The 141,135-nt window shown below is 34.7% G+C and overlaps 11 protein-coding genes, 2 non-coding genes and 3 pseudogenes across 21 annotated transcripts; 12 read left to right on the top strand and 4 right to left on the bottom strand.

The window, feature by feature from the left end:
- The first annotated feature begins 28,464 nt into the window (after positions 1 to 28,464).
- Positions 28,465 to 31,984, top strand: LOC113761314 (probable protein phosphatase 2C 34). Of its 3 annotated transcripts, none has more exons than XM_027304252.1 (6): positions 28,465 to 28,705; positions 29,541 to 29,814; positions 29,997 to 30,305; positions 30,908 to 31,025; positions 31,114 to 31,337; positions 31,618 to 31,984. In XM_027304252.1, the coding sequence occupies exons 2-6, from the start codon at positions 29,569 to 29,571 to the stop codon at positions 31,828 to 31,830; spliced, it is 1,110 nt and encodes a 369-aa protein (XP_027160053.1). In that variant the 5' UTR covers positions 28,465 to 28,705; positions 29,541 to 29,568; the 3' UTR covers positions 31,831 to 31,984. The 3 variants fall into 3 exon arrangements, with proteins under 3 accessions (XP_027160053.1, XP_027160052.1, XP_027160054.1); XM_027304251.1 differs by having other exon boundaries at positions 28,465 to 28,799; XM_027304253.1 differs by lacking the exon at positions 28,465 to 28,705 and adding an exon at positions 29,079 to 29,102.
- A 2,596-nt stretch (positions 31,985 to 34,580) lies between these two features.
- LOC113760495 lies at positions 34,581 to 48,464 on the bottom strand (annotated as a pseudogene).
- Positions 48,465 to 51,541: 3,077 nt separating this feature from the next.
- On the bottom strand, positions 51,542 to 54,965 carry LOC113760428. Its single transcript, XM_027302998.1, is given in 8 exon segments — positions 51,542 to 52,102; positions 52,206 to 52,267; positions 52,923 to 53,003; positions 53,276 to 53,347; positions 53,744 to 53,876; positions 53,964 to 54,003; positions 54,400 to 54,466; positions 54,569 to 54,965. Coding segments are annotated over 8 exon segments (804 nt in total). The 5' UTR covers positions 54,851 to 54,965; the 3' UTR covers positions 51,542 to 52,035.
- Positions 54,966 to 55,930: 965 nt separating this feature from the next.
- On the bottom strand, positions 55,931 to 58,829 carry LOC113762041 (60S ribosomal protein L19-1). The gene is made up of 5 exons (XM_027305285.1): positions 58,635 to 58,829; positions 57,154 to 57,276; positions 56,650 to 56,963; positions 56,291 to 56,337; positions 55,931 to 56,205 (listed from the first exon to the last, which is right to left on the bottom strand). The coding sequence occupies exons 1-5, from the start codon at positions 58,744 to 58,746 to the stop codon at positions 56,181 to 56,183; spliced, it is 621 nt and encodes a 206-aa protein (XP_027161086.1). The 5' UTR covers positions 58,747 to 58,829; the 3' UTR covers positions 55,931 to 56,180.
- Positions 58,830 to 60,262: 1,433 nt separating this feature from the next.
- On the top strand, positions 60,263 to 63,761 carry LOC113760498 (protein PALE CRESS, chloroplastic). Of its 2 annotated transcripts, XM_027303099.1 has the most exons (8): positions 60,263 to 60,480; positions 60,645 to 60,800; positions 60,908 to 60,975; positions 61,220 to 61,414; positions 61,649 to 61,735; positions 62,136 to 62,186; positions 62,765 to 62,944; positions 63,367 to 63,761. In XM_027303099.1, exons 2-8 carry the CDS (start codon positions 60,656 to 60,658, stop codon positions 63,604 to 63,606), a joined length of 966 nt encoding a protein of 321 aa, XP_027158900.1. In that variant the 5' UTR covers positions 60,263 to 60,480; positions 60,645 to 60,655; the 3' UTR covers positions 63,607 to 63,761. The 2 variants fall into 2 exon arrangements, with proteins under 2 accessions (XP_027158900.1, XP_027158901.1); XM_027303100.1 differs by lacking the exon at positions 61,649 to 61,735.
- Positions 63,762 to 69,375: 5,614 nt separating this feature from the next.
- LOC113763873 (F-box protein VBF-like) lies at positions 69,376 to 71,754 on the top strand. Of its 4 annotated transcripts, XM_027307855.1 has the most exons (5): positions 69,376 to 69,474; positions 69,815 to 70,002; positions 70,106 to 70,371; positions 70,819 to 70,937; positions 71,083 to 71,754. In XM_027307855.1, exons 3-5 carry the CDS (start codon positions 70,108 to 70,110, stop codon positions 71,540 to 71,542), a joined length of 843 nt encoding a protein of 280 aa, XP_027163656.1. In that variant the 5' UTR covers positions 69,376 to 69,474; positions 69,815 to 70,002; positions 70,106 to 70,107; the 3' UTR covers positions 71,543 to 71,754. The 4 variants fall into 4 exon arrangements, with proteins under 4 accessions (XP_027163656.1, XP_027163658.1, XP_027163655.1 ...); XM_027307857.1 differs by having other exon boundaries at positions 69,376 to 70,002; positions 70,191 to 70,371; XM_027307854.1 differs by having other exon boundaries at positions 69,376 to 70,002.
- Positions 71,755 to 75,842: 4,088 nt separating this feature from the next.
- On the top strand, positions 75,843 to 77,721 carry LOC113761209 (F-box protein PP2-B15-like). Its single transcript, XM_027304078.1, has 3 exons — positions 75,843 to 76,169; positions 76,902 to 77,020; positions 77,135 to 77,721. The coding sequence occupies exons 1-3, from the start codon at positions 75,906 to 75,908 to the stop codon at positions 77,577 to 77,579; spliced, it is 828 nt and encodes a 275-aa protein (XP_027159879.1). The 5' UTR covers positions 75,843 to 75,905; the 3' UTR covers positions 77,580 to 77,721.
- Positions 77,722 to 77,813: 92 nt separating this feature from the next.
- LOC113760253 lies at positions 77,814 to 87,578 on the top strand. The gene is made up of 6 exons (XM_027302810.1): positions 77,814 to 81,110; positions 81,243 to 81,340; positions 82,109 to 82,609; positions 83,024 to 83,688; positions 84,491 to 84,597; positions 85,725 to 87,578. Exons 1-6 carry the CDS (start codon positions 78,825 to 78,827, stop codon positions 87,576 to 87,578), a joined length of 5,511 nt encoding a protein of 1,836 aa, XP_027158611.1. The 5' UTR covers positions 77,814 to 78,824.
- Positions 81,116 to 84,473, top strand: LOC113761208 (annotated as a pseudogene).
- Positions 87,579 to 92,968: 5,390 nt separating the features above from the next.
- On the top strand, positions 92,969 to 97,270 carry LOC113761210 (pentatricopeptide repeat-containing protein At1g63330-like). Its single transcript, XM_027304079.1, has 3 exons — positions 92,969 to 95,263; positions 96,406 to 96,491; positions 96,999 to 97,270. Exon 1 carries the CDS (start codon positions 92,971 to 92,973, stop codon positions 94,780 to 94,782), a length of 1,812 nt encoding a protein of 603 aa, XP_027159880.1. The 5' UTR covers positions 92,969 to 92,970; the 3' UTR covers positions 94,783 to 95,263; positions 96,406 to 96,491; positions 96,999 to 97,270.
- On the bottom strand, positions 97,051 to 99,873 carry LOC113760251 (annotated as a pseudogene).
- A 1,473-nt stretch (positions 99,874 to 101,346) lies between these two features.
- LOC113764280 lies at positions 101,347 to 101,456 on the top strand. Its single transcript, XR_003467559.1, has one exon. It is a non-coding gene; the product is annotated as a small nucleolar RNA snoR69Y (small nucleolar RNA).
- Positions 101,457 to 101,556: 100 nt separating this feature from the next.
- On the top strand, positions 101,557 to 101,643 carry LOC113764288. The gene has a single exon (XR_003467566.1). It is a non-coding gene; the product is annotated as a small nucleolar RNA snoR53Y (small nucleolar RNA).
- A 4,849-nt stretch (positions 101,644 to 106,492) lies between these two features.
- Positions 106,493 to 112,370, top strand: LOC113760527 (glycine-rich domain-containing protein 2). 2 transcript variants are annotated; one of them, XM_027303146.1, is made up of 8 exons: positions 106,493 to 106,725; positions 106,838 to 106,952; positions 107,234 to 107,614; positions 108,535 to 108,804; positions 110,630 to 111,150; positions 111,233 to 111,357; positions 111,473 to 111,633; positions 111,734 to 112,370. In XM_027303146.1, the coding sequence occupies exons 1-8, from the start codon at positions 106,547 to 106,549 to the stop codon at positions 112,301 to 112,303; spliced, it is 2,322 nt and encodes a 773-aa protein (XP_027158947.1). In that variant the 5' UTR covers positions 106,493 to 106,546; the 3' UTR covers positions 112,304 to 112,370. The 2 variants fall into 2 exon arrangements, with proteins under 2 accessions (XP_027158947.1, XP_027158948.1); XM_027303147.1 differs by lacking the exon at positions 111,734 to 112,370 and having other exon boundaries at positions 111,468 to 111,563.
- Positions 112,371 to 128,215: 15,845 nt separating this feature from the next.
- On the top strand, positions 128,216 to 135,124 carry LOC113760583 (F-box/LRR-repeat protein 3). 2 transcript variants are annotated; one of them, XM_027303223.1, is made up of 7 exons: positions 128,216 to 129,329; positions 129,516 to 129,641; positions 131,668 to 131,772; positions 131,864 to 132,263; positions 132,390 to 132,519; positions 132,598 to 132,892; positions 134,535 to 135,124. In XM_027303223.1, the coding sequence occupies exons 1-7, from the start codon at positions 128,685 to 128,687 to the stop codon at positions 134,778 to 134,780; spliced, it is 1,947 nt and encodes a 648-aa protein (XP_027159024.1). In that variant the 5' UTR covers positions 128,216 to 128,684; the 3' UTR covers positions 134,781 to 135,124. The 2 variants fall into 2 exon arrangements, with proteins under 2 accessions (XP_027159024.1, XP_027159023.1); XM_027303222.1 differs by having other exon boundaries at positions 134,532 to 135,124.
- A 2,877-nt stretch (positions 135,125 to 138,001) lies between these two features.
- On the top strand, positions 138,002 to 140,272 carry LOC113761311 (putative pectinesterase/pectinesterase inhibitor 22). Its single transcript, XM_027304247.1, has 2 exons — positions 138,002 to 138,988; positions 139,426 to 140,272. The coding sequence occupies exons 1-2, from the start codon at positions 138,010 to 138,012 to the stop codon at positions 140,094 to 140,096; spliced, it is 1,650 nt and encodes a 549-aa protein (XP_027160048.1). The 5' UTR covers positions 138,002 to 138,009; the 3' UTR covers positions 140,097 to 140,272.
- Positions 140,273 to 141,135: the final 863 nt, after the last annotated feature.

The raw sequence follows: 141,135 nt of genomic DNA, 5'->3' as shown, positions 1-141,135 counted from the left end.
ATTCTCAACCTAGACGTGTTTTTAAGGTTAATTCATACAGTATTTGAAAAAACTTGCCTTATATTTATGTGGATGATAAAGGCCACTTTTTAGGTAAGAACTGTGAATAAAAGGTAGAATTCTCCATTTGCGTCGTATATGATATATATATATATATATGTATGTATATGTTGCCTTTTTTTTTTTTTGGGATTGAATTAATATCCTTTCACTTCAAATTCACACCGTCATTCACCAAATCAATATATCTTTTTTGGCAATTATGTCCCGCCACATGACTTAATTAATGCTCCATAATAATTTGAAAATGTTTCTTCGACAAGAAAAAATTAAATGAATGTGTTACCAAAAAGGACTATTTTATTGATTTTCATTTTGGGAAAATCCCAACTCTCACTTTGATTTAGATAAAACAAAGACAAATAAAAAAAAGAGAGGAATTTAAAATTGACCGTTATTCTTTGATGTGTTGTGTCCATGTATAGTTTAGTTGAAGGACGTTATTTGTCTAATTAGAGAATGGAAATCATGAATTTAGAACAGATCTATGTAAATTTAGATCACTTCTAGTTGTTTAACAGTAATGTATATCTTTTTTTTTTATATTTATACCATAGAAAGTAGATCAAACATAGTCAAGTTAATTTCTCTTAAATAATGCACGAGGCATATATAGGATCAAGTTAATTACACTTCTTTAGAAAACTAAGAGCCTATTTGGATTGTCATTTTCTGAAAATTTTGTAGAAAAATGAATTATAATGATTTGATATATGTGAGACGAAAAGATGATTGGAATATATATGTTTACGAAAAATAATAATTTTTTTTAGAAAAAAATGACATCAATTGTCTTTTAATAAGTGTCTATTGGATACTTGGACACATTATATAGAACTTATAAATAATGTAAGTAATGAAACAATGTGGACAGCATTTTCAACTTCATAAATCACCTATACACATGATTTAAAGTTTTGACGATCCCTTGCAATTTCATTCAGGATTCATTCAAAATTTTGTTTTTATATTTTTTAGACAAAGTTTTTGAATTTGTAGTTGCCAAAACAAAATATATCAATCTAAGCTGAGTTGATTAATAGATTTGGCAATTGGAGATATTCACAAAATTATTGAGGCTATTGTGTTCTATTTGATGTTTGAATGTGTTTGGACCTTTATAGTAGATTTTTTTTTTCAAATTTTCAAATCTATAATATCTGTTATTCTTTAGATCTATTTTATTTTTATATGTATAATATAATTTCTATCATTCCTGTAAATTTCATTGTTTAACGAAATCATGACTTTTTTTGTCAAATATAATTCTCAGGACATGATTTAGAAGAAGGAAAATATAAGTCAATTTGCAACTCATTAAAATTCTCGAGAAAATTTCCTGATGAAATTAAAGATAAAAATCAATTGCAAAGCTTTTTAGGATACTTAAATTATATTTCCAATTTTGTTCAAAATTTTAGACAGATTTATGAGCCATCCCTCATGATTTTACGAATGGAGGAGAAAATTGGAACTACAATTGAAATTCTATCTCCACTATTTCATCAAGTTTTCCATTTAAAAAAAATTTAAATGTCATGGGTTCTAATCTCCTCTCCCTCTCCCATACTAAATATACATATAAATACATACACACAAATATATATAGATTGTATCCCATTGTCTACATATTTATTACTCTATAGTCTATAGAGTAGCCCAACCTTCTAATATCCATGATTCTCGGCAATCGCCATTAAGAGGTCATCCAATTAATTAGTGGTCCTAAAAATAAGCATTCATAGCAATCAATTAAAATGTGTGAAGTCGCTGCGCTTCTGTAAATTTTTCCTACGTTCTCTAACTATCACTGCAATCTTATTCTTCCTGCCGATTCATCTGTTAGAGCTAATATGTACTTTAGATGTTAGATATTTAAAAAAGTAAGATTAATTAGGAAAAGTGTATAAATACAATGGTGGATAATAATTATTAATGTGTATGCATACATGATAGGTTAATGAAATTTAGATATAATAAGGAGTGTTCATTGGACACCCATCAAAATTTTTTTTTATATAATTATCAACCGGTGAGGTCTTAATTTATGTGTAATAGCAACTAAAGCTTCCAATTACTGGACATTTCGATCCAAAGATTTTTCTATTAACCTTTTTGGCCTTTTGTCAGAATTGAAAGCGACATCATCTTTGGGATAAAGGCGGTAGTATTTTATGCTTTTTTCCCAAAAATATTAGTCTTAAGAATGTAACATTTTTTTGTTAAAGAGATACTTCAAAACTTATAAGAAAAGAAAAAAAAAAGAGCTTGAATATCAAATAGGATCTCACAGTCACTTGACTAAGCCCATTTGGGATTGCAGTGTTTTTGGTAAAAAAGTACTTTTAAGTGCTAAAAATACTTTTTTTTAAGTGTTTCGTAACTATCATTCCATAAAATTAGGAGTAGAGTTTTTGATGTTAAAAGCACTTCTAGCAAAAGTTTAAATTTGATAGTTTTAGAGTAACTTTTGTAATTTAAAAAATAAAATATCAAGTTTAATCATCTTATCCTATATTATGAACTAAATAAAGAGATAAACACTTTTAGAAATTTTCAAATTACACATTATCTAATACAATGAGTACTTATTGAATTATGTCTCCAAACAATATATGTGGCATGTATTTAAATCATGTAATATAAATTAAAATTAAAATTTCAAATCATGTATATGCGGTATGCATCCATAGCTATTAATGTAAAAAATTCACTACACTGTCAGTGCATAAAAAGTTAATTATTAATTTATTACCCTTTAATTAAATAGCCTAACGTTTCTTGTGCATAACTTCTCTGTAGTTATCTATCAACAACCATTTAATAATATGTGGTCCTCAAAACAAAACCTGATTTGACATCAGTCTAATGCATTATGCAGTAACGGCTAATCCTTTCCATAATTTCCAAATATCATTTTCACTCTTATTGTTGTCATTAAGTTTGTTGGCATTGAAAGAAAATAAAATGAGAAAAAGGCCAAACAAAAAAGTTTTTATTAAAAAAAAAGAGGTTGTTAAGAAGTCTTGCCTAATGCACCCATAAAGAGAATTATTCAGACGTACCTTTCTTGAAAATATGGAGAGCTATAAAAGAAATTGAATTCAAACTCTGACGTTTGCTCCAACATGTTTATTTTTCTCGCTCTCATGTTCCAGACATTCATTGAACAATTAGTCAATTGCATCTAACTAAGTCGTAACTTTTGTCCATAATCCACATAGTTAATGTATATAATAATCCTCTAATTGTTTTTTTTTCCAATGAAGCCAATTTGCAAACTTGACTTTGAAGTTTGAAAGAGAAGAATCGATCACGTCCTTGGATCCTTTTCTATAATGGCTTGCATGTGACAAACAAACCCTCCCACTAAAACCAGTGCTCCCAAAACCCTAGCATTTAATGTGGAAGTAGTAGTGATCACCTACGTCGCAAGCCCAAATAACACTCCTAGGTCAATGACGTGGCTCGCCATCTGAGTCCTTTTTTTCCTTTTTCTTTTTCTTTTACTACTAGACTTGCCATCATGCACTATTCTTTACAAATAATTAAGCGTCTTTGTTCCAATTAGACGTGAATACTAGGCAAAATTAGATTCATATAGCAGTAATTTAAACAAAAAAAATGTGAACATCTGCCGTTCAAAATTTGGGCAGACAAGGAGGCTAGTATGCCATTCAAAAAATTTGATCTAGAAAAACTGTCAATAGTTTGTCCTCGTCAAAGGGTAGACTCCATTTAGGTCGATTAAGTATCAAAAATCACTTGTAAATTATGTGGTATATTTAATGGGTATTTCTTTTTTTTTTTCTCGTTATCATATATGATTTAATTTTATGGACAGTTGTCGATTATCAGCTGACAACCTGCATCCATAAGTTAATGATCAAAATTTAGGGTGCATTTGATAAAATTAAAGTTTGAAAACTAAAATCTGAAATTTAAATCTATTGAGTTAGTGAATTGTTAAGCACTAACTTTGATACGTTTGAGTATATATTACATTAAAATATAAGTGAATAGTTTATCGCTTATTTTTTGGAGCAAATTTTATTTAGAAAATTCAGTGTCGCTTAATGAATTCAAATGTTTTAATTTTAGTTATCAAACGCATCTGAACCCGTTAAGTGTTGAATTGGATTTTTTTTCTTTTTTTGTGTCGTTATCCTATATGATTTAATTTTATGGACAGTTGTCGATTATCAACTGACAACTATCCATAAGTTAATGATCAAAATTTAGGGTGCATTCGGTAAACTGAAGTTTGAAAACTAATTTTTGGAGTTTGAAATCTCAAATTTGAATCCATTAAATTAGTAAATTGTTAAGTATTAATTTCAATACATTTGAGTGTATATCACATTAAGATAAATGACGCAGCAAATTTTATTTAAAAAATTCAGTGTCACTTAATGAATTCAAATATTCTAGTTTTGATTATCAAACGCGTCTGAATATATTAAGATCTGAACCTATTAAATTTAGGTATTTAATTGAATTATCAAATAAGGCCTCAGTAGTCACGGGCACAAATGTTTTAAATTCACAGCTCTTGTAACACTACACAATATTGACATGTATTAGATCCAATGAACAATATTGGCATTTACAATTCCCAAATCCTTCTTGCAGAGTTCAAATATACAGTGGGTTTGTTTGGATAGTGTATTATTTGAAATATTATTTAGAATAATTATTGTAGCACTTTTTGTGATATGATGTATGTCAGATAAAAAGGTGATTAGGAATCTAAAAAGGTAGGTTGAGAAATGTGTTTGTGATGCAAGCGAAATATTATTTGGAATAATTTTGGTATCCAAACACTCTCACTATTGTTATGATTCTGCAGCTTTTGACTTTTGAAAATATCTCACAGCAATTAATAAGTGACCATATGAACCGAGTTTATCTAAATAAATAATAATTTCAAGCTTCAAACGAATGTGTGGTGGAAAGAATACTAAACAAAGAGGTGGCAGCCGTAGAATATAGCAACTCCCAAATAGCACCGGTCAATGCTCCGAACCGCTACGTCTCTCACCTCATTTCCTCCCATCTCACGAAATTTCAAGAACTTTTCGGGAGAAATTCAACAAAGCACGAGAAAAAGAAGTTTGGAAAATTCTCCGTGTTTTTTTGGGAGGTTGTGGAGAAGTGTTGGTGTCAGGGGTGGGTCCCAGAAAAGAGGTCATTTCAATTTACAGAGCCACCTGTCTGATCGATGTCTTTTGGTGGGGAGGGAGTTAGTTTTATTTAATCCACGCGCCAAGGGTAACGCGTGGGGTAAAAACTCTCGTCCTTTTTTACGGAAAGGTGAAGTAACGTATGGGGCGCACGTTGTTGTTTGGCGGATAAAAACGGGAGATTGATGGCGATGGGTCTCTCTCACAACGTACAAGCGCGTTGCGTATGTTGCGACGCGGGATGCTTAGATGCAGCCAAGTACAATTAATACAACCAATAAAAACAAGTTTTTTCCTTAATAAATCGAAAAGACAACATATTAAAAGAGGTCTCCAATTCCTCTTGCTAATTTCGATGTTTATTCTAACATAGGGGCACGTTTGTTTTTCTTCAACCCCTTCCAAAAGAAAATTCTATAAAGTGGAAATCAAAAATTTGATGGAAAAAAAAGGATAATATTAAAATATTTATTTTAATTTTTTTTTTCGTTGATCTATAGCATGTATATATTTTAGTGTAAACGAACTTATGTAGAGGATGATTTTGCCTAGATTTGTAAGGAGGACTAGTGTAGTACTTATTCTCACTTTCTAGAGTCTCGAAGATTGAGCCGGTTTGGATTGCTATTTTTAGTAAATTTTATAAAAAAAATTACTATATCGATTTAATATATGTAAGGTAAAAAATGATTAAAAAAGTGTTCACAAAAAACATAAATCTTTTTGATAGAAAACAGCAATCCAAACAATTTTTGAAGGAAAAGGAAGAATTCTTCGATAGAGAAATTTTTGGATTAAAGTTTTCCACATAAAATTTTTACGTTTTCTATGACTACATCTCTCAAATATTTTTTTTTATTTCACATACATTAAATCACTATAGTATAATTTTTACTAAAAAATATCAATCCAAATGAGACCTGAGACAATAAATAATTTTATTTTAATCTTTGCATTGATCTATTATAATTTAGCGAGAATGATCTTGTTTACTGGATGACTTTGCCTTGGATTTGTATAAATAAATCATTATGGTACTTACTTAGAAGATGATTTATCCTAACTCAGTTTAATGCTCCAATACGCATTGGACACAATGGAATACGTGGTTTATCCTAACTCAGTTTAATGCTCCGATACGACACAATGGAATACGTGGTTTAACAAACGAGGAAAACCTTCTACCATAATATAAAGTTGGTTAAGCATGAGTCATACAGATGTATAGATGCTTACAAGTGTTGGTTCAGTCGGATGTCACTTTATCAAAAAAGATCGTGTGTTTGAATTTTACCGCCAATATAAGAGCTGTGTTGTTAGATGATCTATAAGAATCTTTGTAAGCAATTTATGGATCCGAAAGCATGCCAAATTCGTAGTAGTCAATTTTTTTGTGATCAATATATATATTTATATATAGATTAACATCCTCACTATTTATATACCTTTACATTGGCCATATTGCCACAACAATAATTTTATTCTCAAAGCAATTTGGATTATCATACTAATATGTGAGAATCTGTTGGGAACTTTTTATATGGATAATGTAATCTTTTAAAGCAAAATTATGCTAATATTAAAATCTCAGCTGTGACACTACCGTTTTCGAAAGGCAAAGCATATCACAAAACTTGGCCAAAACAATACTATGCACTAATGCCCAATGGATTAGGATTTGGTCTAATGGTTGAGTTTAAAACTCAAGAATTTAGGGACCTTGGATTTTAATTCCTCTTGCTCCTTCCCCGCTGCTTAAATCCCATCCCTCCGTTGCTAAGAAATTTTTTTGCAAAAATGGCTTAGGACTGAAGTCTGTAACAAGTTGATTTCACAATTGATGCAACATTACATGCACTTCTAGTTTACTTGCACGCAAAGTTGGTTTGTGCCCCATGTCACTAGGGATTAAAATAGAACCCCACCAAAAAAAAAAAAAAAAAAAACTAAAGAGCATATATATATATACTTCCTCCGTCCCACTTTGATAGTCCTGTTTCTTTTTTCACACAGTTTAAGAAAAAGTAGTTAACTTTATTGGAAAAGTAAATTTAGATTGCTATTTTCCTAAAATACCCTCACATTAAATATGATACAATTTTATGGGAACTTTAATTGATGGTAAAAAAAGAATCAACTCTCATTAAATGGGGTAGATTTATAGTAACAACTACTTACATTGAATAAGGGTATTTTAGAAAAATTAAAATACAACTACATTCTTCAATTGGAGAGTGGACTATAATTTGGAACAGATGAAAAATGAATACAGGACTATCAAAGTGGGACGGAGGCAGTATATATATATATATATATATTAGAGGGAAAAATTGGGGGAAAGAAAAAAAGAAAGAAGCTGAAACGATAATGATTACATAGGCTTGTACTATTTTGATTTTGTATACACAAAAGAAAGCGAAAGCCCCCCTCTGCTTCACTCAAATGACTCGTGAACCCAATTGTCTCCATTCTCCATAAGATTAAAAGAAGGGACAAGAACTTATTAGCTGGTATCAATTGAATGGTATGGAAGAAAATATCAATTTCAACCTAACCATTTGGCTTGTTAAATATGTGTCTAAATGGATATCATGTATGGTATGTGTACCTAATTAAATGTGATTTAAAGCAAAGATAAACCACTCAAAATGAATTTTTGGAGCAAATATTTTATACCATCACATCAATATTTTTATTGGTTGTGATATTTACTTCTTCATTGTTAGAAGAGTAATCAATTTTTTGTCTTGTTTGAACGTTTGCCATCTTGCTTCCTTTTGGACCTCAAGTGAAATAGCTAAGCTGAATACATGGTCCATGCGCTTTAGGGGACATGACATGGACTCTCTGATTAATTTGTTTTTATCTACACCCCATGTATGCTTTCCATTCTCTCATTCGTTGAACCTAGCAGTTTGGGGAAAAGTAAAAGAAGAAAAAAAAAATCATTCTTTTCCGTTGTTCATTTTTTTTTATCCTATTTTTATTTTTTATTTTTGTCAAGGAAGCTGTTTCCAAGATGTGATTGTATAATTTTTGTGAGTTAACCCCGTCTGAATTGCTATTTTCTGAAACTTTTGTAAAAGAAATGTAAAAAAAAAGAAGAAGATTGAAACGTGTGTTCATAAAAAACGTAAAATTTTTTTGATAAAACATTGCAATCCAAGCACCAGATTTTCATCAAGACCCGCACCTTGACAAAAATTTTCGTGTGAAATTTGTCATACAAGTGGCACACGTTCTATAGTTATAAGCGATTGATGACTTGAAGGTGACTTGGATTTTTATACCCCATAAAATGGTGAGTGGTGACGCAAAAGTTTTGTTTATTATTTATGACTATGACTTTAGGATAATGTTTTGCAGGAAGGATATGCCAAAAAAAAAAAAATTAATATGAACCTTTTGCAAGCTCTGAAAAATCTGTCCATATGTGTGGGAAATTCATATATGGCAAGTAACGTGATTCCAATTAAATGCACATCACTTAAATTTGCCAGTTGAAGTCATTTTCGGGAAATCAATTTGAATGGGGTAACTTTATACTCTTTTCCCATATCGAGCAACTATAAAAGAGCAGACCAAGCAAAGTTACTGAACAATTAAAATGCATGTCAAGCAAAGTTGCAAATGACTTTAGTCAGTGTGCAAATTTTACCCTTTTTGGTAGCCGAAATGAACAGATCAATCAGCGCAAGTCTATACAAAAAGAAGAAAGGTTAATTGAATCCAGGTCACCACCATAGCTTGAACTTTCAAGTCTCAAAACTCAAAAGTGAAACTAAGATTATTAAGTTCACGGACAAATGATTTTTCTAATGGATGCTCTATGGATACTCGTTAATACATCTAATATTCACCTAACTCCTATCATCTATATATACGTACTAACAATTATTATTATCCCTTGAATTTATATGTTTTTCCTATTTAATTTTACCTATTCTTCCTGAAATTTATTTACTTTTTCTAATTAATTTGATATTATTAAAAATATGACATATGAAATATATTTTAACGTTAGATAGACCCATAATCAAACGGTAAAAGATATTATTGAAGCATTAATATTCATGCATGTAAAGGTCATAAGTTTTTTCATCTTTGGCCAAGTCGGCCATTCCACACATATTTCTGAGTTTCGCAAACTCAAGTACTTCGATAAGGGAAGAGATGAGTTGAATGGCATAAGGAAAGAGAGTCTAAGCGAGAGGTTCGAATTCGAGACCTACAACATGCACTATATATATATATATAGAAGCACTTAGATGAGAGCTGGCGGCTGGTGCCCTTTATTTGAATTGGTTCTAGTAATTCGGAGCTTGAATCGGAGCAATGCTGTGAAAGCAAGAAAACTCAAAAAAGTTTGGAGTGACTTTTTGGTTGAAGTTAGTTGATTTTGTGTTGTCATACAATTGCCGTCCCCAGCTTTGTTCAAAAGTCACCATTTTTTGATAATGATACCACGTCAATGGAGAACCTATCATGGCACAAGTAGAATGAATTAAAGCATACCATTTGCCAAGCGGAAATGGGGTAGGGACAGTCATCAGTATGACCGTTTCTGAGCAGTTAATGGCCATGATTTGGCCAAAAAATTTTGTCGGTCCAGATAATAAGTTGTGCATCGATTTTCACACCGTGTGTGGGGCCCACAAAATTTTGTACTAAAGCTACACGTTGTGCAAACAAAGTTACGCCGTGTGTAACTAAAGTTACGCGCTGTTGAAAATGGCCAAAACTGTTAGGGACGGTTGCACCTGCAACCGTCCGTGCCCCTTGTCCCAACGAAGTTGTTGTGGCCGAATTGATAAGGACTTGATCTTTGTGTTGGGATTATTTGAATCTAAAGACTTGTCGCCAGACTTGAACTTCACCGTTGTTAATAAAAACAATTCTTAGTATTTGTTTGATAACTCAATTCAATACTTAAATTTAATAGATTTTAGATTTTAACATGTTCAGATGCGTTTGATAACTATAAATTGAACATTTGAACTAATCAAGTGATACTGAATTTTTTAGATAAAAATTGTTCCTAATAATAAGTGATATACTATTCACTCATTATTTAATGTGATATACACTCAAATGTATCAGATTTAGTACTTAACAATTTAATAATTTAATAAATTCAAATTTCACATTTCATACTTCAATTTTATCAAACTCACCCTAAGTCATGATAGTCATCTAGTGCGTTGATAGTATTATATCTGGACCTTATAATGAAGTTAGTCATCCCCTTTTTAACATTTTCTTATGAAAATATATAGTACTATGTATATGTAGTATTCTATATGTGACTCTATTTGAATAGCCGGTGCATGACAAATCAAGCATGCACCCCAACTTTGACTATTTGCATTTACCAAAAAGTAATTGCATTTTAATAAAAGTTTCCAATATCTTGTCACCATTTGTGGAAATTCATTCACTGAAGTCGGTTTTCGGTACCTTCACATAAATGGGACGGAATAGAAAATGCCAAAAGCTTGTTTTGGTCATATTGAGGTATTAAACGTGTCAAGTGGGCACAACTACATAACTCTATATGAATATGAATAAGGATAATAACTGGAGTATCCTTGGTATGACGTACCAAATGAAACGTTCTAATTAGAAATATAGAATATTTACACACTAAAACGGATAAAGACCACATACATACATATACATATACATATATATATATATCTCTTTTAAAAATCAAATAAACTAATAGAATTGCTTTGACATGTTTTTTAACATTTTCTTTAATTTGTTTTACTTTTTCTTGATACCCTCTTGAACGTCAACCTCTCACTACGAGACAGAAAAAAGTGATTAGCAATAGACTTTGCACTCCAGTATAAAATATTGCATCAAGCTTGACAAAGATACTTTGGAAAACAAAGGTCCAAAATATTGCATCAAGCTTGACAAAGATACTTTGGAAAACAAAGGTCCAATTGGCAAATGAATTTTTTGGATATTTATCTAAAACTTTATCATAACATACTGTAAAATTTGTATAAAATTTTTTTGAGATAGTTAAAAACTTTTTTTTTCCCTTTCTTTTTCTTTCTTTTTTCTCCTACTCTTCTTCTCCCTCCCTATCCACTGCCAATCATCGTCACTGGCACCTTTTTTCTCTCTCTCCCTCTCTCTCCTCTCCTTCCTTTCTCTTTCTTCCTCCCCCCTTCTCATCCCTTCTCTCTTCTCCCTCTGTCCCCACTCTCTCCCACCACTTTCTCCCTCTCCCTAATGCACGACTTGGTTTTTTGCCCGACCAAATCACGCCTGTGGGAAGGGGAGGATGGCAGGGAAGAGTGGGGGGAAGGTGAGAGGAAAGGGAAGGAGGAAGGAGAAGAGGAAGAGTGAGGAGAGAAAGAAAAGAAAAGAAAAAAAAAAGGTGACTGACGGTTGGCACCAATAGAGTTGCCGGACATTGGCTGGTGGTAAAGACTGTTGTGGGTTATGGTGGGGGAGGAAGAAAAAAAATAGAAACAATGGATTTTTTGTGTCTTTTTGGCTATTGTAAAGTATGTATTTTAAAAATTTTGGAGAGTTTTTTAAGAGTATCGTAATTGAAGTTGTTAAAAAAACTTGTAAGAGAAAAATTTAGTAATAAATTCATTTGCCAAACAGCGCCTTTACAATATGATGAACAGCTCCTGAAAGTTTCAAATTTAGGCCTTGTTCAACAGATACGGGCCTTTTGGTCACTTTGTTTTTTTTTTTTTTTTTGGTGATTTTGTTTCAATAGTAATTTTTAGGATTGTTGTTCCAACTATTCATCAAGTTTTAATGAAGTCTAGGTGTTTCCTCAAAGTAAGTTAATTGTCGAATGCATATAAATTTATCCAATTTGCAACTTGTTATTGCTTTTCAGGTAATTTCCAATTCCAGCTTTGCTTTTATGGTGTCCTGGATACATTAGAGATGATTTTGTAAATTTTGCCAAACACTTAGATTTCCTGAAATATGCTTTTATGATAAGATTGCAATCTTCAGCACTATATATGAAGTTTCAATTATCTCATCGAGACCTTACAACTTGACAATCTGGATTACACAATTCAGGTCAATTTCAATGCCAAATTTCATATATTTCTTTTAAGAATGGGTTAAATCTGCATCCCTATGGTCTAAATTCACACATAGTACAGCTTCTAATACTAATAGTATAAGTTATCAATTAATGCATTAGGGTGTATAACTTTCAATACTAATGGTACAAATTATCAATGTTTGTAGTACAAGTTATTAATGCGTTAGAAGTGTGGATTTAGTATCACCATTTTTTTAAATCAATTTGTAGACATTTCCCAATATTTTAAAACTTAATGCATTAGGGGTGTGAACTTAGTATCACCCTTTTTTTAATCACTTTGTAGACATTTCCCAATATTTCAAAACTTTTTTTTATCGAGTCCGTTTGATAAAATTAAACTTTAAAATATGAAAACTGAAGTCAAATCCATTAAGTTGTTGAATTGTTAAGTATTAAATCTCTACATATCACATTCAGTGATATGTGAATAGTTTATCACTTAATTTTGGGAGCGAGTTTTGTCTAGGAAATTCAGTGTTACTTAATTAATTCAGATGTTCAATTTTTGGTTATCAAACGATCTGAATATGTTGAAATTTGAATCCATTAAGTTTAAGTACTGAATTAGATTATCAAATAGGGTCTTAGTGACTTTTTTTTTTTTGAAAGCCGCACGACTTAACAACCAGTTTTATTCGAATTCCAGATTATTTTGGCTGTCGAAAGGGCTCTCACCCTTTGATTGTGATGCTGCATCTATAGTTGTCTAATCCCTGAAATTGCATGTCTGATGGACCCATTTTTAAAGCTTACCAGAGCAATTTTGAATTCCAGCTATGCTCACCAAACACTTGAGAATTCTTAGTGATTTATGTCCAACTGATTTAGTTCACCAGATTGCAGAAGTGGTACGGAAAGGATCAAAGGAATTAAGTTAATGTATGATAATTCAATTCAACATTTAAATTTAATGAGTTCAAATATTAATATATTCAGGCGTGTTTGATAAGCATGAATAGAACATCTGAATTAATTACGTAGTACTCAATTTTTTAGACAAAACTTAGCTCCTAAAAATAAGTAATAAGTTACTCACTTATCACTGATTTATCATTTAATATGGTATACACTGAAATTTATCAGATTTAGTACGTAACAGTTGAATAATTTAATAAATTCAGATTTCAAATTTCAGTTTTATCAAATGCATCCTAAATCATTAGATTGTTGCTATATATTGGAATAGAAGAGGGGGCTACATTCCATCTGCCTCAATTATAGAAACAAACAATGACAGGCTGCCAAACCTTTCTATCTTATCATACTGAGCGCTTAATGGTATAATTTTTTTTAAGAATTACTTCAAACTTTACAAAAGGGAAGACAAAATGGAAGGACTTGAGAGAACACATAATTCTTTTTTGACCCCCAAAAATTGTTCTAGAAACATCAGGCTAAAGATAATGGTTAATTCCAGCTTCTAAGTCTTTATAGATTACTACACACAATTTGATGATTATAAGTTCTTATTTGTCAACACATATTTTATATGTCTTTTTCATGGGCCTTGTCAAAGCTTGTTTTCTACAAAATGTACAATTTGTTGCACCATTAATAGATGTGCACCTTTGACTATGTGCCTTGAAGGGCAAGGAATTCTATTTGTTTGCTTCAAAGGATAAATGAAGGAAGTGAGAAATTTTTCATTTGGATCGTGTTTTTTTTTTTTTTTTCCTGGAAGAGAATTCGAAAAAAAATAACTTTAGCATTTTTTTGAAAAGAGTATATCTATGATTAAAAGGTCAAAGAGAAATGTTTGAAAAGAATCAAACCAGAAAAAATGTAAATCAAGAAGAGAAGTCACGAAAATGCACGTTTTCGTTGTCGTTTGCAAGATAAAAGATTATTTACATCAAAAGCTTCCACAATTTTGTACTACTATTTTTCAACAATGGGTCGTCTGACAGTTTCTTCCTCAATAATCAGTTGGGCCTCTCATGATTTGATTTTAAGTTGGGCCTATGCTCTTATGATTTTATATAACTAATTGTTAATATGAGTTAGGCTCCAGCGTTACTAGTAACGATTCATTTCTCGGTTAAATGTTTTGAGTTTTTTAATTCGGTTGGATTGGATTGGGTTAGCCCCCAAAAGATTTGAGGGCTTCCAAAAATTGACGGGCAAGTCCACCAAAGTAGGGCGGACTCACTCGCCTCCAGGTAAGATTGTGTTCATTACTGGGTTGTCGGCACGACCCGCCGTCACTAAACGATCATTGACGAGTCGATCCTCAACCCCGACAGGACGGATTAACGTGGTTTTTTGGCCCAACTTATCTATAAATAGAAGAACCGAGTGGCCAAGGTCTGGAGAAGTTTCCGATGTGGGATATCAGCATTTGAAAACAAATACTCAAACCTGCAACTTGTCTGGCAGTCTGCTAGTCAAGTCACTTCCAGGTTGTAAAGATATCCTACAGATTACCTGTATGAACTACAGACATCTTCTCACTTGACCAAAATAAAATTAATGTTAAAAATCGTTTTATATATTCAAGTTTAGATCTTAATTCTTTTTCAAAAAAAAAAAAAAGTTTAGATCTTAATTCTGAGTAAATCAATAATAGAAATAATCACACAGTGCGCATATACTATTAAGTACTCAAGCTAGAGCCGTTTCGAACTGTTCCTACAACTTTTCATTTAGGAGTGTAAATGATGCTAATCAAATCAAATACTTCAGTGTTCAAAATTTATTTGATTATTTTAATGAACTTGAAATTTTATTCAAATTTGGATTGTTTATTTGCCGAATTATGTTTGAATGAACCTTTAATCAAGTTTCAATGTTATTGAATATAAAACGTTATTGAAGTTTGACTTAACTAATCAGCGAATTAAGTTTGAACGAACTCTTACCAACTTGAATCCGATTCAAGTATCGAATAGTTTGATTCATCTCTCAATCATATTCTCATTTGTAGGTCGTCATTCGTGGCAACAATGAACTGAGTAAATGATAGGGTAGTGATCCAAAAATTGGCCCTTCATTCTCTGTCTCATTCCTTGTAAATTAGAACCTGCTGGTAACCATTTTGTCATCCGGTGCTCAATTGAAATTAAAAGGGATTGATTATATTTAGATGTCCCAAGAGAGCCAAGGACCAGGAGCCAGCATGCCAGGTGCAGAAGCAAAGGTCCTACAAACTTGGCAATTCGCATAAACAAAAAATGAACTCCTTGGAATTTTTTTTTTTTAAATATCCAGATTAATACTTTAGACCAACAACTAATCACTCAACAGTCTGGTCTTTGCACGTGTCGAAACTTGATTTTATCCTAATCCAGAAACAGATTAAATTTATTCCTACTGATTTGATTGTCTCTGTTTATATCTCCAATACATATTAAGATAATCAATTATGCTCCTCTTCTATCATCTAATCTCCCATCTGGAAGAACTCCATCAACAATGAATCAAATAATTGAGTACTGGTATATTTACAAGTTTAATGCTGTGATATAGTTGTCTATATTTAGCCAATAAAGGCTGGCTTGACCTGGAAAACATCTTGGCCCGTGCAATCGTAGAAATTTCTATCATCAAAGCATGAGGCACCATAAGATATTCGGTTGTTGCATTCATTTTTTTTTCTTCCAAAGGGTTGTTGCTTTTATAGATCTAGTGCATTTTTTTGCACATAATGTTAGAAACTTAGAACATCAAAGTTTAATAAAGAAAATCAAGTCAACTCTTCCAAGTATCTTGTAATTTCTCACATATCTACTCTTTTTTTTTTTTTTTTAATTTTGGTTCTCTAAACTAGACTCTTTTTGCGAAGATGCATGCACATTTCCATTATAATGCTTGCAGATCAACAAACGCATCGATCTATAGCTTTGGATGCAATGCAATATTTGAATGCATGCTATGCTTTCTTGAGCTTAATTTTACTTCTCTCTGCCATGTTCATCAACCAAAGAGGTTAGCGTTATCTTATCACCTCTTCTTTCTTATTCTATAGAGTACAAAATTTCCCCGAAACTATAGAGATTAATTTCTCCTCCTCATCTTGACTACATGATTTAGACATGTTATATATCATTCTCTTCTTGGTTGTCATTCAGGAAAACTATCAAGAATATAAAGCATATATCACTGCGCTATAAGGCAACTTCAGAAGCCAATCAACCAAAGAAGAAGAACAATTGCAGAACCCTTCATTTTTTGGTTGTGAGAATAGAGAGCTGATCAGCAGAACCTGAAATGATAACGAGGTTAGTAGTCCTCAACAATCAAATTACCAATTGTTTAGGAACAGATTTCATTCATTGCAATTGTGATAATGCTAACAATGATAAGGATGGATAAGAATCTGGTGTTCTGGCAACATCTGTTCAATGCCTACTAAGTACCATTCCGTTTATACCTTTGTGCTTCGATCTTTGTTCATCTCCTTAGTATTATGCCGTCTCCATAAATGGGTTTTTGTGCTTTTACGATTCTATGTTTTGTTTTTGAACACTTGGCATTAAATCTTTGATCACCATTGTCGCTGTCTCTGACTTATTGTGTTTTACTGTTTGTTTCGTGTCATTGCTGCCATTGTCTTCTTTCTTGAATTTAAGTCTTTCATGTCTGTTAGGATTTCTTTGTCTCGATAATTAACTTTTTGACTAATTATATATATATATATATAAATATATTAGTACAGCAAGCAAATTTACCCTATTTTGGATTCTGGAGACTGAAAAGTGGCCAAACAAGCGATGAATACTCCTTAAAGGGGAAAAAAAAAGTCTCTAATTAATATGTTTATTAAGCCAATTTAATGCAGATGTTTAACTGTATAGAATCAACTCATGTGAGGGAAAAATTGATGTGATGTAAAGGCATTAGATGAGGTGTTTTGGCATTTTCTTGTAGAGTAATTTCCAATTTGGGTACTTTAACAAGTACTAGACATGAACAAAAAAAATTATAATAAAATCATTTAAATCAGATAGAAAAAAAATGCACAATAAATTACTATAAAATACAGGCTTCCACCAGGGAAAGCTGACGTGCCTAGAAAATCTCTTGAACTTTCTTTCCAAATCTTTCGTTTTCTTCCACTTTCCCTCCATTTTAGATACAGCTGGAATTCTTGAACAAAGAGCCCTTCGAGTCGGTTAATGATTGGTTGAAGATGAAAGTTTTGACTCTTAAAGTTCACTTTATGCACGAGCAATGAAAATGATTCTAGCTTCCATTTCCCGTTAAGAAATCTTTTGGTCTTGCATTGGTTGATAAATGTGGGGAACATTTGATGTCCCATCGAAATGATTTTCTTTTATCACAGCCAAGAATTTAATCAAAAGGTAAACAACTCCAATATACTTAAAAAAGAAGATGCAGATTCCGTCAAGCATTCTTTTCATCAAGTTAATTTGATCAAATGGACTGCCATGTAATTTTCACTTAGGTTCCGTTTGATAAAACTGAATTTGAATTCTGAAGTCTGAATTCTGAAATCTGAATATTGAAATAATTAATTTGCTGAATTTTAAATACTGAAAAAAATATATGAATGTCTGAATTTTAATACTAAACTTATTTATACTGTTTGATAAATATTTATAGCTGAATGCTTAATAAATTTAATTTGATAATTTTGCCCTTATATCATTTCATTCAAAAAAGAAATAGAATCTATGATTTAATTAGTTTAAAATAGTTAGGTATGAAAATGACAATATTTATTTTTAAATCAAATTAATATAAAATATGAAATATTTTATATGAGAAGTATGGAGAGGATGTGAAAGTCATTAAAAAGGGAGAAAAGAGAAACAAAAAATCGTTAGATAGAGAATATTATGTTGTTTAATTATATAAGAATTTTAAATATAATTAACAAACAAGGGTATATTTGGTAGATAAGATAAGGTAGGTGAAATAATTCTATTGATTCTTATTAGAATTAAGCATTCAGTTAGGATTCTTGTACTGACAAAAATACACACAGGTTCAGCACTGCTTAACAAGTTCAGCAAATAGATTTTCATTTATCAAACACTCAAAACATCTGAATGTCTGAAAAAATTCAGATTCAACACTTTTTTATGTTATCAAACAGACCCTTAGTCTTTTCCCCAGCTTCACCATTACCTGGTGGAAACAATTTGAGGTGGACTGATACGGTCTTTGATGATCAAATGAGACATAGTACAATGATCAATTGGGACGGGAGTAATTCTACTTTGCCAAAACCTATTTTTTGCTTTACACTTAAAATTTTAGGGATAATTTAAGAAACCTCCCTCGAGGTTTTTGACAATTTCATCTAATACCCTTAAGGTTTTTAATATTATACCTAGAGCTGTTAAACAAACCAAGCTGTTCGGTAGCTCGGTTCGTTTCGCCTCGTTCGTGTTCGTGAAAAGCTCGTTCGAAATTTTAAACGAACCGAGTTCGAACGAATTTTTTTGTTCGATTAATAATCGAGCGAACACGAGCATGTTCGCGAGTTTTAACGAACATTCGCGAACATGCTAAACGAACGTTCGCCAACACGAACATGTTCGCGAGTTTTAACGAGCGTTCGCGAACATAGACATAATTATCGTTTAACAAATTTTAGGGTTAATTTTATGGCTGGACTTTTATATTTGGAGGGCAAATTTCTTTGTTTTATTTGTTGTTTTTATGTTAATGTTAGTTATATAGTTAATGAATAATAGAATTTAGTCATTTAGTGCTTTAATTATTTTTTAGAATGATTAATAATTTGCATGGCATATTTAAGGCATAAAATAATTTGGATTCGAGCATTTCGAACATGTTCGCGAACGGCTCGTTTATGTTAAACGAGCTGAACTCGAACTCGAATTCGAACACGAATTTTACTTAACGAACCGAACACGAACACAGGTTTGGAGTTCGAAAATTAACGAACGAACACGAACGTTGTTCGAACTGCTTAACGAACAGAACTCAAACATGAGATACTCGGTTCGATTCGGTTCGTTTACAGCTCTAATTATACCTACTTCCCTTGGCCCTAAAAATGATCATAGTAGTCTTAACATATTAATATTTTTCATCCAATTAAATAATCTACTCCTAATCTTGTTCATATGAATGCATCACACAATTAGATATTTATTTAAAACAAAAATAAAATTCACTCGTTGAATAATCGATTATGCTCTAAACACAATTATAACATATTACAAATTAATTTTAGTTTTGCTTGGAGCATCTGGAGATGAATAGAAGAAGATATAAGTTGGGTTTAAAAAGGGTAGAATTGATATTGGTACTTCAATTTTTTAGGAATACGATGGTGTATTAATGCAGAATAGAGGATCATGCAGTAAATTGACGTACACAAATCTAAAGCACTTTTTTTTTTTTTATCAATAATTGGAGGTTCCTAGTGGGTAAGACTTTGCAAGCCGACTTCCTGCTCCTGCCGGGTCCAATCCACTTATATATAGTGCTGCTTTTCAGTATTTCTGAAAGTCAATTGAGCAAATGAGTGCCATGTTTCAGTACAGTAGTCTATTCCTAGCCCCATCTTCATCATCACTGGCCGACTAATTTGAGTTGGATAATGAATGCTACCATGCCAACAATAAAAAACATAACAGGAATCCATTTAGGTATGGTCTTTGATCGGATGAAGACCAAGTATTTTGTGAGTCATATGTTAGTTATTGCATGTCGGAGACTTGGAGGTATACTTCTCCAAATCTAGCTTAAGAGCATTTTGCATCAACAATTTTGGAGCATCCTGATGGCTTTTTCTAATTTGGCCGACTGATTTAACTAATTCTACTACATGTTTCGTTGAACCCACTTTTGGAATTACTCCAGAAAAAATTTATTTAACAATAATGTTTCCAAGATATTGATAGTTTTTTTTTTTTTTTTTTTTAAAAAAATTGATCCTGTTTGATAACCCAATTTAGCACTTAAACTTAAAAAATTCAGATCTTAATATCTTCAGACACGTTTGATAACAAAAAATTAAACATTTGAATTAATTAAGTGACACTAAATTTCTTAAGTAAAACTTGCTCTCAAACATAAGTGATAAGCTATTCACTTATCACTGAATGTGATATATACTCAAATATATTTGATTTAATATTTAGCAATTCAATAATTTAATGGTTTTAGACTTCAGATTTCAGATTTCAATTTTATCAAACGCATGCTTAGATTTAAGTCTGGCTATTACTCGACATCTATCGCTAGATTAATTTTGCATGAACAGGATGGTCTGGTAATTAAAATCGCGATATAAAATCAATTTTTTACTATTCATTTATCGTATACATTTGCACCCTTCATAAAACCTCGTACTAGGTGAATCGGAAAATATTTGTCCATTTTCAAGCTAAAAAAATGAATGAAGGCATTCAGAAAAATATTAGATGATTGTCCACTTTTAGGATAAACTAGTCAATAAACACATACAAAGGAAAAAAAAAAAGAAAAAAAGAGAAAAAGGTTTGTCTGCTATTAATTCCTTTTGGGATAAAAGTAATTGATTTGAAATTAGATTGATTGCATCCACATGTAAGATCACTTCTACCATTGTTACAAGAAACAAGTCTAGACCTAATTTTAGACCAGACACCTCCATCCTTTGACGTACCTAATTTACAAGTGTTAATTAAGAAGATTTCATCGGCAAGATGAAGGATAAAAATTGACAGGTTATTCCACTTTTGTTGCTCACCTGTATTCCCAGGAATGGCCTGGAATAAGAATTTTAGGTCAACCCACCTTATTTTAGTGTATATGCACAGAACAGTGCTATACTGTACACAAATTCATACACGTTTTGCCCTAGTTCACACATCCCTAAATTTCACAACAACATGAATAGAGAATATCAAAAGTATGGGAAGATGGTAGTCATTTCTATCAGAGGGGAAATGTTTTTGGCTCAAGTAACTCCCACATCACATATGCATCTCTAAAGTTGATTATTGACTCAAAACTCTCAAGTGTTAATGCCACTTCAAAGGAGAGAAATCCCACATGCTCAATGGAAATGTGAGCATGATTACTTTCAATTTCCACTTTCTTTGAACAGAATAATAGTCGTAGAAGTCACTCTTTACCTAACCCGGCACGATTAAGCACCAACATTGACTAATGATCGGAGAGCCCAAAAAATCTATCACTAATAGTAAATCATGGAATTAATTCACGTCCTGAATTGAGAGAACGAGGCTAGGGGTGTAATCGAATCGAATCGAGTCGAGTTCGAGTAATGTACTACTTGAGTCTTGAGCTCGACTTACGTTAAAAAACCTGAACTCGAATTCAAACTCGTCGAATTTTTGAAAGTCAATCTCGAATTCGAGTTTGATTTTATTTTGCATTACTCGATCTCATGCTCATCAAGATCAATCGATCTTATTTCGAGTTCAATCAGGCCCAATGAAACTTAAAAAAATATATAAATATATATAATTTGGTACGTTCATTTCAAAATTTTAAAATCGTAACTAGAAACATCCCAAATCGAGTCATCTTCATTTAGCTCTGTGCTTGTCCCTGCAACCCTAGTTCAAGCCCCATATTTATATATTGTTGGCAGAGGCCCCAAATTTATAGTAGTATTACTGTCTGTTAGTAGAAGTTATTTCCGGAGAGTCTCGATAGAGGGCAGCGGTGCAATGCATCAAAATTCACGATTCAAACCCTACCAAATTGGAAATGAGAAAAGAAACTCCTCTCGTGGAAAAGTGCTCGCCGGAGAATGGAGAAACTCCCAAGAAGTGATGTCGTTTTCCAATTTCTCAGTACTGCAGCTGCAGCCGCCCCACATGCGATTGTTTGGTGATGCGTGTCACGTATTAGAGAAATGTGAATTGTGGACCAGAGGATCCCCAGGCAAAATGGGACCGCACCGTTTTTATTGATTCTTCTCCCGACCGACGTCTTTAGAATTAGGAGCTCATTATGGGTCGGATCTATGTTTTTCACGAGTATATCTTATCCTTCCTGCATAGGGTCCTACCTCCCCATTTCATTCGAGTCAAATGATTTGACCCTTATTTGTTGGACCCTTTTGACCCAATTTTCTAAGTGTCTTACCCTTAATTTAGGTAAGGGTACATTCCTTTCGTTGCACCATTTTTTTTTTTTTGGGCAAAAAACCTCGGCGGCCATTAAACTATTGTCGAGATCATGTTTTGGCCATCAAACTATTTTTTGTTAATAATTGACCACTAAACAATTTAATCAGTAGACTTGTGGCCATTTCGTCGGTAATGGCTCTTAATTTCTGAAATTAACATGACACGTGGCAAAACACAGGGCAAATTTGTCCAACAAATTCAGTAGTATTTCCAGCTTCTTTGCACATTTGCTTGGATGACGATTTCTTTTCACGCTTGGATAATGGAATTAAGAAATCTAGCAGATCTCAAGACTCTCAACGAACAATATTCGAAGTTCCATTTTTTAGAGATCGTGCCAGGCAAAACGCCTGTGCTTAATGCAAATACATAGCCAGTATCAGTTGAAATTTACTGGAGCTATTAGTAGGTGTGTGTGTTCTTCACACTAGTCGGGGAGGAGAAAGGAGAAGGGGAAAAGGTAGACAGCCTTGGACTACTTGGTGATGGGTCCGGCATCCCCTTCCCCGGCTTCTCTGTCAAATCTTCCCAAGCCGTACGTATCTTCGACACCACTTGTAACTCTCTTTCTGCGCTCTGCAATCATTTCCAGATATGCCTGCAAAGAAAATTGTAAGATTTTTTAAGTCTTTGCTGTATATCAACTTCTTCATTGCTGAAAGGGCAAAACTAGATCAATGTCAGGCTCGGGCTTGGGCTCTTGGATGGTTAATTTGCCAGTGTTGTTGTGCTTATGATGCTGCCGCGTCCCGCACCAAACTGTGTCCAGTATAATGCGGCGGAATGAGGCTGACCAAATCTTAAACTGAACGCCCTCCGCCAGGAGTCGAGCGGTCCAGCACCATGGATCCGCGGTTGTTCCCGTGCACCTTCCCCATTAATTACTAGCAGTATCCGCTATCTTTACTTGAGAATTGAAATTAATTTGATTTTCACCAGAGATGGATGTTGGAATTAGAAATTTGACAGAGTGTTTTTGGTCAAGATCCATATTAAGATCCAAAATTATGACAGTAAATTGTTGGACAAATTTGCCCTGTGCTTTGCCACGTGTCATGCTAATTTCAGAAATTAAGAGCTATTACCGACGAAATGGCCACAGGTTTACTGATTAAGTTGTTTAGTGGTCAATTATTGACAAAAAATAGTTCAATGGCCAAAACATGATCTTGACAATAGTTTAATGGCCGCTAAGGTTTTTTGCCCTTTTTTTTTTTGCCTTTTCTTTTACGATGATGATAGAGGGTATGGTCATAAATTAGTTGGCAGCCTTTTCTTTTTAGGTAAGGGATTTGATTGAGCTAAATTTCGAATGTTGAAAATTATGCTGCTGAAACAATTATTTGAAATAGTTATTTAGAATATTGATAACATATTTTGTAATGTTATATATATAAGATAAAAGGGTGATTGAAAAAGAAAGCAAAATGATATTTATAAGCAATGACTATTGAAGTGCGTCAATATTATTACTATAAAGTTCACAAATTTTATGTATTTTCTCTTTTTTTTGATGGGGCAAAATAGTTGAGTGTTCTAGGATAAAAAGATTCTAAACTTTGATCCTAGGATAGATTATTGATGTCTTTTTTCGAATTGATGTTGAGGTTGGAAGAGAGTTCGAATACTGTTACGGTAACCTTCACACTGTTAACGTAGAAAAGATATCGAAGAAATGTATTTATAAACAACTAATAATACTCGTTAACATAAAAAGCAAATCTTTACCGGATTGTTTGTTTGTATGGTCTGTATTAGAATAGAATTTGTTTTTTTTTTTCAAAATTTACAAACACAAATGAACGTGATTTAGTACAGAATCATTCGTCAGACCACTTCCAAGTTCCCGTAACTCGATCTACTAATTGCAATACTAGAATAGAAAGCATAGGAATAAGGCAACCACAACAAACATCCATATGCCAAAGACAAATTCATGTTTGTCCTCATTGGAAACATCGAAAGAGTTGTGTTATATGGCAATCATCATTTTCCTTCTGCGCATTGCCATAATAGTTAAAACACATGTCTATTAGGAAATCTCCATGGAAAATATGAGTATGTATTACTATCAGAAGGGCTTTTATAGTACATAGTTTTGGAAAGCACTATATGGTAAACCTTTTACTTTCATTATTAATTACTTATTGCAGTAGATGATATTTTAGGGAGATGTTATCTTTTTTCCTCTATGCTTTTAAAGGAAGAATTTTAGAGACATTTTAAGACGTGCCAATATTATTTTTCTTATTTTAAACACTAAAAATCACAAAAACCCTGAAGTCGGTTAAATGAATTTGAGATGAAATCATACAATATATATGCCAACTTGTCCTTAAGTTTTCCCACAGTATTAAACCATATAATGATTAAACTAATCTCTGTCACCTAATTTTTGTTGGAATGACTTTACCATATATAAGTATTCACTAATCATCACAGTTTCTAAGAGCAAATTTGTTGTGCTGAGCTGTGATCATGGAAAAAACTACAATGGTCACTGTTATCATCACCGACCATATAAATGTAGGACCAATTAATTAAGATGGTGTAAAGTCCACTAAAGGGAATAAATCTATGACTGGTAATTAATGTTATATAGGTGAGAAATGAGAAGTGCAGCAATGATTTTAATGGTGGTGGCGGTCAAGGGCATAATGTCACTTTTCTGGCCATTGTTGAGATGTATCTGCCGGCCTTTCTATTTGCTCCACACACATCTTCATCAAGACATGGTAAGAATTACTGGTATACAACAATTGTCTATTTCTTTATTGTCTCTCTTCTTCCTACATTTTGTATCCATTTCTTCCTTGGTCATCTGTGAGTCAATTACTGGCGGACTATTGCACGAGACGGGATTATTCAGTGCACACTTTTGAATAGTGACTGCAGGTTTTCTTGTCAAAAAAAAAAAAAAACGAACATAGTTAGTACAACTGTTTCATGCATAAAAATCATATATATATATATATTTGCAAATTGATTCTGTTTCTTTTTTCATTTTTTTGGTTGGAAAGTTTTAACATAAACCTCATCAGGTTCTGTGTCAAATATTTCTTTATAAAATGTTATAATGTGTTTATTTCGCATTTCAGGGTTGGTGTTTGATTATTTATTTTTTTTTAAAGATAGTTGGGAGTTTGATTTATAATTTTAATAAATGCTTGACACAATTTTTAGTTGATTAGGACTTGCAGTTTAATGGATATCAAATTTCTTGATCATCACTTAACTTGAAAACAATTAGTCTATATATAGGTTAACATAATTCCAAAGGGGCCTATCAAATGTAGGTGACAAATTCATCCTTTTGTGACATCTTCATCATCATATACTGTTATGATCATGTCTTTGCTTGTGGTCCTAACCAGACCTTGCTTATAAACGACGAATTCCAAATGATGATATTCATGGGATTCTCCTTTTAATCAATAATAATGTGTTGGAAGTTAGAACCACCCAAAGTTATTGCAGAAAATGAAGTGTCATTTTCTTTTCACATACGAGAAAAGATAGAGCAGAAGAAAATAGTCAAAATACAACTGATAAACTACTACTTTTATTTTATTGCATGATTAAGCCTCGACGCATATTTTGATTTTTCCTCTGCTAAAAAAAAAATACAGGTAAACTCTTAACTAATAAAAATTTAAAAAGAGTTGAGTCTTGAATCTGCTGTATTTATATAATGTTATATTTTAGTCATTTTACTCGCAGAATATGTCAATTTTGTTTTTCAAAATAAAAAAAGTTAGGATGGTCAAATATAATACATGAAAGAATAGAATAATATTATTGCTAGTTGTTTATTATAAAGGAGATGTTGAAAGTGGCTTTCTTTATAGTATAAGATTATAGAAGTAGTAGTTGGGTTGAAATAGCTTAAAACTAATATTCTAACCAAATGGTGGTGTTACTGAATTCTACTGATGTAAACATATAAAAAAAATTATAGCATCCATAAGTGGGAATCTTTTACCAAGCAAGATGGTGAGTGCAACAGGAAAGCTCTGTATAACCTTTTAAATTCAAGATTCAACCCTTCTGATTCACATAATTTGTTACCATATGTCAATATTTTGACACTTTCGGTTTTCTTTGGTTCCTAACCACCACCCAAAATAAATAAATAAATAAATAAAGAATAATAGATTTTGTATAAAAGCAGGGTGCCTAATTGATATCGATTAATATACTTAATTTGCAATCAATATATTATTTGAATACACATCCTCACATTTATTATGCCCTTCATCAAAATACTTTTCTTGAACTAAATTGATTTTCTAAAATTTTTAGACCTGAAACTCCTTTTAATGAGTGTCCATCCATCCCGTGAATCCTTTCTTTTTTCACTGTTAAGGTTTAAAATGAAATGCTGCTTTTGGTCTATTGGACAAAAATTGCAAATTTTCAAACAGATAATAAGATATTCAATTCCAAGAAAACAGGGAAGATGCAAAAATAATCGTTTATTATGGCCCATGTTCATTTATGTTTGTGACTTTGTGCTGTGAAAGAGACCATCATGTATTCAGTTTATATCTCCTTATCTCTATCAACCCAGAATTTTTTTTACTAATATTTAGGTAATTAAGCAAATGGTGCAAGCTTATTAGCGTAATAATTATATCTCTCATTATAAAACAAAGAAAATTATAGACTAAACAAAGTAATTCTTGTTTGACCAACCAAGTTTATCTCTTTAATTTAATAAATCTTCTCAATCATTTGATAATCGAGTTTTTTCAAACTCATTTAATGATCCCTTTTCCTTTGTGTTCATCTTCTTTTCTTATTAAGGAGAAAACAAAACTCTCACAAATTAAATAAACCAAAATTTAGAAAGATGAATTGCTTACCATAATGGAAAATTTAACTTGTAGACCTCAAACAATACACTCGATTGCATTCCCAAACAAGTTTTTTTTTTTTCACTTAGGAGTATTCTAACCTTTCGGCCAAACTAATCCCCTAATATCGTGTAGAGCTTTGTTCCAAAAATACACAGCGAGGTAGCACACGAAGGTCAATTACAAGACCTGCTGTTAACTACCAAATTACGGAACCAGTCGAACTACCTGCGAGGAGCATTCCCAAACAAGTGATAAAAGCCATTTTAATTGCAAAAAGTATTTTGAATTAAAACACTAATTCTATAATGCTTAGAGAATATGATTGGTTAGTAATACAAAATTAATACCATGAATAGCCGTACCTATCGGAGAAAGAAGGTACTCCCTAGATTAACTATTCTAAATATGCAAGTCTGTCTGATCAAGCATCTGATGACAGTGCTTGAATTTATAAAGAAATCACAATGATATGTAAGCATTATATACAAAAAATCTTCATTTCCAGTTGTTAGTCTGGCATTTGGGTCAAAACCTCATTATCCTGCATTACTAGTCAAGAGCCAAATTAAGGTCTTTATTTGCCCTCTCGTTAAACTAGAAGGCCTGTCCATTTATACTTTTCATGAATCATTTATTGCCAACCATTAATGCAAAAACATTTTTCTTGACTATTTTTCTACAAGAAACAATTATAGCTACTCAAACTACATTAATAAAGGCATTAGCAGCCCACCCATGTAATGAAACTTTTGAAGTTTCCACCAATTTGACAATCTATTTGTTTTGGCAACCCAAGTCCTAAAGCATTTCTTCTTGTTTCCTTGAACAATACAAATCAAACTCTTTATCTTTCCAAATTCTTTTTAGTATACAAAGAATAAACTTCTAATTTTCACCGACGAATTTTATACTAATTTAGACTCAAGATGCTGAAAAGTCATCTCATCTTATGTTGCAAAAATCAGAAGTGTGTTCCTCAATTATTGTACATAGGATGATCAATGATGAGAACCATATATTTGGTCAAGTTGCAATAGAGCACAAACACTTTTTCAAAGTACCCCAGCAACAAAAATCCAAAAAATTTGAAGGGCAAAATGTACTAACATAAACCATTAAGCATACTTTGTGAATCGCAACGGTTATAAAACAACTAGTGGTAGACAGTGGTTGGATTTGCATTCCTCACCACAAAGCATTATTACACGTATTAGTAGTAGTTATTACTCCTATTACTCTCTCAAGTCTAATGCGACTTTTGTATCACGAGTACTACACAGCTCCATACAAATTCTTCTTTGTTAACTTCTCCTTACCATAAAACCATCTTTTAGCTAAGCTCCAAATTATGGAACTCGATCCTCATCTAACTCAAGTCTCTCGATATCTCGGATCATCCTGTCGGAATCTCACCCCATTCCGGTAACAGGGTTCATCTTTCACGCTTGTTTTTCACTTTATTCCAGCCTAGCTACTCTCCATTTCCACCCTACCATCTCTTACTTGAAATTTACAGGTTCTTATAGCTCTGTTTCCGCTTTGTTTGCTCTTATGATTTCTGGGGTTATCTGGTTTGGTCTTGTTTTGTTGTCCTGGATCATGTTCAGCCATTGAAATTTCTGGGATTCTTGGTTTTGATGGCTTTTTTTTTTTTTTTTTTGTCTTTGATCAGATTTCATTCGAGCTCTCTGTACTTTGTCGAGAAAAGATTTAGATTCTTCAGCGTATGTCATCGGACTTTGGTTTTCATCGCAACTAGAGCGTTGCTTAGGTTGTGAGTTTATGAGGAAATGAAAGTAATCTAAGAAGTGAAGAAAAGGTTACTTTATTTTTAAACTGTTTTAATGTTGTCTTAGCGTGGTTGGTTGGATTGAGAAAGAATTTTCTAGAGTGAATGTTGTGGTGCATCTTCTTTCCATCTGACATTTCCTGAAGAAACAAATTCAGTAATAATAGTGGACATCTATTGTTGGAAATCCTTGTAAGATTTTGAATATTCACTGCTTTTCTCGTACGGTCAAGAAGTTCTTTAATCTCTATCCAGATGCATCCTTTTTGTATAGTATCTGCAATTTTCTTAAACTTGATTCATAACTTTCTGAGTCAGATTACATCTTTATTCTCTGACAACCACCTCCCTGTTCTAGTACATGCTTGATGTGGAAATTTGCATGCGTAAACAATATTTATCTATATATGGCAGCTTTGCGATGTTAGATCCATGTAGATCAAGAATTCAGCTTTGTATATATTTCAGAAAATTCGAACTGTGAAGTCAGGGTTCTATGGGGCAGTTGTCAACCATGTTCAACGGATTGGCAAGGTCCTTATCTATCAAGCAAAGGAGGAGTTATTTTGGCAGTTGTCGTGGAAGAGAGGCTATGGAAGCCATGACTGAGGAAGCAAAGACGGAGGGCTTGATATTAAGGACCTCGGGTACTGTTAACGTTGATGGATCCAAGAATTTTGCAGCTGTTTTCTCCAAGAGAGGAGAAAAAGGTGTGAATCAAGATTGTTGCATTGTTTGGGAGGTATGGTTTTGTTAGTAACATGCATTTTTCTTTGTAATTTACTTAGGACTCGATCCTACAGAATTGACCTTTTCCTGGCCGTTTACCCACTAGTTAATTAATGTATGTGGCAGCGAAGATAAATCTTGATTCCACTTCTATACTCTTAAGACTGATGGATGTTTGTTGCACTTGTTTTCTAGGAGTTTGGAGGCCAAAAAGACATGCTGTTCTGTGGCGTATTTGATGGACATGGTCAATGGGGTCATTTTGTTGCAAAGAGTGTTAGGGAATCAATGCCGTCTTCTCTACTCTGCAATTGGCAGGAGACGTTGGCTGAAGCTTCGCTTGACCCAAGTTTTGATTTGGCATCAGAGAAAAAGCTTAACACATTTAATATATGGAAGCAATCCTATATAAAAACTTGTGCTGCTGTGGACCAGCAGCTCAAGCGTCAGCGTAAATTTGATACATTCAACAGCGGCACTACTGCTTTGACCATCGTTAGGCAGGTAACCAAACTGATATAACTGCTGCTGCTGTACTATCACCAATGTTTGCTTTATTCTGGATTGGCCACACTGTAATGGGAATGGACAAACAGGAATGTCTTTTCCACTTGATCATCAGCCCTTAATTTGTAGAATGATTTACTTTAATCTAAATGAGGAGGCCTGTTGCAGGCTCCATGTTCTAAAAAGTCATTGTTTGTCATGAAGAATTTGGCAGCTAAATCTTCTTGTTGCATTAATGCAACTCCACAATATAGTACATTGGTTGTGTTTTAAAATGGCCTATGGAAATTCTTCAGCCAAATATGTATTGGCAAATAACTCTTAATCTGTTTCAAATTAAGGTCAGTAGAATGATACATAAAAGATCTTATCTCAACCTCAATCTTTATATTAACCCCAGTGATGGATATCTAGGAGAGAGCAAAAACGGTAATTACTCAGTATGAGCTTCATATGCTTATTTCCCTTCTTTTCTTTCCCCAGCTCTCTCCTTTAGCGCAGCATCTTAGGGCATATTTTCTAGTGTAATAAGCCCATGCTACTTTATATATAAGATCATAGCTATCTGCTTATTTTCCTCAATCTTGTGGTATCTCCAGGGTGACCTTATTTACGTAGCAAATGTGGGCGACTCACGTGCAGTATTGGCTACAACTTCTGATGATGGCAACTTAGTACCAGTGCAGCTGACGATTGATTTCAAGCCCAACCTACCCGGTAAGTCTCTTTTCTTCTGCTTTCTCTTATTCTACACCATATCGGACATCTTTGTAACTCATTATGGCCTTCCTAACCATTTGAACAGAGGAGGCTGAGAGAATCACGAAATGCAGAGGTCGTGTGTTCTGTCTAGAGGATGAGCCTGGGGTACACCGATTGTGGCTTCCGGATGAAGAGTCACCTGGACTGGCAATGTCTAGAGCCTTTGGGGACTACTGTGTTAAGGATTTTGGATTGATATCCGTTCCTGAAGTTACACAGAGGCACATAAGTGGCAATGACCAATTTGTTGTGCTAGCAACGGATGGGGTATGCATAATCCTGCCCTTTATTTTTTTCTCTTCAAAATGTCACTGCTGGAAGAACCAAACTATAAAACCAAGACTGGTTTAAACTACTACTGATAATTGGGCTGACACAATTGATGTCTAATGACAATGAACAAAATTCACCTGCAGATACGTATATGCATATATGAATGCACTCCATACCCTTTTTTTTAAGTCCTTGTACTCGTTTTTCATCTTCAATCTTTGATATGAAAGACTTTGAATAGATACTAACAAGTAAAGTTTGCATTTGTCTGAAGGTATGGGATGTGGTTTCCAACCAAGAAGCAGTGCAAATTGTAGCATCAACTCCAGACAGGGCAAAATCAGCCAAACGTCTAGTTGAATGTGCTGCCCATGCATGGAGACGCAAGAGAAGGGGTATTGCCATGGATGATATTTCTGCTATAGTTCTCTACTTCCATAATTCTGATCTTTGTCAGCAAATCTATCCTGTATATTCATCCAAATAGCATTCGAGAAGAGTGAAAATATTGCTCGTTTATCTTTCTTTGTACTTTTGGCCTCTCTCACTCTCTCTGGCTGAAAATCCATAGATGATTAATGATGCAGCAGCCTAATTAAACAAGAAAGAAGAAGGAGAAAAGGGAGAACTTTAGAACTAAATTGAGATCTGCTGATTTGATTTCAGACCTATCTTTATTGGTCGACATGAACCACACGCAGGCAAATATTAATCTCTCTTTTGGACAAGATGTGTTTACAAGTGGAGAGAGGATGAACTAGGTTGATTATCTTAATTATTTGGCACCTCAATTACAAGTTATGACAAAAAAAAATAAAAAATTACAAGTTATGACAAAGGTAAAAGAAATCATTTCAGTTTTTGTTACCATTTTCACAGATTATACCCAAGAATATGGCATCTCTGAAATTGGCAAAAGCTTTCCTTTCTTGTAGGCTTTTTAAAACTCAATTCGAGTAAGGGCTGTAAATTGAATCAAACAATTTGGTACTTGACTTGAACTCGGTTTGAACCAGGTTCATTCAAGCTTGTTTATTTAGGTATCAATCCAAGTTTGAACATGATTTCAAGTTCGAAAATATTAACAAACTAATCACGATCTTCATATTATTTGGCTCGATATGTTTAAGAATGTATAAGGCCGGTAAATTTCATAAAAATATACCTATAGTTTCCTTCCTTAATTTCACTTCTTTCCTTCCCGTATATTGCTTATCTTCTACAATAGCAAGCATATAATACTTTTGTCTCTTGAATAGGCATAATTGACTTTAATTACATCTTTAATTCATCATAATAGATTTCTTGAATATCACAGAGCAAAAATTAAGGGAAAAAAACCATAAATTAGGGTGAAAATCTCTATATTATACAACATGAAATTTCAAGTCAAGCCAAACTTTGATTGTATGTACTTGAATTCGATATTTTGACGAGTCAAACCAAATTTTCTGTGAATATACGTCTGAAATTTCGAACCAAACTCGATTAGTTTCTTTCAAAAAATTTTCAAACAAAAGCCAAGTTCAAACATTTCTTTTAATCTTCAAGCCAATCTTGAACATACTTTTGTCTGACTCGTTGAGCCTTGTTTTTGGCCCTAATTCGTGTAGAAAAATTTGGGAAAAAAAGAGAGCATAAAGTAGTCACGTGATTAGCTAATGAAACCAAAATGTAATTCCACTCTCACTCCGCCAAAGGACACAACAGTTACGTACTTGTGCTTGCCGACAATTTTACGACTGATTTAACGTTCAGACTTCAGATGCTAATAAGCAGGAAATTCTGTATTTTAACATTCCACCATAGGACCTCTCCGTCCATATTGCTAGTATGCTTTCTGATAATTAATACTTCATTTTATCTCGCAGGGATGCATTACTCAATTATCAGATAATAAAGATCCCTGGAAAATCACATAAAGACGTATGGGTTCAGTGAGGAAAGAAATATTTCAAAGGGAAGACGTATGATGGTTAGGTCAATCATAGTATTCTCACAAAAAGACAAAATGTTTCATTGCAGATGTGTTGAATGGTTTTATGAACGGAAAAAAATTGTTTTCCTTTCCCACTAGTAAGTGAATCCTCCGTTTGGCTCCTTATGACCTCGCTCCGGTGCAAGTTTTAGGTTCGAATCTTGAGTCTAGTAGTTAGAGGTAAGAATGATGAGGATGGAAAAGAAAACATGGTAAAAGCAAAATTGAATCTTTGAGTCCTTCGCTGTGTGGCCTTAGTTTTGGTCGACCTAATCCATAGCTGAACTAACTTAGCAGCTAGTAGTGGTGGAGTCAGAACCCTAGGGTTAGGGAGTTCAATATTCGACACTACATCAAATATGATCATAGTAAATTTGCAATCAAAAGATGCTTATGTTAAACATACTTTTTTCCATTTTGTCAATTATATTTTGACATCTAAATTGTGTAATAATGTAATGGTAGTTTGGAAACGTAACAAGAGTTTGTTCTTGAAGTTACATCAATAACTAATCTTAATTAGATCCAACACTATAGCGAAGTGTAAGGATTAAGAATTTTTAATTTATTAAGGAGGTCAATGTAAATAAAAAAGAGGGATTAAAAAATTTTAGAGTGGACAATACAGATAAGAAAGAGAATTTCAAAAACATTGGGGGGCAAAGTTGATAAGAATGAGAATTTTAAATATCTTAGGGGGCAAATAAAGGAGCAACTTAAAAATTTTCAAGCTTTATGTCTAAAATAAAACTTTCTCAAATTTGAGGTGGAGGGAGATAATTGCCTACCCTCAACTACATTTGACTTCGCCAGTGACAACTAGGGATGGTAATCGAGGGGAGGGGGAGGGAGAGATGTAGGTAAAATAATTGGACGGAATAATTAGGTGGACTGAGGGTTCAAATTAAGGGGATTCTCTTTCCGTTTTAGATAGGGCAAGGGAAGGAAGGACGCCCCGTCCTCAGTCCCCCACCACTAAAATAAATTAAAAAATGTAAATATTTATATTTAATTATATATACACACACATTATAATTACATGTCAATATTATATGCATCTATACTATCATTTGAGAACTACAGATCTCATTTGTATAATAAAATGATAATTTGGTTATTTTAAGTTTACGTGAATTTTTTTTAAACATATTCTAAGTTGTTTACCAAAAAATAAAAACCAGTATGATGGTTATAAATTTATATTTACTATTAAATGTGAAGAAATGAATTAGAAAGATCAAAATGATTTTTAACCTTGATTTCACATCGAATATTTATTTAAAAGTTTCAAAGAATGATTTACAATGTTGCTATTGATGTTACATATGTAGACAAATAATATCAAAATGAAAAAAAAATCATAATCAACAAAATCACACAGCTAACTATCCTCATTTCTGCATTATATACACTTCCTGTACAATGCGTTTTTCTTCTTTTATAATGCTATCTCAATAAAAGACCTGAGGGGATGTATAAAACTCGCTCTCAATAAACATTGGTCTCAAATCTTTTTCTTGACACATGAACTCCAAGGGAAAAGAAACCAGAAATCCTCTTACTGACTCCAACTTTCTAGTTGGATCCATAAGAATTACTTCCCCATTCTCAAAATGTTCTACCTTCTCAGGGGCTACTCCTAAATCTATGGTAGTATGCCCAACTTTCTCCCTTGAGTTACTCAAAGCTTGTCTAAAAGCAGACCTGCATTTTGGACCATGTCAGTTGTATATGTGAGAAACCATCCAAGCGAGTGAAGACAACAAAACAAAGGAAAAAGAGAAAAGCAAGAATATAGACACAGAACCCTTTTTTACCTTGAGTGGATAACGTCATTTGGGATGCAAGCGAATACATCATGGTAGATCCTGGCATTTGACTGTTAAAAAGAACATCATTAGTTGCTTCTTTGGAAGGTGAAGAGAAATCAAGTTTCTATTTAAAAGGGAAAGGCATAACTTAAGAATTCTGTGGCTTAAAATATCAAAAGTTAATCAAGCTTCTACAATCTGCTTCTGTACCCAAGGATCTTTTCATTTTTTTCCCCTAAACTTTGTGGAATAAAATTCTGAAGCATCACCACACCTTACATTTTTTGTGTGATGCTCAATCTGTTGAATCCTCTCCCTAGTTGGCCTGGGACATCAACATCTTTTGGCAAATAGATTTAGGCATTGAAAATTAACTCAATGTTTGTGGTTCATATTTGAGATATGATCTTGTCAAAGATTTCAAAGCTCCAAGAACACGTAGTGGATAAGATGATTATTGGCAGTTGAGAAAGCTAAACCGTGTGACATGCAGATTATAACCCCTTCCATGACCATATAGCTATATGAAGCTTTGTGGACTGCTTTTCCTCTCAATGCCAAGGAAAAAGGCAGGATATTGACACAATTTTGATACTAGTGTGTAGAATTATGTTACCATGTTTTCAATTGCTCTAAACCCTATATTCAGCAGCGACTCAAAAATTTGTGAGTAAGACGGAGAATCATTATGCTGTATGTTCAACTGTTCAGAACCCTATATTCAGAAGGGACAAAAACACTTTTACTGTCAAGTAGACAATGTATGAGTACTTGACACCGAAAAGCTATCATTTAATGGCAAAATATTCTCACCCTTGCAGTTGCCATCCACAAATCCTTGTATGTACTGTCAATTATCGGATCTCTGATTTTATCAATCTGGCAAACATCAAAAGATGGATGATGCATGTAAATATCTTTTGGTAAAGTTGATTTAAGCTTATAGAACAGCCGTAAGAATTATCGCGAGGTTTTTAAAAAGAAAAATTCTAAAATCTGAACTAGCGTGCAAAGTTAAATTGTCAACAGTCAATAGCACTAACCTCCCCAGAGCACAGGCCTAGATGCTCCGCCCACAAAGAGATCCGTAGGTTGAAAGAAAATTCTCCCGCCTTCCATGAGTTCCCATTCATTGATGATTCCACTAAAGTTTTATCTTCAATGAGCATGCCAATCTAAGAAAAGAATGTCAGTGTGAAAATTATCATTTTTACTTGCACTAAGTATAGGCAAAGGAGTTCAGCAAGTGGACTTGTAGAGATGATTGGGTTCAGGAGAATGCTGATAGATAAGCTGCAGTTTCTTTATCCAGTGAAACTTATGGACAACCTAGAACAAGAAAATATCATACATTTTGCATTTTTGAGTTCTGGCAGAGATAGGGAGTCTACAGGGTAAGGTGAAAAATCAACTACACAAGATACATTCAAATTGAAAAAATTAAGCACTGGTTTGATATCATAGAAGATTGTTTGGTGCTAAAGCAATTTCTTAAACATGCATAAACGTTATCTATCACCAGCACAATCACTTTTTTGGAATCTTTATCTGTAATATTATCTTAGTGACATATTACCAAACCAATGAACTGATCAAATCAACTGATTTCATGTCTCAAGGCAACTGAATATAAAACTAAAATTAGTATGCAGTAGCATGCCAAAACTAGCTGTTTAGCTTTCAATCTTAACAGCATTTACAGAAGAACTTTGTTGTTGTGAGTATTCATGTCCAACTGTCAGAAACTTGCCAAAAGTAATTTCACAGTATCTTGCACATGCCCATATAAATTTCATTAATGCAGGAAGAATAATTTCATTCATAAGTAGTAGCAGAATTTTATGGTATCTATGACACATGAAATGATAGAACTTTCATTCTGCAAGTCTGTCCAAAACAGAATGTGCTCACCTCAGAGTCTCTTGACCCAAGTAGACTTCTGTCATTAATGTTTGCTGATCCAATCAGGGCTATGCAATCATCTATAATCATCAATTTACTGTGGACATACACCTAGAAGGAAAATGATATAGAGTTGATTAAAGAGAATAAATTAATAGCCAACAATCCAGTGTTAAACCATTAATTTCATCTGGGAATAATCTGGACAAGCAATTTTTGACACAAACAATTTTTCACTCCTAGCGTAATATTTCATCCCTTATGAAGACTTCACCAGTGGAGTACTGGAAGTAATTTGTGCTAGAGTATGTTGCAAGTCTGAATGTGTTGATGGGCTAACTTCCTAGATTAGTTGTTTTGTTAAGTACTAGATAAAGGACTGACGTTATTAAAGTAAGAGAACCAGAAGAGTACTGTGCTAGGATTATCTAGGGCACTCCTAAACTGTGGATCAAGGAAGTTTACTTAATGTCCTGGGAGTGTGCAAGACAACGAGAAAGGAAAAAGATACCACTAACATAGAGAATTACTAAGAAGACAGACAGGAAAAACTCCATAGAGTACCAATAGTTGAGTGTATTTGCTTGGCATGGTGTGGCTGTGGTGCTAAAGGATCAAAAGCAAGGTATTCCGTCAGGATGTGATGAAATGCTAAAGTATGTAGATCTTTAAGTATGCAATCCCACTCAAGGAAGCATAATACATTAATCAGTTGAAAATCTGTATGCAAGATATTACCTGACTTGTGACCACTGGACCACCATCAGAAAGCTTGCCATGGTTCCTTAAACCATAAAAAGATAGATAGTTATCTGTTTCATCACCCAGCAAAGAATAAAGGTTGTCTAATATCGAGTTTTTTGGTCTGGAAATTGTTCGATACTGCCAATGAATGATGGCTCGTACGGTTGCAGCACCACCATCATCCAGACCTCCCTGATACATGACAAATAGCTGTAAGAGGCAACAGTACAGAGTTATGTTATCTTGTGGAATGAAAATCAGCCCTACCTGGAAGCCCGGTAAGAGAGGAATAACAACTATAACCCTGAAACACTGACGTTCTTTGTGTGCTTGGAGTATACGCTTGTACAGAGCATCCAATACACGGTTCTGAATGGTATCATCACCCGAAAGACCTGATATGAAAAACTGATTCTAAAAGCAGAATCCCACAAATGACAGACATAATTAGATACATTTAAATTTTTTCTTTCCACCACTCTTGTAAATGACAAGAAATTAAAAAATTAATGACCAATCTAGGCAAGGAAACTAGCACAAGCCAAGCTACATGCTTATGAATTAACTTACAAGATTATATTACTTTCTTGGGTCCTCTGGTTAGTTTGTCTTCTTTCTCAAGGACCAATATGCTTGTTTTACTGACTCAATACAAATTTCTCTCTACTGATTTAAAGAACTGGTCCTTTAGAGATTTTGGCCACTGAAGGTTTTCACTTCTGGAGAGTTTTAGCCATAAAAACATTTAACTGCCTGCACTCACTTTCTTACTGTCACGGCATGCTATATTTTCTTAAACAAATAAAGCAAAAATATCTGTGGAGATGCACCTGTTTCTGACACCACCTTTAAGTACTTGTGCCGAATGAGAATTTGAAAAGATGTAATTCATTAAAAAACTCTAAAGGTGCATTTTCAGGATAGATTTCAAGTTGAAAGTTCCCTTAACATTCTCAGAAAACATATACAATTAGCCTTCTTTAAGAAGCCTCAGAAATCTGAATGGGATGAACGGACCCTGTATCAGCTAACAACATACAAACTTTCCACACTGCAAGTATTTCCATAATCTCACTTATCTATGCACCTCCTTGACAAGTATACATGGTTTCTAATTGCCAGAAGCTTTTATGAAGAAAGAGTTAACCATAAAGAGAAGACATCACATCTGAGTTCAAAAATATTTCATTACAAATCAGTGTGCTAATTTCAGAACCTAAGATGAATCCCTGTGCTAGATCAACTAAATTTATCCAGTGTCTCAGAGCATCTCAGAGCATTTCTTGATCACAAAGGTCTTATTACTGATCTCTGCATTTGACACAACGAGGATTTTGCCTCATGAAGTTAATCAATATTTAGTTGCTTTTGAACAGTTCATTAACTCCAATGCCCGATATTTAAAACATCAAGCTTTTTTTCTGTAACTCCTAATCCAAGAAAACTGTCTAATAGGAATACATGGAAGACGCTTTTGCAAAGAATTAAAAAACTTAAAAGTCCAATTTATTATCCATATTGTCTCTATTTTTGCCATTGATATGTTAATGATTGAAGCCAGACCAAGATATGTTGGTCATTTCTCCAAAACTGATTCAGATACAGCAGCATATAACCACTTTTATAGTAATTCAGATATTGATTTCACCTCTATGTAAATGAAGTGTTCCGCCTTCTCTATCATAGAACAATAAGCTCTGTGAATGCTGTCTTCAGTTCTACTTATTCCAGCAGACCAATTGCTTACGCTTCTAATGATCTACAATTTATCAGACATGAAAACCACGAGTGAGCTCAAATTCAAGCACATAACATTCCAGAAAGCAAAAGTGTAACAAGACTAGAAACAGTTATACGACAAGATGTTAAACTTTTTGATATAGGAGCCATTTCCTGAAGTTGGAAAGAAACAGCATTTGTGTGAAACCAGAAGAGCTGTCATGCCCAATTTCTCATTCTGTAAAATATTCCTCTACCCTGTAGTTTACTTTCTCTTCTCACAAGGCTTTCAGATCTGAAATGGTGGTTCAATTCAGAATCTGAACACAAAAATGGTTAAACAGTTGAAATTTGAAAATTAAGAGCAACTTGTTTCTGATACAGAACCTTATTCTTAGTCAAGAACTCTGTTTCTGAACCACTAATTCTTTTACATATTTTATATAGAGTTTCTTTTCTTACATATTGTAAGTTTAAAAATAAGTTAACTTCAAACAATACTATAAAAATCTGGAAGTCAAAAGGAAAAGGAGATCAATTTTGCGGTTAATACAGTAAAAGAAACATGTAATTGAATTTTAATGGGGACCACATCTAACCTGACAGTAACATGAAGTACGAGGACCCACTTGAGTTGCTTCATCAGGTGAAACAACCTGACAAACTCGCTCTTGTCTTTCCCACCAGTCATCTGAACTTTCCAAGTCAGATGCTCCAGCTTCATCCTTTTCTGTTTCAGGTTAAAAGTATGTGATCAAAATTCGTCTCAAACGACTTTCAATTTAAGGTCTGATACAGAAGATCCAACTGTGAATTTATGGAAGGCGAATATAAAACCTTCATTGGCCTCATGCTGATTCGGTTGGTATTGATCGGAAGCTGGTACACTTAATCTGTCATCTAAGCTGGAAAAGTCAGGGCCATTAGCTTCCTGGGGCAATAGCAATGGGACATCTTCTAAAGGGGACTGTGAAGAAAATGAATCCTGTCTGTCTAAGTAATTATTATTCACTGGAGTAGCCTTATCTTTTATCTCTATCTCCTCACTCCTTCCCATGTAATGTGGAAGAACCATATGTTGCTGAGGCATAAGAAGTGGTATTTGTTGTTCATCTGGAGCTGTGTTCCTCTGGATGGATAATCAATGCATGAGCAGTTGAAATTTTTTACATAGAATGCATAGTAGATGTAGATGTAAACCTTAGCATGGTTCCAACGCTGAACAAAGTGCCTGGCTACATCTCGACATGGTGGTCCCCATAGAGCACAATGGACATCATGCCAAGGCATTCGAGGGTACTTTCTTCTCTCAAGCTCGTCTTTCATGGTGTCTTCCCAAGAATTTGGTTCAGATTCCCTGAATGAATAGTAATTGTTAAAAAGGAAGCTGATAGCAAACCTTAGAACTGATAGACAAGGTTCATATGAAATTTGTGAAGAATTAAGAGGACAAAAGTACACTTGAATGCAAAAATACTGAAAACAGCACACTAGCTTTCAAGAGTTTGTGAAAATGGAATCTAAATTAGTGACGAGTAATATTGCACACTTCTACAACATATTTTGAAAAAGTGGCCATTCCAAGAAGAAGTCATTGTTTTTGTTTTTTAACTAAGTTAAATTAAGTCATCCTAGGTAATATTATGAACAAACTGATGTAACGTGAGAGTACACAATTCCATTTCTGACACATTTTTGGCATCAAGAGATCAAGGTAAGTATGTTGCCAAGTGCTTTTCTATAATAAGTAATATCATAGTTCAACCATTTCTAGACATTTCGCTAGGTTGACTCAATCATATATATATATATATATATATATATATATGCATCAATAATGATTCCTGATTCCTGATAATCAGTCAACCATATGCCATAAATGCATAACTATTGCTCAAATGCATCCATTCAGCTGATAATAAATCATCTATGAGCTACTGATCAACTTCCAGCTCTACGTCAATCTCTTCTAAAATAGAAGTCCACATGAATCTCATCTGTCACTAACTACCATCAATTGACAAGTTAAAAGGTTGGCATGCTCACAGAAATTCTAGAGTACCAGTTGGCTGATTAAAGAAGTACAAGATTTTTACCTGGGATTGTAGTAGTCCTTTCCAGGCCATACAAAAGGGGGGTAGTCTCCCACTTTATGTTCATTCGTATCATAACGCCCAAAGCATAAATCCAGTCCTCCAAGAAAACAAATGTAGTGATCTACAATAACCAGCTTTTCATGGTGTGACCTGATTATTTACAAGGCATTGAATGAGTTCACATGAAAAAGGGGAAAAGGATAATACTGGAAAGCTTTAATGACCAAAAAAAAAAAAAATCTGCAACGGCTGCAATATGGACATTTGAAGTCAAATCACACGAAAATTTTCAGTTTACTGCTCAAGTAGTTGCATACCATAAGTAAACACCAGTTGGAAAACGGTTAGGGTAGCGGAGAACTTTGATATTCTCATGGATGCTAAGAAGCTTCCTTTTACTATACGAGCTGTTAATTTTTAAAGCTACAGAAACCTCCTTGTAGAGAAGAATGTAAATCTGCAAAAGCACAAAATATACAAATTCATGAATACCAAGTACTTGTGGCCATTGATGGTATATGCATTAAAAATACTAAAAAATAAAAAGATACATCTTTCATATCTCCTCAACCAAGGAGAAAGGCTTCTAGATAATTTCATTTTAATGCAGCTCTCAAACATGAGGATGACATCCTTACAAGTATCAAAAGTTGAGTTGCTTGACATGTTGATGGATGAGCTATAGAGTAGTAAGAAGGTGAAAGACTAAATAGTCATTGAGAAGAAAAAGGTGCTCCTGACTTAAGATGAGCATGGCTGTTGCTAAATTTGATTGTACAAAAGGATCCACATAGCATATCTCATGTAGGCTGGGATGAATGCTATGTTACATTTATCTGACTTATTCAAAGTCAAGAGAATACAAAATAACATGCAAATATAGTCCAATTGGTAAATTTCCTTTGTTTAGTGTAGCTATCAAGATACACATTTAGTTGAAATTAAGAGTAATGGGTCCACAATCATTGTTATTAGATTTCAATCCCTAAAGGAAAAAAGGACTTTTAATTCTCTGAATCACAGATGCATGACGATATATATTGAGGAGGGCTACCTATTCTGCAACTACAGAGAACTAAGGCAAGTAGTGAAATTAGATACCGAAAACTCTTACTTGATCAACTTCTTCTCTAAGTATTTTTCATAAGAATACTAAAGATTATTTACCCAGATAGTTTACAATTAGGTCTGCAGGATGATGTCATCAGTATTCAAAAGAACCTGCAATTGTATAAGCTCGTACCACAGCACTCAGATACTTCTTATGCTCTAACAAAAACCTCATGCCTCTAAACTACAAAGCTACCCTTCATATGAAGCATTTCCTTTAGTTGCAATCTTAAATTTTTCAAATGCATAGTTTATCATGTAAATAGAGAGAGTAAAAAAAGTTGGTCTTCTATTTTCACCTGAACCCCTTCCTTTGCTTTGACTTCAAGCAGCTTGTCAAGGCGAGAAGAGCAGTGTTTGTGGAAGGGACGTCTCAAGTACAGTTCAGGGCAAAGCCACCATCCAGTAATATATATCTGTAGGCAACTTCGCGTCACTTTAGGTCTTAGCAGTTAAAATTGGCACAAATTGAAGCCAGAATGTCATATAGCAAGATGAATATTAAACCTCGGATTTTGCTTTCTCTATGGATGAAGCAATTGCTTCAAATGCAGCTTTTCCATCTATAAACCATTGAGCTTGAGTCCCATCCTCAGTCAAGCCCCTTTGAGGAGCAAACGAATCAAAACGGTGATAATGGCACCAACCTTCAGGAGGACTAAGACCAGCATTATTTATTGCTGAAACCCAATTTCTGACTTTAGCATAACTCGTGCTTCTTAAGTCAACTCTACGACTTCCACAGGAAACCTTTGTCCATTACAATGATGATAAAAAGTTAAAAGCCTGTAAGTAAAGTTGACAGGCATGAAAACTATTTGGTAAAAAAAATTTTGTTTGATTTCTAATGCTAACAAATTCCCTTAAGGAGGCCCTTTCTAATGTCATGATTTACACAATAAAATTGAGGCATAAGAGATCCAAAAAAAAATCTAAGTTAGTGTATATTGTGTGGCAAAGAATAATAAATACTTTCTTATTATATAATTGCAATTAAAAAATGCATGATTATCTTATACCAAGCACATCAAGAGCATAGCAAGAGCAATCTAGTCTAACATACTTCGAATATAAAGAAGGCTAGTTAGCATGATGACAGAACAAGCTAGAGTATAAGTTCACAGAATATTTCATGTCTTGAAACTAAACCATCATTTGTACCTTAAACGTGTAATGCAATGGGTTTCGTTTCTTTATCTCTTCAGCCAAACATGATCCATCCTTTCCATCTAAGCTTGAAGCTGGAAGTACATCAAAGACAACTATATCCAATGGGCTCGTGTCAAAGGGATCCTTCAGTAAAGCCAAGAATCCAGGCTTTAAGACAGCCCAAACCTGTAAGTAGATTGTCTTTTGTCATGCAATAAAATAAACAATCTGAAAATTAAAGCCCAGAAAGTAGGAGACATTATTGAAACAACAATTCATGGCACTTAATTGAAGATTCGTTGATCCATTCAGTCAACAGTAAATTCAATAATGACATGATCAAATCCAAACCTGAAAATTTCCTTCAAATGCCTATGTTTTCAAACCCAATCCTGCTCATATGTATATCCATCCACCACAGAGTGAAATAAAAAAGAATCATGACAGAACACAAAAATCTGAATTTTAGTGAGATACTATCAGCTTTACAAATAATAGTGAGCATAGAATAATGGCAGCATAAGTAACTGTGACCAACAGATGAATAAGATGAAAAAGTTATGAGCACGGACAAATATTTCCATCATAAAAATCTAAAGTCACAAATTAACAAATTCTGTCTTTGTTTATCAACCATAAGAAAAATATCTCCATATGGTATTTCCTTTTAGAGAAGAGCATAGTTAATACAATATCTGAATATCAGCTACAGGTCATTGAATCCAAAATGAGAGGACATCACTCAAGTATATTAGTCTTTGAACATAAACCAGTAGCCGCAACAAGAATTACAAATAAAAATATCCATACCCTTGGAAACATTGTAATTCGACAATACTATTTGGCTTTCCAAAACAAATTTTCAAATTTGTTTTGTTGAGGAAACCACGTGATTCAGCAAATATCTCATATAGCCTGAATTGATTTGAACCTCCAGTTTTGATAACCACTAGGTAAAAACTGGGAAAAGATTCTTTCTTTGGAAAAATATCACAGACAGAGGACTACTAGCAGCAGAAAGAGTCACAGCAACAGATGAATGTTTCATCAAGATTATATAACACTAACTGAATCAATTTAACTTAAAAAAGATCCACTGTTAGCTCATTAACTTTGTAGAAGACTATATGAGTACTCTTTGAACCTCCACTGCTACAAAAACTATGCCTAACTAGTTTACACATATTCATGCTTATACCAATACTAGCAAGAGCATTTACCTTCTGCCACTTGCTATTACAACAGCCAGTCCAATGACACAAGCAACACCTTGCATATGCTTCCTCCTTTGGCGTCCTTGACAAATGCTTAACCATTACATAATCTTCTCTTAGCTTAGGACCAAATTCTTGTGAAAATGATAATTTAGAAACTTCCAAAAACTTGCAAACCTAGAATTAAGAAGATAAGTTGCATGATTATCAAAATATATCAGTAATAAAACACAAAGAACTGCTAAAATGAAAATGAAATAAGAATATCTTCAAAATATATCCTTGGGGAAAAAGAGATTAAAATACCATAAAATCTCTGTCACTATGATGTATAAGTGGAAATTTCAGCTACTTTCAGGTTTACTATTGGAGCACAAACTATTTATCTTAGTTTTGGATCTTCTTTATTTTATTCAGATATTTGATAAACTGCAAAAAGAGAAGCTTTCATGATTTGTGGCTTGAATATATCGCAGATAAAGAAATGGGCAAGATAACATACAAAGTTTAATTTCCTACTCCTGGTAACGTTAGTGAGAACAGCCATACTTTGACCAAAAGCTTTCAGTCCTAAAGTGAAATTTCACACTACTTCTTGTACATATAATTGTGAAGAGAAAGTTTAACAAAAACTATACATATAGCTGAATCTATCTCATAAATAAAGAGGAAATAACAAATAATTGAGAGATTAAGAACTTCAACTGTTTACTTCATATATAGACCAATACAAGGACATTCTCTATGCACCTCTCTAGTATTGACAATGTCCAAGTTACCGAAAAAATGGTCTAGATAGCCTTGCATTGCAACTTTTGCTTTTTCTGAGACAGTCTGCTGTCTGCCCAATGCAGGACGAATGATTGACAAAGCAGCTCTGGATGGAACATTTCTGCAGGAAACCAACTCTAGGAGTTAAAACATCCCAAATTACTCAGGTGTAACATTCTACTTGAAAAGCTAAAGGATTATACCCTTGCAATCACCTGTTTTTAACACTTTCATCGGAGAACATAGGCACAGCTCCGTCATCAGCTTCATCATCATCATGCATTACAGCTGTATGATCTCCAATTCCAAAGTATTGAAGCCATTCCTTAACCTTTTTGTGCAAAATTTATATACAAACCTTAGCATATTTTAGGCATCATCCACAAAAGGAAATTATATAATACGTACCATCACTGTAAGAGATTAAGAACAATAAATAGTTATCTGTTTGCAACTGTGCTTAGATTTAATGCAGAGAGAGAGAGAGAGAGAACCTGCTCTTGCTTCTCATGAAACTCTTCAATAATGGCACGCTTCTTCAGTGCAAAGTGTAGATAAAAAACTTCTGAGGCCTTCTTCAATAGTGACCACTTAAACTGTCAATTGAAGTACATTTAATCAGCATGCAATTTGAACTCTATTGAAATCAGTAAAACCCAAACAGACAGACTTTAAAGTCTTCCTTCTGCCAAAAGAAACAGACAACAGAGACGGACACACAGTACACATAGAGAGAGAGAGAGAGAAGGCAAGGAAAGAAGGAAATGAGAGAAGTTCATTGCTAAAGCAACTATGATTAAGAAGCATATGAAAAACATCCTTCAAATAAAAGCTATCACAGGATAGAAGCATATACTGAGTAAAGAAATTTGACGATAACATGTTTAACACCAAAAGCATTATTCAGAAATTATACCAAGTGGTTAAAAGCAGTAAAATATTCTTCAGCAAGGAGTGTGTTGTTAAATGTTAACTCATGAAAGACAAAAAGATCCGACAACCTTAGCATGATCAGTTTCTGGTTCTTCTAAACTATAACATACACTAGCAAAACACTAACCAATCAGCTTAGTTTGGAACATCTGAAGTGGGGATAGCCCAGCTCAAAAGCTCCAGTAAGGATTAAAGAATGAGTTATCTAGCCTCTACAGGCACATAACAGTTTAAGATTCAATGGTCTGGAGAAGAGAGACTGTGCTAGTGTTTTCCATCACATGAGTTGCAGTCATGATTTCCTTGACTTGCTCAAAAAAGGAAAAAGAAAGAAAATATAAATTCCTGTAACTGCTTGTACATTTTTTTTTTCTGGTCCTGAATCTTCTCATACATTTCCTAACACTCATGCTTCCACCTGCGTTTCTGTCTCTAATATTCAATTCCAGGCATTCACCATGACCTTAATGCATTAATGGAATTTTTTTAAAAAAAATTATCAATTCCTTCTCAAAACAAAGCTATTTTTCCATTAAATCCTAAAAATCTACAAACTGAAGTTCCCTTCACAAGCATGATGTGCTGACGGGATTGAAAAAAGCCACCTTGTCACTGTTAACCAACACATTTGAAAGATTCACTTTTTGTCTCAAAAAACTTAAAAAACATCTTCAGGTTCAAAAGGAACTCTATCACAATTTCCAAAAGTACTTTCAGCATCATTTAAATTCAGAATGTACCTTCTGCATCGTGACAAAAGTTCCACAATTAAAAGAACTTGAGAATTTTCATATTGCTATGGTTTATTATACTAATCACATCCTCCATGTATACCTACCCCCAACAATAACACCAACAACCGAAAAAATGCATGGAATATCCATATTCATAATTGTACATGAACATTATGTAATTGTCGAAAAATGTTGGAATGCATCAAACAAGCAATTAGCAGCCCAATTTCCAATAAATAATTATTAGTGTATAAGAAATAAATATAGATTTAATTCAAGTATAAATTCCACCAAGCTGCTTATACATAACCAAGTAAATTATCGACCAACTAAATATTTGCATTGGAACAAAGGTGTAAAAAAAGAATAAGAGAAAAAACTCAAATTCTTTCCATTAACAACACACAAAAAAAATAAAATAAAAAGATAAAACAACATTTCTTCTTATATCCTTTGCAAACTTATTCAATACCAACAAGAAGAGCAATAAAAAAATTGCCCCTCGCATAAATATAGTAAAAATAGCCCCAGAAAAAAAGAGACCCCGCCATATGCGTATTATAGTATTAAATTCTAAAAAAAAAATGTGAAATGCCGTTCGCGCCATGCGTACATAGCTACTTCCTCAAATACATATGCCACATACAAACATGCACATAAATGCATAACATTTATTATATTCTGATTGGAGAAAACGTAAAAACCAAAAAAAAAAAAAAGAAGAGGAAAAGAAACGAAAAAAGAGTCTGGACCTGTTTGTATTGGACTTCAATGGTGTATGATAAAAGCAATGGGCTAATTTCCCCTGCGTCCGGTCTCGACAACGAGACAATTGTCGCCGTCGGCAACTCTTCAAAAATTCTCGTCGTCGTTTCCCCGTGGCACCGGAGCGAGTGACTCGATGACATCGCCGACGACGATGGAAGCTTCTCCGGGATAAGTTTCTCCGTCAACATTTCTCTTTTTCTGAATTATTCAGTAAAAATAAATAAGTAAACGTACAAATAAATTCAGAGGAAAACCAAAAGAGCTCTAAGAGCAGAAAGAAGAAACAAAAAAAAAAAGAAGCGTAATATATAGTTGGAGAAGAAAGACAGAAAAGGTGACGTAAGGTTTTAGCCTTTGGGTGCGGGTGCACGGGATTTCTGGGAAGGCAGGTTTAGATGGTGACACGTATGATCCATTTGTCTTGATCAGGTTGTTTTATACACGTGGCGCAAGGAGGATGGCGGTCATGAAAAAATAAGGTTTGGTTGGGGGCGGTTTTAGTGGTTCGCGAGCATTTGAACTGGGGAGATTAAGGAGTAATCATGTGATTAAATGGGAAATGAGCTGTTTTAAATCCCTTCTTTGAATGGAATAGTGAGAGTTTGGGTGGAAAACTGTCTTAACTGAAATGGGTGAAATGACGATTATGTCCTTGTGTTCTTTTCGCATATTCTTTTTAGGGTACTGATTCGCTTGGGAGCAAATTATTAATGAGTTTGGCAAGTTGCTTTTTCAATTTTCTTTTGATAAAATTGAGATTTTTCTGTATTCATTTGGCATTTGTAGCATATATGATTTATTGCCAAATCAGGTCTTAGCTCACAAAAATAAAAGCAAAGAGAAGAAAAAAAAAAAAGTGAACCAAGTTTGGCACGAATTAACATATAAATAGTAGAAAGCAAGTTATAAAACTCACGAAGAAAATGAAAAAGATTTTTATCATTCGGTTTTATTGAGCTAACTAGATTGCAGATTATTTGGGGTTAGAATTATATTGGAGCTAAAATGAAGTTTTAAAATAACTCAACAACAAACCAAAAAAAAAGGATTATTATGAATAATAAAATATATAAAAATTTGCATGATATATTATCACTCATACGATATTTGGGGCCATATTTGCGCTTGATATTGTATGTTTTTTATACAATTTAATCTAATATTTTGAGTTAGTTATATATATATACATATATATATGAAAAAAGTGATTATATAAAAGAAATGACAACATTAAAAGTACAGAAATGTTACTATTTTTTTATTGCAACGATAACATTTGTATAACCTATTCATGTCTAACATAAGGGAAGTGGGAGTCTAATCGACGGAGTTCCGTCCAAAAAAATCACTTAAAAGCAACAATCACGATTAAATGACAAGTATAATCTTGACCTCCCATCCCATCATGACAAACAGCATGGCATAGAAGGTTCCTTAAAGTAAGTAATGGCATTGGAATTTGATTTGGAATATTCTCATATGTTGAAGGGAGCTAGCATGTCCGCTGAATCAGATTTCGGCTAGTTCCAATCACTCAAAAAAGGAAAAGGTCAAATTTCTTGAAAGCGGGGGCTGGGACTGAAAGTGTAAACTCTCAAGGCTACAATGAATCAATTGTAGTCATTTCAAGAATGAATTGTCGCCAGAACGGAATATCCAATATTTTTTGTGCTTACAAGCGAGAATATGCTATAAAGGTTGTATATTGGTTATCATGGTTAGGTACCCTTTTATGCCTTTAGTATTTTAGTAATCAATCTTTGGATCCAATCCTTTAGTAGTCTGTCTCAATTAGCTAACCGATTCCTATGTTTTCCACCCGCAAGTAACAACATCTCCCACCAAACACTAAAGGGATTCTATAATATTGCGTGCTGAGAGGGAAATTTGGTGTGCATATATGTTAATGGAGATGGGCAGGATAATCATCAGAATGGATATGATACACAAACTTTTCTATTGCCATCAACTATTTAGATTGTTGTTGTGTGCACACAGCAAGAATTCCTAGGATAATGTAACAAAAGTTTAGGCTAGTTTGTGTGAGGATAACTTTACAGTACAATGATTAAAGTCGAGATTTAAAAAATTATAGGCATCGAGGGATTAGCTTTCAGAACGAGTCCCACTGTTCCTTTTCCAGTGTTTTAAATTCCATCCCCCTCTCCTATTAGAGAAAAATTAACTAAAAAAAAAACTCTATAGTGATATTTGTACGAATCATACAGGGCATTAGAAAATTTTAAGCTAACATGCTTTAATATAACATTCAAACAAAAAAAAAAATACTAGCATGCCACATTCTAATTATGGGGACCTAGGCAGGCAGTGCTTATTAATGTTTTGAGGTAATTTATAGCTCATGTTTCGCATTTAAAATCATTAGGACTAGAAACATAAATGATGAAAATAAATAGTAGTATATAGTGTTTGATGTACATAATGGGAAAGACGTCCTAACTTAAACTATCTTTTCTTTATTTCCTACCTTTAGAATAGCTTGAAGAGCCAAATCAATAAGAAGCAAAATTCATTTTGTATCATGAAGAGCATATTCCAGATTCCTAGTCATATTATTATAATTGAAGTGCTTGATTGTTGGCCTTTCCTTTCCCATTAGGGAAGGACCCTTTTCACTTTTCACTCCAGCCAATATCTATGGAGTACTTTCTTGTGAGATGCTCATTTATCCAACCCTCAAAGAAATAATTTTGGTTTGAGTGAAATGACGGCAAATTGAAGAGTAGAAAGAACAGATAGAGATGGACAAAGCCTTGGTATTGTTCAGCTCAGCTGTAGCGTTCATCCATTCTAGATAGAGTCCATAATGAGCAAGATTTTATATCATCATAACCTTAAAGGGAACAATTAAGAATTGACTAGAAAGCATCCATTAAGTGTAGAATCGTGGTTCAATTACACGAATTAGACCATATTAAAGGAAAAAGAGCTGTTGCATTAGAATGATTTGTGCTTTCTTTGATATGCTTATGGTTTTGGGTGGCAGAATTCAAAAGCCCTCTAAACGATGATAATGAGATTGTTACAGTTCCCTCCGAATCACTGCTTAAACTGTCATGTTTTTCTCAAACAAGACAGGAGAAAAGGAGGAGGAGATTAAAGAAGCTCAGGCAGATGAATACACAAATCCTCACGACCCCTCCTGCTTATTTGTTTTGGTCTTACAAACTGGTGATGCCAATTGTCCTACGGAAAAGCAAAAGAAAAAGAAGCCCTGCAATCACAATCACAATTCACAATCAGCCAGTTTCGTCAATACACATCTGCGTGGTTAAAGCCACTAGATATGCAGAATTGTGCTAGTTAACCACCAACTGATAGAGCATGTACTAGGCATATTACACAATACACAAATTCCTAACAAGGTGTTCTTTGAACTTGCGCGAAACAACTTCATCTGTGGTACTTTCTGCAACAACTGAGTGATGCAGCATACGCAATGGTTTTTATATCCCCTCCTCACAGAAGATTTTGATATTCTGCAAGAAGTCACGAGTAAAATTCCATGATGAGGTCTATGGACCCTTCTTAACAACAGATCGCAGAGCTCAGGTTTCTATGATGAGGTGCCTGAAGATCATACGTGATGCACGCTAAGGAGATCCTTTAGATTCATTTCCAATAGTATCCTGATTGCGTCCTCCTAATCAAGTGAAGCAATACATAGGGAACCTAGAATCAGAATCTGTTGAAAGCACTCAGGAAAATATTGATCAAACCTTGCCGGGTCATGGTTGTATTCTCAAGTGGAGCCCCAATTTCTACACAGGCAATGCACTTTGGCAAGAGAAGCCATGTAGTCATCGGACCTGAGGGATACCAAAGAATAAAAAAATTTTGGTATTTTACCATTTAAATGAAGCTTTAAGTTGAGCAAATTATAGACTATGGGCAGATATTCTGTTAGCAGACCTGAGTCCATAAGGAGATTGACAAGCAGCAACAATGTGACGTTTTGCTTCATCCTGTTTGTCCTGCGTAAGAGAAAACTGCATGCTAATGACCTTCCAAACATAGTAACGAGGCAAGTAATTGACCTTCACAATTACAGCATAACACTTCCATGTAGAACATCAAGCATAGAAATAAACTTGTTCAGTCTCTATTGGTAAATCTTAGTTCAACAAAGGGGAGCTCCAAGTGTCACCCAAGTAGGATAGCCAACAACTGAGTGACAGGATGTGCACCGAATATGATGGTTCAAAGTGTCAATGTTGAAGAGTACTTGGACGACATCCTCCTTTGTGATCAGTGGACCACCTTATTTGTCTGTTCCCTTAAACCACTAAGTGATTAAGTGATTAGATACAGCAAACATTGTATAAGCAATTGATTAAATGTGTGTCATTTTCCTTCAATGTTTATACATTATATGACCACGAAAGTTTCATTAACATTATATGACCACGAAAGTTTCATTAACGGGCTACTTTTGGAAACATTTCATTGCAGAAATATATCAAGGCTGCAAAGGTCAACATGACGTAAAGTTATTTCATCAGCCCTCAATATATCTTGGAATCAACATCTACACTACTCAAAAGTTCTTGTTCTAAACTTATTGCAGAAGGCTCTGATGATTCCTAAATCACAAATTGGAAGAATGTTTTAGGACCGCAACTGTAATACCTGGGATTCATAATAAAGTCCAGCATATAGAGAAGCATAGAAATACTCATTCTCCCGTCCACCAGAAAATGCAGCCACAAGCTATGCAAAGAAATCGGTTAATTAGCTAAAGCATTGCCCTGAATAGCTTAGACACATAGACTAAGAGTATCCCCATATCAATTAGGTGATAAAGTAACCATGTACAAAACACACTGTTTGTATGGAAGAATCTACTCCCAAGTAACAATTTAATTAGCACTTAACTTCAGGAAAAAAAGAACTTTTTTTATGTATTCCCTAGGAAAATCAAGGTCTTAGACGAGCTACAGATTGATTAGTTATCCTAAACTGGAACCAACATCAGTCCAGACCTTTTCTGGATCACCACCATCCTTGAACATGCTGTATGCCTCTCTCATGACAGGACGAGGGTCTCTACCAACCTGCATGTATTAACTAAACTGTTCAAATGCAGTACTTATCAGTTCAAGTGAAAAGATGGAAGCCAAAATGTCTTATGAAGGGCTCAGAAAATCGGAAACAGAATTAAACCCAGAAATGTCTTTAAAAACTTGAATCTTCTTTCGTTTTTCAAAGACAAAATTACCTCAAGGAATAGACTAAAGTATTTTACACGTAGTAGAGTTCCAGGCTGCGGCTGCAACATGTCCAAGAGAGCATAGTGCATATTGAAATCTAAATATTTAGCAGCCCTTTAGGTTCTCTTAATCTAGATGACGTGTCTAAAATGACTCTAACGAGCACATACGGTCATCTAAAATCTTCCTTCTTGGAAAGGATACGACGGTTCTGAATCGAGCTGCTAATTGTTGATTTACCTCAAGATACCTTCTTCTTGCTTCATCTACTCCATATAATTGAGCTTCACAAAGGAAACACCATATTGATTCCTCTGTATCATTTGGGTTTTGAGCAACATCCAACCGAAATTACTCTGCACCTTCCTCAAACCTAGGGAGAATGAAGTAAATATCTTATCTAGAGAGCAAAGAGAAAAGAATCAAAATGCAAAGCGCAGGTAATAAATCAATCCAATACCTGTCAAGGTAGTATAACGACAGTCCCCTCTGCCAAAGATCTGATTAGTCATAAAAAGCACCTAAATTACTATATAACCAAAAGCTTTTCCACAAATCTTAACATTCATCAAAACTCGGGAAATCAACCCTGCACAACCTCTAGCATAAAACTTTGAAAATTATACAAAGTAAGACAGAGAAGTTGGACGCTTGATGCATGACGGTGTTGGATATTCGCCATAAATTCCGGACAACAACATATTTAGTTAAAACCCACAACGTCAGCGGCTGGTTATATACTTCTCCGAAATCCTAGTGAAACGATGGGGACATAAAAAAAAAAAAACCATTCACTTCGAACTTCCCATTAGTTTGATTGCCGTTGTAAACTGATCATTTTGGTGTTAAATTGTACACATTTATGTTTTTGCTATCCCATATTACGGTTGACTCACGGGCTTTCTGTCGAGGATCAAGTTCAATTGCCCTGTCAAATTCCACCAACGACCCCAGCACATCACCCTTCAACCAAACAAACATTGCAACTGACAGAGATAAGATTATCAACCAAGATAGATAAGAATTTAATTAGCATACAAAATTAAAGAAAGTACCAAAAACTACCTGTCTGAAGAGAAGCATTCCACGTCTAATTGCCATCACAGCTTCACGAGCTGAGCTACCGCCGGTCAAGGCCTCCCACATTCCAGAAACTGAAGGCAGAACCAATCGTCTCCTTGACAGAAGCAGCATTGATGGCAGCAGCTTTTGTGGGCGGCTAATTTTGGAAAGGTCAGTACCAATGAATCTAGAGAGATGGGGAGTTGTACTAGTAAATGAAGAGTACTGGGGAAAAGGGATGCTGGAGACTACAATTGCAGGTTTCAAATTGTGGGCTGTTGCCATTAACCTATGAAAGCAGAAACCTTTACAGAGAGAGATGATAAGGCGCGTATGACAGTTGCCTAATGGCTAACGGTGGGTAAAAGGCGCCACAATCCACGAACTTTGGAATAACGATTTCACGCGCTCTTTACCGGATTCGATGCTTTGTTCTGTTTTAAGGTGGCTAACTGAAAAGAGTTTACTTTTAAATAAAAGTCAAAAAAATTCCCATGAAGCATCTGGTCTCATAGATTATTGAAATCACTTCGAGGGACCTCATTTCAGCAACTAAAAGATTTTAATCCCACAAGGAGAACCAACAACTCTTTCAGCATAAAAGAGTTCTTGTTCGATTAGTATGTTAGCGTAAAGGTAGTTGCAGAATGAAGCTAGACTTTTCCGGCCGCCCCAGCAGAGTTTTTTGATCGATGGATTTGATCATTTATAGTATCTTTAGGAGATGCAGCGCCAACATTCATATGCTTACCAAGCAGGGCAAGACTTGTGCAGTAGTAAATAAAGTATTGGACTTGGGCATGCAACATAATTATGGCTCTTCAATGGCGAATTACTACTGTCTTAAATCTTACTTTGGATGATGGACTAAAATTCACCAAAATTAAGCTTCCATAAAAGTCATAAACTTCCATCTCTCCATGTGTATTCCGTCATCTCAAGACCAGTCAAAATGTACAAATGTCTTGGGAAGTTCAAGACCAACAGAGGTTCCCTCTTCTCAATATTTACGCGACAAAAAACTTACTCGTCACCATGTCTCAACTAGCAGAGTTAAAACTCATCTTGACGCCATATTATCAGATGAGAAGTTTGTTTGGATTGGTCTTCATTTCCTCAAATATATTTGCTTACATCATCATTACAATTTTCAATACACCTTTTTATCTTCCCAATTACCTTTTCATCTCACATACATCACATCACAAAAAGTGCTATAATAAAAATATCTCAAATAACTTACAATCCAAACAAAACCATGGTTACAGAAGCTAAGGCCTTTAAGACTTGGAATGAGGGGAGGAAAAAAAGGAAGAAAACGGGTTGGTGGGTACCAGTAGCACAAATGAAAAAAAGGAAAGCGCATTCAGTAAAAATCTCAACAGTCTCACAGAATAAACTCACACCCAATACGAGTTCAATTAGTAAACAGAAATAAGTTTCACCATTCAGCACCATTCACCAACAAAAACAATCTGAACTTACAAACAAACTTCCAAGTTTATAGAGAGGCCCTTGACCATAATTTAGGAATAAAAGTAACATGAAACTAGACAAAATTTGACTAGCCAAATAGGTGGCTTCAGCACGGCCATATATAATTAATTCCAACAGATCACTTCTTCGACTTCTTTGTTCCCCTGCAAGAAGAAAATTAGTATTTCTTAGTAAAATCACATACAAGAATGGTTACTTTATACTATGTTTGAAGGACAAATTGCTCACTCTGTTGGCTGAGAGGCAGGCGCTGGTGGTGCTTTTGCCCCAGGTCCCTGCACAGAGTCACCAATTAAAGAGCATATCCAGTTAACAAGTTAAAGACAAAATGCATTGACAAATCTGCACGACATTATGTAACATGATGAATTAACTTGCTTTTAGACTTGGAAAGAGCATGATTAAATAGCCAGCATCATTTAAACTAAATATCAAATGTGTCATGATATTCAACAATCGAATTTCTAAACAAATACTAATAGAACGCAAAGGCATGAAAAGCACTGTGGATACAGAGAATAACCTGGGAAAGAATAGATTTTGTGGCTTTAGATTGAAAGAATTTTGGTTTCAAATGCCAAACATACCTGGGCCAAACGCTCTTCTCTCCTGGCCATTTTCCTTTCCCTGCTTGCCTTGTTCTTGGCTCGCTTGGCCTCAAACTGATCAGACAATGTCTTTTCTCTTGCCTTCTCAGCCTTTGACTTGTGGATACTTTCCATTAGCACTCGCTTGTTCTTAAAGACATTACCCTTCACTTTCATGTACATGTCATGATACATATGTTTATCAATCTTCTTGGCCTCCCTGTACTTCCGAAGCAAACGCCTGAGGACACGCATTCTCCTCATCCAGAGGATTTTTGTAGGAAGCCTTGCTTCCCTTGTACCCTTGCGTTTACCTAGAACATTGATAATCAGTCATCCACAAAAACTGCTTTAAAAGCGAGGGAGACATTTCCAGTTTAAGAAGTTATAATGCAGCATATCCACTGGATACACGTGCATAAACATGCCAGCAACTGCTCGACAATGGTAATGAAAAGAGGAGGACAGAGCAAAATGCTCCACAATATTATCAACAGCAATTACCATATCCAGAATGGCGTCCCTTTCTCTTCGCCTCCTTCATTCTGCGTGCACGAGAGCGAGAATGAATCTTTGTCGGTTTTCTAATAATAAACCCATCCTTGACCAATTTCCTAATGTTTTGCCCTGCACCCAAAGGATGAAAGTGTCACTCAATCCATGAGCACAACCAATTAGCAAGAAACAAAAGCTCAGTTTCAATTTAATGTTAGTCCAATAAATGCTATTTAAGAATGAAAGCACAACCAATTAGCAAGAAACAAAAGCTCAGTTTCAATTTAATGTTAGTCCAATAAATGCTATTTAAGAATGAAACTGCCACGATATAGAAGAACACTTAGTATGAAGAAACTTTATGAAACACGAGAACTGAAATCAACTCATTCAAAGGTGCTTGCAAGAAGAGCACAATAGCAAGTACGAGAACATGTTGAACATGTTCAACATCATCTATCAAGTATATGATGGAGATATTTTAAGTTTTTAATTCTATAGCCATCCTGTACAAAAGGTAATATCATACGTAGTCATTGTCCAAAGAAACATGGACTGCATAGATAATTCAACCTGGGAAAAGAACAAGCTTTTAGGTAGCAATTTCTCCTTCTTTATCCTCCATATTCCTCATTATTTCTCTTCAGTTTGAATTTTACCTACCATCGCTGCAACAGAAAACCACACCAGGTCATCCCACCAAGTTCTCCTTGTTCAAGTCTTACACTCTAAATGGAACTGCTTCAAAACCAAATTTAATTGCATGAGCACTACCACCTCAACCCCATGTTAAAACCGATCTTCACAAATCTCATCCCAAACTGTACCTCTTGACAAGCTAAACCAAAAAGAAAAGAGAAAAAGGCTACAAATTGTAATTGCATATCAAAACCTCAGTTGCAATTCCAACCCCAAACATTTTATCCTTGTCCAGAAGAAGATTAATAAACTCTAAACTCCCAAATGAATAAGTCAAACTCCATAAAGCAACAGAATGTACCCAGAGGCTTTAGCTTGCCATTGATGACACCTCTGAAAGAAAATCCAAGCAGAAAGTCGTCCAAACTCAAGGGCTACACTGATCAAATAGTTTGACAAGATATTTCACACCAAAAAGATAATCTTTGAATTAGTAATTTATCCCAAAGCAGAAATCATCCTCCTTGGGGTCAGCAGCAGACGATGTACTAGGCTGGCCAGGTAGATGAGTATCGCAGAGCGATTCATGTGCCCAGAACCAATCAATTATGGTCAAGCCCCTCCTAGACTACACCTAATTTTCCCCCGAAAAAGGGAATCCTGGAACTAAACCATCCAATTTTTCACAAATTCAAATCCATATTCTGAAAACAAAACCTACGAAATCCGGATAAAAATAGGAAAATTTGTCGAATGAACACTAATTAGGAAGAAAATAAGAGAAAGTCATAAAAATATAGAAAAAAAAAAGTTCCATATTTCGGCAAAATTAGTAGAGGATGATGCTTAACTGGAATTGGCCATGGAGATTTCGCTGACTTCATTCGGGTCAAGCCACACCTTTCCCTTCCCGCACTTGAGTACGCTTGCTGCTAAGCGCTTCTGAAGCTTCAGCGACACCATTTTTCCTCCTCTCTGTATCTCTCCAGCCGCAAGAACTAGGGTTTCGCTGCCTACAAATACACGCTTGTTGAAGAATATCTAAACCCTAGATGCAGAGGTGAAATTTGATGAAATTGTAAGGGCATTTTCGTCCGAATATAAATTAAATTATGTCGATGGATCAAGGCCCATCATCCCCGACCCAGAATTCTTAGCCCCATCCCTTTTTCTTTTTTTTTTTTTTCTTTGGCATTCAATCTATCTTAATTTTCTCCACAATTTGTTGGAAAAGGATTGAGATTTCATGCTATTGTTGATAATATTGATTTTTTTTTTGAAAAATTGATAGAAAAAAGGCTTTCTACATTTTAGTCATTGTTTTTGTGGCGAAGCCAAGGTAATATTAAGATTTAATAATTCATTTTGCTTCAAAAACAAATCGAAAGTTTGATTAAAAATTTATTACGATGGTATATGTATTTAGAAATATTTTCAAAACACTACACGAGAATAGGTAAAAACGACTCACTTAAGTGTGGCAATGCATGTTGAAATTGTTTGTCGAAGAGCAATGTACAAAAGTGAATTAGTAATTTGGTACATAACTAAAAAACATTTATAGATTCTGATTATAAATAATCAATTTTTTAAATGTTGTCTTTTACTTTTGTATTTAAATTATAGATTTTTAATGGTCCAAAAAAGTTAGAATTCATAATGCATCAAATAGTAACTTTTGTTTATTTTTACTAGTCTCTATAATCATTTTTCATAATCAGATATTACAAAATTTAAAACAAACGAGAATAAGGTCTCAAGAGCACTTTTAGCAAAAGCAAACAATTGGTGCTTTTCTTGAATAAATTCTATTTTTCAAAACATAAAATATCAACTTTGGTAATTCGTCACGAATTATGAGTTGAATAAAGAGATAATTACATTTTAAAGTTTTAAAGTTACCTATTAGTCAATGAAATAAGTTGTATGCACCAATGATACACTTGTACACATATCCAAACAATATTATATTAATAAGCACTTTATCCAGTCATTCCAGTGCAATTAAAAAGGACTGTTTGGTTCAAATTCTACAATTATTAACACTATGGGTATAAATAAATTGGAGAATAATATTGAGTTTTATTATAACCCATAGAGTGATTTTAGAATGAATTTATGTAATAAAACAATAGATAAGTTAAACCCTACCATATAGTAATTAATAATAAAATCAATAGAAGGGATTTATGAAACTATTAATTGACCTTTCAAGAAAAAAAAAATGATTGAAACATTCCTTATCTTGAAATTTAGCAGGTATAACCCACAGGTATCCGCATCCGTTTTACAGTCTGCGACTAATCCCATTCGAGTTGGGTCAGATCCCTTGCAGGGAAGTTCTCCCAACATTATTTTTTTTATTTCCATGATTTTAAACCCGAAATTTCATGATTAAAGGATTCAAACCCTTCCATTTGTGTCAACATCACTTATCAAACACCTCTCAATATAACTATTTCTACCAAAAGCCAAGCGGCCCAACACAATTCTAGAAAAGCTTCCTTCGCCATCAAGGCCTCGCCTCTGCTAACTCCCGCCTTCCCTGAGTTTTGCTTGGTGCAAGTCTAGCTGCCTTGTGTTCCTAGTGTCGCCTTCTTCATCATCTCTGAGCCACTGTAAATATTTCATTCAGCAGCGAAATAGCTCCATTTCCTCAAGAATTTGAAGCCAGATTTCCACAAAATCTATTTCACTGTAAGCATGTCATCTGAATTTCAGCTAGCTGAAATTCATTTTCTGGAAGTAAAGTTCCTAGCTTTAGAGTGTCAGTGTTTTCTTTAAATTACGACTGGAAATGGAAAGATTTAGTGATGTAACTCTAGAACCGCAGCAATAATACTCTTTAATTTCTTCCATAGGCGACTCCCAAATGGAAGCAGCAGTTTTGCGGCTAGGTGGCGCTCCTACTCCCATCTTCTCGGCTTTGCCGCCATCCACTCCTGCCCTTTGCACAACTCTAACTCCTGTTTTATGCCCAACTTCTTTGGAAAGGATCAGGTTCCCCCCTACCCCAGGTTTGTATCCCCCTATTTGCTTTGGCAATTTACCCCGATCCTCATTTTTCCTTTCTAATTATTTTTACTCTTCTTTTTTTTCTTTTTTGGGTTGGTTCGTCAAGCAGCGGTCTGTAAGAGCAAGAACGTAGAAGAGCAAGACCTTTATGGGCTTCCCAAAGAGTTTTATGATGATGTATGTGCATTGCCCTCTCTCTCTCTCTCTCTCTCTCTTTGTTCTTGAGTATTTGATTTCAGGTTTATATTTTGTTATCTTTGGTTAACAGTGCAATTTGCACACTGGGTTAAATTTTGTTTTTTGAAAAGAAAAACAAAACAAAAATAAAAGCTTTAGTTGGTGAATAGTGCGTGTACCTGCATAAAAATATAGTCATTTTAGGTGTTGTTTGAGAGCTGGGGTCTAACTTTTATCAGGTTAGGAATGGCAAGCCCGGCAACGTGAGAAAACTAAGGAATTTCATCAAAAGCGTAGAGAGGAGGAAGAGGAAGAAGAAAGAAAGGTTGAAGAATACAGGGAGATTGGATTGAGGATGAAAGACTATCCCCAGGAAGAGCTTCTCAAGGCCAAGAAACTGGTTGCCAGCTTTATTAAATCAGCTGAGGAAGTGGAACAGGTATATCACTATGTATTGTATAATCAGTTGATAATAGGATGGGCCTCCTTGGTCTCCAATCTGTGATAATCTGGCAAGAGCGAGTTTGAGCAAGTGTCTTACAAGTTTATAGGCTTACCTAAGCTATTTCTTAATTATTCACAAAGTTGGAGGTTTTTCTGTAGCAAGTAGTCTCTTCCTTTCTTCCTGTGTTTTGAAAACATATTGATACTACTTGTTGGTCTTTGCAAGTAGAAAATTGAGGAAGCTGCTGAGAAAGGGGAGCTTAATGAAATTGTTCTGATGGTCATATGGAATCGGCTTGATCTTGCTCGGCGTGACGTACGTTTTTCACATATTGCAACTTTTCCTGGTTATCTATGGTTTTCCTTTTAAGGTGGCATATGCTGTACTGGACAAAATATTCCGCTACTGCCCTCTGGAATTTTTAACAGGGATCTCATCATGACACTTCTTCTGATGGAATCTAAGTAGTAGTTAATTATTGAAAGATATCTGAACAATTCAGTGCAAGAGCACCTATTTATTACATCCTACTGCCTTGAAGAAATATTCTTTAACCAGCAAACATAGTGCAGTGGCACACAATGTTGTTAAAGGACTTAAAATTACATCTGTGAAGCATTTTCTGATATATATATATATAGCTGTGTCTCCTATTTTGTTCTTCTTATCTGATCAGCTGTGAAACTAGTGATTGATTACTCATACATCTTCCCAGGATGAAAAAGATGCAGTTCGAAGTCTTGATCTCTTGTACAGGCGGGTTGAGGTATTAAAATTGTACTAACTGGCTGCATTAGACACAAAGTACAGGATTTTTGTGATATTTCTATTGAGTTTCCTCTCTTGGTCTTGCTTGGATGAATGGAACTTAATCAGTGACTGTGACATGAATTGTGGGGTTATAACTTGATTCAGCTCATGTCCTATAACTCTTATATAGAACATGAGCAAGGTTGAACTCTAGAACTTGTTGGTTTTTGTTGACCTAATTCTATGCCTTTCACTATCTGAAATGATTCTTCACATATAAGAAAAACCCAAATACCAGGATGAAATGCACTTTAACTTTAAGCGGGTACAATCTTGTTGCAGTTGTAGGCATAATGTTTGGATAAGAACAACACATTAAAACAAATTTGTTCCAATTTGTATCTCTGCTTCTTGATTATCATGAATTTAGGGTCATTGTTTACCAGCAGTTTACTCCACATTCGTTAAAAGATGTGCCCTAGCTTCACGTTTGGATGTCTCTTTCGTTTTTCTTTAGGTACTCTTTTTTAGCGGTTTTTTCCTCTTTTTGTCTATCTTTGGTATCTGATTAACCGAGTTTTGCATACATCTTAGACTGAGATTTTGAAACGGGAGGCTACACCTGCCATGAGGCTGCTTAATGATCTTTTAAATATGCATGATGGATTTGATGATCAAGATTGGCTAAAGGCATGCAAAAAGCGAATGTTTGATACCTTTCCACGGGAGGACCCATTTACTATCCTTGCACCAGCTGGTTTTGACATTGATAAGGTATAGCGTTGACAGCTGCTTAATATATTCCAAATGAATCGTAATTTTAGAGATTAGAACGTGATGGGAAACTTCAGAAGTTCTTGTAGTGAATCACTCTTTGTACTCGATCTCTTACATAGAATGTTGTTATACTCATGGTTGGATCTCTGTTCCACATCTTATCCTTTCAGGATTTGATGCGGATATGGTATGTGCTTTGCTATCAATATTATAACTGTTATTGCTATTATTCTTGTTATAGGAGTTCCAATATGGCTTCATTTATTTTTCTTTAATCATGTAGCGTGAGCATTGGACATTATAATTTGCTAATTAATTTGGTAATGAGATGTGTTTGTATATCCCAGACCTTAAACCTTGCCCATGACATCTTTCCTTTGATTGGATGTTCCTTTTGCTTGAACTGTGTGTTCTCTCAGCATGAAGGACCGTTGGCGCCAGCTATGCCTGTCGAAGCCGATAATGTTCTCTTAAGGGTAGATTTTGTCAGGGAGGTTGCTGCATTGCTCCAAGAAGTTCGTTCTCAGCAGACTGAAGCACAACATGAAGAAGGGCTTGATCCTGAATCTGTTGCCAGAATGTTGAAGCAGCATGAGAAGCAGAGAGCAATACGCCAAGTAGAATCTTTGTTGGATCTGGCAATTAATTTGAATTGGTAGTTTACCATAAAAAACGAGGCTTTTCGTGCTTCAGTAGATAAGTCATAGAGGCCAGGCTTATTATTCTATAAGAACTGACGGGGTATGTAATAAGATATGTTAATCTGCATGGGAAATACATAACCAACAATGAGCATATTCGAAGAGTTGTGAAATCAAAATTTGGCAAAGTATCTAATAAGATACATATGTTTGCATGGAAGTACATGACCAAGAATGAGCAAGTTGGAAATTATAGAGTCACGAACAGCAAAAAGGATAAGATTAAAAATGGTATATAAGCAACAAAGTTTCATCATTCTATAAATGGTATAATCTGTTATATTAATCAGTTTGGAATAATTACTGTTGCATTTTCTGTGATGTGATGTATGTGAGATAAAAAGGTGATTGAAAATATAAAAAGGTAAGTTGGAAAATGTGTTTATGATACAAGTGAAATATTATTTGGAAAAATGAGGTATCCAAACAAAAGATATTTTTAGTATATATTAGTTTGCATGGGGACAGATAATCAACAACGAGCATATTCAAAGAGCAGGGAAAACATCGTACAAGTGTGTTTGGATAGTATATTAATTGGGATAATTTTTTGAAAAAAAAATTAATATAGCGCTTTTTTAATATACTCTATAAGGGATAAAAAGGTGATTAGAAAATATATTGATGATACAAGCAAATAAATTGTGACAAATAATTCACTATCCAACCTGCAATGGAAGTTATACAAATGCCAACTCAAACCGTAGTTTGCAAAAGAGATGGAGAACCAAATCTTCAAGACTGGAACCACAATCAGGAATGGCAGCTTTCGTGGAAGCCGCAAATAGAGAGTTTGTTTAGATTACACATTATTTACGCTTTATTTACACACTGACTTGCTTACATCATCAACAACATGTTTTTCATTATCATATTTGCAGCCGATAAGGCTAAAAGAAGCAGCAAATGGACAGCCAGCATCGCGCGAGTCGGATCATGCAGATATTATTGCAAGTTGATGGCAAATGCAGGGGCAAGGAAAGTCGAGAATGCGTACCGCTTTGGAAAATCAAGGTCCAGAAGAAAAAAAAGGTCCTTTACTTCACAGGTCAACAAATCCGCGCTTTCAAAATTGCTGAGCTCGAGTATTTATTATTTAATTTCGTGAGTAACATTCGTGAAACACTTGTAAAAGTGAAAAATGACAATGCGAAAATATTTAATATGAGTAGTCAACAAAGCATTTGTAAAATTGCAAAGAAAAATTCGAATCTTGAATTTGACCTGACTTTGACTGCGTCAACTCGATTTGATCCATCTTGTGCCAAAACTTTTTTTTTTTTTTTTGATGTATAAATCTTGTGCCAATACTTTATCTTAGCAAACTAGGATAATTTTAGAAACCCCTCCTCAGGTATCTGATAATTTCACAGGCCTCCCTCTAAGTTTTGAAAATTACACTAATCTTTCTTGAGGTTAATTATTTTGTAACATTTAGACCCAATCAATAATTAAAAAGTGATATCAGTAGAGAGAAAATAATATGATTTCATCATTACCCTTCATCTGCCATGTTATTGAATTAATTACCACACACATTAAAGAAAAATATACTAAAACTTGCCTTTTATCATTAGGGATCAAATCACATATAATATCAAAAAATAGTATATTATTTTATTTTTTTCACTTAATACAAGATTCAAATTATGCTTTTCAGTTACATATTCATCGTCAACATGATCAACAATAAATAATCAAAAAATTTGCAACCAAAATATTACAAAGAACAAACTTTAACATCACAAATATTTTTGTTAACATATTAAGATTAGTTGCTAAGATTTTTTTGGTATTAAAGTTTGGTCTTTATAATTTTTTGGTTATAGATTTTGTTGACTATCTGTTGTTGATCATGTTTGACGAAGGGTTTGTAACTGAAAAGAGTAATTTGGATCTTATATTAAGTTAAATATATATAATGATATGCTATTTTGATGCCATATGTGATTTAATCTCTGATGATAAACAACAAATTCTAATATTTTTTTTAATGTTTGGGTTGGTATTAGATTAATTAAATAATTTAGTAGATGAGGGGTAATGGTGAATTACATTATCTTCTGCCTTCTAATATCACTTTTTTAATTATTGGTTGAATCTAGATGTTATAAAATAATAAATTTCAAGGGAAGTTAATGTAATTTTCAAATTTTAGAGAGAAGCCAATGAAATAATCAGAAACCTCAGGGGAGGAGGTTTCTGAAATTATGCCTAGCAAATTGATGGACAGTGATACTTTACTTTAATCAATTGTCTAATGAACAAAAAAAATGTCACATAGAAACGATTAAACCAAGTATCTTCAAATTACTCCAAAATTCTTTTCAAGTGAAATATTCATATTTATAAATTGAACTTTTTGTTGTTTGTGAGTTTATATGTCATATGATTGCAAGGTTACTTCGAAAACTTTGATGTAAAGAGAGATTAAGAATGGAGCACTGCAATTACTTTATTTAGTTCATAATTTGACATGGGCAATCGACTCATGAGAAAATAGGTTTGTGACAATATTATTATGCTGTTTCAAAATATCCTTCATGAATAAAATTTTGATGACTTGTATATCGCTTTAATTCATCTTTCCTTTCTCTTCGTTCTCGGATGATTCTTCTATTTTATATTTAAGCTGAAAGATCCACCTTAATTATCTTGAAAATGAAAGCAATTTATGTAGATAACAGAAAATTTTAGACGAAATGAAAAGGCCACTTTGGAGTTAAAGCCTCTTACAAATTCGCCATGATTCTTCAGCCGCCGCTATTTGGATCTGCAACTTACAAGGGTACAGTGCCTCATGCAGTCTAAGCACTATTGCAATAAATGTCCATTAAGGCACCAATGTGGAAAGGTACATTAAAATTTGGATTTTTCGAACGGGTGCATGTACAACATGCATTAGCGTTCAATTAACTTGACAGATATATACGCATATTAATAATTATTATTTATATATTTTTTCTATTTAATCTCGTCTACTCTCCCTTATATTTATTTACTTTTCTTAATTAATCTTATATTTTTAAAAATATAATACTTGAAATATGTCTTAACGAGTGCCCCATTAGACAAACTGTAAAAATTGTGTTTTACTATCAATCTCGTGCATTTAATTTCAAATTCATAATATGAACCATCAAATTTATAGTGGCAACATAGAAAGTCCCTCTGTCTTGATGATTCAACAAGTTATCGTAATTGATTTAATAAATTGACTAACAGAGTGTTCAATGAATACTCGTTAAAAAGGATTTTAAGTGTAAGTCTTTTGAAAAATGTAATTAATTCGAAAAAGTTTTAAAATGCAGGGGTATAATAATTATGATTGTACGTATTCACATCATAAATTGGATACTATTTACATGCTAAGATAGGTACAATTTAGTTACATTTTTAGAAAAATCTATAAGTTAATTAGCAAATAAAATGTCACGTTCTTGTTTAAATGAAAAGCTACTAACAGTAAAATAGTGTACCTTAACAACGTGGTGAATAAGTTAAGAATAAATCTTTATCACTGACAATATATACACTATCACCATTTGATTCATGATATGTGTGTAAAAGTTAAATTTCAAATTTAAATTTTACATAATTATCATTTATCTAACGTATGCACTGTTAGTACAGGAAAAATTAATCCGTGAAACGCTGCCCGTTTTAGTATACAAGAATGTCTGTCACTACTCAAGATTTCCAGTCGAATGAAACTCAATCTTATCGTGATTGGCGAGACAACCTTTCACTCCTTTACAAGGAAGGCTCTGATGGGAAGATTTCACATTCATGCAAATAACAGAGAGTTTTCTTCCTTCTTTTTCTCTCTTTTTTGGAACTAAAATTATTAGAGTTAATGCGGCAAAGATTGGTGGCAGACATCTGACCCGTGAAACATACGTAAATGCAGTCAAGATGTTCGAATGAATCAACAATATATATATATATTTATTTTTCTAGTTTTGTCAAAACAAAAGCAATATATCTTGTTTAGGCGGTGTTATAATATCGTTATAGAACGATTGATCTGACAACGGTTTATGCTCTTAATTCCGTATACGTGTCAATTGATGATCAAAAATGACACAAGCCTAAACTTTATGAATACGCAGTCTTTTATTTTTCTTCTTCTTTATACATATGTTGGCTGCTCTTGATAAAGACCATTGTTTTATTTGTTTGGAACTATGGATAAAGTTTGGCTCTTTGACCAATGAATCAATAATATATTTACAATACTCGATTCTGAATTAGTCGAGACCCAATGTGATCACAAGATATTAGGACTCCTAACCCAAAAAAAAGAATGTATTTCCTTTCTAATTCTTCTTTTGCATGGAATGATGAATCAATTAAATTATCTCACGAAATTAAATAATCACTTTTTTTGTGAGGATTAATGATTTTAAACAGATTAGGCCAAATTACAATATATAAACTGGGGTAATACCTTAATAAAGACAAAAAACTATTAACAATATAAAAAAGATTATTCGAGTCCTGTACTATCTTCTTTTTGTTCCTTTTGAATTTTCTTTGGATGGAAATTCTTTGTTTATTTCTGCTTTACTAATTTTTACTCCATTTTAATATCATGTGTCATTAGCTCTACGACAATGACAAAAGCTTTTTCGTATAAAACGCTGGACATAATAATGTGGAGGAGAAAAGGAATTTTATCAAGAATGCTGGACTTATGGGCTTTATTTGGCTTAATTACAGCTGACCATCTGATGCTTAGTGATTCCCTGATACCAATCCCGTTACAAAATCAGAATGGCCATATCATGGTTAGATGCATGACACATGAGCAAATTTGAATTTGAATTTTAAATTTAGATGAGTTATCATGCATTTAATGGTGATGGTGTATATACTATCAGTATATAAAAGATTAATCCTTTTTTTATACTTCAAAATGTAAACGAGAAATGAGGCATCTTGGAATACCTGTAATATACGTATGGAAGAGAAAGTACCTAGTGAGGTGAATATAGTGGGGCTAGATTAGCCAAGTATTAAGAATTTCTGTTATTCTAGTTCACTTCTCCATGGTTAAAAGAATAGGAGTTCCTAATGAGATTTTGTGTTATTTTTTCTTTATTTTGTTGTTTAATTTTGAATTTATTTCAGATTTAGATTTATGTCGGCAGATCTCACCATATTTATTGGAGCTTATAACTGTTGATTAGCAGATCTGACAATTGCAGCATGCACAGAGTGAGCTGCAACGATTTATTCTACGAGGAGATGATTTTAAAATTGATGGTACTTTTTAAATCTGTTCTTAATTTTTCAGGTCTTTTGTATATGTTAAATTGCAGATCTACAATTTTAGTGCATGTTGAAATCTACGATTTTAGTGCATGTTTTATCGTTCATTAGGGCAACAATGTATATCAATCGTACTAGACGATTTCCAGCAATCCATTAAATGTTATATATATATATATATAAAGAATAGGCGCACATAATTATTTTTTACCAAAAACCAACAAACACAGATAGACAAATTTACATTGAAATTGTTTCTCAAACACTTCTTACACTATGCAAAGTAATACATGAAATGAAGTCATAATGCAAACATAATTGTAGTGCTTGTCGGTCTATAAAATACTACGCAAAATTATACATGAAATGAAGTCATAATGCAAACATGATTGCAGTGTTTGTCGTCCTATAAAATACTACTTCAGTGGCTATTAAAAGTTGGCTTTTCCTCAAAAAAAAAAAAAGAAAAGAAAAAATCTCAATTCATGCCTTCGACAGGTACTAGCCACCCTGCAAATTTTCACAAACACCTTCATCGAATTATCAAGAGAGGTACTTCTAGAAATCGTTAGGTTTTAATTCTTCTATTTGAAGGCATTTTATAATGTTTCAGTAGCCTTTATAACCTTTTTTATGGTAAATCACCAAATCAATATGTAATTATTTCAAATGCAAGGGGAGCTGAGTGAAATTTGCATAAACACTAGTGGAGGTTTGTGAAATTATTCCTATAAAGCGATAAGAACAAAAATCTTGCAGTCCCACTTGTTTTGAATGCTGTAGATGGCAGAAAATCAAATGAATCTTTGTTCTCCAATCCAATGCTTGAACATGGCAATTGGCAAAAACAGAGGATCATGACCTTATGGGCGTGTTTTTCCACTTCAAGCAGATTTCACACAAACGGTGGGAAATTACAAGCGAAGACCACCGAGTGGGGCTGAGAAATCCAGCCAATCCTGTTCCAGTCAATATTGTGTAGCCAAATTGTTAACGTAGCCAAGGCAAGGCCATGGGGCCTATTTTGGAAGCTTCTTTTCACTGACACGGCACATATATAAGAAGAGAAGACCATCCGAGGTGCAAATCCATTTGCCTTTTCCATACAGAACAATCTGAGCATATTTACTTCAGTTTTGTAATTGGATTCGATCATTTCTGTTTCTTGATTTTCGTGAATCAGAAATGTCGCAATTGGATTTTAACATGTTGCCAGAAGACTGCGCTTCCACAATTTGCTCCCTCACATCTCCTGAAGATGCATGCAGGTTGTCCATGGTTTCTTCCAGTTTCCGATCAGCTGCAGAATCAGATTTGGTCTGGGAGAGATTCTTGCCATCTGATTACCGAGATATCCTAGCAAGAACCCTCAAACCCCTCAAGTTCTCTTCCAAGAAAGAGCTCTTTTTTCTGTTTTCTGAATCTATCCTCTTAGATGGAGGTAAACAGGTTAGTCCTTTATCAGTCATGCTCAATCATTCTGGAAAAGTTTTAACATATATAACATCCGCTTGGGGCAGCAGGAGAAATGAATTCATGGGATATCTTGAAATTATTAAACGTAAATTTGTAAAAGAGTTTATGCAATCAAACAGGTTCGTGTCATCCTAATTTAGTTGATGATAAAATGAAACTTATGAACAAATGCAAACTGATTGATTCTTGATTTCAGACCCCACTGTTTTTCCTGCATATTGAAAGTCATGTTTGCATCTCAATGGTGATGTATTTTGTTGCATTGACTTCCAAGAACACATATGGTCCACTTGTGGGGTTAGACCCCGGAAGAAATTTCCTTTCCTAAGAAATGTCCATAAGATATTTTATTAGTCTAAATCAGAACTGGGATGATCTTACTTCTGGAGCTGACTTTTTTATTGTTATAAACTATTGCAGAGCTTTGCATTAGAAAAATCAAGCGGTCGAAAATCATTCACACTATCTGCAAGAGAGCTTTCTATTTTGCATGGCAATGAATCAAACCATTGGTGCTGGAAATCCTTGACAGAATCAAGGTAAACTTTGCCCAATTTGATACGCTCTTACATGTATAGAATTTGAATGGACTTTACGCTTGAGTGCTTGACTAAGCTAGGAAAATCAAATATGACCGAGTCTAGTAATCTTAATTAATTGCAGTTTTATGACTTGATTATGCAGGTTTGCCGAGGCGGCTGAGCTGAAAACAACAAATAGGATAGAAATCGAAGGCAAGATAAGAACACAGATGTTGTCTCCTAACACAACTTATGGTGCTCATCTCATCATGAAAATTTCCAGTCAATCATTTGGGCTTGACTGTATTCCATCAGAAATTTCTGTCAACGTAGGTGATAATGTGGTAACAAATACAGCATACTTGCGCCCAAAGGATGAAACGAAGCAGCAAATGCAGAGCCTGTTTTACGCGAATCGCGTGCAGATGTTAAAGATGAGGGTGAATGAAGGTGATGAAAGATTGCCAGTTGAAAGAAAGGATGGATGGATGGAAATTAATCTGGGGGAGTTCTTTAGTGGTGCGGTTGATGAAGAGATCACAATGAGTTTGATGGAAATTAAGGGTCATCAGTTGAAGGGAGGACTCATCATAGAAGGCATTGAAGTTAGGCCGAAAAACTAGCACATTTGTTCTGGTGCAACTTGGTTCTCTTTTCAAGTGTTAAATTTTGGGCATTGTTCTGTTTGTCTAGGTAAGGATTTGAAAGACACAAAAAAGCAGAGGGAGCTTGTTTTATAATATCTACAGGGCATCCTTTTTCCGGCTTTCATATGGAGCTTGTACATAGAAGTTAAATCAATCAGATGAAATTTAAGGAACCATTTGAAAATCTAGTTGTTCTTTTTTTTTTTTGCCACCTTTAATTTTGGATAGTTTAGGACTTGTTTGAATTGTATTTTTCTGGATTTTTTGTAGAAAAATTGCTGTAACGATTGATATATGTGAAGTAAAAAAATAATTGGAAAATGTGTTTACAGAGACGCTTTGAAAAATTGCTGTCATTGCTCTTTCTTGCAAAAGTTTGTTCCTTTGGTGCCATTTTGACGGAAGTGAAGAGTTGACAACGAACACTTACGTCTCCATTAACTGACTAGGACAAGTTCTTGCAACATCACCATCCAAATAATAGATACTCGATTATTGTCTTACCTGAAAAGAAGAAAAGAAAAGTCTTGTATGAAACATAGGAAATGTCGACATGATAACTTGAATGTTAATTCTACATCAGTACAATTTCAATTACAAGTGCTTGGATAGCTGCATTTTTTTAAATAATATTTTATTTGCATCACAAATACATTTTTCAACTCACCTTTTTATATTTTTAACCACTTTTTCATCTCAAAAGCATCAGATTACAAAAAGTGTTACAGTAAATATGTCAAATAATATTTTAAATAATATTCTATCCAAAACACAAAATGAAAAAAAAAAGTTGAGAAATGCGAAAATGAGATTAACCAACCAAAGAGAAGCGTGCACATACCGCAACCCGACTTTCGAAAGAGACCCTGGGAAATTATTCACTTTCTTAAATATTTTGTAAGATTCTTAATTTAATTGAAGTAATTATTGTTGTCAAGAAATTAGCACCTTCTTTCCTACAACTTCTTATCACTAGCATTTTAGTACTCGAGTGATTTATGATACGACGGCTCGTTCATTTTGTTCCGTGACCGATACGGTAGAAAAATACAAGATAAATACTGACGGGAGCTATTTTTCCCCTTTTATGCAAAGAAATATATATTTTCCTCTCCCATAATAAAATCTTCAAATTAACCAGTAACGCAATGATGGAGGAAGAATGACGTTATCAAACTATACTACTCCCTCGTCAATATTCTAAAGATGCATGGGATAGATTAATTATCCATTCCTATGTAGGTATTTTTTTTTTTTTTGGTTTTTTTTCCCCACAATGACAACATCTATTGTACTCCTACATTAACTAACCTATACCATGGGAAAGGAATCTATAAGCCGACCTATCTCTTGAGAAAGTGAGAATTTTGAGGACAAAATTCATTTTAAGGAGGGGAGGATGTGAGAACCCTGAAAATAGACATATAAATATCAGTGCATATTTTATTTACATTTTAATTCTTTAATAAATTTTAGCACTAAGTCCAATTGTTTTTAAATGAGTACGTAGAAATAAACGTTAGGTGCAAAATAAAAGAATTGTGCTAAACTACTAAACTTCTTAGTTTTGTTACATTAACTTCATATTTCTATGGTAAACTATTTCATTGATCTAATAATTAATTTCTTTGAATTCTAGTATTGTAATTAATTGTTTTGCAATAAAAGTGTAAAGATAATTTCTATGTAATAAATAATATAATTGTGCCAATATTGAATTATTCGGTTTGCTATACTAAATTAATATTTCTTGAGTTGGATTAATTCTATTACTTTAAAATAAATTCTTTGATTTCCGATAACTAGTTTTAATCGTTAATAATGTTAAATGTTAATAGGAATTTCCGCGTTAAGATGAAAACCAATGAATTTTAGATAAATATGATACTAATATACTAAACATACTTAAGGCGTGAAAATTTCGATAATTATAGTCTTATCCTTCTTTGTTTTCACATTAAGTGCGTAAAAATAATTTTTATGTGCAAACTGACACACTTGTATTAAATTATTATTTCACTTGACTTTATATTACTAAATCGATAAATTTCGAGTTAAACTAACTCTATTTCTTGGGAATAAATAATTGGAAATTCTGATAACTAATTTAATCGCTAAATAATGTTAGGAATTACTAGGAACCTTAATATTAAATTGTAATCGATAAATTTTCGATAAAAATGGTTTAAGTATACTAGTGTATAATTAGGCGTTCAAATCACACTTGGGGATAATTTTTGGAATTAAGTTAGAACTAAGGTCTTGAGTGGAGATTAGGAAGAGACGTGAAAAGACTAAAACACCCTCCACACTATCTCAAAACAACCATGCAATTCCAAAACCAAATTGTCGGACAACCTTATGCGCTACCTCTCTATTCGGCCAATCACCAAAGAGCCAACTCTTCCATTTCTGCCAAGCACCACTATTTCATCTTCTCTGCACAAATTCATCCAGACCACAACCACAAACATTTCCTCTCCAGCCTCCACCTCGTGAGTATCGACTGAGAGAAAGAGAGAGGCCGAGCTGCACCATACAACCGAGAGAGGGAGAGCCGAGCTCCTCACTTGTTTCCTTTCTGTCCGCAAACTAGAGAGTGAAGAGAGTGACCTGCTGATTCCTCCGCACTCTATCCGTGAACTGGTGAGGAGGATGGAGAATTAATACCTCCTCTGTTCCGTGAATAAGCTGAGCAAGAGAGGGAGGAACGGTGAGCTGCGTTCTGCACTGCCGAGAGGAGAGAAAATTTGCAGCTACTGGTCGCGCAACTTAAGCCTTAAGCCAAGGTAAAACCTGGTCTTAGATTAGTTAATTATAGGTAGATAATGTTATTTTGAAGTTTGCATGTGAGGGTAATGCGGTTGGAGAATATAAAAATTTGAACTAAGTATTATAAAAGTTAATATAAAAATTTAATCCAAAAATTTTTAACCCCTAACATTTTTTCCATATATAAATTTAAAATTTCATTTTAGAAAGATAAGAAAAGAGGCTCAAATTTATCATAAATTGGTAATGCCGAAAAATGAGCAAGTTAACAAACTAAGAGAAAACAAAATAATAAAATAAAACCAACAAATAATAATAATAATGAAACAAAAGTAGTTAACATCATGACAAAATGAAAATTTTGAAAAAAAAATGGGTGGGGGAAAAGAAGAGATTTAGGGGAAGAGAATTTTAAATGGGTTAATTGGGTTTGATGGGTTACCCAATAATACCCATTTAATAAATAAATGGGTATTATTGGGTAACCCATTTATACCCATATACAAAAATTTAAGATACCCATACCCATCTATTCATGGGCGGGTATGGATAAATTTAGTTAAATGGGTTGATTTGCCACCTCTAGTAGAAATACAACTTTAATGCATGGTTGGTGTGGGCACAAGATTACAACTCTTTTATTTGAATGATCCTTAAACTATATAATTAATCAACTTTTAACTCTCCAACTATTAAATGCATACTTTTGCCTTTCGAACTTCTAAAAGATATACTCTCAACCCTATTGACTAGAGCTACTTTCAAAAACCTCTCTTGAAATTTGTGATAATACCACTTAGCACATTTGAAGATGGGACCATTAATCACTATCACAACATACGTTGCTACGTTAACAGCTTTTAGGCAAAAAATTACGGAACAGAAAATTTTTAGACAAAACATATAAATCTTATATTATAATCAATTTGGTAGAAAATTCAATATATGACAACAAAAAAAGGTGGAATTGAGAGAAAAAAAATATATATATATCTCTCGTTAAATGATTATTATATGAATATTAAAATAATACAAGGTTGAGATCAATATAAAAAGTATGATTTTAGGAGATCTTAATAGTATTTTTGAAACTTTAGAAATGTCAAGTAATATTAACAAAAGTCTCAGGAGAAGATTTTAAAATTATCTTTAGTCAAAAAGATGACAAATATACACTTAATAGTCAGACGGCTAAAAATCTACAAGCTTATTCTTGTTCAACTTTGACAAAAAGAAAAAATAAACGTTCGTGGGCCATCCAGATTTCTTGACCCACTCTTTTTTTTATAGCGTACAACAAATGTGGTGTTGACGTGATGTCTTTCTAATGTCGTCATTTGTGGACCCATTTATTGTGTCCTCTTAATGTCGTCATTTGTGCACCATTTTCTCGACACACAACAAAACCCCCAAACAACAACCGACTCCAGTCTTGGCTTTACTGTATAAAGGGCCTTGACATAATGCCTCCCATATTCACAAGTTTCTAGCTTCATCATCATCTCTTCCTCCGTGTTTCCAATTTTATATATATTTTTTTGCAAATATCTCTCTGGCTGGCAAAATTATGTCAGAAATGAACCTTGAACTTCTGCCGGAAGAATGTATAGTTCAAGTGCTCTCTCGCACATCTCCGCGAGTTGCATGTCAGGCGTCTCTGGTCTCCAATGGGATCCGTGATGCAGCTGAATCTGAAGTTTTGTGGGAGAAATTCTTGCCATCCGATTACCTGGATATTCTTTCAAGATTGGTTTCTCCATTGGAGTTCAAATCAAAAAAGGATCTGTTTCTTAAGCTCTCTCACCCTCTCCTCATTGATGGTGGCAACAAGGTATCATCACCGTTCATCAGTCAAAGCATTAGTGCATATTCAAACCCTCCATTTTTTGTTTTTGTTTTTTTTTTTGACGTTCACGATTGCTTCTTGCTTTTGCTTTTGTTTTCAATCAACTACATCATGTGGGCCAACAATTTTAATACAATTATTAAGCCATAATCGATCATCCGAGATAATATCATCCACTGCTTTTTTCATGTAACAAATGCTTTAATCTTGCTCTTGCATTCATTTTCCGTTTCTTGTTTTCTTTGATCCAAGCTTCTAGTGAGTGTTTGATGAACACGTGTAAAATTAAAATAGGCGTTAATTTTTTGGAAAAGCAAAATAAAATGAATCCAAAAAAGTGTATAAATATAAGGGACAGACAGAAATTTTGATGCGTGGAATTCATATAGTAATAGCTTAGATGAGATTTAGGTATATTAACAAGTGTTTAGCAGGTACTCTTGTTTATCAGAAGTAATTGAGCAAGAATTGATTGAGGAACAATAATACCTTGTATCTAAGTATGTGTGACAGTGTGTGTGTTTATATATATATATATATATATATATATATGTATATATATGTCCTGCACGCTATCCCGGTGGGAACCCTTTATCATGGCCGTTTTCTTTTACCAAAATCTGCACCGTTTACTTGGAAAGAGTCCGCATTCACAGAGAATGGTGATGCTGTTGGATGGTCATTGATGCTGATTTCCTTATCTTGTGACAAATGCAGACGTTTTGGATAGACAAATTTGCGAACAAAAAATGTTACATGTTGAGTGCAAGGGAGCTCTCAATAACGTGGTCCAGTAATCATCTTTACTGGTGCTGGAAACCCTTTCTTCCGTCAAGGTAAATACTTCTTCAGATTCCTAATTAATCAAAGTAGAAAACTCTACACCACACCACTCATTGAAAGCTTCTCCCTTGTATGTATTGTCCTATTTGCATATATGCCGACAACAGATTCCCTGAAGTGGCTGAGCTGATAATGGTAACATGGCTGGATATCACTGGAAAGATCAACACTCGAATGCTGTCACCCAAGACAACATACGCAGCCTACTTGGTGGTTAAACTTGCAAATCGTGCATATGGGCTACATTCATATCCCTTGGAGGTTATCATTGATGCTGGGGACCAGAAATCTTGGGGCATAACTCTTCTCAGGCACAAGAAGTGTAGCATTTGCTTGTTGCGGACACTTGACGAGGTAGTGACACCAGGATTCTGTGAAAGGAATGAAAGAATCCTGCATGAGAGGGAAGATGGATGGATGGAGGTTGAATTGGGTGAGTTTTACAATGATGGAAGTGAAAAGGAGGTGAAAATGTGCCTAAGAGAGGTTGATGGTCAGCACATTAAAGGTGGCCTTATTGTTGAGGGCATAGAACTCAGACCCAAATCATGATAGGATATTCTTGGTGATGGCTGTTTCTTAATCATATGGCCAATAATCCCCTTTTCTATACTCTAATGCAGTAAGTAGTTCAATGTACCCAAAAATGAAAACTAATTTTTTTTTTTTTTTAAAAAAACACCAAAGTTTGTGACGTGTGGAAAACTAGGAATTTTTTTTTTTTTGGGATCATATAAGAAATAGCACAACAACGAAATCGTGGCCGTTACTGTGACGTGTGGTAATTCTTTTTTTTTTTGGGATCATATATTTTGTCCTAGATGAATAGCAGCTCCCCCTCCAGCAACGATTTCAATCGTGGCCAATTACTAGAAGAAAAAGCTTCTGCATAGGTGCAGCGATTCATTCGGATGAAAGATATTTTGGAGAGAAAGAGGACCATAATATTTTCTAAAAGTTCACTTAATTTTTTAAACCAGCATTACAATCCTATCTGTCCTAAAATAAAACGAAGGTCAAGAACAAATGAATCTGAAATTCAACACATGAAGTTAAAAAACAAATGCGTTCGAACTTCAATTAAGACGATTCGCTCATACGTATTTTACAATTAATTTAATTTAGAAATTAATCTTTCGTACAAAAGTATATATCCATTGAATTTGAAAATTAATCTTTCGTGTGAAAATATATACATTATTTGGTCGACAATAAATCTCAATTTCAATTTCAACTTCAAGTTTTGCATTTGTTTACATGCACTTCGCTCCTCCTAATGTTTTATGTCAAAAGATTAATTCTTAATTCAAACAAAATGGAATACAATAACTTATTGCTTGCTACAAATTCCAAACTAAAAATGATATGATTATTCTTGAGCATTTTCCAAATTAACTACTACAGTGTTTTCATCCTGGTAAACACATCAAAATGATAAATGTCAATTCAACCAATGTTATCAAAATGAAATTTGAAAATTTAACCCCCCAAAAAAAAAATCAGATTAGAATGCTCTCACCCCGATATCTTTACTTTGGGCTATTGGGCTTTTCCTAACCAAAAGAGGTTGAGTAAGTAGTTAATAGGTATATAGCCCTGACTAGATTAAAGGGTTGTTCTGATTCAGTCTTTGAATTAATTTTTTTTTATACCAAAGACTCAACCATATCAATCCTTTTCGGTGGACTTTGCCACTTTGAACGACACACCCGCCAAGACTCAACCCTCCTTAGTCCTTTCCTCTTTACTCCTCTCTCTTAAAGAAGTTGCCGGAAATCACAGGTCTCGACGGCGGCGATGATGAGACGAAGAGGTTTTGCTGCTGCTGCTTCTGTTTATATTTCTCAATTTCAGAAAGCATCAGGCACTATTGCTGCTGCTACTGGTGAATTAGCTTTTCATTCTGCTGCTGATGCTACGAAATACCCATTTGAGGGTTTCACAAATGTGATTAATAACGACATAAACAAACTGGAGGATGCTGTGGGATTATACAATGATATGGTCCGCATCAAGCCTCTGCCTTCTGTTATTCAGTTCACTCAACTCCTTGGCCGCATCGTTAAGATGAAGCACTATTCTTCTGCGATTTCCATTTTCAAAGATATGTGGTTTTCGGGCATTCCAGTTAATGAGTACACCCTGACTATCTTGATTAATTCTTACTGCCTCTTGGAACGAGCGGATTTGGGATTTTGTGCGCTGGGGCTTTTCTTCAAGAATGGCATTGTCCCCAATGCGGCTACCTTTAGCACTTTAGTCAGGGGACTTTTTCGACAGCATATGATACCCCAGGGGCAAGAATTGTTCATCAAGATCATTCGTGAAAGGTTGTGTGAACCCAATGGGGTCATGTTTGGAGCCGTGATTAATGGACTCTGCAAGGTGGGGAACACTGGCAAAGCCGTTGAACTTCTCAGAGTTATGGTTAAAGAAGGAAGAGTTAAACCGAACGTCATAATTTACAGCACTGTCATTGACAGCTTGTGCAAGAATAAAATGGTAGATGAAGCTCTTGACCTTTTACATGAGATGGTGGAGCAGGGAATTGCCCCAAATGTTGTTACCTACAATTGTTTGACCCAGGGTCTTTGCAAATTTGGTAGATGGAGAGAAGCTAAAGTATTACTGACAGAGATGAATAATTTTCACGTTGTACGAGATGTTTATACATTTAATATTGTGATTGATGCACTATGTAAGGAAGGAGAGGTAGAAGCTGCAGAAGATGTATTTAAAACCATGATTGAGCAAGGTGAGCGACCAGATTGCGTGACATATGGTGCTTTGATGAATGGATACTGTTTGCAGGGCCGAATGGATGAAGCAAGGAGAGTTTTTGACACCATGGTGGGGAACACTGGCAAAGCCGTTGAACTTCTCAGAGTTATGGTTAAAGAAGGTAGAGTTAAACCGAACGTCATAATTTACAGCACTGTCATTGACAGCTTGTGCAAGAATAAAATGGTAGATGAAGCTCTTAACCTTTTACATGAGATGGTGGAGCAGGGAATTGCCCCAAATGTTGTTACCTACAATTGTTTGATCCAGGGTCTTTGCAATTTTGGTAGATGGAAAGAGGTTACTAAGCTGCTGACTGAGATGAATGATTTTCACATTGTACGAGATGTCTTTACATTTGGTATTGTGATTGATGCACTATGTAAGGAAGGAGAGGTAGAAGCTGCAGAAGATGTATTTCAAACCATGCTTAAGCAAGGTGAGAGACCAAGTTGCGTGACATATGGTGCTTTGATGGATGGATACTGTTTGCAGGGCCGAGTGGACGAAGCAAGAAGAGTTTTTGACACCATGGTTGCTAATGGAGTTGTTCCGAGTGGTGTCAACTATAATATATTGATCAATGGATATTTTAAGAAGATGAGAGCAGATGATGCTGTACATCTTTTTGAAGAAATGCAGTGTAAAGGTTTAACACCTAGCACTGATACATGCAATATAGTCTTGCAGGGATTGTTTAGGGTGGGAAGGTCTGGTGCTGCAAGAAAAGTGTTTGACAAGATGCTAATGACTCCCATAACATCTGACTGCTACACTTACTGTGTGATGTTGGATGGATTATGCAAGGGTGGACACATCGAGGAAGCATTGAATTTGTTGCGTAAGATGGAAGTTGAAAGAGTGGATCTCAGACATTTATGCATGTACAACATCATTCTTCATGGACTGTGTAAAATTGGGAGGCTTGATAGTGCTCGAGATCTTTTCGAGAGCCTATCTCTTATAGGACTGGATCCAGATGTTTCAACATATACTACCATGATACAAGGGCTCTGCTCAAAAGGTTTGCTAAAGGAAGCTAAGGAGTTTCTCGCAAAGATGGAAGAGAATGGTTGCTTGGCAAATAGGATATCATACAATGTTATTGTCCAAGGACTTCTTTTGGGAGGTAAATATGATGATGCACTGGTGTATCTTGAAGAAATGGATAAGAGAGGATCCCCTCTTCATTCACATACCTTTTCCATTTTATTAAATTCAGTTAAAGAGAGTGAAAACGATCCTTCTCTTCTCAAGATAATTCAGAAGTTTGTTCCCAATATGAGGGAATACAGTCATGAATAAAAGGCACAGGTATCTTTTAGTATATTGCAATGATTTATGATCTTCGGATGTCACTCATATTGCCTCTGAATATCATTTTCTGGTAAAGTATATGTTTGAAATATGGAAGTCTGATGTTGTTATATGCAGTGCAATGAGTCAAGGCCTGTGCACAAAAGATTAGCTAAAGGAAGCCAAGGACTTTTGCTAAAGGTGGAAGAGAATGGTGGCTTGGCAGACAGGATCATGTAAAATGTAATTGTCTAAGGACTGCTTTTGGGTGGTAAATATGATGCTACACTGGTGTATCTTGAAGAAATGGAATAGAGAAAATTCCCTCTGCATTCACCTACCATTTCCATTTTATTAAATTCATTAAAAGAGAGTGAAAGTGATCCTTCTCTTCCGAAGATAATTCAGAAGTTTGTTGCGAATATTAAGGAATGAAGTCATGAATAAAAGGAACAGGGTATCTTTTAGTTGATTGCAACCATTTGCGATCCCTGGATGTCATTGATTTCAGGTTAATGCTTTGAAGGTTTATTTAGACTCTCTGGATACATATTTTTGCCATTTGCTTGTCATATCAAAGCTTTTCTTAGTTTGTCCAAAATGCTATTTCTGGTAGGTGGTCACTTTTTCATTGCCGTGGCATTGAGCGTTACACTGGACTTGCGGTTAAGAGGAATGAGTCAGACAAACTCAAAGAATGGAAATGAGCCTTCATTTTCCTGGAGTAGGCTTTGTAGATAGGCATTCATCAGGTAAATGTTTCCTATTCCACCTATCCACCAACGGCGGACTCTTTCGGGATTTCGCCGCACTTCATCTTTCAGATTGATGATATCGTTGTGCATCTCGGATAGTTTCTTTTCCAATTGTTCGTAGAGGTGCAGCGGGTCGGCATTCTGTCTCTCCAGGGACCCAGTACTGTCCGAAGACAGCAAACCCTAGGCTTACAGCAGTCAAGAAAGCCGCCACATTTGCTTTCAACTGATGGATGTGGGCCGCCGTAGGGACTTAATCGTCGACGGACGGAATATTGAGAAATTGTCTGATGTCCAGGAGATTGGGTCTCCGGAGGGAGAGAATGGCGAGCCGTCCCACCTCAGTTCTATCGACGACGATCGACTGAAAGGGATGACTGATGTCAAGGGTATTGCGTCTCCGGGCAGTACTGGGTCCCTGGAGAGACAGAATGCCGACCCGCTGCACCTCTACGAACAATTGGAAAAGAAACTATCCGAGATGCACAACGATATCATCAATCTGAAAGATGAAGTGCGGCGAAATCCCGAAAGAGACCGCCGTCGGTGGATAGGTGGAATAGGAAATGGAATATGCCGTTCAATTGAAGCTGGATTTTTTATTTTAGTTGCGAAAGGTGCAATTGACTTGATGAACGTGATGAAGAATTGCGTCCAAGACTGGAAATCAAAAGGCTATTCTCCAATCCTCTCATCGAAGGTGGAAGGGAAATTTGGAACTTTCAAAATTGGGATTTTCAGGGGTAAACGGTAAACTGTGATGTTTAGCCTACTATTACATTTGTGGTTTAGGTTGCAATGTACAAGAGCCCTGCTTTCTTTAGAGTCATTCTTAAATAAGTTGATTGTGGTTTAGGTTGCAATGTACAAGAGCCCTGCTTTCTTTAGAGTCATTCTTAAATAAGTTGAGTTTTCTTGACTTCTCAGAAGCCTACTTTTTCAAATGTCAAGTATCTTATGCAAATTACAACAGCAAACAAGATTGTTGGATTAAAAAAAAGAAAAATAATAGAGGAGTTTTGGTATCTTGTAGATGGTCTCCAAGTAATGGGTGCCACGGGTTCCAAGCTCGAGAAGGCCCTCGGAGACCAGTTTCCTGAAGGAGAACGCTATTTTGGCCTTGAAAATTTTGGGAATACTTGCTATTGCAACAGTGTCTTGCAGGCGTTATACTTGTGTGTACCATTTAGGGAACAACTTTTTAGAGTATTATGCAAATGGGAAAACTCTAGGGGAAGCAGAAGAAAATCTCTTGACTTGTTTGGCAGAACTGTTCTCGCAGATAAGTTCACAAAAGAAGAAAACAGGTGTCATTGCACCAAAGCGTTTTGTTCAGAGAGTGAGAAAACAAAATGAACTTTTCCGTGGCTACATGCATCAGGATGCCCATGAATTTTTGAACTTCTTGCTCAATGAACTTGTTGATATACTGGAGAAAGAGTCGCAAGCAGCAAAATGTCCACCATCTCAGGAAAGGATTGCTAATGGGCAGAATAATGGTCGGTCAAATGGTGTCAAGGAGCCACTGGTTACCTGGGTACACAAGAATTTTCAGGGAGTACTTACCAATGAGACAAGGTGTCTAAGGTGTGAGACGGTCACAGCAAGGGATGAGACATTCTTTGACTTGAGCCTTGATATTGAACAGAATAGTTCAATCACTAGCTGTCTCAAAAACTTCAGTTCCACAGAAACCTTGAATGCGGAGGATAAGTTTTTCTGTGACAAGTGCAGTAGCCTGCAAGAGGCTCAAAAGAGGATGAAGATTAAAAAGCCACCTCAAATTCTAGTCATCCATCTGAAGCGTTTCAAATACATGGAACAACTTGGTCGATACAAGAAGTTGTCGTATCGCGTAGTGTTCCCTCTACTCTAGAGCTGAAACTGAGCAACACTGTGGAAAACGCCGATTCTGAATACTCTTTGTTTGCTGTTGTCGTTCATGTGGGGAGTGGGCCCAACCATGGGCATTATGTAAGATTTGCACTTTGCAGCCTGCAGGTTCTACTTCCCAAGTTTTAAATTAACATTTTGGAACAAAAAATAGGTCCTGCTGCAAGGGTGTGCATGGAGTGGTGAGAAGATCTTTTCAGTTCCTTGAAACTGAACTTTCAACATGAGCAATTCACAGGTGAATTAGGGAGACATGCAAACAGCAATCTAATTGCATTTAATTTTTTTTTTTTTAATTAGTTTTAATAGAAAATTGGATGGCAACCTGAAGTGAATTGGATCATTTCGTGATCGTAAATGGAAAAAAAAAATGAAAAGAAAAACACACATTTCTTTTTTGGCTCTAAAAGGCTGATCGTGAGGTTGTTTTGTACTCTGAGATTTCTTTCCATGTCCTTTTGTATGGCAAAGCTTCTTCATCTGGAGTTTGCTTGTTATATAGCTTCATTTTAATTGCACCTTCATTCTAGACCCTGCCTTGACAAGATCAAGTCAGCTTCATCAGAAATTTAGTGCCCCATCTATCTGAAGGGTCCATGGATCTGATCCTGCAGGTGTACTCACTGATTGAGATTATCTTTTTTCCTGCTTAATCATCGAACTCCACCATTATCCTTACAATTTTTGGGTTTAGTTATAATTGTTAGTTGATTTTTGCTTGATGAATTGGTGTGACAGATCCACTCTGGAAGGATGAATGTTCACCAGGTGTGAACTTTTGCAGAGCTGGCTCACCAGGGTCTGATCTCTCTATATCTTCGCACGTCTTTATTCTTGGTGTGTTGGTCTGTTTCTAACTGTTGGTTAGATAATGAGAGCTTGTTAGGGTTGTGAGCGTTCGGAAAAAATTTTTTTTTTTTTTTTTTGGGAACATATTCCTTTGATATGTTGTTTGAATTACCTTTTATGTCACGTACATTCCATCTATCTAAAAAAACGGCTGTAATATTATTTTTCAAATGGAGAACATTTGGATACCAAAATATTAGGAGTGAGGAGTTCTATGGTTCTTTCGAGGAACTATTCATTCAGTTTGTATCCCTCAATGAAAAAAGGTCTTATTCCTGCTCTTTTGAAAAAAGAGAAAATCTTTTATTAATCTAACTTTGACAATAGGTCGACGGGAAAATAAACTTTCCATCTGGGAAATGAGAAAAAAGAAAAGAAAAGTAAGCATTTCATCTCGTATTTATTCGTTTGTCAACGAAATTTTATTTAATAATGACATATTGAGAGACTCCACTACAAGGAATCGGTAGAGCTTGTTATATATGGTAATTTTTTTAATATACAAATTAGATTTGAAACTTATTATTTGTAATTGTTGGTTAGAATTTAGAAGTAAAAAATAATTGCTTATCAATTTAACTTGAGGATATAATCTTCGAGAGAGCGGTAAAATCTCCCCGTTCATTTGAACAACACTAACCTATATGATTTTTCCTCAAGTTTTTTTTTTTTTTGTTCTTTTTTAAAAGAACTTTCCAAACTTAGTATTATCAAACAAGAATACGGTAAAAAGGTATTGGGCACACCATGTGAGCAAGAGTGTATTAGATTAATCATCTATCACTAATCACTTGTCACCGATTTTACCAAGTTATCAGTCAATTACCAAGATTTTCATTCAGAAAAGTTAGCAAAGTTTGAAACAATTTTAAGCTAACCCAAAAGGAGAAGTTGTAAAAGGCCAAAAAGAAATCTCATTCCTTAGCGACAGAACGTTAAAAGTGAAAACAAGATGAAAAAGAAAAGAAACTCTTTATTACTACATTTACATGAAGAAGATGAGCATAGTATTATTGGCTTTTGAATTAACCCACCGACCCACCACTCCTTTCCCATTCACATTTTCATCTTGCAGAGAAGCAGCTGTTTTATCTGATTAGCAAATTTGAAGACGAAGACGTAGACGACGGCGACGATGATGAAACGGAGAGCTTTTGCTGCTGTTATTTCTGCTTTTCAATTTGGGAAAGCATCGGGTACTACCGTTGGCGTTTCGCTTGTCTCTCAAAACCGATACAGGAAATCCAAATTAGTTTTCTATTCTTCTGCTGCTGTTACTGATCCTATGAAATACCCACCTGGATATTTGACAAATATGAGTAATAATGAGATCAATAATCTGGAAGATGCTGTGGGATTGTACAATGACATGGTCCGGATGAGGCCTCTGCCTTGTGTTGCTCTCTTCAATCTACTCCTTGACCGCATTGTTAAGATGAACCACTATTCTTCTGCGATTTCAGTTTTCAAAGATATGTGGTTTTTGGGCATTCCAGTTGATGAGTACACCCTGACTATCTTGATTAATTCTTACTGCCTCTTGGAACGAACGGATTTGGGATTTTGTGCGCTGGGGCTTTTCTTCAAGAATGGCATTGCCCCCACTGTGGCCACCTTTGGCACTTTACTCAGGGGACTCTTGCGACAGCACATGATTTCTCAGGCGCAAGAATTGTTCATCAAAATCATTCAAGAAAAGCTGTGTGAATCCAATGTGGTTATATTTGGAACTATAATCAGTGGACTCTGCAAGGCAGGCAGCACTAGTAAAGCCATTGAATTTCTCAGAGTAATGGGTAAAGAAGGAAGAGTTAAACCGAATGCCATAATTTACAACACTATCATTGACAGCTTGTGCAAGGATAAAATGGTAGATAAAGCTTTTGACCTTCTACATGAGATGGTGGAGAAGGGAATTGCCCCAGATGTTGTTACCTACAATTGTTTGATCCAGGGTCTTTGCAATCTTGGTAGATGGAGAGAAGCTAAGGTATTACTGACTCAAATGAAGGATTTTCACATTCATCTAAATGTTATCACCTATAGTATTGTCATTGATGCGCTATGCAAGGAAGGAGAGGTAGAAGCTGCGGAAGATGTATTTCAAACCATGATTGAGCAAGGTGAGCGACCAAATTGCGTGACATATGGAGCTTTGATGGATGGATACTGTTTGCAGGGCCGAATGGATGAAGCAAGGGGAGTTTTTGACACCATGGTTGCCAATGGAGTTGTTCCAAGTGGTGTCAACTATAATATATTGATCAACGGATATTTTAAGAAGACGAGAGTAGATGATGCTCTACATCTTTTTGAAGAAATGCAGTGTAAAGGTTTAACACCTAGCACTGATACATGCAATACAGTCTTGCAGGGATTGTTTAGGGTGGGAAGGTCTGGTGCTGCAAGAAAAGTGTTTGATGAGATGCAAACGACTAACATAATGTCTGACTTCTACACTTACTGTGTGATGTTGGATGGATTATGCAAGGGTGGACACATTGAGGAAGCACTGGATTTGTTCCACAAGGTGGAAGTTGAAAGAGCGGATCTCAGACATGTATGCATGTACAACATCATTCTTCATGGACTGTGTAAAATTGGGAGGCTTGATAGTGCTCGAGATCTTTTCGAGAGCCTATCTCTTAAAGGACTGGATCCAGATGTTTCAACATATACTACCATGATACAAGGGCTCTGCTCAAAAGGTTTGCTAAAGGAAGCTAAGGAGTTTCTCGCAAAGATGGAAGAGAGTGGTTGCTCGGAAGATAGGATCACGTACAATGTTATCGTCCGAGTTTTTCTTTTGGGAGGTAAATATGATGATGCACTGGTGTATCTTGAAGAAATGGATAAGAGAGGATTCCCTCTTCATTCACATACCTTTTCCATTTTATTAAATTCAGTTAAAGAGAGTGAAAACGATCCTTCTCTTCTCAAGATAATTCAGAAGTTTGTTCCCAATATGAGGGAATAAAGTCATGATAAAAGGCACAGGTATCTTTTAGTATAGTGCAATGATTTATGATCTTCGGATGTCACTCATATTGCCTCTGAATATCATTTTCTGGTAAAGTATATGTATGGAATATGGAAGCTGATTTTGTTACATGTAATGCAATGAATCAAGGGCGGTACTCAAAAGATTAGCTAAAGGAAGCTGAGGACTTTTTGTAAAGGTGGAAGAGAATGGTTGCTTGGCAGACATGATCATGTGAAATGTAATTGTCTGAGGACTGCTTTTGGGTGGTAAATATGATGCTACACTGGTGTATCTTGAAGAAATGGAATAGAGAAAATTCCCTCCACATTCACCTACCGTTTCCATTTTATTAAATTCGTTAAAAGAGAGTGAAAGTGATCCTTCTCTTCCGAAGATAATTCAGAAGTTTGTTGCCAATATTAAGGAATGAAGTCATGAATAAAAGGCACAGGGTATCTTCTAGTTGATTGCAACCGTTTGCGATCCCTGGATGTCACACTTATATTGCCCCTGAAACATCATTTTCTGGGAAGTAGGTGTTTCAAATAGGGAAGTCTGGTCTTCTTTTCAATGATTCTCTCATTCTTGTTGAAGATTGTTCACAACAAGCCTTTCAAAAGCTCTCCTGGACACTTCAGCGAAAGTTTGATGTCATTGCTTTTAGGTTAGTGCTTTGAAAGTTTATTTAAACTCTCTTCGTCAGAGTGGATACATGTCTTTGCCGTTTGCTTGTTGTATCAAAACTATTCTGGGTTTGTCCGAAATGCTACTTCTGGTGTCGTACTCATATTGCCTGTCCTGAGTTTTGAAGTGTGATCTTGTGTCTTGTAATTGCATCATCCACGTTCAAGAATATTAACAATCAAGCCTTGTAGTAGCACTTTTGGGCACTTTGTTGGAATCTTAATGTCTGCTGTTTGTAGGTCAATGCTTTCAAGGTCTAATGAGTCTCTCAGTAGCAGTGGATGCATGTTTTTGCTGTCTTCTTATCATATTGTAATTATTCTTGGTTTTGTTCAAAATGCTACTTCTGGTAGGGTACCATTCTTTCATTTCTGTGGCAGCATGCATCGCACTGAACTTGCAGCAAGGGGAATGAATAAGACTCCTTAAAAGGGATGGCATATGAGCCTTCACATTGTTGAATGAGTTTTAGTGGGAAGGCCTTCATCTCGGGTATACGTACGAAAAAGTGCAATGGAGAATCCCCAGGCTCCATGTTGTACTCTGAAGCTCTTCTTGTTGACAAATATACTGGTAAGTGTTCTTCTGTGGGTGTCATGCAGTCAACACGTTGCTACTGCTCTAATTGCCTTTTCGGTAATTCCCTGCTCTTCTCAGACTCTTGTGAGTTGCAACTTTCAGTTAGTAATGGTTCAGCATTAAGTTGTTTTCAAGAATTAGGATTGTTGAACTTGTGCTTATTAGGAGACTCAGCTGCTGGTGTAAAACTACTATACTCATGTTTTTCACTTGTTTGTTGACTTGTTCTTTAAGAATCATCTAAGCTGCTCTGTGTTATCATCCAACCTATGCAGCAATGTAAAAAAAGTATTGGCGGTCAAGTCCAGTGACTTGGCGGTGCTCCTATTCAAATCCATCTTTCTTATCCCTTTCCCCGGGAAAAGAAAAAGTAATGAAAGAGAGTTCAAGAACAAAACCAGATGAAAAAAAAAAGGTGTCATGGGAAAGATTAAATTTCAGTACCATGTTATAAATTATCAATTTGATTTGTTTGAAGAGATTTGATCTAATGGCTAAATTTGAAGCCCGACGAATTAGAGATTTTGGATTTAAATTCTACTGCACTCTCCCTGCTTTTTGAGTCCCACTCCTCCCTTGCCGGGGATTTTTTTTTTTTTTTTTTTCAAAAAAGGTTATCAATTTGATTTGTATGTACTTACTTTTAAAGACACAAAGCATTGGACTAATCGGACCACAGATGTGTCTATTTCTGGACACACATAGCAGTGAAAGTGAATTCTATTGAGTACAATTCAGCAGGAGGCTTTGGCCATTTTCACCAAAGCCCAAGTTTCTTCAATGAAACTTCTGAAAATTGTATGTATGATGCAGGAGAAAGAGATCCTTTCAACGATGAAAGTGCTTGTGAAAAGATAAATGAATCCCACCGGGTATACTCATCCTATTTTCAAGTGGATCCTCATTTCTATACAGGCAAAATGCACTTTGGCAAGAAAAGCCATGTAGTCAGAGGACCTGATGTATGACTAAGAAGTGGGAAATTTTGGCATTCACCAACGAAATGCAGCTTTAACAGGCGGCATGTTATGTATTATAAACAATAATACATTCTGTAATTGAACCTACGTTGTTGCGTTTGGATTGCAATTTTCTAGAGTTTCGTAGAAAATGTACTGTAACGATTTGATATATGTGAGATAAAAAGTTGATTGGGAAATGTATTCACGAAAAACGTAGAGATTTTTTGATAGAAAATCCCTTTCCAAACAAGAAATAGATTTTGAGCCTGAGTTTATAAGGAGATTGACAAACAGCAGTTATGTGAGTGACTATCTGCTTCATCCTGTTTCCGTCTGTAACCATTTGAGGATCGAAAGCCTTTGGTCATTTCCCATTCTAAGCTAGCTTGGCCCTTTTTGTTTAGTTTATATTTCCCAGAGAGACCATAAAACAAAAAGCAATAATAAGCATCAAGTAATATAAGGGAATTGATAATTTGTCCTGGAACCAAACAACAGGTAACCTAACACAACACAAGATAACTGAGTGCCTATTATTAGACAAATGAAAAACTTAAATTTTCTTAAGAGCTTCATCAGATTTCTGCATATCTATGGATAACTCCTGTAAGTGAAGATCATTAAGGTAATTTTTTTCTTATGACTTTTTATATATGAAACACTCCAAAGCTTTTACAATCATTTTGATGAATCTGTCATTAGGACCATAAACGAATTGAAGCAAATCAAATTTTGATGAATCCGTTATTAGGACTATAAACGAATGAAAAGCTTTAAAATTAAGTAAATTTCATTTATGGTGACAATTGTAATTAGACAGATTTAGTGCATTCAAATAATTGATAATAATGATAGCAGTTATGAATTAAAAGTTGGCAATTAAAAAATAAAACACTGCACTATACAAAAAGTTAATATTAAAATTATTAATTAGCCACAATTCTCATTCTAGTTCCATGATCATCAAAAAAACTAATACTAAAACCAAAAATATTGTGGCCATATGACAAAAGTAGACTAGTTGCTTTTGCTTCACACTGGAGTGTGCCAAAAACATGAATAAAAGAAAAGGAAAATAGAAAAACTCCAACTATCTTTATTTATAAAATTTCAATTGTTAGAATGTACAAGCCAAAAAAACTTTACGTGATGGATCATATATTATCAATATTTGATATGTTAGAATTCAAGCTATAAATAAAAAAGTATTTGGTTCATAATTTCAAATTTAATCGTAAGGGATATGCCAACTACATTGGATGTTTTCTATCTCTTTTCATTTAATAAAAATTTTAAAAGTAACTAGGTTACAAAAATAAATAACATAAAAATACTATATTATAATGTTGATGATCAAAATTTCATAAAAAATTTTTAGTAAAGAATAATATATTTTAAAATATTACAATCACATGCAAAGTACGTGAACTATTACTAGTGCATATATATATAATGTGAAGTGAGTTGTATGCACATTTTTAAACTAATTTTATTTTAAATATCTCTTTATCTTACATACGTTACGCATCTCATATTACAAAAATCGCTATAGGATTTTTACAAATAATTATTCCAAATAATCTCGTATCCAAACTTAACAATTGATTCCTGTTCTAGCTAGAACTCAAACCTGTCAGAATTTGAAAATGGGATAATTTCCCAAACCTCCCCTGTGGTTTATGATAATTTCACTCAGCTCCTCTCAAGTTTTACAAATTACACTGACCTCCCTTATCACAATAAAATGATTACAATGACCTTCACTTAATAAATAATTCATAGTATAATGAAATGAGATTGAAAAAAAAGAAAAGAAACCTAACCTCTTCGACTATCTTATTTACAAGTTACAATTAATGATGATTCTCTCTCACTTATTATCACTCTGTTCTCATCCATCAACCGCTGCATCTTATAACTTGCTCTCAAATTATTACTAACTATTGTATAATTGTAACCAATCACACCACAAATGATCCCTCAAACTCTCCTATATATTCCTATTCCTCCTTTCTTCTCTTTAGAATTGCCAAATTACAAATTTAGTTAAGGGATTAGATTTGATGATTGAAGTAAAATTTGATTTCATAGTTAAACTAAAAGGAGATGAAAAATACACAATAATAATGGAACAAATAATGCAATCATTTTCCAAAAGAGGAAGAGGAATTGAAATTGGTAAATTTGCTAATTTGTCTATCATTCATCCAAAAAACTTTTTAAGATGTTAATATGTACATTTATATATTTTTTTTATACTTGACAATTGTTGGTTGTGGTTTTCGTTATGGAGATGGTGTTTTTTCTCTGTATTTAAGACGTTAACATATTTGAAGATTTCATGGTAGGTTAGATTATTTTGTTTTGAGAAGATGTGGGCATTGGGTTTGAAATTTGGGGTGTGATTAGTTGTAAATAAAATTTTAATTTTTGGCAAAATGAATTTTTTAAAAATCTCTATAGTCATGATGATGGATTTCCTTATCTTAAACTTGATTAATTCCATCCATGCCTATGATAATGGAATTGCTTGGGTTTAGAATTTGAAATTAAACTATTTGTTAAGCTAGTTTGTTAGTATGATAGGTTTGGTTGAAATATAGAAGAAAACAACTGGCAAAATAATTTTTATTTTATTTTTGTACAAAAAGGGTAGTTTAAGATTTTTAAGAGAAAAAAAAATCTTTTGAACCTATATTATTTTATAAACAGTAAAAGCAAGGAAGGCAGGCGTAATTTAATAAAGTTGAGGAAAGGTCTTTGCAATTATCAGAAACCTCGGAGGTTTCTGAAATTATCCCTTTGAAAATTTATTCTAAACAATCTCCTGTCCAAATTTAACAATCCGTTCTTGTTCCAGCCAGGACTCAAACTTGTCTGAAATTGGGTTTAAATCGATCCCGAACTGTTAAGTTAAGAGCCTTGTTTGTTTGGAACCCTACAATTTGAAATGCACGTTAGGCAGTAAAAATTTGCACAGCTCCAAATCCAATAAACTGAAAAAGGGTTTCCTTCTTGTAAATTTAAATGACCCTCCTCAGACTTCTTGTTGTGTTCTTTTCAAGATTCTGGCTTTCTTCTCCCTGATTAACAATCTTATGGTGAGGAAGACAACCATGATGTTAAAAAGAAGAGCTTTTGGTTCTATTGTCTCTATTTCTATGTTTCAGAAAGAATCAGCTGAAATAGGTACTGCTACTAGTACTTGTACTGCCGCTACATTTCTCCTTCCAAACCCCTATTCAAAACCCATATCATCCTTTCATTCTGCTGCTGATGCTATGGACTCCCCACCTGTTGTTTTGACAAATCTGATTAATAACGATATCAATAATCTGGAAGAAGCTCTGTTTTTATACAATGATATGGTTCGAAGCAGGCCTGTGCCTTACGTTTTTCACTTCAATCAACTCCTTAGCCGTATTGTTAAGATGAAGCATTATTCTCCTGCTATTTGCGTTTTCAAAGATATGTACTTCTTGAGCATTCAGGTTGATGATTACACCCTGAATACTGTGATCAATTGTTACTGCCTTTTGAATCGAGTGGATTTGGGATTTTGTATATTGGGGGTTTTCTTCAAGTACGGTATTGTCCCTGATGTGACCACCTTTAACACTTTGCTCAGGGGACTCTTTCGACAGCACATGGTTCCCCGGGCGCAAGAATTGTTTGGGAAGATCATCTGTGAAAAATTATGTGAACCCAATGGGGTCATGTTTGGAACCGTGATTAATGGACTCTGCAAGGCAGGGAACACAGGCAAAGCCGTTGAATTTCTCAGAGTTATGGGTAAAGAAGGAAGAGTTAAACCGACTGCCATAATTTACACCACTATCATTGACAGCTTGTGCAAGGATAAAATGGTAGATAAAGCTCTTGACCTTTTACATGAGATGGTTGAGAAAGGCATTGCCCCAGATGTTGTTACCTACAATTGTTTGATCCAGGGTCTTTGCAATTTTGGTAGATGGAAAGAGGTTACTAAGCTGCTGACTGAGATGAATGATTTTCACATCATACGAGATGTCTTTACATTTGGTATTGTGATTGATGCACTATGTAAGGAAGGAGAGGTAGAAGCTGCAGAAGATGTATTTCAAACCATGCTTAAGCAAGGTGAGAGACCAAGTTGCGTGGCATATGGTGCTTTGATGGATGGATACTGCTTGCAGGACCGAGTGGACGAAGCAAGAAGAGTTTTTGACACCATGGTTGCTAATGGAGTTGTTCCGAGTGGTGTCAACTATAATATATTGATCAATGGATATTTTAAGAAGATGAGCGCAGATGATGCTGTACATCTTTTTGAAGAAATGCAGTGTAAAGGTTTAACACCTAGCACTGTTACATGCAATATAGTCTTGCAGGGATTGTTTAGGGTGGGAAGGTCTGGTGCTGCAAGAAAAGTGTTTGACAAGATGCTAATGACTCCCATAATATCTGACCGGTATACTTACTGTGTGATGTTGGATGGATTATGCAAGGGTGGACACATCGAGGAAGCATTGAATTTGTTGCATAAGATGGAAATTCAGAGATTGGATCTCAAACATATAACTATGTACAACATCATTCTTGATGGATTGTGTAAAAGTGGGAGGCTTGATGGTGCTCGAGATCTTTTCAATAGTCTTTTTCTCAAAGGATTGGATCCTGATGTTATAACATACAACACCATGATTCTAGGCCTCTGCTCAAAAGGTTTGCTTAAGGAAGCTAAGGACTTTTTCATAAAGATGGAAGAGAATGGTTGTTCGGCAGATAGGATCACATACAATGTTATTGTCCAAGGACTTCTTTTGGGTGGTAAATATGATGATGCACTGGTGCATCTTGAAGAAATGGACAATAGAGGATTCCCATTGCATTCACATACTTTTTCCAAATTGTTGAATTCATTAAAAAAGAGTGAAAATGATCCTTATCTTCTTAAGATAATTCAGAAGTTTGTTCCCAATATGAAGGAATAAAGTGGTGAATAAAGGGCACAGGGTATCTTTTAGTAGATTGCAACTGTTTGCAATCCTTGGACTCATGTTGCCTCTGAAGCATCATTTTCTGTGAAATTATATGTTTCAAGTAACGAAGTCTGCTCCTTTTTTCCAATGATTATCTCTTTCCTGTTGAAGAATGTTAACAACCAGCCTTTCAAAAGCACTCCTGGGCACTTCAGTAGAAGTTTGATGTCATTGATTTCAGGTTAATGCTTTGAAGGTTTATTTAGACTCTCTTAGTTGGAGTGGATACATGTTTTTGCCATTTGCTTGGCATATCAACGCTATTCTTGGTTTGTCCAAAATGCTACTTCTGGTAGGTGGTCACTTTTTCGTTGTCGTGGCATTGAGCATTACACTGGACTTGCGGTTAAGGGGAATGAATCAGATGCCCTAAAAGGATAGGAAATGAGCCTTCATTCTCCTGGAATAGGTTTTGTAAATAGGTGTTCATCAGGTAAATGTTGGAAATATTATATATATATATATATAATTCAGGAACCCCAACCTTAATATTGTGATCCTTGGCTCCTTTTGTTGGCCAATAAACTGAAAGTACTCTTCTGTGGTTATCCTGCAGTGAATTTATTTTTATTATAATTAGTGTTTTTTTTTCTTGAGTTTTACCTTGGAATGGATAATTTTCTGTCTCATGGCCTTTTGTATTACTCTTTGCTCTTCTTGGAGTCTTTGAGTTAAAACTTTCAGTAAATGTTAACTCAGCTTAAAGTTGTTTTGAAGAATTAAGAATGTTTATGTTCTACAATTTTTGAGCAACTTAGCGGCTGGAGCATGCTATACTCACACTGGTGCATTAAACTTGTTTATTAAGTTGTTTTTTAAGGATTAGCAAACCGACTTTGCGTAGAAGTCATTAAGAAGTTTATTCTTGTCATAGACTGCTGACTGCCATTGCAAGATATCTCGCCACATTTTATGAGACTTTAACATCTGAAACAAAGGTTTTGCAGCCTGCAGGTTCTACTTATCAGGTTTTAAATTAACGTTTTGAAACAAAAAATAGGTCCTGTTGCCAGAGTTTGCATACAGTGTTGCACAGATCTTTTCAGTTCCTTGAAACTGACTTTCAACATGAGCAATTCACAGGGGAATTAGGGAGAGACGTGCGAAAAGTAATCTAATTGCAATTGAATTTTTTTAATCACTTTTTACTAGGAAACAGGATGGCAACCTGAAGTGAATTGTATCATTTTGTGATTGAACCAAAAAAAAAAAGAGGAAAAAAACACATTTTTTTGGCTCTAAAATGCTGATCATGAGGTTGTTTTTCATTTTGAGATTTCTTTCCGTGTCCTTTTGTATGGCAAAGCTTCTTGAGCTGGAACTTGCTTGTCAAATAACTTCATTTTAATTACACTTCATTCTAGACCCTGCCTTGATAAGATCAAGTTAACTTGATCAGCAATTTAGTCCCCCATCCATCTGAAGGAACCAGGGATCCCGATCCTGCTGGCGTACTCGCTAATTGAGATTATTTTTTTGTTCCTGCTTAATCATCAAACTCCACCATTATCCTTACAATTTTTGGATTTAGTAATAATTGTTAATTGATTTTTCCTTGATGAATTGATATTACAGGTCCACTCTGGAAGGATGAATGTTCACCAGATGCGAACTTTTGGGGAGCTGGCTCGTTAAACTGATGATTTCAATGGGGCACTAGGGTGTGATGTCCCTATCTCTCTATATCTTTGCATGCCTTTATTCTTGATGTTTTCTTCTGTTTCCAACTGTTGGCTAGGTTGAGTATGTTTGGATTGCGAGTCTTCAGAAAAAAATTTTCGGGAATATATTCCCTTGATATGTTTTTGAGCTACCTTTCATCTCACGTACATCCCATCTCAAAAGGGGCCGTTGTATTATTTTTTCAAAAAGAGAACATTTGGATACCAAAACATTATGAGCGTGGAACTAGTTATGCACCCAAAATGGAAGGGATAAAGAGAGGATTCCCACTGCATTGAGAGTGAAAATGATCCATCTCTTCTCCAAGATGATTCTGAAACCTGTTCCAAATTGGAAGGGATAAAAGTCATGCATATATGTTCCAAATTGCTTGCTGATGGAGGCTCTTCTCTGTCTCTGTGTATTGTTAGTTTTGGAAAATATTCTATTATGTTTATACACAGATATGTTGATGTTTAGCCCGTCAAACTAAATTCTCTTTGCAGGTTGAACCATGAGGACTTCGATGAAGGAAAAGAAGACAGCCAGCTTAAGTAAGATTTCCGTCCGGATTGAGGTAAGTTGAAGAAAGCCTAAAGCACATGCTCTCATCCGAACCCATTCCTTTTTAATCATTTTCCCTGCGAAAAGAAAGAAGGAAAGAAGGAGTTCAAGAATCAAATCAGGAGACAGGTTATTTTCTTCTACCAACTCTAAGCCTTGCAAGTTAACAATATGATTTGTGTGTGTATTCATTTGTAAGAGTATTTGGGCTACAAATGTACCTAAGTACTCTAGTTTTTAATACACAAAGCGGTCAATTCATAATTCTTTTTAATACTGAAATTAAGCAGCAGATTGAGATCCGAGAACCAGATGATGTTGAGGCTCCTTGGGGAAAAAAATTAAATGCATCCCACCATTTTTTTTTTTTTTTTATAATATCTGGAAGATAAATGCATGAATCTTTTTATGCCTGCTGAACCCATGAGTAGGGTTATAAACAAATCCACTAGTTTTTAAACCGTCTGACTCGATCTAAATCTTTTGTGGGTTTAAAATGTAAGTTCTGAGATTGATTCATGTGTATATTTTTTCTATTTCTAATACTATTTTATCAATAATGCATAGCTATTCTTGTATAATGAAAAGAACATATGTTAAGATGTATTGACTGAAACTGTTATTTGAGCCTCCTATTAAGCTTTAATGCGTCAATTATCTACAAGTTCAAACACGATTTGATAATTTAATTAATTCAAGGGTTATAATATCTCAGACTTCCCTGAATATGCCCAAAAGTGCTCCTCAAGGGATTAGTTGTATTCAATCTTAAACCTATATTCTGATCAAAAGTAATTGTGAATCTGCAGCATGTACCTTCCAGCAAAATTAAATCTTAGGAGCAGAAGAGCACTTTGATATCCAGCAATCCAATATAGTCCTGCATTTATGACTCTGAAATCTTGTAGTTAAGAAAATCAGACTCCTCAAGTATCCAAAACAAGAGAAAGATCACTTTCATCCTCTTTAATTGAACGAAGCAAAGCCTACAAAGTAGACAAAAGCAGTCACAATCCTCTCCCATGCATTTCATCACAACATACCCCTGCACCATCATATTTATCCTGCATTTATATGACTCTGAAATCTCGTAGTTGAGAAATATCAGACTTCTCAATTATCCAAAGCAAAATGTACAAAGTTGACAAAGCAATCAGAATCCTCTTCTATGCATTTTCATCATAACATACCCCTGCATCATCATATTTACTAACCTCAAAGAGTTGGTGGACAATACCTTTGGTGCACAACCATTCTCTCTCAATCTCTAAACAAACTTTTTAGCATCTTCAGCAAACCCTCAAACAAGAGCCATTTGTTGCCGTGTTATATGTTGCACGATCATGATTCAATTGTTTAGGAGAAAGACTAGGGAAAACATGCTGCCCATAGTCAAGCCTCCTCTATATTTATGACTCAAACCTTTCTATTTGGAACAAACTTCTGGATTATCTTGAGAAGATAAGGATCAGTTTCACTCTCTCTTAATGAATTTAATAGAATGGAAAAAGTATAAGAATGCACCGGGAATCCCCTCCTATCCATTTCTTCAAGATACACCGGTGCATCATCATATTTACCTCCCAAAAGAAATCCTCGGACGATAACATTGTACGTGATCCTATTTGCCGAGCAACCATTCTCTTCCATGTTTACAACCAACTCCTTAGCTTCCTTTAGCAAACCTTTTGAGCAGAGCCCTTGTATCATGGTATTATATGTTGCAACATCTGGATCCAGTCCTTTAAGAGACAGGCTCTCGAAAAGATCTCAAGCACTATCTAGCCTCCCAATCTTACACAGTCCATGAAGAATGATGTTGTACATACATACATGTCTGAGATCCGCTCTTTCAACTTCCACCTTGTGCAACAAATCCAGTGCTTCCTCAATGTGTCCACCCTTGCATAATCCATCCAACATCACACAGTAAGTGTAGAAGCCAGACATTATGTTAGTCGTTTGCATCTCATCAAACACTTTTCATGCAGCAACAGACCTCCCCACCGTAAACAATCCCTTCAAGATTGTATCGTACGTAGGAGTGTCAAGTGTTAAACCTTTACACTGCATGTCTTTAAGGAGATGTAGCGCATCATCTGCTCTCATCTTCTTGAAATATCCATTCATCAGTATATTATATATGAAGTTATCGGGAACAACTCCGTTGGCAACCATGGTGTTAAAAACTCTCATTGCTTCATCCATGTGGCCCTGCAAACAGTATCCGTCCATCAGAGCAGCATATGTTACGTTGTTAGGTCTTTCACCTCGCTGAATCATGGTCTGAAATACATCTTCTGCAGCTTCTATCTCTCCATCCTTGCATAGAGCATCAATCACAGCACTAAAAGTAAAAACATCCAATGAAAATCCTGCATCTCAGTCAGTAACCTAGCAACCTCTTTCCATTGACCTAAATTGCAAAGACCATGGATCAAGCAGTTGGAAGTAACGATATTCGGGGCAATGCCCTTCTCCACCATCTCATGTAAAAGGTCAAAAGCTTTATCTACCATGTTATCCTTGCACAAGCTGTGAATGATGGAGCTGTAAATAACAGCGTTCGGCTTAACTTTTCGTTTTTGCATAAACTTCAAGAAACTCAATAGCCATGCTGGTGTTCCCCGCCTTGCAGAGCCCATCGATTATAACTCCATACATTTTCTCATCCGGTTCACACAATTTTCGATAGATGATCTTCTTGAACAATTCTTGTGCTTGGGAAACTCTATCCCATCGAAACAGTCCATTGAGTAAAATGGCAAAGGTGGCGACATTAGGGACAACACCACGCTTGAAGAAAGCACCTAATGTACAAAACCCTAAATCCACTCGACCCACGAGGCAGTAACAAGTGACTACTGTGGTAAGGATGTATTCGTTGACCGGAATGCCCAGAGCCCACATATCTTTGAAAAGGGAAATAGCAGAGGAATAATGCTTCAGCTTAATTAAACGGCTTAGCAGTTGATTCAAGGGAATAACATTATTCAGAGGCCTCGTTCGAACCATATCATCGTACAATCTCAGTGCATCTTCCAGATTATTGATGTCATTATTAATCTGATTCCTCAAACCCCAAGATGGGTATTTTTCCTTAACAGCAGCAGCAGAACCAGAACGAAAAGCTAATTCAGCAGTAGCAGCAGCAGCAGAAGTACCTGATTCTGATGGAGCTGATGCTTTCTCGTATGGAGAAATAGAAAAAGCAGCGCCCAAACCTCTTCGTTTCAACATCATCGTCGTCGTGGTCACCTTAAAAATTGCTAATCGCCTATTTTATGTGCGTCTTTCTTCTCAGTTTGGGATGTGGAAGGAGTTTGAATCAAGCCCTGTTTGGCTGCTGGGCTTTGATTGCACTACATTCCCTTTTCTGATGCTTTGATAAGGAGACGCTAAAAGATGCTAGCTCTTAAGCAACTGCTTTCTAGTACTACCATGTTTCATGTTCCTTTTTAGCTATTTTATCTTTTGTGTTAATTCTTGTTTGAAATATTTTGCCTAAGCTCTAAAGAAATAATAGTAAATGACGTTAAATTTGCTTCATCAACCTTATGTTTGATCAAATTCCCCCGGCAAAATTTCCGCCTTCATTTAGCTCGAGTTCAAATTTGAAGTAGAGTTGTCTCACTCAAATTTATACAAATTGTGCTCAAGCTCTATAAAACCATCATCATATTGAGCTTGAACACAATCGTTGAAAGCTTAACAACTTTAGTAGTATTATCAAAATTCAACTCAAATAGTTTACATTTTCTTCTCTCTTTCTTTTTAGTGCAAACAGAGACTCCAAATCTTACAAAGAAAAAAAGAAAAAAAAAAAAGATGATTTAAAAAGTTGAATCAGAATCTTCACAACCACCAGACTAATGTATCTGCCCATTAAATTGGGTGTTAAAGCCGCATAGAAGTAAAGATCCTTACATGGCCCACCAATATAGCGGGTACTGAGACTGAGCCCAGAACACAGGGAGACGTATTTGGGCCCAGAGGATTTTCAGTACTTCTGTTGAAGGTTAGCAGACGGCAACCACCCACAAGCCCACACCAAAACCCTAAATCCCTACTAAACTTTTGTCTTCTCAAATATAAAATCCTTCGCCATCCCCTTCCAGCTCTCCACTCCTGCCCTCCGTTTTCTTCTCCAGCTTCTGTTTATAGAACCACCAACGATTGCATCTGTGCTTTACCTGAAGCTTTTTCTTCTTTCTTTTTTCTGTTTCTGCCTTTGTTCTATGTTCCTCCACTGAGGCTTTGCTTATTTTTTTTTTTTTATATATATATATGGAAGAATGCTATGATGATAAATGTTAATCCCAGCTCATTATGAGGCCTTCTGGCTTCCAACTAGAAGGTCCAGGAATGGACTTTTTTCCAACATCTGTCTGAGCTTGAGCTTCTTCAATCCTTTGTTTTAACTTCTTTTTATTTTCCAGGTTGCCCTAGGATCTGGGATTTTCTGTTTTGATGAATTGCAGTCTAAACAACTGGGCTTTTGTTCCCTGTGATGTTCTTATCCAAACCATGCTAATTCTGAATCATTTTTTGATTGAAATTTGTAAATTATCATTTTCTGAGGGAACAGGAATAGCCCTTTTGTTTACTTTCTGTTTCACTTTTTTTTTTCTTTGGGGTCCAATTTTGCTTGAAACATGGATAAGATGATGGGTTTGACACTTGATTTTCTTGAATGCATGATAATTGATCAGAGGGAAATAAGGAAAATTGGTGTACAATGATATCTTCCAGTACCAATTCTGCTCTTTTACCTGCGTATTGACTTGGTATTCTCCATTTAGTGTAAAGTTGAGTTAACCTTTGATGGGGCAAAAGGTCAAAAGATGCTCTGGAAATCTCTCTGTCAATATCAGCCTTCTAGAGTGACAACCTTTAGAGTTCCATAAGAAAGAATAATTCCTTTGATTGCTAGGGCGTCTGGTTGAACCTGGTTTCTATCTTGTTTAATTGATGAAATTAGCATTCTTAAATTGATCAGCAAAGAAAGAGAGAGAACAAAAACCAAGAGTGGGGAAAAACAACATAATGAAATCCACGGGTCTCAAGGCTGATTTTTTTTTTTAGCTACATTATTCCTACTGTTACTCCTATGTTAGTGTATCTAAGGGAGGGCTCAATACTACTCTTGTGTTTCTCTTACACCAACCTCCTATTCAAGGGAGGTCTTAATTCGGTCAAGGGAATCGACCGGAAGGGAGCGATGAATAGAATCATTTAGGTGGTCGGGTAATTGATAGGAATTGAACCAACGAGGATATAATCATTATTGGATCAGACGGTCGGGGAATTGATAGGAATTGAACCAACTTAGGTCACTGAACCAACTTAGGTCACGAGGATACAATCATTATTAGATCAGACGGTCGGGGAATTGATAGGAATTGAACCAACTTAGGTCACGAGGATATAATCATTATTGGATTAGACGAGTGCAAAGTCAAAGGATTCAATTCTTTGATTGACACCCAAAGAGAACTTGGCTAACTACTTCTGGAATTCAATCACTCGACCTAGAGATAGTTTAGTTGGTTACTTAAGGCACTTTGTTAAGATGTCAATTTAGTTATGGAATCACAATCTCTAATACGCATTGTCTGAAGAGTTTTAAATTTTGTCCAGGTACTTAGCGTTTTCTCCTTCAAGTTCAATGAATTATTACTTCTTCATCATTGAATTCCCTTTTTGGTATACGCAAAATCAATCTTAAACAGGCATTGTCTGAAAAAAAAAAAAAAAGTTTTAAGTTGTGGCAACGGCCTTGACGTTTTCTTCTTGAAGTTCAATGAATTATTACTTCTCTATCATTGAATATCCATTTTCTGTCATAAGGCAGGAGGGAATCAGTTCCAAAATTTTCACTTGAACTTGGACAATAATGAATGTTCTCATCTGAATTGATGAAATACTGATTGATTATGTGTATTTTATCATCTCCAAATATTAATGTGGATTCATACAACAACATAGAGTTATTAAATTAATCACTGCGTTTATTGTTATATAATACTCCTATAAGCTGTAAACAATTCTTGAGTACGATGAGGTTACCTTACTGCATGTGAAATTGTTATCACTAAAGAAAGTACTTGTATTTTGTGATGATAAGTACTTACGTGACAAATAACAATTAATTTTCTACACTGTCGAATTTGACATTATAATAGTTAGGGGTGGCAATTCGGGACCAATCAGGTTGATCCGACCCGCCAAAAAATCTGTTGACTCGAACTCGACCCGTCAACCCGTGACGGGTCAGTATATCTGACACGAATTCGAAAATTTTGGGTTGGCGGGTCGATTCAAAATGATCCGAAAATTAATTTTAATTTATTAATTTATCACTGTAAATTCTAATAAAATCAATTTCTCACAAAATTAATTACATCATCAAGTAATAAAAATTTAAATAAATAATTTCAAATCAAATCCAAAATAAATTAAACATCGTAAAACTGTTTTATCCCAAATCAAATATAAAATAAATTAAAACGAATTATATTATTTGTCCAAATATAATAATTTTAACTTCACACAAGGTAAATAAATTCATTTAGAATTAAGTAATTAATGCTTTTGAAAAAAAAAGAATGATTTAGTTTACTTAGATAAAATAATTTTTATGTTTATTAAATTATTTTTAATTTGTAAACGGGTCATATCGGGTCATATCAGGTCACCACCGGTTGATCCGAAATCGACCTGTTTTCTTTTCGGGTTCATCGGGTTCGACCCGAACCCCCAAAACTTCAACCCAAACCCATTAATTTCGTGTTAGGTTCGTGTCGTGTTTTCGGGTCGTGTCAGAAATTGCCACCCCTAATAATAGTCCCTTTTTGTATTATGATTCAGTTAATAAAGTGCCCAAAAGCCCCAAACATATAAAGTCTAAATTTCTGTCCAAATAATCCCTCGTCAAAAAAAAAAAAAAATTTTGTGCCAATAGGATATAAAGAAGGATTGATGGAAGTTGTAGACCTTTCGGGAACATTTGTTTTCTATGATAATGAACTTAATTGCGTCACAAGATTTTCTTTCTTCAAATGCAAGTGGAGGGTCTTGAATCCAAAAACTCTCACTTACACTCCCTCCTCCTCCCGTACTACTCAACCCAACCCTCCTCCCAATTGCACCGTAAGTTAAATATTTAAAATTTATTTTTGTTTCAATTCCTTCCATCGTAGCATCTAATCCAACCCACCTCTAAATTAGGTATTTACATACTTTTTTGGCTGACAGAAAATAACGGATTTTCAAACAGCTGCTTAACCCAACCCAAGCTCAAAACATTGGAAAATCTATATGATGCGGAATGTTCTTATATTCTATAAGGTCAATCTATATGCTTTTCAAAAAAAATTTATATGGAAAATCTAAATTAGGTTGCTAGTTTGCTAACCTAACTTTTCTTATGACATGATGCAATGAAAGATGGACACTTTCAACCAAAAGCTAAGCGGAAAGAAGCGAAGAGCCGCATGATGAGGTAGAGATTTGGACGCAAAAATCATGATCACACGTCACCCCAAATTTGGCCCATCATCATAGATTTACCAGTAGTGGTTTGATACCTTGTGCCTAGTGGTGCAATAGCGAAAGTGAAAAGGATGGGACCAATCAATCGATTCATTTTAGAACTCTGTGTATTCTTCTTGTATCAGTTTTTTGCTGCATTGTCCCACATCTACTCGTTAGCCTAGTTTCTACATTCTTCATCCTGTCTTTGCTTAACTTCTGGTGAATAATTCATTTGGCCTGATTTGAAGAAGGGACCTACTAAATATCAAATTAGCCTAGTAAATTCTTAAGAAGTGTTCATTTATCAAAAAGACAAAGTTGTTTTTTTGGTCCATTTACAAAAAGATATTGAAAATCACGACATTCCTAAACGATAGATATAAATAAAGAAATCCCTAAAATCAAGAAAATGGACCATTATTTAGTTTGTTTCTGTCATTTAAGTCGTATGGCGCTTAATATAACATTTCTATTCTTTTAATAAGATTACAAGAAACCCATAATAATTGGAGTAATACAATTAATGAACAACTGATTCACAAATAGTGAACATGACAACTATTACAATTCAATAGCACTAAACCTATAATGGTTTGTCTAACGAGTGCCCATAGTACGCTCGTTAAGATATATTTCAAGTATTATATTTTTGAAAATATAAGATTAATTAGAAAAAATAAATAAATACAAGGAAGGGTAGATGATATTAAATAGAGAAAGTATATAAATGCAAGATAGAATAATAATTGTTACTATATGTATATATATATATATATATGATAAATTAGATGAATACTAGATGTGTTAACAATTGCCTCAAAGGCACCCGTTAGAGAAACCCAAACTTAAAAATAACAAATGTTACGATGACCCAACCATTAGGACCGGTTAAGTGGTCAGAAAATGGCTCTTAAAATTTTTCTTGTTATCAAGTTCAAAACTCCAATCCTATATTTTATGCCTGGCATTTGGGGTGGAAGGTTTAAACAAAAAGTTAAAATACCCATTTTTCATCATTTTTTAAGTTATAATGCCCCCTTTTCATCATTTTTTTTGTAGTACACATTAAGAGTACACTAATTAATGTAAAATGAGAATATTGCCTTTATTGTATGTATTGCCTCGTCAATTATTCCATTTAACGTCATTTGCAACTAGTAGTTTTAATATCTAATTTTTTTATGCCACGTTGAATGGGAGATTCAATTGAAAAGGGAACACCTCACCATAGAGAGTAGGTCAAGAAAAGCAACCATATACTTTACCGAAGACTCATCATTGTACAAAAATACATTTATCATCTCATAACGTTGATGGAGGATGCAACACCTGTTATTTCTTTGTTGAATCGGATGAACATTCCACCGAAATTATGCATCATATAATACTACAAATACAACACACAAGAATGGGGATAATGTTAATTTAACAGATTTGTTGCAATTTTAACATGATTCAATCAATTCTAACGTTAATGTCCATGGCAAATTCTCAACTGCTACTAGATAATTTAATTAAAACATTGCATCATGCAATCATATAATATAATGGGATATTTTTCGTTGATACATGCCTCCACTATTTTCATCATCTTTTTTGTTTCCACATACCAAAAAAAAAAAAAAGAAGAAGGAAAGAACAGTGTTACAAAGAATAAGCTTATACTATTATGAAATTTGCACTCCACATTGCACATTACTAGGAACAAATTGAAATTTACAACCTTTGATGACCCAATTGACTACATCTTGGAACCAATGAATGGTCTTGTCTTTTCTGGTCCCATCAGTAGTACAATCTATAGTTGAATCAAATGTAAATGTACCACGTGCCGAGTTCTTTTACTACTTTTGTGTGCGCTCATGCAGCATGCTTTTCAAGAGGATGTCATGGATTTGTTGAGTTGAACAAATAGGGTGCTGTGTCCGAAGGCATGTGAAGAATTTGGTAAGCAATGTCAGTTTCAGACGATGTTGGATCAATCAGGAGCCTAAGTCAGATATCGGAGGAGGAAACTGTGAAACTAAGTGTGGATCTTGTAGCTGCTGCAAGGCATAATCTTGGGTTCTTGAGACTGGTGGATGACTCTTACTGGCTTCACCAGAAACCCAGCATTCTTGAATCCATCAGAAGGTACTGATTTCTTGATTTGGGATGATTTATTAGCAGCTAAACTCATCTGGGTGTGGTTTAGTTTAGCAAAAAATTATCGTCTGATGGAAATTTTGATGGTTTAAATGTTTAGATATGATCAGCTTTGGATGCCTCTCATCTCTGATCTCACAGTCGGTTCAACTCCTCCTATGGTCCTTCCTCCACTTGATGTTGAATGGATTTGGTTCTGTCACACCTTGAATCCGGTAAGTTTTTCATTTAATGGCTTTAGCTGCACCACAAAGATTCAGAATTTTCCCCTTGTGATTGTGAAATTCAAGTTAAGACTAAAAGAATGATATTGCACTTAACAGTCGAGAAAAAAAATGCACTAGACAGAGGTGTTCTGAAGCTAAAATCATCAAATTTATGTACTCAATCCAAGTTAAATTTTTTGGGGTTAAATAAAGTTCATTCTTGATCAAATTGAAGTAAGGTTGCATCGAAGATTATACCGATAATGCTTATTTTCTGAATTCCGTTCCAGGTCAGTTACAGAGAATATTGCAAGTCAAGGTTCTCGAAGTTAATTGGGAAAGCAGCGATCTTTGATGAAGAAAATGAAGAGTATGCACTGAACAGATGCAAAGAAATTTGGGAATACAGATATCCATCCGAGCCTTTTGAGAGTGAATTTGAGTTAAATTTGGAGAAGCCTTGTGTTATAAATGAAGATCTTCTGGATCAAGTGTCTAAGCAGAGATATTTATACACCATATTTAATGAGCCATACAGGTCAGAGGTTGTCTATCTGATTGCAGCAAGACAAAGCTATAAAGGCTTTCTGTACAGTTTGAACAGAATTTCCGAGAGGTGCTCTCTATTGGTGCCCCCTTCAGATGTTCTACTTATGTGGCTGACTCATCAGGTAGGTGACCACATTTATTTTTCATTCTTTGTTTTCCCAGCTTTCTGGTTTACCTACATCTACATGGTTTGCCTGGCAAATGGAAATGGAGCTATTCTGAAATTCATGGTGGTCTTTTGGTTCTAGCAAATATACATTCTTTCTTTGCTTCAGTCTGACTCATACTTCCTCCACAGAAAATCCCTACTTTTTAGGTTTTTGCACTATCAAGTAACAAGTGGTGCTGCAGCCTTTTTCTTTTCCATCCTCCTGCCCTTTTCTAAGTATGTTTTTTTTTCTTGTTTGGGGTCTGTGGTGGGGCATGAGGGCAAATGAAGCATACTTCTTGATGACTGGGTCAGAAACAGTAGAAGATGGCTTAATTTACTGGTTTATGATAATTGTCTAAAAGTTAGTAGACATTACTTTAATATTGTGCTTAAGAGTACTCAAGATAGGCCAATTATGTTGCCTCAGAGTTGGAAGTAATGTTCTGATCACTAAAGTAAATCTCGACATCCAGTACCACAAGTGGAAGACTGACAGTATAGTAAGGATTGGAGCTCCCACCAATCTACCTGTCAATTAGCCCTACTAATTTTTGACGGGTGAATCCATGGCTGGAAAATGTAGCCACACAATTTGAACTGCAGTCTAGATTCATAATGTAGTGAAAACAAGAACATTTTGTACAGCGATATACTTCACTGTTTGCATCTGCTACAAAACACCAGAAGTCTCAATCAGTAGTTTGTTGAGCCCCAAACCTGCTATATTGTCTTTAAGCTTACAAGAATGGGTGTCCTAAGATAAGAAGAGAATATATGCCCTAAACGCTAAACAATAATCTCTCTAGATACGTGAACTCGTGCAAATTTTGATATGTGCTTCACATAATCTATCACATTTTGTTTATTTATTTTTGCCATTCAATTTGTTAGAGCTATCCTACAGTATATGCTCAAGACACTAAGGAGTTGGAAGGGCATATTGAAAAGGTACATGGAGCATGGGATGATGTGAATGTAAAGGAAGGAGCGATAGAAGAAGCGAAAAACATGTGGGAGGAAATATTTGATCGACCATATGAGAAAGCTGGTGGTTCAGCCATTGGGAGGGCTGTTCATGTCAAACCACCTTTTTATTGGGATGCCTCAGACACGGATGTTAATACAAAGTACAGGTCTTTGGTGCCAAGGCTCTTGCTTGAGGTTAGTTCCTTTAGCTTTAGCACTTTGTAACATGGAAAAAGAAAAAGGAAAGATCAAGGAAACTGTGAGTCATGATTTAACATTAACCAAGTTGTTTGAGTGCTTTGTCTAGGATTGGCCCTTTCTATATCACCTTTTCTATTTATTAGTTGGCAGTGTCCATATTAGGTGGTTGATTCTTTCAGTTGGTACTTCTTTAATTAGCAAGTTGGTCTAATAGTGTTGAACATGTAATTAGATTAATATAGCTCCTATAATTAATTATTCCTTCACATGTACATGCAACAAATTTGTACAAGTCAGGTCTAAAGAACATGTGAGTGGTGACATATGATCCACCACGCTCCAGCTTGATCGAACTTTCATCAAGTCTTTAATCACGGTCAAGATATCTGTTCAAGAATTCAATATTTTAAAAGCTAAAAGATTTTATGTGTCATGTGAGACCAACTTGGGATTCAAGAAGGCTTGGGAGTTGGAACCGCTCACTTTTTTTGGGCAGATGCTGCACAGCAGAATTCACTGCATTTGCTCTTGTCTGGTGCAAGGGCAGTTGTCCATTTACCTAGATTTTTCTTCTTGATCCCAAAATTTTCCAGCTTTGACAAATTAAACATATTTTTGGTTTAGGGACAGAAAAGATCCTAGTTCAGTGCCTGGACTAAACCCTGAAACTGAATTTGCATGGGTAACTTGGTTGTTGAAGATTAGCAAATTGTCTGCTTATCAAGTGGTAAAACGTCTAGAAGTTTTAGATGAAATGATTTGATACAACATGTCTACAATAAATGCAACAAATGGTAACTGTATTCAACTCCTTGACATATATTGACTCTGATAAGTAGTAATTTACAAACATCTAAAAGGAACCTTTGGACTCGTCTTGACATGTTGAAATTCCATTCGAATGAGTCTCATGTACATCTAGCCTTTAAGGTGTATTCACTCGTGCTAGTTCTTCTAATCTTCTAGCAACTTGTACATCTTGAGACAGAATAGGTTAACAGTTACTCTCTTCACTTTTTCCTTCCCCCCCAAAAATGTGAAATTATGCACTATATGTTCATGTTCCAATTGGCATCATCTGCCTAAGACAGTACAGTGGCCCTTGTCATTAAGCCTTTCTTTGTCTTACAGAGAAGTACCAAGTAGTTTACCATTGGTGTCAGTTGTTGGCTCTTTCCAACTTAGAGATATGAAATAAATACAAAGGAACACTCTTAGGACAATCATGTTTTCTTATTTAATTAACTTAGGATTAACTTGCTAGCTGAACTTCATATCCCCTCTTCAAAGTATCTAATTATGGTGAAACCCCAAAATTGGATCTTTTTAATGCAGAAAAAAGCTTGTGATTCTCTACTTACATTAGGCTTCGAAGGATGTCAATGGCACAATTTTGATTTTTGAGATTAACTGCCACTCTAATTTGTGTAACATCTACAAAGGAACTAATTTTAGGTTCTTCTGACTTGCTTTTCAGAAACCATTGGCATCTTTTCATTCATCAGCTATTAAGAATCCAAAAGATTTTTGATATTTTGCTGTTGATGGTTCACTCAATTCACTCAATAGGAAGATGCTGAATGCTCGGTTCACTTAAATCTTGTTCTGATTGATTCAATGCTTAAAACATAAACAACTGCATGACTGCATAGGAATAAGATGTAATGAGATATGTTAGAGAATATAAGTGCAATTAACTTTTACAGAAAATATCGTAGAACTTTGTGTTCCGATTTTCTTTCTTGGGTTGGGGGAAGCCCAATGGGGAGTATTGGAAGTTGTGAAAGTCACCTTACTGCTCCATTATCCTGCTGTGCAGTTCTGCATATCCGTGAAGCTAAGTAGAGAGACAAGAGCAATGAAGAGACAGATGTCAAATGAATTTCTACGTCTCCGGATGGCTAGATGCCATAAGGAACTCAAATTAGATAAACCATTGTTAGACTTTAGATCAGAATCATGGCGTAAAGCTTGGCATCTGTACTGTGAGTTTGGCACAAAGGGAGCGATACTTGAACTTCGTCAGAGAGGTGGCCGTTGCTTTAAAGGAAGTAACCTGCAATGTAGCATTGCATTTCTTTGGAATGATTTATTGCGTGCACGCTCTCTAACTTGGTCAAAAGAAATTGATCAAGTAGTTAAAGCAGATGCTTCAATCACTCCACCTGTTCAAGCACCCTACTTGTTGAAATGCGTCCCAGACCGGGTCACAGATGATTCAGGAGCAATGATATCAGATGTAATACTTAGAATGAATGAGTATCGGCCTCAGGCTGGTCGGTGGTTGTCTCGCACTGTCCTTGACCATGCAGGAAGAGAGTGTTTTGTCATCCGAATGAGGTAATTGCTATCGGAAAGAAGTCATTTATTAGTGTCTGCTTTATTCAATATTCTGAGTTTCAAATGATTAAGAATGATCCAGGATGGGAGGAGGATTTTGGAGGAGAGGAGGCGAAACACCTTCAGCTGTTAAATGGGAGGACAGGATCATAGAGATTCGTGAAGGTTCTTGGTCCTACGTTGCTAGTTCGATTGGCAAAGCCCCTGGTATGTGCTTTAATGTAGCTCTTTCTCACTGCTTCCACCTGTTTTGGTTCTTCAGTTATGCTGTTTCCCTCTCAACCTCCGTGCTTATTTTACATGCAATTGTCATCTAGTGCAGAGAAAGTTGTAGGCACTGCAACACCTCAAGAACCACCTGAGGAGTGGCAAGCTTCATGGAACATCTCAACAGGAAATGAACTATTAATACGTTGGGGGTCTCCAACATCCAGTTCAGGCTTCAATTTTGTCATAAGAAACAAGGAACCTACTGACAGGATGGTACAGCCTACAGTTTTATTCCCTATTTTTGAAGATCAATTTTCTAGAACATGCATTTATCAAACGATGCAAAATAACAAATCACAACTGTGTACTCTAGGTAAGGTTGCTGAAAGGGAGGAAGATGCAGTATCAAGTCAAGAAGTCATCATCAGCCTCAGACTCTTCTATCTGCAAAAAACCAAACGATACGGATGACGAAGAAGTAGAAGAAGAAGAAGAAGAAGAAGATGGATTTATAACACTGGTCCGGTTCTCAGAGGAGTTGCCAACTGGAAAAGCAACTGCTCTTCTAAATTGGAAGCTACCGGCAGTGGAGGTACTGCCTGAAGAAGATGCAGTTTTTGTACTTCTTATCTGCTTATCAGTATTGAGAAGCATATCGGAAATGAAAAAAGAAGACGTGGGAAGCTTGTTAATCAGGAGGAGGATAAAGGAACCAAAGCCTGGAGAAAGAGACTGGGGATCAATAATGCTACATCCCTCTTCATATTCTCCATCTATTTCTTCACCTTACCTTCAACCCTGGTATTGGAATGCCGAGACAGTAGTGGCTTCCAAAACGATGGATGATATGACAAGGCCATCAGCTATGAATCTCAACCACTCACCAGCAGAAGGTGGGGATAAGCTGTACAAGGGAGGCGTCTTTGCCCTGAAAAAACTGTAACAGTTGACATGGAAAATTCATACCAGGATTTGAAAGGTGATTCAAAGGATTTGAGGACCTTTTTTTTCTTTTCTAACTCCTAGTTTTCCCTTAATTAGTACTTCGTTGAGATTTTAGAAATGTTACCAGCACCTTCAGATGGACATTACCTAAAGCAGTAGCCTCGTACAAAGTTCTATGCTGAGAACTCCCCATTGCACCTAATCAATCATGAGATAAATAGAATTTTCCTATTGATGATGTGATTTCTTAATGATAAAATTAAGATAAAATTTTTCTAAGAATTTTATCACAGTCAAATCAATAATTTGGCAAGCCTAGTAGACAAATAAAAATGTTCTCGAGCTCACTAGTTTTATATCAAATACAATTAATATTTTGAGATTCTTATTTGTTCAATTAGCAGTACTCCATTGGATAAAGACAAACTTTTTTTTTTTTGGGTGAGTGGATAGTCTTGTATTTAGGATAATTTCTCCCACCTTACCACGCCAATCCAAACCTCCCAAACTATTAGGTTTGTTAGGCTTAATTCCACTTTTTAACCCCAACTTGTACACTTTTTCTCACTTTGCACCTCTAATTCTAATTTTGAACACAGTACACCCTTAACTATTGGATCTATCACATTTCGGTCCAATTGATAATTCCATCATCAAAATTAATAGAATAAAAGACAATGCACACGATGAGCGAGTATGACTTTTATGTCCGTACAAGATGATGAAAATTTTGTGGTGGGAAGGTTGCCCTCCTTTGACCAAAATGACGTGTGCATTGTGACCAAAATGTCTTTTATTTTGTTAATTTTGGTGATGGAGTTATCAATTGGATTGAAATAGGGTAGATTCAAATTCAATAGTTGAGGATGCAATGTGTCCAAAATTAAAATGGGGTGCAAAGTGAAAAAAGTATGCAAGTTAAAGGGTGCAAAGTGGAATTTTAAGCCGGTTTGTCAAGCAGTTAGTCCAAATCTAGATAAAGTTTTTCTAATAGAAACTGGAATTTTATTTATTTATTTTTTTCTTTAGCGTTACGGAAATGGATCTGACCTTACCCCGAAACCTTCCTCCTAAAGCCTAATCTCCAAGCAGCCGTCAAAAATTCAATCCATATAGCTTGTGGATATTATTGGTTTTATGGGCTTTGACCGTTAATTGGACCACAGTCCAAAAATGAGGAGGCATAGATACAAGTGAGCCTACGTGAAATTAATATATCTAATTGTATTTGGAGTGAAGATTATTTGCAAAAAATCTTTTTTCAATTTTTTTGAACCGTCTTTCTTCATTTATTAATAATATTTTTTGTGATATGATGTATGATAGATAAAAATATGTATGAAAAAAATGAAAAGGTAGCTAAAAAATGTATTTAAAAAATGGATTAACTTTTTATGCACTAACGGTGTGGTGATTTTATTACACTAGCAGTTTTGGATGTATGTCACATGTGCATGATTTGAATTCATATTATGTTGTATGACATAAATCTACTAGTGTTAAAAATTTATACAGTAACATTGTATAAAAAAAATTAACCTTAAAAAATCTCAAAAAAATTTCCATAAAAAAAAAAAATCCGATCCACTAAAGGTACTGTTAATTCACAGTCTTCCTAGTTGAGCCTTTTCACAAAGTAACACATTTCGTTCTCTTTGTTTTCCCTTCTTACAAGTTTTTAGTTGTTCTTATTCTTCCTTCACAAAATAAGAATACTTGCGTTCATAATTGGGGCCGCTAGCTCCGAAAAGGGTAGCTAAATATGGTTCGACCATTCGGAGCCTGTCCGGTTGAACTTCTGTTCAATTCCATCCAATTATGTAATTTTTAAAACATTTGGTGTAAAATGGTACAATTTTGGTATAACTGTGAATGTTATCCACTCGTACAACTAATTCACAGTTAAATTAAAGTTGTACGAATTTACACCAAAAGTTATGAATCACAACAATTAGATCGAACTAGACAGAATCAACCTGAACCGAGTTAAATGTGGGTGGAAGCAACTTTCTTCCACTCTAAAGTTATACCAGAATGACACAATTATCACATGTACTATTACCAGCTCGTTTGGAAGGTGAGTTTTTTGGGTGTTTGTCTAAAATTTTACTGTAACTTACTGTAGAAGTTTTTTAAAAAATTTTTGAAATGTATTTTTTTTTAATATTTTGAAATATATAGTTTAAAAACTTTGAAAAAAATTTTGAGATGACTGTAGCTAAAGTTTTTAAAAAATTTGTAGCACCATATATCTACTCAAGTAGTGAAGCATATTCTGAGGATTAACTTTTGTTGGTGTAGGAGGGACCAACAGGAAAAGCAGGATTAATTAGATGATAACAGGCCTACTCAAGATATAATGTGATTGGAGTAATGCATCGTTATATGAATCATACTTTTTCAATCAAACAGATATTTCACCGACTCTCATCTTTGATACTACTCAAGATATAAGGTGATATAATACAAACTTCTCCCAAGATTTTTTTTAGGACTGACCAAACCTACATCCATTTAAAATGCTTACCCCAGTTCTCCATCAACCAAGCTAGACCACGAGCAACATTTACAGGCAAGGAAAATCGAAATGGGAATTAGATTTGCTAAAACACTAATAACATGAAGGATATTGTAGTATATAGTGTGAAAAATCCTAGGTAGTGCATTACAAAGTAGCAGGGTCCAAAGTGGGCACTCGGATGCTCTCCTTGAAGAACAAGTTGACAAGGGTTGGTCACAAATGTTGGACATGATTCCCTTAAATTCGAATAAAGAATCCAAGTGTACGGTCTATCGTTACGTGTATCAAATAGGTTCCATGAATTTGACAAAGTCGAGCCGTCAATATGTATTCATATCACCCCACGTCTGGATATTTCAGCTGAGTTGGCAAACGGGGAGGGACATCCTTGGGTGCAGGTACCAATCTCCCCTCCCGTCTCCATTCCTTTTCACTTTTTCGGCGAGATTAATAAAAATGTATTATATAATTTTGTTGTAGTCAAATTTTAGTAAAAATTAAGTATTTAAATATCAACACATCATCAAGTCATTGTTCATATAATTTCACAATTGAAATATATAAAAACAATCAAATAAAAGTTATTTGAATACAATCCAACAACATTATGAGACAAATAAAATTAAAGTAATCAAGTTTTTACTTTAGAGACAAATATAATCACAAGTCATTATTGATTTTTTTTTTGAGAAAAAAGTGTTATTGTATTAAGTATAATTAAGAATTTAGTATAAATATATCAGTAAATTTAGTATAACTAATTAATAATTTCTATTAGTACGCATGTATAATTATTAATATAATTGATAATATCAATTATATTATATATACTAATATAAATTATATAATACTTATAACTAATAATATCATTATTATGAGTTTGTAACTAATTTTATACACACACATATATATATATTTAATTTTCTTTAACAGGTGGCACAACAGGGAATGGAGTGGGGGTATACTTTCCCGCTCCCCAATTTTATACACACACATATATATTTAATTTTTTTTAACAGGTGGCACAGCAAGGAATGGAGTGGGGGTATACTCTCCCGCTCCCCATCCCATTTTTTAATGGGGAAAAAAATTTCCCCTACCATCCAGTCCCATTAGCCCTGCGGCGTGGGACGGGCGTCGATCAATTGCCATCCCTAGGAATGAAATCTCCTGTACTTGCATTTTTATTCAAATTTTTTTGAAAGACACCCATCAAGCTTAGTGATGATTTAGTCCTTTCTGATTCTCATCGACCCTTTTGGGTCTATTCCTTTTCTCTTAATGTAGAAGAGGAGTTGGAGTAAAATAAGAATTATCGTGTTAATATAAAAAGAATTTCAATTCATCATTTTTCAATTTTGTTGTGGTGCATGTTTAATTCTGGCATCCGGAAAATGTTTTTTGGTCTTTGGATCGATGAATCTGCGCATTGAGTTTTTGTGTTCACCACCATCCATGTGCTGATATACAGACCACAAGAGAACATCTGTTATCAGTTTCGTAATGAATGACAAAACGTTTGACTGCGACAAGTCGAAAGCTTCTCTGGATCACTCATGTTATACCTACCTTATGCGGGTCAAGGATCATCGACGAATTCTATTGTATCATTTTCCCCACGGCAACTTTTTTTATTTTAAAGATGTCTACATTAGAATTAGATAGGTTCAAAAATCGTAGCCACTATGTAAGATTTTGATGTAGGGCTATGAAGTTTAAGTTCAAGGAATATGGTCACCTGTTCACATCGATGCTTCAAAATTGTCGTCCATTAAAAAGAATGGTTGTATGTTTTTTAATAAAAGAAAATTTTATTAATCAATTGTTGAAAATCGTCTAACGCAATTTGATTTACATTGTTATGTACTAGAAATAATAGATCATATCTGCAATTTAACTGATATACAACAGATTTTAATTTTTTTTTTCAATAGATCTAAAATATACAGAAAAATTTTAAGTTGTCTACTAATAAGATAAATCACTGTAATTCCCTTCCGTCCATGTCACAATCATCAAATCTACTAATCAATAATTTTAAATTTCCATAATGATGATGAGATTTGTTGAGTAAGATCCAAAATTTAAAAAAAAAATCAAATTTGGCGACAAGATCTGAAATAAACCATTAAGATAAACATAAAATTCTCATTAGAAATCCTTAAAAACACAGAGAGTTCTCACAAAGAAAATTTAGGAAAGACTTTATTAAAGATTAAAATAATACGAAATCTATGGAAAGAAGACCATGATAGTCTCCCTTCGAAGGAGGAAGACCTTCTGAAAAAAGGAAAGAAAAGGAGAGGATGAGAATGTTTCCAAAAATACTTAATTCTCATTCATGAGTTAAAGAAAGGATGGTAGCAAGTTGAGTTCATGAGTTTAATGTACTCAGGCTTTTGAAGGACATTTCTACATTAATAGGGGCAAGATAATGAGGCAGCCAGGGGGAAAAAACTTGTCATTGGAAAACTACAAGACCAATAAATAGTTCATTATGATTAGTAGGTTTGTATTGTATTAGTCCAAGATTACATAATTGGTCTCTCACCCATTTCAAATGCTTGGCGAATTTGGGTTTGCTTTGAAAAGTGAAATCAATTAGTGGAAAATGATGTTAAATTCTATGTTTTTTTTGTTTTAACTGTGAATTCTGGTACTTAAAAGAATACTCCCTCCGTCCCACTTTGATAGTCCTGTTTTCCTTTTTCGTCTGTCCCAAATTGTAGTCCACTTTCCGATTGAAGAATATAGTTGCATTTTAATTTTTCTAAAATACCCTTATTCAATGTAAGTTGTTTTTACTATAAACCTACCCCATTTAATGAGAGTTTATTCCTTTTTTACCATCAATTCAAGTTCTCATAAAATTGTACTCTAATTAATGTGAGGGTATTTTAGGAAAATAGCTACCTAAATTGATTGTTCCAACAAAATTAACTACTTTTTCTTAAACTGTGTAAAAAAAGAACCAGAACTGTCAAAGTGGGACGGAGGGAGTATAAGGTTTTTATGTATCAGTTGCAGAAGTAAATGAAAAATAATATTTGGATTCCCAATGTTGTTTCTTCCATTAAATAGGAGCACTAATTATTTGTGGAAATTCTTATACATGTTACGTAATTTGCATAGCTATTTATCACTAATAGTTGTATTAATATATTTTGAAATTCGCTAATTACTTTATAAGTCCCAGATTTGAGCAAAGTACCCCATAGCAATTAACGATAAGGACACTGGACATTCATGAAGCAGTGACTCGATTATCATTTGTTGGTTAGTTTAATTTAAAGCCTTAAAAGACAACATTCCGGAAAGTATTCAGCAACTAGAAAGTTCTTTAATGTTGTAGGTCAGATTGTCCTAAACCGCTTCCTGTACAATAATTGTGGGATTCCCAGTCCCATTTGAGTAGCCGCAAAACCCCACAAACAAAAAAGTATTCAGCAACTAGAAAGGCTATTAAACCATCAGCCTTAGGCTGATGGCCACCACCAAGCCTTTAAGGCTTTGGTGGGGTGGGAGGCAAGGGTTCGAACCTTGCCTCCCACCAATTTGCCACAGTTGGGGTTCTTCAAAAAATCCAGATGGGTGCGTGGTGCACCCATCTGGTCTGGTGGTGGTTCTGTTCCCATCGGTCCCCCCATAGGTCCAGTTGGGTCTCCCCTCTAGTTAGGTTAGAATAGAGTAGAAATAGGAGTAGGGTTGACGATTGACAAAAAAAAAAAAAAAAAAAAAACTAGAAAGGCTATTACTTTTGTCCTTGCCCCCTTAAAAAACAAAAAAGAAGGTAAGAGAAAATTAAAAAGAACCCAGTTGTTTGGATAGAGGATTATTTGTCAGAATTTATTTGTTTACATCACCATTACAATTTCCAACATACCTTTTTATCTTCTCAATTACCTTTTTATCTCACATACATCACATTACAAAAAGTGCTACGGTAAAAATATCTCAAATAATTTACAATCCAAACAGAGTAATTTTGACTAATTAATTAAGAATAAATCTTATATATATTAAAAGTATATACACTATTACAGTTGGATGTACGACACATATACAAATTTTGAGTTTCAAATTTAAACTCGAATTATGTATCATACATCCAATGGTAAAAGCGTACACTGTCAGTGTATAGAAAATTAATCCGTACTCAATCAAAGATGATTTTTATTCATAAAAGAACCTTTCTAGAAAGTAGAAACCTATCCAAATAATTGATAACCACACTTGCAGTTTTGTGAAGTGATTTTTTTAGCGGAGATCAATGAAAATCATTAACAAAATCATTAACATACTTAAATTACACCTAATTTAGTGTATGAATATATATAATTACAATTATTGCAACTCTGACATTTTGTTACTTTTCCAACTTAATTACATTTTTTAAAGAAACTAAAACCTGAAACGCTCTTAACGAGTGTCAAATTGTTAATGCATTAACACTACCTAGTAACCTACTATTAAACTCATTGACATAATGTAGTAACTTTCAGTTCAGACACTTATAAGTTCCATAATAACTTGATACATGATTTCCAAAACCATGTTACAATCTAAAAGAATTGTCCTTCATCTTCTTTCAAACAAAATTGTTGTCCTGCTGAGGGGCCAAAAAATCATGTCACTCTCTTGGCAATGCGTTACATGATTGTTCAAAAGCAAACCTTTTATAGGGAAAGAAAACTGAAATTAATGACAGAACTTTTTCTGTATAGCTTCAAGTGATTTTTTTTTCTAACTCCAGTAAATGACTTTTCGTTGAATTAATTAAACCTAATCCCAGATTGAACTCCAAAAGCCGGCAACTCTTGGAGCCAACCCAGGGACTTAACTATCCAACCAAACCTCACCCCAAAACCGATGTGGGATAACTACAAGTGATTGGATAGACATTTTTGTTCAAATTAAATCCAAAGTAATTATAAGGTCGAGAAAACACGTATGATCTCTTGGCCTATACATGCCTGCCAAATTAATGTTTGTATTTCTAGTTATAAATATTTGTTTGCATCACAGATACACGTTTTCTAATCGCTTTTTGTTATTGCTCAAATCTGACCCCAGTTCTCCATCAACCAAACTAGACCACTACCACCATTTACTGATAACGAAAATGAGAGATACTTTTGGCAAAACAATACAACACGAAGGCTATCGTAGCATATAAAATTCCTTGGTAGTGCATTACAAGGCACCCAAGGTCCAAAGTGGGCACTTTGATGCTCTCCTTGAAGAACAAGTTGATAGGGTTGGTCACAAATGTTGGACATGATTCCCTCAAATTCGAATAAAGAATTCAAGTGTACGGTCGATCATTACGTACATCATACAGGTTCCATGAATTTGACAAAGTTGAGACATCAAATATGTACTCGTATCATCACACATTAACAGCTTATTTTTCAACGTTGCAGTGCATATTTAATTATTAGGGCGTCTGGCAACTGTTTCTTCTTTCTTTGGGTCGATGAATCTGCGCCATTGAATTTCTTTGTTCACCGCCAACCTTGAGCTGAAACAGGCCACAGGAAAACATATATTATTATTAGTTTACGAAGTCTTGAAAAGATGATGAATGGCAAAACATTTGACTGCGAAAAAGTCGAAAACTTCTCTAGAACACTCATGTTATACCTTATACGTGTCAAGGATCATTGTAGAATTGTATAACACCATTTTCGCCACCATAAATCTTTTGATTATTAAGATATCTACATTATTAGATAGGTTCAAAAAATATTTTTTGTGACTTAGATATAAAGTTTTGATGTGGGGCTTTGAATCTTTAGTTGCGAGGAATATGGCCAGCAGTTTATGTGGGTGTTTCAAGATTGTCGTCGATTAAGAAAGAATTTTTGTGGAATTTAAATTCTTGAGTACAATGGACATGGACTCAAGCTTTTCAAGGACTTAGCTGCATTAGTATAGGCAAGATAATGAGGGAACCAAAGGGAAAAGACCTTGTTATTGAAAAACCACCAAAACGAATGAACAGTTTATTGTGATCGGCAGGTTTGTATTGCATACGTTTAAGATTACATTATTGGTCTCTCGCCCATTTCAAATGCCTGGCCAATTTTGGTATGCTTTGAAAAATGAAATGAATCAATGGAAAATGGTAAAGAAGAAGGAAAAAAGATTGTGAAAACTTGTTCTGTATTTCACACATGTTACAATGGTATTTTTTTAATAAATTAGAAGTCAATATTATTAATAAAGTAGTTGTGAATAGTCCAGCACGATTTGCTTGATAAACTATTTGTTTGACAGAAAATAACTACACTGATGGCAGAAAATATATAAAACATACCACGGGTATATCTGATCTGAAAAATTATAAGATTTAATAGAGTTACAAAATAAGAAGGATTGCATTGTAAATCACAAACCATGAGATCTGACCAATTGTGCGAGTTGCTCTATAAATATCTGTATATATTTATTTCATCAGATTTGCTATCCAACCGATTCAAGTTCAAAAATGATACTAAGATTTGACGAGAAAACTTAAGAAATTTCAAATATAACATATAGATCTGAAAAAATTACTATTAGATTTGAGAAAAAAATAATAGAAAACTAAATAAAACTCCTGCTACAACAATGTAAGAGAGAATAAAACTCTCACTAATAAATATTAGGAGAGAGAAAACTTTCACTAAGAAAAGGCAGAGAAAACGGGTGGATAGACTGTAGAGAGAGAAGGGATTAAATGGCAACTATCATTTAGACAAATCCATTTAGACGATCATTCAAATGGCAACTATCATAATTTACCATTATCCAATTATCTCTAATTGATACGCACTTTGAATTTAAAAAACAAAAAATGATATTTACAACAACACTCCAACAACAAAATGACGTTAAACTCTGTGTTTGTTTTTTATATTTAACTGCGAATTTTGGTATTTAAAAGATTAAGGATTTTTTATGCATCAGTTGCAGAAGTAAATTAAAAAAAAAAAAAACATTTGGACAGTCTCAATGTTGTTTCTTCCATTATGGGGGCGGTAATTATTCAATAGTGAAAACTGTCCAAGAAGACAATTTATTTTACTTCGATGTTAGATGACTTCACACAAAAAATTTATATATTGCTTTTTTTTCCCAGTTACGATATTTGCATTGCATTTTATCACTAATAGTTTCGTATTAATATACTTTGAAATTCGCTAATAACTTTCAAGTCCAACATTTGAACAAAGTGCCCCACAGCAATTAATGATAAGGACAGTCATTAATCAGCGACTTGATTATCATTTGTCTGTTGGTTAGTTTTAATTAAAAAGCATTAAAGACAACGTAACAGAAACATAAAACTATTCTGCAAATGGTAATTTCTTTAACGTTGTCGGTCAGATTGTCCTAAACCACTTCCTATTACAATAATAGCGGGTTTCCCTTTTAAGAAGACCCGACCCCATTAAACGATGGCCTTACTTTTATCCGTGTCCCCTTAACAAAAAAAAATATATAAATATATATAAAATGAAAAAAAATAAAAAAAGAGTAGGAGAAAATAAAAAAAGAACCCAGTTGCGCACTTATGGTTATGACTAATTAATTAGTCCGTACGGAGGCAAAGATGATTTTTATTCGTACCAGCAGTATAGAAAATGAATCTACGGAAAAGAGCCCTTCTAGAAACCTATCCAATAATTGATAACTACAGTTGCAGTATTGTGAAGGGATTATTGTTAACAGTAACCTAATGAGTAATTGTTAGCATATCTTAAGGGCTTGCTTGGCACCCCGTTTTTTTTTTTTTTCCCCTTATTTTCATTAGACAAGTTTGTTAACAACTTTTTTGTTTACAAGAATCTCAAAAACATTTTTGTTTACAAGAATCTAAAAAAACCAGCTTTTTTCCCCTCTCTTTCTCTCTCTTCCCCTTCTCCTCCTTCCCTCTCACCTCCACTCCTCTTTCTTCCTTCTCTCTCCCTCCTCCCTTCCCCATCCCTCCATCCCCAAACCCTTTCCCCTTATCGGATCTGGATCAGAGTGATTTGGTCCAAATCTGATAAGGAAGGGGATCGGAGGTCTCGGGAAGATCGGAGAGGAGAAGGGAAAATAGAGAAGATAAGAGGAAGGGACAGAAAGAGAGGAAAAAAAAAAGAAGCTATTGGGGGCGGAGGTGTGACGTTGGAGTAGCTATGGTGGTAGGAAGCAAGAATAGTGGAAAGAAATGGGAAAAAAAAAGAAAGAAAATAAAATTTTTAAAATTTCCGAAGCCCTTCAAATATGCAAAAGTTTTTCCACTAATTTTACAGTAAGTTACAATAAAATTTTATAGAAATACCAAAAAAACACACAATCCAAATAGACTTTAAATTATACTTAATTTACTATATGAATTACATATAGTTCTAATTATTGCACCTTCTGCTTTTTGTTACTTTTCGAACTTAATTATATATATATATATATCTATATTTTAAATTGCCACCTAAAATCTCTCTAGACGAATGCCGAATTGTTAATGAAATACCACAATCTAGTAGTGTACTATTAAACTCATAGGCATAATGTAGTAACTTTAAATTCAGAAACTTATAAGTTCCATACTAACTCGATGCATGATTTCCAAAACCATTACAAACTAAAAGAATTGTACTTCATCTTTCAAGAAAATAATTGTCCTGCTCAAGAAGAAAAAAACAATTGTAGTTGTCCCACAACTGCATGCTGCTGTCACTCTCTTAGCAATATGTTACATGATTATTCAGTGTTTGGATAGACATTTTTGTTCAAATTAAATTCCAAGTAATTATTTTGTAGAGAAAACACTTATGATCTCTAGACCTACACATGCCTGCTAAATTAATGTCAATCACAATTCTTCGTAAGATTTAATATTCATACCCTTAATCATAATGTTCACTTGCATTACAAATATATTTTAATCACTTTTTAATTTTTTTAAGTGCCTTTTTATCGTACACACGCCACATTAGAAAAAACTACTAAGTAAATATTTCAAAATTTTTTTCAAATAATCTTCTATTTGACCACATTGGGGTGTTTGGATGCCCATTGTTTAAAAAATTTATTCAATGTAATACTATACCACTTTTTATGATTTAATGTGTTCAATATAAAAATATAGTTGAAAATATGTTTATAATGTAAGTTAAATAATTATTTCAAATAATGGTATACAACATTTTAGTACTTTGTAATATTTATGTTGAAGGTAGAATTTACATTATAATAATACAAGTTGATTCAGTTAATAAGAACGTATTACCTTCTCACAAAAAGATGTGTGCTTGAATCTCATTTGTCGACTGTTGATATAAGAACTGTATTGATGAACTATCTATAAGATGTAGGAATTATGTTAGTGGACGATTTTTGGGTTTCGAGAGCATGTTCGAATACCACTATTAATGTAAGGTCCGTATTGATAGGTGATTTTACGAACCTTTGTAAGTGACTTACAGTTTCAAAGACATGCCTTGACCTGTGCTTGCATGTGACCTACGGTCCTAAGAGCATGTCTTGATCGGTAAAAGTGATCGGAATTTAATCCACTCAAACTTTTTCTACCAAAAAAAAAAAAAAAAGTTCTAGAGCTTTATTTGGGAAAGAAATAAATGGAAGATGGTCTTTCACAAGTTTATATCCGTTGGGCCATTGGCGTTATCTTTACATCGGATTCCGGACGTACCATCTCAGAGATAGGTACGGTCATTGCACGTTAGTAGGGCCCACATACGGCGCAGTCTCCAAGAAGCCTCTCTCTCTCTCACTCTCTCTCTCTTGGCGGAATTGATTCATGTCAGCCGATTGACGACTTTCGTACGCGTACTACTGTTGTACTATTACCTGCTCCGTCTTTTTCGTTGTACTGCGTGCCCCGGGGTGCATCATATTCTCATATTCATATCCATACCACTTTATTCTTGTGCTTTTCGAGATTTGCCCCACTGGTTTTTTTTTTTTTTTTTTTGAGATTTAGCCCATTGGTTGTTGATTCATCATAATTTCATGCCCACTAACTAATTAAGGCAATTGTTGAATGATTAAATGATGCCTATGGCACACGCACACACATATCACGCATAGTTTTAGGAAAAAAAGACGTGCAAAAATTGAAATAGATATGGTCAAAATGAAAATTTGGAATGGAAATTATTTGGAAATTTTTTTTAGAATCACACTGCAACACTTTTTCTGATGCGATTTAAGTAAAATTAAAAAAGTTATTCAAAAATAGAACGATGATAAAGGACGTGTTTACATAATGCGACATTTTTTCTCGATACTTTTAAAAAAATTACCTGAAAAGTTTAGCTATCCAAACACACTATTTATATTACCTTAATATTCTAGGTTGAGTTTCAAGGGTCTCCTTCAATAAGTTTATAGCTAAATCTCAACTAAGATTCTTTTACCTCTATAATAACATCAAGCTAAAATATAGTGGAGTATAATAACGGGGGTTGATTTCATTATGCATGAAAAGACTATGACACAGATACCAAAAGATTAGTGTTTCAAAAATAATACTTCACATTTTAAGATCAACCAGCAAGTTAGAGTTTTAAGTAATTACTTAATCCTTAAGAAAATTATTAAGATTGCAAATGACGTAACTTTGAGAATTACATGGGGCGAGAGAGATGGATTGGATTGTATGAGAGGAGGGTGTATAAATGAGAGTTCCCAAATTTGAATATTGCTACTTACATTTAAAAAAATTACATATATCTAAAATTTCAATATATCAAAAGTGAATATTCAGTTCTACTGCAATTGTCCTATAATTGTTCCACCTAGGGCTGCAATTGACTTGAATTTGGTTAACATCGAGTTCGATTTGGGCGTTAATATATATTAGTCGAACTCGAGTAGTTATTTGTTAGGCTCGATTACTCAATGAGTCATTTGAAAAGCTCGAGTTGATGTGAAATTACAAAAATGTCTCTACATCAATTAAAATAGTGCTGACTTCAAGTTCCTTGCGAGCCAAAATATCAAGTGAAACTCGAGTTGACATTTCGAACTGCTTGCGAGCCAGAAATCGAGCCAAATTCGTGAGACAGAAATGAGTTGAGATTTAACTTTTCTTTTCTTAAGTCAAGTCGAGCTCAGGCTTTATTTTTTTGGCTTGATGAGTTCGAGCTTGAATTCGAACTCACACATTAGCAAGTCCAACTCGATTTAATAAATTCAAAATTCGATATGACTCGATTCGTTTGCAATCCTAGTTCCATCTTTTGAATAATAAATCCTTAGGTTCAGTTCAAATTTTGTCCTTGATAATAGCTTTGTTAAAATCCCCTCCTCTATTGATTTCTCCACACCATTCCCTTGGTAAAGCGTTTTATGCTGTGTATGTGATTTTGAAAAATCAAAGTAAATATGACACTACCATTGTCTTGATGGTTTGTTTGGATTGAGGATTATTTGTCAAAATTTATTTGTTTACATCATTATTACAATTTTCAACACACCTTTTTATCTTCCCAATTACCTTTTTATCTCACATACATCACATCACAAAAAGTGAGACGGTAAAAATATCTCAAATAATTTACAATCCAAACAGAGCCAATTTAATTTACAATTTTCAATCCAAACAGAGCCTTAATCGTTCCATCTTCTGAATAAAAACATTTTGGTTCAGCATCAATTTTGTGCTCGATAATAGCTTTGCCAAAATCCCTTCCTCTAATGATTCTTCCAAACTTGACCTGATTCCCCATGTCAAAGCAGTTACTTATTTTATTTGGAGAAAGAGATTCTCCAGCTAAGCATGCTGAAGTATTCCAGAGATTATCCAGTTCCGAGTCCATTTCACATCACATAACAATGACCACATATCCTATTAGTGGATTAGGGTATTACGGTTATATACTATGTCTCCCCCTAAGCAAATTGCTTTAGAAAGTCTCTCCACATGCACGGTCAACTCACATGCGGTCTACCATCACTCCATCAGGCATCAGGCAGTAATTGCGTAAGCCGTAAAGGGCACAAACTCACAGTCAAAGGCCATATTATTGTCTTAGATTGATTTGTTTGGATAGAGTATTATTTGAAATATTATTTGAAGTATTATTTGAAATAATTACTGTAATATTTTTTATGATGTGATGTATATGAAATAAAAAATAGTTAAAAATACAAAAAAGTGGATTGAAAAATGTGTTTATGATGCAAACAAAATATTATTTGAGATAATTTCATTGGTTGGGTTTTTACAACGAGTGTCACTTGTTAGCACATTTAAATTATATTTAATTTATGGGTTTTTTTTAATGGGTGTCTTGTAAATATTGGTTAATACACCTAGGTTCCACATAACTTGTTATGTATACATATACTAACAATTATTACTTTCTCATGTATATATATATTTTTTTCTAAAAACTCTCCTTGTATTTATACGTTTTTCCTAATTAGTTTTAAATTTCTAAAATTCTAACTTCTGAAATACATCTTAACGAGTTCCCGTAGGTATGAACCTGGACACCCGTTAGACAAACCATTAATTTATTTATCACGAAAATATAGACATTCACAGATATTGCATCCTCTGCATTTTGATACTTTCTTAAAAAACGACACTTTTATAAAAAAATAATACATAAAATCTCTCTTAACGAGTACATAATCTCGTTAGTCAAACCATTAAATTTTTTATTGTTACTTCTTTTTTAATAGTATATGGGGGGAAGGATGGGTTGGGTGGTACCGGGGAAGGGAGTATAAGCGTGAAATCTCGGGTTCGAATTTTCTTGCTTACACTAAAAAAAAATAGTACATAGTTTTGGACATTTTTTGCTCCTATGCACAGGCTCCAACATACTGCATAAAGATCTTAAAATTAAGCCAATTTATGTGGTTCAATTGTAAGAAGATGGATTGTTTTCTCTATGATAGTACTGAGTTGAATTCGTGATCCTCAATATGAGAACTATATTGGTCCCCAATTCATGACTCTCCACCTTATTTTGTTATTTCTGCTTTTGAAACAGATTTAGTTTGATATTAATAAAATTTTCCGCTCTTTCTATAAAAAAAAAAAAAAAAAGAGCAGGAAGTGAGAACTATATTGGTGGCCATTCATGATCTCTGTACATCAGGGTCTCAAGGCCTGCACTAGCCTATAGTGTCAAAATTATTCACACTTTTTGTTATATATATATATATATGTGTATATATATATTCAAAAAAACAACCCCAACCAAACATGGCTTTGAATGATAAATTTTCATCCACGTGACTATCACGTGACACAGATTTTTGCCCCACTCATTTATTATCCCCTACACCATTTGTTTGTTTGTATGTGTAAACTTTCAACTTATCAATCAATTAATGCCATCCCTCCCCTCTCTCTCTCTCTCTCTCTCTCAGTCTCTCTTACCAGCTGCCTCCACCACTTATCACCTCCCCTTTGCCCCACCATTTCACACCCAAAAACACACTAAACACACACAGTTAACACCCAAGCACGGTCATCCTCCCCCACGATCCAATCAACCCACCATTTCACACCCAAACACCCACTAAACACACACAGTTAACACCAAAACACGGTCATCCTCATCCACGATCCAATCCTGTGTGTTATGATAGGTTTGTTAGACAAGTAGCTCAAACTGGCAAACTTCAAGAAACCTCAAAACTCACATAAACCTTAACTACTTCAAGAGAAAAATGACACCTTTGGTCCGAAAAACACGTTTTGGCTCATCTCGCTCGGTTTCCTCTTCAACCCTTGAACCCCTGCTCAACCTCCGCCTACTCTTCCTCTTCGTCCCCACCTTAAAACTACTGCTTCATTTTTCCAAGAATCCCAAAACAACCCCAGAATTGTTATCATATTACTAATATGGACATCTCTACCGCAGGAGGCCTACTGTTTTTGCTCAACGAAGACCTTTTGACTCGAATCTACTCTTTTCTCTCCGGTGACTCCTCCGACAAGAAATCCTTCCGGGCTACTTGCAAAACCTTCTATCGTGTGGATTCTCTTCAGAGAACCCATTTGAGAATCCTCCGCCCGGAGTTTCTCCCCCAGCTTCTTTCGAAATTCCCTTGTCTTAACTCCCTTGACTTCTCCGGCTGCCCCCGCATCGATGACGGCGCTTTGGCCGTCCTCCTCCGAAATGGGTCGGTCCCATTTTGGGCTACGAAGTTGAGGAGGGCGGTTTTGAGTCGGTCTTGTGGGTTAGGATATTACGGGCTGGACATTCTGGTTAAGTCTTGTCCTGTACTGGAGATTATCGACGTCTCGTATTGCTGCACATTCGGCGATTTGGAGGCTTCTGCGATCTCTTGTGCTGCGAATTTGAGGGATTTGAGGCTTGATAAGTGTCTTGGTGTAACTGATGTTGGGTTGGCTAAGATCGCTGTGGGCTGTGGAAGACTTGAAAAGCTTAGTTTGAAGTGGTGCTTGGAGATAACTGATATTGGGATCGATCTTTTGTCCAAGAAATGTTCAAATTTGAAGCAACTTGACGTTTCTTACCTAAAGGTTTGTTCATCTTCTTTATTAACATCTAAATATTCCACAGACATGAATACATGTGTACTTAATCCTTTTATATTAATAGATTTTTGGGAGCACGAATTTGCATGCAAAGTGATAGTCAAGTGAAGGTATTTTTCAGTTGTTTGTTTGTGGATATTGATACGTGTTTTTATTTGTCTTTTTTTGTAGGTAACAAATGAGGCTTTGCGTTCGATTAGTAGGATAAGTAAGTTGGAGGTATTGGCGATGATGAGGTGTGGAATGGTGGATGATGTTGGGCTGAGGTATCTGGGAAAAGGGTGCCCTTTGTTGCAGGTTAGTCTTTCAATTCATAGCTTCTGACATAATTATGAGGGTGTCTTATTTGGTTATTAATTAATGAAGTTGGTTGTAGCAGTGGTTGAAACACTTATTACGATTCAGTTTCTCTTTTAAGTTATCTACGGGATAGATATAACGGTATATATAGTTATAACTGCATACTTTTCAAGAAAATGTTTGCAGTGTACTATATCTTTGTACTTGAATGTGATCTAGTGCACAGTAATTGTAGCTATAGTGCTGAAACTTGCTGGAGCTGTCTTAGAAGTTGGATTCTGATGAATAGCCGAAATTATGTGTTATGGAAGTTTTCATTTTCTTGTTACGTATCTTAGTCTGTGATGGTTGTTTAAACTATATGTCTTATTTTGGAAGTTGTTTTTTATATTGTTACTTTCTTGAAGTGTATTAATCCTTTATCTTTGCTTGCTTTTTTGCATCACGTCTTTTATTTCTTCATTTCATTATTTTTTACCTTAAAATGGTTATATTCATGTACTTTGATTCTCTGCCAGTATGATTGTAATAGGGCCTAGGGAGTTCCATAAACGTGTTCAAACTTCTCCTTTGTATTTCAAATTCTCAAGTTCTCCCATTTGAAAGTTGCTAACAATTGGAAATGAACTCTTGGAATTAGCTGTAGTGGTGCATTTTAAAAGAGTTAAAAAAGAAACTGTAAAATGCGTTAACTATTAAATATGCTGGTGACATAGTAGATAATACAAGGAAATGAGAAAAAAAAACCGTTGTTACATGTTCAATTGAAAACTAGATGAAAAGATGAAGGCTTTTTGCCTTGGCAAGTGGATATCTCGTTTTGTAGTTTAGGTAGGTGCACCAGTGCTCAACTTTATTTGCTTTAAGGAATTTTTTTTATTACCTTTTTTTAATGTCGAGGAGTTTAATATCTTTAATATTTCTTCATTATGAGGATTAGCCTAATCAAAATTATGGAAATATTACCCTTTTTAGTAAGCTAGTCTCCATCATAGACATAATTAGTTGAACATAATTCAGGTGTTGTGCATGTTAAGTGCACTTGGAGCTTAGTGTCACATACATGTTCTTATTCAAGTTCCTCAAGGTAAAATTAGAGAAGCTGAAACAGCATGCAGCCGAATATTGTGAATGTGAAGGATATAATATTAGATTTACAATTTTGTCAGAGAACGTGATGTTTTTCTTGGTTGGTCTATTGCATTATTGATTGTCCACCAGTCAACTAACATAATCTTAGTTCCTATGGTTGACAGATGTTAGATTATATTCAGTACTATAAGATAAATTTATTCCCAAAATAAACTGCTGTTCTTTTTGGAAAGAATTTGCTGCATATTATCATTAGATGGTGGCACAGTCTTCAGGCATGCCCATACTTATTAGATAGTCTGGTTAACCCTACAGAGAATATAATAACCATGTGCGATTTTCAGTGGATGTGCAGTAACAAAACGATCATGAAAATTAAGTTATTTTTAAAAACAGATTTACTTTTTAACTGAAAGGTCATTTATTTGCTGCTCACAAGCTGCAGTCTACCTGCTGGTATCAAAACTAAAACGACAATTTCCATGTTAACTTAGGGTAAGTTGCGTAATTGGGTTTTAATATGTGTGCAGTAATCCATTGCATTTTGAGTTTGTGCATGTTATCTTGAACTGTGAAAAGATGCCATTTTTGGTATTTTCTATGTAAACCATTGATAGCATATACATTTGTCATATGAAATTCTCAATGGACATATGCAGTCTCAAAAGAAGCATGAACACTGTTATATTTCAAACAAATGTACGTTATAGCAAGATAATTTTTTTGCTGCTCACGTTTAAACAGTAACTGAACTTCAAGCAGTTAATTTCCTATGGTATCATATACTTTGTCAATTAGTTGCATCATCCTTGCTATTGTAATGGTGGTTTATAGGTGTCATTATATCTTAAGGCTGCTAATGAAGTTGAGGGATCTATCATGGCATAAACCATGCTCTTCAAATTCACTTTTGAGATTGCATTGTCTACAGGTACTGGACATATCACGATGTGACAAGCTGAGCTCCACTTCAATTGTTTCAGTTATCAAAGGACATAATGGCTTGATAGAGCTCCATGCTAGCTACTGTTTCTTTGTAAGTGGATATCCAGTTGAAAGTTAACTTAAGTTCTTATTAACTGCATTGGTGTGGAATCTGAGCTGTCATTGTCATTAATGTCATGCAGGAGCTTCACCTGACCCCATATTGTCTCTCCTTGGAGTTAAAGAATATAAAGACTCTAACACTCGATGGAGCACGGATTGCTCATTCTAGCTTCCAACTTATCAGCACAAGTTGCAAGTTTTTGGTTGAAATTGGACTTGGGAAATGCAAAGGGGTAACAGACAATGGCATTTTGCAGCTAGTATCTGGGTGCATTAATTTGAAAATGCTCAACTTGACGTGTTGCGGTGACATTACAGACATGGCAATAACAGGAATAGCAGAATCCTGTCAGAATCTTGTGTGCCTTAAGTTAGAGTGTTGTAATTTATTGACTGAGAAGAGCCTATATAGTCTTGGATCATTTTCCTACCTACTTGAGGAACTTGATCTCACAGATTGTTCTGGTGTTACTGACTTAGGTAACTAGAAGATATTTTTGAAGCTACCACATGGTTGTTTTTTTTTTTTTTTTTTTTTGTTAAAATAATTTAGTGAATCATTAGATACTTTTGGTATTGATGTTTTCTTTTTTTTGACGTTTTCAGGGCTCGGCTATTTGTCTAGATGTTCAAAGCTTGTATGCTTGAAACTGGGGCTGTGTACTAACATCTCAGACAAGGGAATATCCTATATTGCTTCTTGCTGCACAAAAACCTGTGAACTTGATCTCTACAGGTAATTATTTTTCTAAAGTGGTTTTAGCATAAGTGGAGGTATTAAATTTGGTATAATGATCTAGATAATTGGCCACAGGTGTTCAGGAGTTGGGGATGATGCATTAGCTTCATTGTCAGTTGGTTGCAAGAAGTTAAAGAAGCTGAACTTGTCTTACTGCAATAAAATAACCGATAGAGGGATGAAATTTTTGGGTCACATAGAGGTTCTTTCTGATCTGGAGATACGGGGTTTGCTGAACATAACAAGCGAAGGTTTGACAGCAGTTGCGGCTGGATGCAAGAGACTTGCGGAATTGGACATTAAACACTGTGAGAACATTGATGATTCAGGGTTTTGGGCTCTTGCCCACTACTCAAGGAACTTGCGACAGGTAAAAAGGTCTCAACTTTGAATTGGAATATGAGTAAAGTTGAAAACTTTAAATAGAAAAGTGTTGAATTGGAGTAGGTATAGCAGTGGAGTATGATGCCATACTATTGTTTTAAATCTTAATCATGAATATCTGTAAATTCACAAAAGCCATGGTCATCAGGTTTTTATGTTGAAAAGAAAGGTCTTGAAGCAATTAAAACATTGCCTTTCCAAGAGAACAATTATAAATTTGAGCAGTGGACCTTTTTTCTCATTAAAAATTACCTATGTGACATGATGGTGGAACACTTGTTTGGAAGTGGGAAAATTTATTTAGGAAGACACATGTATCAGCTACTGTCGGCTTATGATGTGAAAGTTTTTTAATTTTTTCAGATATCATTGCTACACAGTTACCTTTTGTTCCATATTTCTCATACTTGACTCAGCAAGGCATGTGATAGATTAGCAATTTTGTCCTTTTAAACACGCACCCCCACCCCCCGAAAAAAAATCTCACGGAAATTGGTACAAGCAAGGAGAATCTTTTTCTTTATATAACTTATTAGATCTGATAACTGAGGTGTGAGATGAACTGATGATGTCATTTAGGTTTTAGATATTTAATTTTTGAGGAGTCAATTAAAGGTAAGGTTGGTACGAGCATTTCTGTTTTGATTCATGCTCAAGTTTCTAACTGTAAGGATGATAGTTCTACTGAGTTCTTGTACTTTCTATATAAGATATGAAGACATATAATCATCATCACCTCTATATATTTGGGGCCTGCCAAAATTTTCTGACACAAAATGATATGACATACACAACTTACATGAAAAAAGCCTCATGTTATTTGTATACACACTCTGAATCTGTATATATATCTCTTATTACTCAATTGTCAATGGTTTCATCAACATGGTTGTTCGAGTGCAGAGACTTTGTTAATGAAGCTTTAGTGTTTTCTGTAGCATGCAGCAATACCTCTGGTATTTGTTGTATGCATATACTCGACCACAAAATATTTTTGGAATTATTTGTCAGTGGAACAAATCATGCAAACACATAAATTTGCATATAGAAGTTACCTAAAGGTTTAATACCCACATTTGGCTTATATTATGGGGTAAGATAAAAATTGTTGGCCTATTCGAAGGGTCAGACTGTGTGCTTATAAGTTAACTCCTTAACTTGTGCACAATAATCAGGTCACCATTGTAGTTCATACTTCGGAGAAATTATTGCTTGTGCCATCTAGTGTGCGCAAGTCATAAACAGTATCAGTGCAGGAAAGACCAATCCTTATAACTGTAGTGCATGCATTCCAAAAGGATGGACATATAGGATAGGCTATAAAGCATTAACATCTCTTCATCCACTTTGAATTGACAATATGAAACCTTCATTTTGACGAGTCTGCTTGCTGTACTTTTTACAATGTAAAACTGCTGTACAAGTACAGATTTTAGCTGTGCTTAATTGGTTATCCTCGTATTCTTATCGTGTTCCTTCTTGAGAAGATTTAGGCCAATATTTTTTGTCATTTCTGCATTGTGCTTGTCAAAATACTGATACATATATGCTGTTACTAACTAAAATCTTTATGATATAAGCAAAGAAAGTTGGTCATTGAAAGTACTGAAATACTTTAGTTTTAGCAGATCAATTTGAGCAATTGTGCCATTAGAGACGTGGGACTCTGCATGGTGATGGGAAATTTGACACGGCTGCAGGATGCAAAGTTGGTCAACCTCATCAATGTAACAGTAAATGGATTTGAGCTTGCTCTTAGGGCATGCTGCGTGAGGCTCAAGAAGGTCAAGTTGCTTACTTCCCTTAGATTTCACTTATCCCAGGAGATAGTTGAGATGCTAGCAGCAAGGGGCTGCAGGGTTAGATGGGACTAGGCCTTCCACAATAATTTACAACTAGATGTGTGCAGCTTCATATTATAGATTATACATATTATACATGCAACAGAAAAGAAACTCGTAGTAGCAACTGGGAAATTGGAATGAAGAACGTTAATGGTGTTGTAAAAGGCCTCAAGCCACAAAATAAGGCCTCAAGCACATGTATTCGTATGATTTTTATTCTATTATCGAGTAGAAAACACTAAGGGGTTGGTTAATTGCAGTCTAATGATCTAATCTGTATTAAATGATGAACGGTTTTATCTGTGCATTGGAACAGTTGAAAAACGCCCAAGAGATTTGTGGAATTTGCATCCTAATCTGGGGTTTCTTGCATATATATATATATATAGTGTGGGGTTTCTTGCATAGATTCTTAGGGCAACTGTTTTAGCTTCTTAGTTTATTGCTAGAATCTTATGAATCTTGGGTCATACCCTAATCATGTTTGGCAAGCATTGTAAGACGTGTTACTGTACTAGACTTACGGCGCAACGGAACTTCTGTTTCACATTCTGTGTCACTCTCGGTTTCACTTTTTATTATATTGTTATTTTTCCTACATAAACATCATGTTTTAATTGTGTATAACTTAATTAATAGTTATTGAATTTTAATGAAACAAAAAAGACCTAAAATATGATGTTTATGTAGGAGAAATAGCAATATAATAAAAAGTGGAACAGAGTGTGAGATAGAAGATTGGTTGCGGACTTATGGGAGTGTAATACTTTGTGCAACGTATTTTTTGTTCGACTTTCTACGCCACTTACTGTTTCACTTTTTATTATTTTGCTATTTATTCTTCATAAATATCATATTTTAGATTTTTTTTTATTTTCTTAAGATCCAATAGTTATTAATTGAGTAATACATAAAATTTAACAAATTAAAAAAATCAAAATGCATAAAAAATGAGATTTTTTTTGAATTTTTTGTTGTATTTTTTAAGCTTCTATTATATATTACTTTTTTGAGATTGTTGTATTTATTTTTTATTTAATTAAATAGTTATTGAATCTTAAGAAAATAAAAAAAGAATTAAAATATGATGTTTGTGAAGAAAAAATAGCAATATAATAAAAAATGGAACAGAGAGTGGCATAGGAAATAGGACAGAAGATTCATTACGAATATTTTGGCAAATGGAAGCAAAGAATTCTTAAATCTGAAATGTAATGCCGTGTTACTATTTTGTAATTGGAATTTTAAATGAGTGTCTATTCACCCCTAAGCTCAAGTTATTATGTAAATACCCACAGTTATACTTATTCAAATACCAATATTACCCCAATCTAGTTAATTTCATATATTCTCAGTGATTTTGTTGGACCAATTATCTAACAATTACTCCTTTTCTTCTCTTTCTTATTGACACAATAAGGTTTTGTTTGCTTCTCTCACATCCTTTCCAACTCGTGCCTTCCAATGTCTCTCAATCTTTTCTATTTTACAATTTCTTTTCATTTTGTCGATACTTAGAGATGATGTGGCTCAAGATTTTTTGCATTACTCTCTTCTCCATTTTGCTCTTGTTATTTTTTCATCAATATCATTCAATTTTTCTTGATTTTTTTTTCTTTTTAACTTCTATTCCATTATGTTTTCTATTAAATAATCTTTGCTTACAATTTTGTTTTACTTTTATTCCATTATGTTTTCCATCATTATCAGTACATTATTACAATTTTTCGTCAATTTGTTTAGATTTGTTACAAGTGCTTTACCTACTCTTAGATGGCTTCATCAATTTTTGCTGAACCTTAAATCTTTACGATGCAATGGCTACTTTAGCAGACAAACTCGTATTTGTTTGCAAGAGAAGAAGGGGAATATTAGGCCACATCTAATCCTTCATACGAGAATCAATTTTTCCATATTATAAAATTAAAATCTTGAAGGTCTACTATGTTTTTTTTTAATTCTTTTTTTTTTTAATTAAAGACCATGGAAAAATTGTGTGATTGCTATTATGATATTATTCGAACTCAATCCTAGGATATATGCAACATATTATATTTCTTTGAATTTTGGTTGTTTGGTTTATTAGTGTGTAGTTGATCTTCAAACTTCACTATCTTTTCCACTATTTTAATTATTATATAAATCTTGACTTCAACATGTGTCCGTATTTTCTAATAACTAGATTAAATTTATTGTAAAATGTGTTACATTCTATATCCCACGAATATGAAGGAAGAAGTGTGTGTACATTTTTTTGGATTATTTTCATTTTAGATTGTTAGTTGTTTGAGTTAAATCATATTGTATTTGCCAAAAAAAAACTTTAAATACAACTTGAAAAATTAAAAATAAGAGCGCTTTAGAGTAAAAGAATTACAATATATTATAAAAAACTGAAAACCAAAACAATGAGTAATGAAAATAATAGATAAATAAATTAAAGAGATAGAAGAAGTAGGCAAGCTATTCAATTAATTAGAGAGAGAAGAAAAGAAGTAATTGGTGAGTAATGGGCCAACAAAATCAATGAAAATATATGGAATTAACTATTGAGAGTAATGTTGATATTTGGAAAAATATTGCTCTAATAAGAAGATTATCCCTTTGACAGTATTGCCAGCCAAACTTGTGATTGTACATATGGAAGTTCTAATGCTTGTGGCATGTAAAATCACTTAAACAGATTGTATGACTAATCTAGAACACAATTTGCATTACAAAATCACTTTTTTTTTGGGTGGTTTTTTAGCTCTCCTGGAACTGTTACACAGTTTTTAGTCTAGGACAAGTGCAAGGGATTTGCATCCCTTAACGATATACCTTTCCTTAGTCTCCATTCCCCCACCACCCTCCTCTCCCCACACAACTTACACACACAAAAGCACATAGTTTATGACATTGCAAATTTCTAATGCTGGTCAAGACTAAAGATTTAGGAATATAGTTCTTAACGGGCAGCAATTAACTAACTTTTACATGAACATTTACAGTAGCGTCACGTTTAGCTCTAGAATCCCTGAAAAATTTTTGATAGAAGCAGACTACTTAGCTTGCAAGACATAAACAGTGAAGAATATTTGATCCCATAGTATGCAAGGAAGCATAACTTGTACTCTGTTACTTGCAAAAGCATAGTTTTCCAAGCAAGAGTGAAGAGATAGATATTCCTTGTCTTTTGTATCAAAGAATCTAAGAACTCTCTAAATAAATGCATATTATATTGCCGCGTAAAACAGCAATGCCAACCACGTTCTTCACCATGCAACAGCACAGTAAAACAATGGCATTTTCCAATGTTGTTCTCTTTCTTCTCATTCTTTTACCTTGCGGATCCAAAGTTCAATCCCAAGAAACCAGTGCTTATCCAAAAGATCAAAACCACCAGGGCTTTGAGACCATGATGACACAAGCTTGTCAACATGTTGATGATCAGACTTCATGTCTCGCCAACCTGCAATCTAGGCTGGACACTTGGAGCCAACAAAATCCCATCTCAGTCCTCAAAGCTGCCCTGGAGAACACGCTCAATGAGGCAAGATTAGCCGTTGATTCACTCACAAAATTCAGTACACTCTCGGTGAGTTATCGCGAGCAAATTGCAATAGATGACTGCAAAGAGCTTCTTGATTTTTCAGTCTCCGAGCTAGCATGGTCTTTAGCAGAAATGAACAGGATTAGATCCGGCGTCAAGAATTCTCACTATGAAGGAAATCTAAAGGCGTGGCTCAGCGCTGCGTTGAGCAATCAAGACACATGCCTGGAAGGATTCGAGGGCACGGACCGGCGTCTTGAGCGGTTTGTTAGGGGAAGTCTAACACAAGTTACCCAACTAATTAGCAATGTTTTGAGTTTGTACACTAGACTGCATAGTCTACCTTTTAAGCCACCAAGAAATAGTCCTAATGACACTAGTGAAAGCGTGGATTTTCCAGAGTGGATGACTGAGGGAGATCAAGAAATAGTTTCTGCTAGTCCAAAAGGGATGCATGTTGATTCCGTTGTTGCATTGGATGGGAGTGGGCATTATCGTTCTATAGCTCAAGCAGTATACGAGGCTCCTAGCTATAGTATTAGGAGGTACATCATATATGTGAAGAGAGGAGTTTACCATGAAAATGTTGACATGAGGAAGCAAAAGACTAATATCATGCTTGTGGGAGATGGAATTGGGCAAACTGTGATCACTGGTAACCGAAATTTCATGCAAGGATGGACAACTTTCAGGACAGCTACTGTTGGTACGTAATACTCTGTTTATATGGTTCTTCAAAATTTTGAACCTTTGCTTTTTCTATGAGCTATTATTATATACTTAAATGCACGTTAGCTTTCATTAAATATTTTTCTTGAATAGGGTGAGACCAAAAGGTTTCTTTTTCCTATTATTTTACTACGGGAAAAGGCCAACGGATTGCCATATAGTAACAATCAAAACAACAACTTGGTTTTTCTAAGAAAAGAAAACAGCCAAAAGGGAAAAAAAAAAGTGTAGATTCAAACGATCAGCTCCTTTTCTTTCTCCAATTTAAAATTTCTTTTGACTATCCAAAGGTGACCTATACGGAATGAACTTAGATATGTTCATTGGTGTTAACTTTCAATTTAACAAGCTACAAATTTCGATCAATTTCATAGAAGTTATTTGATGATGGCAATCAATTTGTATTTCTTGTAGCTGTTTCCGGCAAGGGATTTATAGCCAGAGACATATCATTTCGTAACACCGCCGGACCGGAAAACCATCAAGGAGTGGCACTCCGAGTCGACTCCGACCAATCGGCCTTCTTCCGGTGCAGCATGGAGGGGCATCAGGACACCCTATACATCCACTCCCTCCGCCAATTCTACCGGGAATGCAGCATCTATGGCACCATAGACTTCATCTTTGGCAATGGTGCAGCTGTTCTTCAAAACTGCAAATTATTCACAGGTAATCCCTTACCCCTCCAAAAAGTAACCATCACAGCCCAAGGCCGCAAAAGCCCAGATCAAAGCACTGGATTTATCATTCAAGATAGTTTTGTTTACGCGACGAGGCCCACTTATTTAGGCCGGCCTTGGAAACAATTTTCAAGAACGGTGTTCATGAACACCTACATGAGTTCTATGGTCGAGCCTAGAGGTTGGCTAGAGTGGAGCGGGAACTTTGCATTGGGTACTTTGTGGTTTGGAGAGTATAGGAATTATGGGCCAGGTGCATCTCTAGCAGGCAGGGTTAAATGGCCTGGCTATCATATCATTATGGATGCTTCTGCGGCCGGTTACTTCACGGTTGGGCGGTTCATTGATGGGCGGTCTTGGTTGCCGAGCACTGGGATCAAGTTCACAGATGGTTTGACCAATTAAACAGTATCTATTTCTAAGATGTGCAATAATGATGGGCTATATTGGTTGCCAGCCACTATTGTAGTGCTAGCCCTTGACGGTTTGATCTAGGGAAGTTTTAAGTATTTATTTATAGGGAAGTTGTTTTATTTATTTTTTTAAAAAAAATTATAAAGACCTCCATATGAATGGCTATACAAAGGAATAAATTTTCTTATTGATAATTTTAGAATTTTCTTAATGTCATGTTTTACACTTCACAGGAGGCGAAGAACGCTTGAAATCGTCTGTCCCTGATTTTGTCTCTGTTCCGTTCTTGTTTAACTGTCATGTATATTGATTAATAATTTTTAAAATTCTATTCTGCATAAGTCTAACAATCAATAACTTGTAGGATTCTATTAGAGGATAAGTTTAGCAGTACAAAACAAGTAGCAGTTGAATGAAAACGGAACAGAGACAAAATTTGAAACAAACGATTTGATGCGAGGTTCCTGAGGCTAAAGGGCTGAAAACATGGTAAGTTAATAGCTTAGCGAAGGTTCAACCGGCAGGCTCGACCAAGGCAGTATTCTCTCTAGGCCGGTGGAAGTACCCGTTTTTAGTTTTTACACCATCGCTTTGCTTCCCATTTAAAATTCTGCTTTAGAAATTTGACCAGACCAACCAAGGTACATTTGTAAAAGAATAATGCTTAAATGGAAGGGACACAAAAAAAAAAAGGTTGTACGTCTTCTGGGGTGCCAAGTAGCTGGGCGAGTTGGATCAAAACTCAATAAAGGTATTGGACTGGCTGCCCAATCTTTTGATAAACAAACGAGAAACGAAGATATTAAAAGGACGATATAAATTTGGTGTGGATATTCATTTTACACCACATGATACACATGAGAAATGTTGTCTGCTCACTATTTTCTGTTATTTATTTTATCATATAGTCTAATAAATAAAAATTATATAATTAATAACAATGGGAGGTGCAAATAACATTTCCCTGTATTTATCAGATGGGGTATGCTATTACTATATGAGTCAAATTTATACTGAATTAAAGTTAGTT

This window comes from Coffea eugenioides, chromosome 2 (genome assembly GCF_003713205.1).
Source record: "Coffea eugenioides isolate CCC68of chromosome 2, Ceug_1.0, whole genome shotgun sequence".
Classification (NCBI taxonomy): domain Eukaryota; kingdom Viridiplantae; phylum Streptophyta; class Magnoliopsida; order Gentianales; family Rubiaceae; genus Coffea; species Coffea eugenioides.
The sequence above is the reverse complement of the archived record's forward strand: the minus strand, read 5'-3'. Positions and strand labels throughout refer to the sequence as shown.

Excerpts from the sequence above, each read along its gene's own strand:
- LOC113761210 (XM_027304079.1), top strand. The coding sequence starts at position 92,971 with ATGTTTCAGAAAGAATCAGCTGAAATAGGTACTGCTACTAGTACTTGT.
- LOC113762041 (XM_027305285.1), bottom strand. The coding sequence starts at position 58,746 with ATGGTGTCGCTGAAGCTTCAGAAGCGCTTAGCAGCAAGCGTACTCAAG. Across the intron at positions 57,277-58,634 it reads AATCTCCATGGCCAATTCCA|GGCAAAACATTAGGAAATTG; the intron begins GTTAAGCATCAT and ends CTTTGGGTGCAG. Across the intron at positions 56,338-56,649 it reads GAGAAGAGCGTTTGGCCCAG|GGACCTGGGGCAAAAGCACC; the intron begins GTATGTTTGGCA and ends GACTCTGTGCAG.
- LOC113760527 (XM_027303146.1), top strand. The coding sequence starts at position 106,547 with ATGTCAGTTTCAGACGATGTTGGATCAATCAGGAGCCTAAGTCAGATA. Across the intron at positions 107,615-108,534 it reads TTATGTGGCTGACTCATCAG|AGCTATCCTACAGTATATGC; the intron begins GTAGGTGACCAC and ends TCAATTTGTTAG. Across the intron at positions 108,805-110,629 it reads TGCCAAGGCTCTTGCTTGAG|TTCTGCATATCCGTGAAGCT; the intron begins GTTAGTTCCTTT and ends CCTGCTGTGCAG.
- LOC113763873 (XM_027307855.1), top strand. The coding sequence starts at position 70,108 with ATGTCGCAATTGGATTTTAACATGTTGCCAGAAGACTGCGCTTCCACA. Across the intron at positions 70,372-70,818 it reads TCTTAGATGGAGGTAAACAG|AGCTTTGCATTAGAAAAATC; the intron begins GTTAGTCCTTTA and ends AAACTATTGCAG. Across the intron at positions 70,938-71,082 it reads AAATCCTTGACAGAATCAAG|GTTTGCCGAGGCGGCTGAGC; the intron begins GTAAACTTTGCC and ends TTGATTATGCAG.
- LOC113761311 (XM_027304247.1), top strand. The coding sequence starts at position 138,010 with ATGCAACAGCACAGTAAAACAATGGCATTTTCCAATGTTGTTCTCTTT. Across the intron at positions 138,989-139,425 it reads TTTCAGGACAGCTACTGTTG|CTGTTTCCGGCAAGGGATTT; the intron begins GTACGTAATACT and ends TATTTCTTGTAG.
- LOC113761209 (XM_027304078.1), top strand. The coding sequence starts at position 75,906 with ATGTCAGAAATGAACCTTGAACTTCTGCCGGAAGAATGTATAGTTCAA. Across the intron at positions 76,170-76,901 it reads TCATTGATGGTGGCAACAAG|ACGTTTTGGATAGACAAATT; the intron begins GTATCATCACCG and ends TGACAAATGCAG. Across the intron at positions 77,021-77,134 it reads AAACCCTTTCTTCCGTCAAG|ATTCCCTGAAGTGGCTGAGC; the intron begins GTAAATACTTCT and ends TGCCGACAACAG.
- LOC113760253 (XM_027302810.1), top strand. The coding sequence starts at position 78,825 with ATGATGAGACGAAGAGGTTTTGCTGCTGCTGCTTCTGTTTATATTTCT. Across the intron at positions 81,111-81,242 it reads TGAGGGAATACAGTCATGAA|TGCAATGAGTCAAGGCCTGT; the intron begins TAAAAGGCACAG and ends TGTTATATGCAG. Across the intron at positions 82,610-83,023 it reads GGGATTTTCAGGGGTAAACG|GCGTTATACTTGTGTGTACC; the intron begins GTAAACTGTGAT and ends AGTGTCTTGCAG.
- LOC113760583 (XM_027303222.1), top strand. The coding sequence starts at position 128,685 with ATGGACATCTCTACCGCAGGAGGCCTACTGTTTTTGCTCAACGAAGAC. Across the intron at positions 132,264-132,389 it reads TTCTGGTGTTACTGACTTAG|GGCTCGGCTATTTGTCTAGA; the intron begins GTAACTAGAAGA and ends TGACGTTTTCAG. Across the intron at positions 132,520-132,597 it reads TGTGAACTTGATCTCTACAG|GTGTTCAGGAGTTGGGGATG; the intron begins GTAATTATTTTT and ends AATTGGCCACAG.
- LOC113760498 (XM_027303099.1), top strand. The coding sequence starts at position 60,656 with ATGGAAGCAGCAGTTTTGCGGCTAGGTGGCGCTCCTACTCCCATCTTC. Across the intron at positions 61,415-61,648 it reads CAGCTGAGGAAGTGGAACAG|AAAATTGAGGAAGCTGCTGA; the intron begins GTATATCACTAT and ends CTTTGCAAGTAG. Across the intron at positions 61,736-62,135 it reads TTGATCTTGCTCGGCGTGAC|GATGAAAAAGATGCAGTTCG; the intron begins GTACGTTTTTCA and ends ACATCTTCCCAG.
- LOC113761314 (XM_027304252.1), top strand. The coding sequence starts at position 29,569 with ATGGGGCAGTTGTCAACCATGTTCAACGGATTGGCAAGGTCCTTATCT. Across the intron at positions 30,306-30,907 it reads CTTTGACCATCGTTAGGCAG|GGTGACCTTATTTACGTAGC; the intron begins GTAACCAAACTG and ends TGGTATCTCCAG. Across the intron at positions 31,026-31,113 it reads TTTCAAGCCCAACCTACCCG|AGGAGGCTGAGAGAATCACG; the intron begins GTAAGTCTCTTT and ends CCATTTGAACAG.